The sequence below is a fragment of the Thermobia domestica genome, chromosome 7 (genome assembly GCF_964235325.1).
Source record: "Thermobia domestica chromosome 7, izTheDome1.hap1.1, whole genome shotgun sequence".
Lineage (NCBI taxonomy): Eukaryota > Metazoa > Arthropoda > Insecta > Zygentoma > Lepismatidae > Thermobia > Thermobia domestica.
Window position 1 is genome coordinate 252,896,051 of NC_137460.1, and position 117,191 is coordinate 253,013,241.

Below are 117,191 nucleotides of genomic sequence, written 5' to 3' on the forward strand. Positions count from 1 at the left end.
GGTCCGTTGTGGAAATGACGTCAGTGTTACGGTAATGACACAATGCTATGTGGTGATGGCAAACACAAATAAACAATAATCCAACAGTTGATGTACACTACAAATTGTAATACTCACAAAAGTCTTTCCACAGAACTGGATCAATTTGAACATGTCCTCTTATCCTGCTTACATACTGAGGTTCAGATATGTTGAAACCTACAATATCGTCTCTTTCATACTAGAAAATATCAGGCTTTTGAGATCAAAAGAATCTATTTTTGCCAACAGACTTCATGCATTGAACTTCGTAATTATATTGTCTATAATTTTTTACTGTACTTAGATATGATTTGTCCATGTATACTCATGTCCCAAATGATTGTCGTATATCTATAAGTGTCTCCTTGTAAGAACATAATTTGATAATACTTTTAATACTGATACTATGTGTGTAATCGGGAAATGTATAATTGTGGTAAATTTTATAGGAACAGAATTATAAATACGAAAATTATTAAGAGTAAAACAAAAGGTTGGTAAATGGACAAGAAAGTTTTATTTTCATGTTATTGTTTGTATTTACTGCTCTTTTGACATGAAATTTGCCACATACTTGTCTTTGAGGATCATACACATAATAACATTCTAAGAAATATCGGGCGAAATTCGTTATCAAATTATATTCCTACAACAACATATTTATAGACATGCGATAATAATTTTGGACATGAGTGTACATTACCATGCACATAGAGCCATTAAGTGTTGAGTTTCAATTGTTCTCAAGGATGTCGTCTCTTCCATTATCGTGGTTAGTTCCCTCTCACGGTGACCTGAAGACATGATGTCCTAGTTTCTTTCCGAGGTCTAAGCTCTGATAAGTTTTCACTTTTTTCATTATTGTTTGTCCATATTGTTCTTGTACCTTCCAGCTTTTCTCTTCTGTGCCTTCTATGTTTCTCCAATTCTTTAATTCTTTTATATGCAGTGTATCTTTCTCTCCTCAAATGTTGTCTTCCTCGTTTTCCCTGCGAACACTCGACCCTTGAAAAAAAGAAACGAAATTGCAGTTATAATCTAAATAATGCACATAGAACCAATTTAATTTCTGACTTCTTTTATCTCAAAATATACTTTCTTGTCATCAGTTTTTCTTTTTCAAAAATGAGAATTAGTGAACTATAAGAATATTGCATGTCTTCCTGTGGCTATTACATAATTGAAGACTCGCTGTAGATAAAAATGTAAGTGCCAGAAACAATATTTGTTGTAGCAGTAGAGACAAAGGACAGTAAATTGTGCCCAGGCGTCACAAAATAGAAAATACTATTTCTTAGAACTAGCATATAAGAAAGTGAGGCTATGTATAAAAATCTAACTAAGGCACAAACGTATTAAAAAATAAGTGAAACAATTTGAAGGTAACACTTACATTGTTTTCTACAGCGAGTCTTCAATTATTGTAAATTCTGAGTTATCTTGTTTCATTGGTCTATGAATATATTGAACAACTCAAATATAATATTTTTTAATGGCCATTATTTTATCAGGCGTATTCTAAACATCTGCTTTATTTTCGTGAGAGTAGCGGTGAAGTCATAATTATGCGGGTATTCACCACCCTGGAACTTGTTCTCAGGAGAACGTTATTGGTTTTCCATTCCTTGACGCCAGATAGAATACCATTTCCATTCGTTACCTTACCTAAAGGCGTATATAAACTCGGTGTTGGTCGCTATGTCTTGTTCTTTCTGTCCTTTCAAAAGAAAACGACCAAAATCACTAAACGACAACAGAACAAGGAAAGCTAAACGGCAGTATGCATATGCTAATTTATTACCTATATTTTTTCTATCATAGGCTGTATAACTTACGCTCATTCTGATGACAGAGAAGATGCTGGTGAAGTTTCTTTGATAATATTTGATAAACGTTTCCTTCTTTGGTTCTCTCTCCACTGTTTTCGTTGTCTTTTTTCCTCTCTTGGGCTTCTCTCATTTACAGGTTTCAGCTTCTTCTTACTAATCCTTTCTTTGTATATTTCTCTTTCCATCTTCAAGTTCTTTTCCCATTTTATTGAATCTTCCTTTAACTTTGCTCTATAACGAGGAGCTCGCCTTTTAACAGTCAATGCTTGACGTAGCATAGTACAGCAAGTCTGTGGGAAACCATTAATACACTTTAAGATATTATTACGAAATTAGTGAATAACCTTACATAAGAATATTAATTAAAGCTAAACAGCAAAATTCTAATTAAAAAAAAACTCATTTAACTACCCCTAATATGAATGAAGCGTTTCAAATGTACCATTACACTGCCCAGATAGCACGAATACTTGCGGCAAATTATTGCTTCGTTTAGTGGTGCAAACAATCTGAAAGTTTATTAAATATTTATATTACAATATTTATTAAACGCTTTCAATGTGATCTGCAAATTTTCGCTGATTTGTAAAAATAAATTCAACACTGCATTTAACTTACATCTTTTTTGAAAATATAACGTTGAAAGTTTGCCGTCGCAAACAGTTTGCAACTCTGTAAAAAACTTGTTTCGAAAAACTTGCTGAAAGCAAATATGTGATGATATTACCGGGTGCGCGCGCATCGTACCCAGAATTCACTGCGCTACATCAATTGTGACAAAACAAGCGGGAAGTGAGAATCGAGAAAAACCGATGTACCAGAGGACTCCAGAATAAACTCACTGGTCTCTTATCAGATGTTTATATTGACCCAGGCAGCCTGACGTTATTTTGTGAATGTGTGTGAGAGTAAGTACAGGGAAATGATCATTGAGTAAGTAGATAAATTGCGATATCCTTAGTCTGTGCGTTTGTCGTTCGTAAGTTTCTTATCTTTGGCAAGTAGCTAAAGATGTTTAATGCTTGCCACTAAGAAAAGACGAATCCACATTATAAAAATTTTGATGTTTCATAAAGTTAGGTTTCACTTTATAAATTTGCAGCAAACATTACCTGATACATTTTCAGCAAACTTGATCTTGCGATCGTGAAAACACTTTCTGCAATGTTGCTGCAAACCTTTTAATATCTTCACCAAAATTATCAGCTCATTTTCGGAAATTTTGTCAAGGAAAATTTGCATAAAATATTTGCAGCAAAGTCCTGGCAAACTTTCTTGCTGTGCAGTCTCAGACATTTCGTTTGTATTGGCAGATGTTTTCGTTTTCTGAGGCAACTTTACTGCAAACTCAGTCAACGTCAACTTCGTTATTTGCATTGAACTTTCGAGAAATTTTCTCATTTGAAAAGGCAAGTTTTTTTTTCAAAATTTTTAGTTTGCCTTTGCAAATTTTTAAACATTTTTAAAAATTTTTCTGTGCTATCTGGGTTTGATAGCACAAGATGGAGCTAGGTGGGGTTTAAGCCCCTAAGAAGGTGTTAAGACACAAGTTGCCCTATAGATTAAATAAATAAGACAACATGTTTAATGTTTTCTGGTTTATATATTACAGATGTTAGGTCTCCTACTTTTGGAAGTAATTTTTGTAGCTTTCCCATCGCCTATTTAATTGTGGTACTGTCACTGAATCTAGGATTTGTCAAATTCCTAGTTAATTCATAAACGCCGTAATTGGCAGTTTAAATAGCAAAAATCGTTATAATTTGTTTCTCTCTAGTATAAAGATGTTATCTGCATAATTTGTATATTTTATTAAGAAAAAGCATACCATAAATAATTATGCTATACAGTACAAACACGTTCATGTACTTCAATAGCCAACATCGCACGTTTATGTCAGTACCGCAACATAAATATGTGTTGTGGTTATGACAGTTACGGTATTGACAAAGCCACAATAAATCGCTATTGTCATTGTTCGTTTTTAAATGGCGGCCATGAGGTAAGTTGGACAAATACAATGCATTAGAGCATAATGTAACTTCGTAAAAAGGTTTATGATTACAAAAATCCTTTAATCAAAACACACGTTGTGATAATGACTTTGAATAAAAATACTCACCCAAACATAGAAGTTTGAAGCACAATATATCTTAAGTAATATACATTACAAATGAACTGTCGCGTACATCACACACAACTAGGATGTCAAATCGTTTTTAATTGTTACTTCTTCAATGTTGGCCGTTCCAAGTTGCTAAATAATTCAATTATCAACTTTCTGCGGTAATAACATACTAAGCTGGAGACTGAGATTTTACAAACAATAAAATAAATAAAATTAAAGGTGGAATTTTTATTCATCGGAGTAATGAGGAGCAATGTATAGCCCTATTCTCTTGAATGTGTTGATTATTTAAAAAATAAAAGATCGGAACGTAACACAAATAGTTATGTATTTTGACAACTTGTTAGTGAGGACACGTTGCGGTAATGACATTTATGTAAAAACTTGATTTTTAAAAATAAATTCTAAGAATAGATGCTAATAAAAAAAAACATTTTGTAACGGTCGTAAAAGTTTATGAGGAATATCAGGAATACAAACTAACATGTATTTCTTCAAAATACAATGAAAACTTAATGGGACACGATTTTACCCCTCATCAAATATTCACCCTTATAAACAATTTATGTTAAGTAAATGCTAGAAGATACAAATCTTACCAATTTATCAACATTTGCGCATACATATTTATGTTCACAAAATTCGCAAGATACTTATCTTTATATTTTAGCACGTAATATTGCCATTTAGGGCCTTTCATTCTACCTATTTCTCGAAATTCTATACGTTAACTCGCATATAAAAGAAGTCCGAGTACCTCTTCAGAAATTCGAGTAAGAGGGAGGAGACAGACCGACGTCTATTACTAATGGTGGTTCAGGGTTTATTAATAGCACTTCATCTCTATTTCCACATAATTCTAAATTACTTTACAAAATGGTTCCTTTTCATCATTTGTAAATTAGTAGTTTGGTAATTTTGGCTGTTTTTTAGCATTGGGGGCCAGCTTTTGCACCTACCTTTTCGGGATATTCTATTCCGATGCGGTTGTTTTATGGTTTCATACGTTAAATTACGTTACCAACATTAAATTCAGACAGCATTGCAGAGCGAGCGTTTGCGAATGAAGGCGGATAAGAGCCCCCAATGGCACGTTGTTTTCTATCTTCGTTACCAACAATTCACTTTCTTTTCTCACATAAATCACTTCCACTTACCTTTCCGTTTCGTACAGCTCCCCTACTGCCCTAAAAGAAATGCATTCGATACTTTCTTGACTACTTGAACATCACAATCAACTCCTTTCTTCCGTAAATGATCCTACTTTCTGCTAGTTTTGGTCCCCCCAATACTAAACAATTACCTTACTTTTTAGTGCAAATGGAAATGGAACTTAAAAACTCATATTATTAGTTATATAAAGTACCGTCAAACAATTCTTATTTTTTTCCTCCAAATTCTTTAAAACCTTGAAGTAAATCATAATATATTAAAATAAAGTAATTAGTCATATGATTCTTATAATTTGGAAAATAAAGTAAAGAAATGGAAATAAATTTCTTCCCGGGAATATATATGCCAGGGCAAAAATCCGGGAATATTCCCATTTTTTAAATTCCTTCCCACCGGGAATATTCCCACTGCCCATCACTACCCACGCGAGTATCTCTTCCAACAGCACAACACAGGAAACAACGTCTAGCATGGGCAAAGGAAGACTGTCTTTGGATCTTGCAAATGTGAAAAAAGGTTTCCTGGATAGTTTCACGCTGGTACATAAAGATGAACCGGTAAGAGTGCGTCGCAAACCGGAAGAGGAAACGGATCCATCGTCACAGCAGGGAACTGCGCAGCCGGTGGTAGTGGTATTCTCATCTGGGCATGTTTACGTTTAGTGAAATGGGTCCCCTAACACGTGTAATACAGCCCCTCACAGATAAATGCTACCACGATATCCTGAACGACCACGTCCTGTCTTTTGTTCGGTTGCCACATTTAGGTGGTGCCTTATGTTGCAGCAGAAAAATGTGCTGGCCCACCTCTCTAGGATTGCAGAAAACTGGTTTGATGAGCACTCTTCTGATCTGGCAGCACGGTCATCGGACAGCAATACGATCTAACTCAACTGGGGCGCCATGGAACGACGCCTTCCGCTGTGGACCCTCTTCCAACAAACCTGCAAGCTCTGTGGAAGACTTTGCAGCAGGTATGGATTGAGATTCCACAACAACACTTCAGGTGCATCGTGGAGTCCGTGCCGCAGCGGGTGGCCTCCGCTATCAAAGCGAAAGGTTGTGTTACACGCTATTAAGTAGGTGTCTATAATTCAACTGGTGATCAGTGTATAGTGTATTCCTTTTTATAACTACAATACGTTTAAGTTTAGCATTTTAATAGATACACACGAGAATCTGAGCACAATTATCAAAGCTAGTATGTATAGTGAAATAGTAAAAATCATGAAACAGGATAAGATGGTACTTGCTGTAAATAGGATACAAAGCACACCTCAGATAATTCCAGTAAATATATTTCCTTCATTTTTAATAATTAATCCATTGTTTAAATCACCATTTTTATTTTTCCTAAATTTATATTTTCAAGCACTAATAGATAAAGCTTCAAGGTACACTGAACTTTTGGTGATGACAACGCGAAGAAAGTGATCACTTATTATATAATCTATATATTAAAACTATAATAAAGAAAGAACGATACAATTACTTGTATTGGCTTAGGAGCCACAAGGCCAAAACCAAGTGCTGCAGAAAAATTTCAAGATGGCGTACTGCTTATTTAAAATGGCGGGAAACCAGAAACTAGAGTTTCGGGAGTGTTTTTGTGTAATATCAATACATTAAAATATCCTAACAGGTATAATTTTAAAAAAAATCATGAAGTTCGATCGATTTCCGCACTATTTATTCAAAAAGGCTGAATACACGCAACTGGAATTTTTGAAAGATAACATCAACAAAACATATTTCAATAGATTTCATCTTCTCTTTGAAACGTTTGTCTCAAGCACCAAATTCAATGAACAAATAGGCCTACATACAGAAAGATATGGCCAAAGTCTATTTTCAGAGTTCTTGCGCATCCCCTGGCGATGCTACTGTTTATGAACTATTTATTAAAGTAGTCGAACTTCCAAACCTATTGATACTTACCGGAAATTGCAATGAAAAGTCGTCTCAAATCATTAAATAGTCTCTCTTTTTCTTCATGTTAAATGATTCATTCATATGATTTAACAGAAATTATGCGCAGGTTGATGACGTTTGAAGCTTCATTGTGCATCTCTATCTTTGTAGATAGTGATTACATCATTTTAAAGCTTTTGAAATTTCCAACAGTTTTTATTCGAGCACTTTTTGTCATATTTCTACTCTGTTAAGTTGTATGACTCAATAAAAAGAATATGTCCCCTAATACAGGTCACAATTTTCCACTTTATCCTAAAATTATGCAAAAATACTTACTCGAAGAAAAGTGATAATAACTTGTTGCATTGCCTATAATATTAGAAGTATAATAAAGAAAGAACGACCCTTCTACGTTAATTAGTTTAGAAGTTGTGTGGCATAACCTAAGTGCATTTGAGAAATCCAAAATTGCAGCCTATTTATTCAAAATAGGGGGAAACTCGCAACTGGATTTTTTTTTAAATTTTATGCAGGCTAAACTCCAACCTTCTGTCCCGCTTTTGTTTCATTTTAATATTTTTATAATACAAAAGTTATAAATAAAGCAGCCCATATTATGCTTCATTTTTTGTTTAATTATATTCATTGTTTTCCAAATTATGCTTTACTATGCTTTGATGTTAATTTCAATCATTGCTTTACATTAATCGTGTATAATGTATAATATTTACTATACATTAAATATTCTAAATACCTTGATATATTTATTAATATTTTATGCAACCAGTTTTTTTTTCATATTTAATGAACTTTCTACCTAGTGCACTGTAAAGAAATATGCTTTACTCGAATCAGTTTTGTGTCACTTGTGTACGCCTTAGAGGTGCATATATACTCAAAAGGAAAGTAAAAGATGCAACAAAAAAGTACAGAAACTGTTCACGTTCAAGAGGTACACATAACAAAATAATGTGGAGTTCGTGTGTATTATTCATTGTTGGCGGATATTTTCTGGCCATAGTTAATGGATATTTTCTCCTGAAGCCAGAAATTGTTATACGGATAAAATTAAAGGGTGGAACGACGTAGGCTTGTAGTAAGAAGGATTCGATGAACCTAAATAAACCAGACTCGTAATAATATAACGCTGTGTAAGCTTTGATATGGGGATCAATTTATTTTGGTTCAGTGTATCTTTCGATCTATACGTGAACAAAATGTATCGCGGGAGAGTATAGAAGCTAGATACTTTCTGTTCTCTCATAGGTCGAAAGACACACTGAACCAAAATAAATTCATCCCCATATCAAAGCTTACACAGCGTTATATTATTACGAGTCTGGTTTACTTAGGTTCATCGTATCCTTCTTACTACAAGCCTACGTCAACGACAGCAGACACTATCAAAATGACGCAAAACCCCAAAATTACCTCTTTTTGAGCACTAATTTCCATGACTTATTTTATTTCTCACGTATCTATTATATTCACATACAAAATATATCGTCCAGTATACAGACATTGCAATCGGGCACTTTACATTTTTCCGGTGTTCGATGGGCGAAAAATGGCCCTTATCAGCCCACATCCTTTTGGAGAAAGCAAATATAGAAGGTGGTTTGCTACCTTCTAGCTGCACTTTTCTTGTTCATAAAATAAGAAGTAACTTATTGACGTCATTTAATTTATATATGTGTATACATAAATACTAAAAACAAAAAATGCAATAGAAAACGCCTAAACCTCAATATTTTTGAAGTTTACATCAATGTTTATTCCATCACTTACTCTTGTAATGGACACGGAAACTTTCTTTGGTTCCTCGTAGGAAGATTTCGATTTAAAAGCGAGCCACTGAAACAAACCTAATAAATTTGACCTTTCAACGAATTTGACCTGTACATTTTAATTCAAAATTTACAAAGTCGGTTGCACAATCGCTCAGCAAAGTAGCAATTGACGACAAATTACACAGTAACAACACATTATACTCGAAGATAATGCACAAGGGAAAGCAGACACTTCCAAATGCATAAACAAATATGGCGGCATCCAGATGGCTCCAAGAACAAAGGATTAAGCCTTTTGTAAATTGTCATGTAAAAAAACAGTAAAAATCATGAACCGTATTAGAGTGTATGAGGGCAAGCATATAAAAATAACTATAAGAAGAATTAAAAAAAAACTATTCGGTAAATAAAGGGCATTATATATTTACTGCTTGATTTTGACTTTAGAATGACAATGTACTACAAACTATAATACTCAGTGATCATATTACAGAATGCCTAAGGGGATTAACAAAAATTGTTTTATAGAAAAAACGCTGAAAAAAGGAAATTGTTGTGTATATATAACAATACTTAGTACCAGATGCCAATTTCTGAAGCCTCTTCACAACGCATCTCACCACATTTTTTGAGTTTGAAAATTGTGCGAAAATGGAAAAAAATATCAAAATTTTGAACTCTGCAACCTTCCTATCTCGAATCAACCTGATTTCGCATCAAGCACAGATAGAACACACCCGGAAGCTTTTCCCCCGAACTATCGGAACATGCATCCAGAAACAAACGTGTGTCAATATCTGGCGTATAGACACCCACTTGACCGAGAAGCGACCCAGTCATCACTCACACAAACTGGTTCCATAGCATCTACACGATAAAGGATTCATTTTCAAAATTATTATTTGCAATCAGTCAATTCAGCTACATATTATCTTATGTGGAGAAACAAAAACATCCGGTTGTGTTTTATCTATGCTCGCCACGCTTGGTGCAAATTCGTAGGCGATTTGAGGTAGAAAGTTGGAGAGCTTTCTGGTGAGGAATATTTTGCTTCAAGTTAAAATTCTCCATTTCTCAGTTTTTATCTGGAACTGAGGTCACAAACTATAAAACACTCCATCGCGGTTTATAGTTGCCGGTTTCCACTATTACTTAGCGGTCTTCATGCTTTAGTCGATGCTGTCAAAAACCCAGGTCAGTGGGGTGAGTGCAATGTACCTAAAAATCCATTCGTGCCGTTTCCCATATAATCAACTATAAAAATACTTTACACTTTACACCCTTTTGCCATGCTAATTACTTTATTTCGATAAACAGGTAAATATTTTTGGGGGTACTTTTGGTGGTAACTTTTCTTAGCAGTTACAAGCTGCTTGAGTCATACCAACTGGTAGGTTTATAAATCAACTTCTCTGCCGATACCATTGACCAGCTCACAAAATACCATACGAACCTTGGAACCTCCTTTAGATGTGGAATTGCACCGATTAGATCAGGAAAATCTTTGTTTTTAGAATGTATAGGTTTAAATTTAGGAATGGGCAGCTTTTTACAAACAGGTGGTGTTTTTTTGCTTAGAAGTGGTTGTGTCCAGATACTATACGCTCTGCCACTACTGCTTCCTCTTAACTTTTGGAATTCTGGAACACTGGAACTATGTACTGTAGCGCCCCGAGCGGCTTGGGCAGCGTACCTTCGGTTGGCGTTGGCAGAGGATTACTAGTTTGACTTTCGCTTGGAGTACGGCAGTGTCCAGAGAAATGAAACGTAGATTTTAAACTATTGATAGATGACAATTTATTGGTTGAAGATGTTTAGTTTTAATTGGAGATTTCTAGAAAAATTGTAAAGAACTTATAAACGTTGAATTGTATAACGAAGACTTATTAAACGTAGATTTTCACTAAGAGGATTTACGAAAGTGATAACGTTTGGCAGACTAAGTTTAAATAGACAAGACAAGACGTGTTGTACGACACAACCGCAGGTGGCAGATTGGACCTCTTTAAGTAAAATTATGAAAACGACGAGCCGAGACTCCGGTGAAGAGAAGGGTGATTAAAGGAGCCCTTTCTGAAGGTTTTATACTTTTTAAAGTGGATATTATTGATGTAAACCTTATGTGAGAGTTTAGCGTTTGTTCATCACATGATTTTGATACAAGTTATTTATTACCTTTGTTTTTGTATTATTTTGACAAAAAAATTAAAGAACATTGTACCTTTTATTTTGAGTTCTTTATTATGTTTTTGCATGTGATGGTTAATAATTTTAACTATACGTAGATTTAATGTTATTGCTTTTTTATAGTTTGGTTGTTGCTTTGAGATTTGACTTTTATTATTTTTTATGAGGTTATTACATTTTTTATATTTTTATTATTGACATTAGTGGATTTATTGACATTTAATATATATATTTTATTAACAAAAAAGAAAAGAAAGAAAGAAAACAAAATGAAAGAAGAAAAATGATATACCAAAAGGTACACCAAAAGGTAGGTAAAGGTGCCAAGGTACGACAAGTGAGAAACAACTTGAGCATAGTTAGGGAAACCTAGAGTTTCCATACAAGGTTTTTCATTTATAAACTCTCGGAGCTCTTCGCCTAAGTCAAATGGAAGAGGACTAGGAGTTAGCGCGTCTCGTGCAGTCTTTTCCTGATAGAGTTCCTTCTTTGCCAATTGCTTAATTTCATCATCTGAATCATATTTTCTTCATTCAGGTGCCGAGATTTCTGCCAGTTTACCATCCTAGGGTTTTCCTACTTAAGGAGGTATACAAAATAGAAAATAAACTTGCTCATCCTCCACCATTTCTGAATCAATAATATGCTGTTTTTCTTCCTTCTGTAAGGGTGTTGAAGCTAATTTTGGGTCAAACTTAAAATCGCTTGTCATAATACCTGGAGATTCTTCGGAGAAACAAGCTGCACCTTCATTAGAAAAGTCAGTCTGTTATTCTGGCTTAAGGAAAATCGTACGTTTCGCAACCACCGGCTTATACTGCGTACTGTCTAAAAGAGTAAAGAAAGGCATTTTACTACAAGATTCTTCAAAAGTCGCTAAATTTTCTCTATAACGCTGCGTTTGCGTTATCGGTTGCCTATCCATAGGATCTGGTAAACTATACTGCTGAGGATGGTCTATACGCAGTTCACCCACTTCAATACATGTACTTGGCAAACTGGCTCGCTGCACTTGCGAATCTGTTGCTACTTTTGCCATGGGACATAATTCGGAACGCAACGGCTTCGTGAGCGCGGCTTCCTGAGCAAGAGTTTTACTACAATATTTGCAAATTGCTTCACCCGATTTTGCAATATACCAATAATGAAACTTTTGCGGAGATTTCTTAAATTTCAAAAAGGGGAACCAATGGAAAGATGTCTCGAATTACTTCGTTAAAATTTCTTTCCACTATTCAAAAAAAATATGGGGGGGAGTATTTCACTATGAATAATATAATCAGATGACTAATTACCATAAGAATTCATAACAACGTAAATAATTAACTTAAATTAATATGCACAATGAACATTGCACTCAAACATAAAAATAGGGATGTCATAGCAGCACCATAAAATTTTTCGACCCGAAAAATTGAGAAAAGGGGGAAAGGAATTGGATGAGCCCCCATTTGTGACGATGGTGCAGGTATCCACTTTTATCCTGCTCGTTTAATTCCCACAATATTGGAGAACTGCTGATGCTGAATTTATAGAGGATGTCGCAAGAGGAGAAATAACTGAAAATTACACCAAGAAACACTTGGGAAACATGATAACTTAATCTAGGGGTTGAATAAAGGCTCTGCTAAATTTATTACATTACGATTAAAGCAACATTCAACTTACACTAGACTTTATAATGAATAAGTAACATCATATTTATTATTTCTATTTCTTTTACGATAGAAGACGAAATGCAATTATACGATTGCTGTTCTTATACATGAAAGCTTTACTGTGGGTAGACAAAACATTGTGAAATGTGATATGACACCCCTAAGTATAACAATGGTACTATCTGAATCCTTGTTGCATACCTTGACTTGGATCTTGTATAGCTCTGTAACAAGTTGCTCGTCGATGAACTTTGTACTGATGTCCGAATCAATTCGCTAATAGAATCAACTGCAGGAGACCTGAGGCCCTTTTTAAGTATTCTCGAGGGACAATTCCCAAATCTTTGATAATCAGACTATACATTGCGTCAGTTCCTTAAATATTGGAACCTATTGCTTTTTTGCCTTCTCATTGGTTCTTAGCAAGTGCCGCACCCAGGATACGATGCATGATACATATACACGTGTACGGATGATTTAATGTCATGTATCATAGAACATCCGTAAATACTGACTAATGTTCCTCTCATTCTTGCGTCGTTGAAGTTATGATTGATTTTGTATCCTTTTAGATTACCATCAATAACCTTCACTGAGTAAAGTTCCTAAGAAATTGCGCAGTGATGGCAATATCAGTTACCTTCATCGTTTTACTTATTTCCTTTCGTTTGTTGTTAGCACTAAGCAAACGAAGGGGAGAAAGATGTCTATTAATCCCAAAATTTCAACTTCACTCAAGGGCAAAGAAAACCATATTTCGAGTTCATCGCCACAGTAGTCAGATCTCAGAGAACGTCACGGACTGCCTTGTCTCCTTACCCGTGCCTTGGAGTATGATCGTAAAGTTGTCAGACGGGTACTTTAGTTCGTTTCTGATTGTGGAGTTGTTGACGTTTTCTGAGCTGTTTTTTTATTTTTATATTAACACTTATTTTTTATCTACTTTTTTCTGTATATTGTTATCCTTATATATTTTAACTTTTATCTTCTACTTTGCCTTTTTTTCTTTTTTTCTTTTTTTTAGCAGCGCTTTCGTTCATTTGAACTATATTCATTTTAATTTGTTTTCATTTTAATTTGCAGTACTGAGCAGCGTTGTTAATCGAGACGGGGACATATAGCCTCGTTGCTAATTTTCCCATTCATTCCCTACTCCTACTCCTACTCATAATCTATTGTCTGGTTACTTAATATTTTGGGAGTCTGAAAGTTAAACAGACAGCTAACCTTGATTGTAGCTGCGCTAACTTACGATATAAAGGTTCTGTACACAAAAAATCCACTTTGGTTGGGAGCTTGGAAAGAATTTGGTACTTCATGATTTTAGAGTTGAACTATTTCTTACATAAAAAAAGAATTTCATGTGTATAGCACATCGTGATTAATAATAATAATCATAATCATAATCATAAAAATAATAATATTATGCTGAACTTTTAATTTATTTTTGTTTATTTACGGCCTAAGTTCGATTCCCGTTGAAAGCAAAACATTTATTGTTTTTTCCGTTTTAATATCACTTTGTTCAGCATTAGATACTTCAATTGTACATACGTACAATCATTAACACATCTCTCCTAAGCTCGATTAACCTAATTTCATACTTGGTCTATCTGAAAAGTGATATATGTTTTTATTTCGAAGCTTTTCTAAAAATAAAAATCTAATCTATTTGCGGGGAGAAACATTTATACGCACTACTATATGATAATTCTAGCATTTGTTGAAATGGGAAAGCATATTTAGGGTTCAGGTTCGATTCTCGTTGAGAAAGCATTGAATATTTTAAGACATTAAGTTAATTCGTTCCTTTCTGTCGGGAAACGAAGTGCTATATACGTGAATTTTTTTCATGCAAGGATTAGTTCAACTCTAAAATCATGAAGTACTAAATTGGATCCCAGCTCCCAACCAAAGTGGATTTTTGTGTACAGAACCTTTATATCGTAAGTTAGCGAGGCAACATTCAAAGTTAGTTGTCTGCTTCACTTTCACTCCTCCAAAATAATAATAATAATAGTAATAATAATAATAATAATAATAATAATAATAATAATAATAATGTGATGCTGTATTTTTTCACGTCTTCAGTTCATAATCTACAGGCATTTCGTGGGAATAGGACCAAGGGGGCTAAATCGCGTATGCTCTTCGACTTCCCAGAAGGACGGGGCAGGGAAAGACGAAGACTAATGCTATGCAAAATAGCTATTCAATACATAACGCAAAGACCAAAATCAATCAATCAATAGGGAAGCTTCGATCGTGATAACTGAAAGGACTCTGATGAAGATCCGATAGCCGTCCAAGAGTATGAGCATCCAAGACTATGAGCATAGCAACAGCGGATTGCCACAACCAAAATTTTCCCACGGAGCTCCTGGTGTTAGCCCTAAAAGGCTATGAGCATAAGAACTAAAGGCCTGTTGAAACTTGCCTTCGAATTCCAGGAAAAGATATCGAATTCTAGGAAAACAAGATAAATTTTTGCTGACTCTGCCGTCTATCCGAGAGGATATCTACTGTTGATAAATAACAACGAAGAATGCTTTATATTACAATATCAGATCTAGTACTAAGCACAAACTATCTGTTTGCAACTCTGACTGGAATAATCATTCAGGAGTCTCGTCGAAACAAACAACGAAAAAGTGTTGCCAACATATACGATAATTGTCGAATCATACGATGATTTTGACACCTGTACGATGTGTGATAGCTGCTGTACGATAATAGGAAAATATACGATAATTTATCAACTCTGGTGAGAAGAAAAGACAATTCTGGAGGTGTTTGAATTTCGAAAGAAATTTTATTCATTGCATGAAAAATAATTTAAATTTTGCAACATACAATGTAACAAAGTTACTCAAAACGCCTCTAGAAGATATATAATCCTAAAAAATTAAAGTTAATCGGGTAGTAATTTATATATTTTTATGTTACGCTGTTAACTACATTTTACATTTATCGTACTTGAAAATCATAAAACCAATTCAACTGCTCACATAGTTATAGGTAATTGGTTGATTGCAGTTTAACATACATTTTGAACACCTATGCTGTTGTAAGATGAAGCGCACTGTAAAATTGATCAAAACCACTAGTATTTGTATTGCAAACACATGATTCCACCTTTAATCAAACCGAGGACCACGACCACTTACTCTGGAAACCGATCAAAAAGAGGCATTACTAGCTACTTAATGCATTTTAGATAAGTTTTCGCCAATAAATACATAAAGTATTGAAGGAAAAGTAGATTTATTCCGATAGACTGGTGAAAAATTAAGCTTCAATCTTGTTTCTTAATTAGATTGTTAATTATAGTTTTAGTTGCAAACGTTCATGTTAGATTAATAGTAATAATAATAATAATAACAAAACTTGATAATGTGATGAGAACAAAAGAAACGATTCGCCTTATGCAGAGTCGTATTGAATTATGATTAAAGTCATAATAAAAGTCTTACTACTACAGGACTCTTATCAGTGGCGTAGGGAAGGGGGGGCCCGGAGGGGCCGGGCCCCCCCCAAAGAGGTCCGACAATCTACTTTGGTACTTAGATGTTTGTAATTTTTTACATATTTTTATGTTTATATATTGTTTTGTTTGTAATTTTTCTGTATTTAACTATAACAGCACTTGCCCCCCCCCAAACACACATCCTGGCTACGCTACTGACTCTTATGTTAGTCGATCTCTTTAGTATGGCTCTAATCTCGTGTCAAAATGACTCTGCACACTGCCAGGTAACTTTACGACAAAAACCATAATTTTAAGTGCTGCGTACGATAATATGTTCTAATCAGATTGGCAACGCTGCAAGGAATTACCGAAGGCGTTAGGTTTTTTAAAAAAGCAATTATTCTGTGTGCTATTAAAATCTGATCGTATGTTTGGGTGGAAGTATCAAGTTGTGTTCTTGTAAGTCGTTTCATTAACACTGGCAGCATAATATAAAGTGAAATATGAAGCGAAGTTGCAAAATCGTATTAAATGTGATGTAATAATGGCTGATGAGACATCTGTTAAGATGGAATTTATGGGCAAGGAAGAGATTGATTATGACTTTGTTCAGGAAGATCCACATGAAGGGAAAGGGTGGACATACGAATTGATGACTGACAACAAAGAATTAATATTATCTACAACGGAAGGAGAGCAAACAATGGAGAAGGATGTAGCTACGTATTCCTCAGATGTAAGTTTAAACATTGATACAGTTAAATCAGAGTTTTCAGTAGAAGATACTGCATTTGCAACCAGTACAGAAACGGTGAGAAAAACAACGGTTCAGGAGTCTTCCGTGTCATCCTTTAATGACTGCAACCAGTTAGCAAGAAAAAGTTCAAACACAGTTGGACGTAAAAGGTAGTGTTAAATTTTATATATACTAATTGGTTCAGATATATAATACGGTTCCATGGATCAGAAAGTTATATAGTGAAGATTAATATTTCGCGAGAAATAGTTATGAAAGATACTTCAAACGTAAATTAATAATTGACAATTTTGTGGCGAAACTGCACACATTGACTAGATGTACACAAAACAGGAGTGATCGTTACCGCCCATACAAATCTTATGCAGCTCGCATCGTAATTAACTAATGATAACTTTACTTTCACAACACATCTCTTACCAATTCTTGTACATATATACGATATGGGTGTCTTAACGATAGTGTTTCATATATAGATCTTTGTGTAAAAGAAAAGATACGTGACAGAAGGGGATCCGAAAATTTCAGAAATTCAAATTTTATACATGTGTAATACTCGAACTAAAAGTATGGACGTTTGTGATTTTACCAACGATTTTTTTCGAATACGCCTAGTCATACTTTTCCATAGAGCTTCCAGAGGTATTATCAAAACTAGATAGGTGGTAATTATAACAATAAATAAGTGCAGATTTGTTGTAAAGACTAATGACGAGTAAATTGCTGGGAAAATATTTTTCGGGAATATTTCCGTGAAAATTCACCAAAATGGGAATATTCCGAGCATTTATGGGTTGGGTATGGGCTTTTGGTTTTCGGGTAAAACAACGATGAATTTCGTAAAAGTACTTATTGAAGCTTAACAACAATTAAAAATGTATTATTATGCAAAATTTGGTAGGTACCCCAATGGGGTTCGGGATACTATGGGGTGCCTAATTTATAAATTTTTAAATATTTTGAAACTTATACTTAGGAAATGTTTCAAAGAACGTTACAAATACTAGGCAATCGAAAACCACATCTCGCTACGCCTCTTGGTTTACGAAATATGGGAAAAAAAATAGCCATACCATAGATGTGTGGGGTTTGAGTACGAGATAGAACAATTTCAAGAAACTGATTACTCAGTTTTAATAATAATCTCAAAATACTGTCAAATCCAAAACAAACATACAGCGGTGCGGTTTTGGGGTCGCAAACTATCCTTTTCTAAACACTAACAAAACACGTCTTAACATACTTTTAAAGAACATTACAAGAATGTGTTTACCGAAAATCTCAAGTCAGTACACCGTAACTGTTAACGAAATATGGGGAAATAAATAACCGGCACCATAGATTAGTGGGGTTCACGTGCCAAAATGTACAGTTTTGAAAAATTAATTATTGAGGCCTAACAATATTACCATGAGTATTCATAATCAATAAAAAAACATACTAATGGGGTTTAGAGGTACCGTGGGGTTTCTAAAACTCCCACATCTACTCCAGTTTTCAATTTCTCTCTGGTAGCTTAAACACTACCCTCAGCTGGGTCGAAATCCGAAAACTGCATGTTAATATCAGAGAAAGTAACCGAGATTTTAAGAATTGTATTTTTGATGACATGATAAATATAGAGATTCTTAGGGATATGGACTTTTGGGTTTCTACGATAAGGAGAAGAAATTTCGCAAAACTAATATATATACATTAATATGCAATCTAATAGACATTCTGTAGAAAAATATGATGGTATCCCTGCGGGTTAAGCGAGAACCCCACTATAGTTTTTATAAAAAGATTACTTCATTTATTAATTTCTTTCCGGTACCTTAAACAATGCACCCAGCCGAATCCATTACTGTAAACTGCATATCAATATCTAAAAAAGTAACCGAGATTTAAAGAATTGTAATTTTGATGACGTCAGAAGTATAGATATTCTTATGGATATGGACTTTTGGGTTTCTAGAATAAGGAGAAGAAATTTCGCAAAACTAATATATATACATTAATATGCAATCTAATAGACATTCTGTAGTAAAATATGATGGTACCCCTGCTAGTTAAGTGAGAACCCCACTATAGTTTTTATAAAACGATTACTTCATTTATTAATTTCTTTCCGGTGCCTTAAAGAATGCACCCAGGTGAATCTATTACTGAAAACTGCATATCAATATCTAAGAAAGTAACCGAGATTTAAAGAATTGTATTTTTGATGACGTCATAAATATAGAGATTCTTATGGATATGGACATTTGGGTTTCTACTATAAGGAGGAGACATTTCACAAAACTAATATATATACATTAATATAGAATCTAATAGACATTCTGTAGTAAAATATGAGGGAACCCCTTGGGTTAAGTGAGAACCCCAGTTTATTTTATAGAAATTAATTACTTCATTTATTAATTTCTTTCGGCTACCTTAAACAATGCACTCAGCTGTGTCAAATACTAAAAACTGCATATCAATATCTAAAAAAGCAACCGATATTTTAAGAATTGTATTATTTGATGAGTCATTAATATACAGATTGTAATGAATATGGACTTTTGGGTTTCTACTATAAGGAGGAGACATTTCACAAAACTAATATATATACATTACTATACAATCTAATAGACATTATGTAGTAAGAATGATGGTACCCATATGGGTTAAGTGAGAACCCCTCTGTACTTTTTTATAAAAAGGTTACTTCATTTATTAATTTCTTTAGGGTACCTTGAAAAATGCACTCAGCTGAGTCGAGTACTGAAACCTGCATGTCAATATCTAAAAAAGTAATTGAAATTGTATGAATTTTATTTTTTTGATGACGTACCCGTTATGGAGACGTTGATAAATGTTGAATTTTGGATATTCTGTAAAAGGATGAAATTTCCAGATAAAAGAAATATTATCGAACCCTATCTGAATATGCGAGTTAATGGGAGCTGTGTGGGTTAAATGAAATCAACAGTTGAATGTTTTCACCAAGTTCTTATGTTCCTCATGGATTGGTGTACAAGGGCGAAAACTCCACATGAAGACCAAATAGAGCCACCAAGATATAAATTAATTAACTTTTTGATGACATGTTCAGAATATAAACCCATATGTGTTTGAATATATTCTTGTGGGGAAAAGAAAGTCCAGAGAAGAACTAAATGCCTAATTCAGTTTTAGGGAAATCCTATGTTCAAGGCTAGTACATAATTCTGATTAACGTTTGCCTAGAGCTTACCAGCTTCTGTATAGCTTTAGTTCGTTTAAAGAGAGTGAATATTGTTGTTCATATACGTATAATTGCATCGCAGTTTTGCAATGGAAATCAAAATCTATACTCAGTACAGTAGGCATTTATTTTATATATCTTTTAGTGGCTCTGTCACACGTTAGTAATATTTTGGTTATTTGCACTTGTTATTGCCTTAAAAGTACTTTTGGATATGAATATCAAAGTACTTATCTACCTGTACTATGTTTTTAAATATTTCAATCAGGATGATCATTGCCATTAGTGTAAAAGGTGAACAACTGTTATGGGACAAGTTTCTGTGTAAGGAACCTGCCCGCCGGATTGGCCAAATGCTCCGCCACTGGATTGGAAACTATGGAAAATAAGATGCTCAAAGGGGTTAAATATAGTCCATTTTGCAAGTTTGGACATGTATGTGTTATCTTTCGCAATTAAAAATGTATGTTTACGAAGGGTAGTATCTTTCCACTTACTATGAGAATGAAATCAGTATGCGTATCTTTTTATCACTTCGCGATTTAATCCAATGTTTTAAATCTTTTAACCCTAGATTATAATGCTTTCGTAATTTTTACGACGTGATATATATATATATATATATATATATATATATATATATATATATATATATATATTCAAAATTTTAAAATTATGTAGGATTCAGCTATATGCCTATATTAGAAACTTTTATAATTTGTTTGTTTATCATCAGAGCGGGGAAAATAAAACAAGATTTTTGTGTGATATGTATTTCTAGTTCTAGCGTTTTTGCAAATGGCGTGTCGTAAAATTTACGAAGCCTTTGTAATCCAGGATTTTAAAGGCCCAGTCCCTAAGAGAATCGATTAATGCATTATTTTTCTCTTTGCAATTTACCCAAAGATACCAGGGATGTAAATGAGAGTGCGCATCTGAGCTAGCTCACATGAGCGTGCTCGTTTATCGTGAGATTTATCATGAGCTAACTCCTTTTGAAAGAAGTGAGCGTGAGTTAAGTTTAACTCGAAATGTAGGTGAGTTTGATCGTAAAACCGTGCTCAACGCCACATAGTTTGATTTTCACAAAATAATGTAATTGTCCATTTGTAGGTTTGCTGTTACCCGATCTCTGAGAAGAGACTTTAAATACTAATTTGTAATTATACTAATTATGTAGGTTACGGACTTTACGATTAGAAATAGCTCGAGGCGACTGCAGTCTGGAAGTGCATCTTCTTGAAGTTACATTATTAGTTTAATTGGCGGAATTTATCATATTTATTTTTAATGTTTGTCCAAAATTATAACCCGATAATTATGTATGGACCAAAGACAGAGAAAATATCTTGCCTTGTTTATAGTTGATCAGCTATTTTATTTTTAATCAAATCAACGGAAGTAGATATTGTTGTAACCTACAAATTTTGAGGAGAGAATCATCTTATTAAAAGGATCATCTCGGTATTTTTAAAAATCAGTTACTTCTTGGATTTCTCAATGCAATAACAAAACGTAATAGTCCCAGATTTATGATATTTTAGGTTACGTTCGAGGTTTCCGGGCTTAAGTCTTGGAAATTTTATTTACTATGTTAAAGTAAATGAAATATCTTGCAGTATTTTCACATTTCCAGGACTAAAGTTAGCAAAGAACACCGAAACAAAATAGTAAATACGCCACTGCGTATCATTGTAAATATTTTTAGTTATTAAATCATCAGAGTGTGTTTTCATTATATTGAGCATGAAGCTGAGCGTAACTTTAAAAAAAATAATAATAAAAAAGAACGTGAGTTGAGCTCGCTTCTAAAAAGATTGAATGTGAATGTTAATTAAGCTCGCTTCTAAAAAGATTGAGTGTGATTGTGAATTAACTCACTTTTTACACTCTGAGTTTGAGCGTAGCTGAGCTCGTTTTTAAAGTGAGAGTTTACAATCTGCAAAATACTATAGACATATCATGAAACTTAGTTAAAAGAAGAAAATAAAACTAGAATACTACCTGTCTTATTGGATCCGTACACGACTCACGGCCCGTGTTCGATTCTGTGTTGTCTAGCTTTTGATGTTTCATTGATCTGGTAGAACAACAGCAAAAAGAAAAATATGATTAAAATTTTAGTAGGGATTCAATATTCTGTAGTCTTTTTTTTTTTAAGTAATGAGGATGAAATAGAATTCGCGATATTTTCCATCTTTATTCCTCTGAAGATTACCCACTCCATTTAGAGCTCTTTTGTACAACCTGATGACATGGCCGTTGTTTTACATTTATTTTTCGTACTAAAAGTAGTGCATAAAATACTCGGAGCTTTAATCCGTTTTTTACTGTTTTTACTGTTTTTTTATTATTATTTAGGATGTCTCAGTGACACATACAACAATTGTTTTTATATTCATTGTACCGTAATGCGCAGTGTGCGGTAGGAGTTTAGCTGTGTTTGTTTCCTACTTTTTTTAACTGTGACTGAATCCAAGCTGTAGTAGGGCATAGAAACTTCTACTTTTCGTACCGTGATGTAACCCATGTGGAATAGTAGATCTTGCAGTGTTACTTTCACATTTTTCGAGTGTCACGCCGTGTCTCAGCAGTATTGGAACATGGATACAATTGTGTTACTTTTACTTCTCTTAGCACAATGTGAACGATATGCCAAAACAGATTTTGCAATGCTATTGTCTTATTTTCCGTGTGCTAAGGTATTCCAGCTATAGCGGGATATGTGAGCATTCATCATCAGTCTTTTACTGCCTACATTCTGATTTCATTATAATGTGGAACATAGTCTTCAGTTTCCTGTATTTTCCGTAAGGGGACTCCCCAATTTCTATGAAAGTCCCACTGCGCACTTTAAACTGGGCCTCAATTGCAGCACCGTTGTATTCGTCAGGTACGACTTCCTTTATCTTCTCAACCTGACATCGCTATCTCTATTTCTTCTTGCGTTATTGTGTTTTAAACATGGTATTTGGCGATTTTCGGACACCTTTCACTCGCAAGCTATACCACTTCACCTTTTTTCATATACTATTTTGTGCTTGTTTTACTTGTAAATCACCTTCCAAGCGTTGTAACGTGTGTTTTAAAATGCCCTGTGTATATAGGGTGTATCAAAACTACACCAACAGGGTCGTATGCACACGGTGGTCCACAGGATCCGACCCCCCCAACATACACTAACTAACTCAACATACACTTATATATTTTCTTAATAAAACTGTACTTGTTTAACATTGAAATGATTGATGTAGCATGAATATTTTATCTTACTCTTCATCCGTACTCTCTCATAAAACAATCCAGTTCTATCATTTTTATCTGAAAAAATAAGTGGAAGTACTTTACAATTACTTCTCATTTTTTCTGGTGCAGAATAATATCCGTTCAATACTTCGTAAATGTAATGCCTTGTAACACTGAACCTCTCCCTACAAATTCTGGGGGCGCGCCTGTACACCAACGACGTTTGAAAGTTGATCCATGATACGAGATAAAGACAGAAAGCACAGACTTACCTGGATATAGAAATGCCTCGATTCGGCACTATAACTTGCCCAAAAATTTGTCGGAAAAATACAAAAGCAGGCTTAACGCAAGAACAAAATGTCGGATCGAAGTTGGGTAAAAAGGAATGTCCATTATATTTAGTCGTAGATTCAACTTGTACATAATTGGAAGTGGTGCAGGAGCGGCACAATGGTGACCCCAAAGAAACTGGAACATTCCTGAAGTATTTTATCAAAAGTTGGACGACGAAAATAAACGCAATAAACAAAAAGAAGTTGAATGACCACACAAAATATCTCAACGAATAAAAATCATAGTACATCAAGTAAAAATTAAGATCAAAGACGGCAAATTTGAAAGAAAAAAAGGAGATATACATGTTTGATTGCTCTACTTTGTCTCAGTGTAGGACAAATTCTCGGAAGAAAATCTGTCTTTTCCTTGGAGATATCATTTGAATGTATTATATACTTTAAAAACTATTAAAATATGTATTTCGTTGGAGTTAGCAGCTTGTACTGTACGAACAATCCAACACTTGTAATTCCCTCTAGTTTGTTTTTTGTAGAATCTGTCCCTGGTGTATTTATATTCTTGAGTTGATGCACTGTCGAGCTGCCGACTATAGGATATTTTTATCTTCCCTATTACATCTTATCTGACAATCCTTTTAATTCTTACTCTTGAAGTACTGTTAGTTGAAGTTTCATAGTCGTATTTCCTTCACAACGTCCTTCTACTTTTTTACGTTTGCGATTCATTAAATTATGTAAAAGTGAAGTATCAGTGACTTCGTCAAAGGGAGCAAGGAGGACGAGCTCCCTCACTGGTGACGACGCCTACTCCCTGGACACGTTGTATTGTAATGTAGGTCAAAAACTACCCTTTCGTGTATATAAAAATTTGTTTTCTCCCAATTTTCTCTCCACTGCACTTACTTCTCCCCGACCACAAGAAATTAATGATTGCACAGTCAGTTCATTGTATCAGTTTCCTCAAAATTAAGAAATAAAAACTTCTTGTGAATGATTTACAGGTTATGAAATAGTTATTCTGATGCGATGAGGCAGTCTGTATAAATTAGTTTGCTATTGTTGGCTATGTAGGTCTTGTAGAATCGATGTTCAAATGTCAACTCAATGACGTACATTGTAATATCTATTACCCTAATATGAAGGACGACCTATAAATATCCTCAGTTATTAAACCTTGACCTTATCCTATATGATTTGAAGTTATTTGCAATATTTCTTGGCGTATTTGCATTCGCTTACAAAATGATTTTCCCATTTTGCTATGAATTGCTTTGTACTACAGTATCCTAGAACAATATTTTCCAGTCCATCCAGCAATAGAAATCTATCTGAATTATTTAAGTAACCATGATAGGACTAAGACTCGACCAAAATCAGCTTCATGTCTCTCTTCCTCTATGCCATTCAGGCAATTTGCATTTTCTTACAACTAATCTAGAGCTGTAGTTTTTAGCCATTTGAACATGGTCCTCTTTCTTGGTAGCCCTTCTTCCTTACAAATAATAACAACCTTAATGAAACTATTAGAAACCACCTTAACCAGCAACCATTAACAATTTGCGAGCTCTGGAGGACCAGTTGAGAATAAGTTACATAGTAAAACGTATTTACCCTTTTAGGACAAAGAAAACTCTACGAATTCCACATTTGTGAGTATTAGTACTTTCTGTACATTGTTTTATCACATGTGGGATTCACACGAAAAATACATCTCTCATAGTTACAGTTCTTTCTCCAAAGTGGGAAAACAGTGGAATAGCGATAGAATAGCAAATTCTATTATCAGACCATAGGTGCTAGTGGATAATATCTATCCCTGAGTTTTGAAGAGTTTTCCTGTTTTCTTCTAGACTTCCATTCCATACTAATGGGGTTTAGGAGTACCGTGGGGTTTCTAAATCTCCCACATCTACTCCAGTTTTCAATTTCTCTCAGGTAGCTTAAACACTACCCTCAGCTAGATTGAAATCCGAAAACTGCATGTTAATATCAAAGAAACTAACCGAGATTTTAAGAATTGTATTTTTGATGACATCATAAATATAGAGATTCTTATGGATATGGACTTTTGGGTTTCTACGATAAGGAGAAGAAATTTCGCAAAACTAATATATATACATTAATATGCAAGCTAATAGACATTCTGTAGAAAAATATGATGGTACCCCTGCGTGTTAAGTGAGAACCCCGCTATAGTTTTTATAAAAAGATTACTTCATTTATTAATTTCTTTCCGGTACCTTAAACAATGCACCCAGCTGAATCCATTACTGAAAACTGCATATCAATATCTAAGAAAGTAACCGAGATTTAAAGAATTGTATTTTTGATGACGTCATAAGTATAGAGATTCTTTTGGATATGGACTTTTGGGTTTCTACGATAAGAAGAAGAAATTTCGCAAAACTAATATATATACATTAATATGCAATCTAATAGACATTCTGTAGTAAAATATGATGGTACCCCTGCGGGTTAAGTGAGAACCCCACTATAGTTTTTATAAAAAGATCACTTCATTTATTAATTTCTTTCCGGTGTCTTAAAAAATGCACCGAGGTGAATCCATTACTGAAAACTGCATATCAATATCTAAGAAAGTAACCGAGATTTAAAGAATTGTATTTTTGATGACGTCATAAATATAGAGATTCTTATGGATATGGACATTTGGGTTTCTATTATAAGAAGGAGACATTTCACAAAACTAATATATATACATTAATATACAATCTAATAGACATTCTGTAGTAAAATATGAGGGAACCCCTTGGGTTAAGTGAGAACACCAGTTTATTTTATAGAAATTAATTACTTCATTTATTAATTTCTTTCGGCTACCTTAAACAATGCACTCAGCTGTGTCAAATACTAAAAACTGCATACTGATTGCTCTACTTTGTCTCAGTGTAGGACAAATTCTCGGAAGAAAATCTGTCTTTTCCTTGGAGGTATCCTTTGAATGTAATATATACTTCAAAAACTATTAAAATATGTATTTCGTTGGAGTTAGCAGCTTGTACTGTACGAACAATCCAACACTTGTAATTCCCTCTAGTTTGTTTTTTGTAGAATCTGTCCCTGGTGTATTTATATTCTTGAGTTGATGCACTGTCGAGCTGCCGACTATAGGATATTTTTATCTTCCCTATTACATCTTATCTGACAATCCTTTTAATTCTTACTCTTGAAGTACTGTTAGTTGAAGTTTCATAGTCGTATTTCCTTCACAACGTCCTTCTACTTTTTTACGTTTGCGATTCATTAAATTATGTAAAAGTGAAGTATCAGTGACTTCGTCAAAGGGAGCAAGGAGGACGAATTCCCTCACTGGTGACGACGCCTACTCCCTGGACACGTTGTATTGTAATGTAGGTCAAAAACTACCCTTTCGTGTATATAAAAATTTGTTTTCTCCCAATTTTCTCTCCACTGCACTTACTTCTCCCCGACCACAAGAAATTAATGATTGCACAGTCAGTTCATTGTATCAATTTCCTCAAAATTAAGAAAAAAAAAGTTCTTGTGAATGATTTACAGGTTATGAAATTATTATTCTGATGCGATGAGGCAGTCTGTATAAATTAGTTTGCTATTGTTGGCTATGTAGGTCTTGTACAATCGATGTTCAAATGTCAACTCAATGACATACATTGTAATATCGATTACCCTAATATGAAGGACGACCAATAAATATCCTCAATTATTAAACCTTGACCTTATCTTATATGATTTTTAGTTATTTGCAATATTTCTTGGCGTATTTACATTCGCTTACAAAATGATTTTCCCATTTTGCTATGAATTGCTTTGTACTACAGTATCCTAGAACAATATTTTCCAGTCCATCCAGCAATAGAAATTGTGAGTATTAGTACTTTCTGTACATTGTTTTATCACATGTGGGATTCACACGAAAAATACATCTCTCATAGTTACAGTTCTTTCTCCAAAGTGGGAAAACAGTGGAACAGTGATAGAGTAGCAAATTCTATTATCAGATCATAGGTGCTAGTGGATAATATCTATCCCTGAGTTTTGAAGAGTTTTCCTGTTTTCTTCTAGACTTCCATTCCATAAATTTTTCGCTTATAATAATTACCTTTCGGCTATCATCCCTCTTCCTTAGCATAAATGATCAGCCCGGGACTATAAATGAAGAGCGTCGGGTTTGGAAAATTACAGATGGTGCTCTCATAGTTCATGATCGGCAGTACCACTCTACCCTGCAGGTGCAATTTTTGATATTTTTCAATGATTTTTTTTAAAATTTGTTTTCCTGTTTTTCTTTTTCTCACAGTGGAAAACATGTATTCTTCAATGGTGTATGGTGACTTAACCGGGAAGATTCTAGAAATCTAAGGTTCTAACTCTACATCCAAGTTACAGTCAGGTCATTCTAAACGCCCACCATTTATGATAAAAGTGTGAAACATTTTGTCTAAAAATAGCACTGAGAAACGCTCGTTCAATTTCTCACTTTAAAAATTATCAGCTCCCCAATTCCCAAATTTTACACGTCTTTATCTCTAGTAAAGTCTGCACAAAATTTATATAATCCACTCCTCGCCCTATGAAAATATTGAGCCCTGCTATAATTTAAGAAATACAGTGAAATATTAGAATTTTTCCTCTTTTTCTTTCTTCCTTTCTTTGTTTTTTTTTTAAATTTTCCTTCTCTTTTTGTGTGGGTGCTTGCACTGGATCACCAGTGAAGTCGGCGACCCTGCTTAAAAACTTCATTACTTCCTAGAATTTTTTCGGTACTAGGTAAGATAAAGTAGAGCAATCAAATACATGTATCGCTCATTTTGAATTCTAACAATGTTATGATTTTTATTTGTTGAAATATTGTATTTGTGTTTTGTTTATTTTTGTCAATCAACTTTTCATTAAAATACTTTAGGAATTCTCCAATTTCATTGCGGGTCACGTTTGTGCCGCAATGCACCACTTTCGCTTTTGAATTAATTGAATCTACTACTAAAAATAACGGATATTTTCTTTCACCCGACTTCGATCCGACATTTGTTTCGACGTCATGACTGTATTTTTATGACTAATTTTCGGCTAGTCATAGCGTCCAAAAGAAGGCATTTCTACACATTGGTTAATCTATGCCTTTTGTCTGATCTTGGTGTACCAAACGTTATCAGTGTTGCTTTGAAACACCCTGTACATATATACATGAATTTAACCTGTCTACATGGTTAGCGTACGCCTCCTCTTCTCGTGAAACCTGGTTTGATTTTCGGCAAGTGCTTTTGTGTTTCGGATTCCGCGTTAAGCTGCAGGTCCACGTTTCATATAGTCTCAGAGCTGAAATAGAATTAATCTATAATCCCAACAACTAATCAATCAATATACATATAACTATGATGTTAAATTTTGGAGGAGAATCTAATCGGGGAATGTCTGCTACAAGTTTGCTATGTAGTAGCGGTTTTAACGGGTAGGTGGGTAGGCAAGGGTCTACTCAAAAATTTTGAAAAATTTCTAAACGCTAAAAGATACAATAAAGAGTAAATATATTTCCAGTATTTATATTAATGGTGGGTAATTATTTAACAAATAGCATCAACCACTATTGTAAAAGTAATTTCCTACTGTCATTAATTAATCAAATCTGTATATGTATCCATAAGCGAGGCAGGGAGCCTACCCAAAATTAAAATCCTAAAGCCCCCCCCCCCTTGTCGGTATACCCACTAGTTGCTGCATACTATAAAATCTGCATATATTTTACTTAATATACATTTTATCATTGTATTAAGTAAAATATGTAAAAACCATATTGGCTATTATATTTTTTTCTAATAAATACTGTAATTAAAATGTTATTTTATGAAAGCAACGTATTTTTACAGGATAAAAGTATGATGTAAAAGAAAAGGTTGAAAATATAGAGAATAAACATTGGTAGTGTTTCTGTTAACAATGGCTGTTCCTCTGTTTTCTTGAAGTGATTGTTGCTTAGAGTTTCGGAAAATGTACGTGAGAGGAGATAAAGTATTGCCATCTTTTGCATTGTTTTGCTTCCTCAATAATTTTGATATTTTATGATTGCGATTACCTTGCTACATAATATTCAGGTGGGAAAATACTTTTTTTTTTTAAAAAAAATCAATCAAGAAAATTATGATTATTATGCATATCGCTTTCTATTACCCTTGTGTTCATCTGAATTAAAAATATAAGTGTTTCATTACTAACATTTCAGTTTAAGAGGTTTTAAATCAGCAACGGTTAGATACATTTGTTACCGGTTCCAGGCAAACCGTTCAGTTGTTGAGTTTAATTTCTCATTGGAGGGTTGAATTATCTCATCCTGAAAATATGTTTGTGAATGTATTCACTTTGTTTACAATCACTTCAGAATTCAACGTAAAATTTCAAACACATGAAGTTATCATAAACCCACATGAACTAATGATGGTTGACATACTGAATCCATTGTTTTGGGTGCCTATTTGGGTGTTAATTGGGACAGGCATCATAGAGAAGAAGCGCATGTACAAGGCCATCGTTTATTTTACACCTATTATGTTTTGCCTGACAGAAATACAGTTATTTCATGTCCTCAGTGCAACCTTAATATGCAGACAGTTACAAATCTTAATAGGGGTGTTGATTGGCTTTTCGGTGTTCTAATAACCACAGGATTGAGCCTACGAAGAATACTTTCGTCGAAAGGATACATTTGAATAGGGTTCTAGCAGATACTGTGGTGAAGGCTGCGTATTGCTGGTTTACAAACGTACCCGTCACACAAGCTGCAAACTATATATCTGTAGCATCAGATACATGTGTAGCATGGTATAGCTACTTCAGAAGCGTGGCTACAAAAATAGCATGGCATGATTACATTCCTAGTGGAGGTAATAGAGATATAGTTGAAGGTGATGAGACACACCTATTTCGAAGAAAATCTAACATTGGGAATGTGGCACGATGTGTGGTTATTTGGTGGAATTAGTAGGGCGACAAAGCTGCGGTTTGGAGTCATCGTTCCAAATAGGTCATGTGACACAATACTTCCGCTTATGCAAAAATACATAGATTTCAACAGCTTTATATGCTCTCATGAATGGCGAGCGTATACGAGATGTAAACAGGCGTTCAGTGGGCATGGAACCGTAAACCACACAATAGGATTTATCCATCCTCCAAGACACGAAGATCCAATATGGGTACCGGTAGGAAGGTTTGATCTCACGTGCTTGGATAAGCAATGGGCTGGCACACCACCCGCACCAAATTTGGTCCCCTTAAGGTATCATACACAAAATGGGGAACGATCTTGGGAAAATCTTAAAATTACACTCAGGACTTGTAATAGTCTTGAACTGATAAATGGATATGTTGGAGAATGGATGTACAGGAGAAATATACTAGATCGAATTCCCCGAAATGGGCCTAAATTTGAAAGATTTCTAAACGACATGAGGAGAGCATATCCAGGAATAGGGAAAGAGAGAATGGCGGAAAATATAGAAGATTGTGTGTGTCACGAATGCGATCCATAAGATGTATCAAATTTTAATATGTAACTGATCCGACATGGAAAGCATGAAGGCCACTGAAGACGACGTCATACCAGCTAATTTGCTCAAGCGACCAGGAGACAATGCAATGAAAGTACTAATTTCACAAGATGAGTGGAAAATGGCCGAATGATTTTCGTGATGTAAATCATTGCCCGACCCAAGAGAAAATGAGCAGAGAAGTGCAGGAATCACGGACCATTAGCCTTATTTCCCACATTGGAAAGATTATTGCGCGCATACTGAATAGGTGGCTTGAAAGTAAGATAGAAGAGATGATACAGAAAGATCAATTTTAACTCCGGAAAGGAAAAGGCACCAGAGATGCTATTGGACTGATCAGGATTATATCAGAACGAGCTCTTGACATAAAGGAAGACTTATGTTTATGCTTTGTTGGCTGGCAAAAAAGCTTTCGAGAGGATCAATTGGATGAAACTTCTGAAAATACTTAAAGAAACTGTGGTCGATTGGAGAGACCGACTACTCATTCGTAACCAGTACATAAAACAACGAGTGAAGTGGCACTTGAATGAAGGAGAAACCAATAATGTGGAAATTGTAAGAGGAATCAGACATGGATGTAGTATGTCGCCCCAACTATTCAACATCTATAGTGAATGTTTAATGAAGGAAGCAATAATGGGAATTGGAGATTTCGAGATTGGATGGCAGACCATGAACAAAATCAGGTATTCAGATGATACAGCTATAGCTAAAACCAAAGAAGGACTACAGTATATGATTGACAAAATAGTTGACATTGGGAAACTATATAGAGTGGAAATCAACCTCCGGCGGAATGCGTCCTTACTAGTTAGAGTAGAACAAAGAGAACTCGAAGATCATTTCGAATATCAGAAGTATTTTGATGAAAGACGCGTTCTGCACCAAGGAGATCAGGTAAAGAGTTGCCAAATCCGAAGAAGCATTCAATAAAAAAAGGTCATACTTTAGTCCACGACTAAGGAAGAAGTTGGTGAAGTGCTGTATATGGAGCATTGGACATTACGAAAGTTAAAGAAAAAATGATTAGAGAAGTTCGAAATGTGCTGTTGAAGAAAGATTGAGAAGATAAAATGGACAGAGAGAATAACAAACGAATAGGTTTAAAAAATGAGAGGAGAGGACGCTTCTAGCAACCAAACTTCGTAAGAAGGCCAATTGGATTGGACATATCTTGCGAAGACATTGTCTTCTTCGTACTGCCATAGACGGAAAGATGGAAGGAAAACGAGGAATAGGAAGAAGAACACAACTAATTGATGACTTAAAAAATATAAGAAAATAAGGGAAGTTAAAAGAGGAAGCCGAAAATCTAGAAACGTGGAAGAAACATTTCCAGGCTTAAAATTAATGTCAAGGCAGAAAACCATTAGTCCCAGGACCTGCCGAAAGGCTGAATACTTAATAATAGTTATAATAATAATAACTGATCCGAAACGTTCGTCGTATTTTATACAGTTTTGGTTTAGATTTTAGGCTAAACACATATGTTTCAAATTTACATTAAGTAACTCATTTCAAAAACATTGGTCTCAGGAATGCATATAGCAAAGTGGGTATGATATGGACTTGTGGATTAAAAATTACACATTGTTTGCCATGACAATAGTAGTATTGTTGTACGCAAGATTTATTGTGATATCGTATAATTGTCAACTTGAAAATTAATCGAAAAATATTTACAACTTCCTTATGTGTACTACGTTCGATTTATAATGAAACTTCTGCAGTATTATTCTTTAGAAGAAATTTCTTCTTTTTCCTAAGATGATTTTGTGGTTAGAAAAGTAGGATCGATTTATCTATTATAAAATAAGAAGTCCTGACTGCCTGACTGATCAGCGCCTAGGCCAAACCACTTGCTTGTTTCTTATTATAGGTACTTCTTTCTCTTCGATTATTATTTCTCGAATGATAGTCCACGCTGTTCAATATGACAACGATCTGTTCAATTGTCACTCCTGTTAAATTCCAGTAGTCTGCACTAGTTAGAACACCGGGCGTATCAAAATCCATTCTTTTGCGGGATGCAACTGATCTCAAGCCATCCAGCAACTCCTGTACTTCTCCAGCATTAACGAGGCATTCCTTTGATGTGTTTTCAATCACAGTTCCAGGTTTCAAATAGTGTGAGTCTAAATGATCGTGACAACAACACGCACCTTTGGGAATAATAAAGCCGTTGTCAACATAAAACTTGCATCTAGCTTTTGCAGGTATTAATGTCAGATACGTCTGAGATTTGTTACAAACAATACATTTTTTGTGTGACAGGGAAGCTCGTCCAACGTTCAGCTTGAGTTTCTCCGCAGGCTTGACAGTTTCTAAATCGTCACATGTAGGAGCAGTTTGGCTAGAGGATGCTTCGGCACAATGAGGATGTGCGTTTTTATCACTGAGAGTAGTTCTCGCTGAGCTCACCACTCGAGAACACTTGCGAGTTTGCCCTTTCTTTGATGTTTCTAAGTGACATTTCGGGTATATCCGGCTACCAATTACTACGTTCGCGTTGTATTCCTTCAAACATCGCAAAATTGTGTCACTACCAATTCAAATTAATTTCGATTTCCATACATTTCACAGTATACTTGCTTAGGCATACTCCACCACAAAAAATGTAAGTCAAATGCAGTAGAGTTCATATTCTAAGAAAATGAACTTGTTATTTTCGAGCACTAGTAGCAGTAAAAACAAAACAACACTGCAGTGACAGCACACGGCAGAAATGTACAAACAAAACGCACGAACGCAAAACATCTACAAGCACTCCAAAGAATTCACTTTTCAGAGACAGAGAAAAGAACTCGAAAGACGTAATAGCACAAGTGAGGATTCAATACAGTCTGCAATGTATCGCACAAGCGATATTCATACAAATAGTATTATCCCTCTGCTGATAACTAGGTTCACAATCAGCCTTGTCTTAGCGACAAGCCCGTTTGTTTGCTTTGGTTCTTATGTTTCATGCAATAGAAACGTAGGGAAACAACGAAACCAAACCAGCGTGTTTATCTGCAATCTCACTAAGTACGAGAGCCACTTATTTTTCCGACACAAGTTCGGTCTTCACTCATCCATACACTAAATACAAAATCATTGTTTTCATGATTTTGCATTTCAAGAAGGCCTTCCCCGTGTTTAATATGTATCAGAATGGGCTGTCAAAGGCTCACTAATCCTCTTCTTTTGCCCTACGAAATAACTGTTCTCGTTTGATACAGATTACCCGCCTTGTAAAACCTTTCTTCGGCTTTTACCATATTCGCGAAATACTCCCGATATTACAGAAAACGTTTCTTTTTTTGTTTTTTTTTTTTTACTATGAACGCAAGGCAGCAACCGAATCAAACCTAGCCCAACATTAGCCTCTTATATCCCTTGACAACTTATTAGGTGGAAATCACACCACTCATATGCGCTCTTTATGAAATAAGCACTCAAATGTCGAAAAACTTGCAATTTTCGCGAAAATCGTCCATTACCCTCAAGTTTGCGTCATAATTACGTACCTAGAGAAGAGTGCAAGGGCGCTGGTTTCCATAAACTACATATGGTCAACTAAAAATAGCTAAGAAGCAGCTCATTCCAATGGGGGTCAAAATCGGCCCTTATCGATACCCCTCTTTGGAATTTTTTGGTCATTCCCTTCTTTTGCCTCATGGGACTTGAATATTTTTACAGCTGCGGCTATACAACCCGCTGGACACTACAAAAGTGTGCAGCACAGTTATAATCCTTAGTTCTTTTTCAAACTGAAGCATTCTGATGCTGAAAATAAAACGCAAGACAAAAGTGAGATGCAATATTTTTCCTATGTGGTTAAAATTTTGTAATCAATTAAACGAAGAAATTGCATTGATGTTTTCAAAACACATTATTAATATACGTCATGAAAAATTGTTGATAAATCTTCCCTTGTAGCTCTTAAAATGAAATGAAATGAAATCTTTGAGTTTTACATCCCACGGTTATGCCGGTTATTCTAAAGGAGAGGGTGATTATGAGAGATGAGTGAAATGGTGGAATGAAGAAAGTGGGAGGAAATATGAGCTCTTGTGATAAGAATTCTTACCTAGAATTGTACTATGGGCTTTAGGTGGAGTTAAATATCGCTTCTTTTGGAAAAACAGTAAAATGACCCGAACTATAGACCATTCTCTATTCCCAGTCTCTCAGTAACGAGACAAGAATTTTTGACCCTTTTCAAAATTCCAATCCCGAACATAGACTTTGAATCAACAAGTAAGCAACAGGTCGTACGCTGACCACATCACACAAACTTAAGAAACAACAAGAAATACTAATATCGACCTTCAAAATAATGCAACTCAAATTCCTTTCTGTTCGTCTCAAAACATAAATAATATCTAACATAAGTAAAAGAACCATTACTTTTATAACCTAATCCCTACTGGGGGGATTGTAGACATAAGTTACACGAGAGCACGTCTCAGGTCTCTTCGATATAACTATAATTAAATATACATGAATAAAATTTATGTTGATTTTGGATGAACTAAGTCTTATCAAAATGACCACTAATATTTACTGGTCGAAAGCAAAATTATTTTCGATATTGAACCTACGAGCAATCTTTAAAATGCCTGAAAGAAAGGGCATCTGCATCCAATGCATTGCTGACTCCCTACTTTCTAAACTTGTGAGTACCATGATTGATATGAGTATGTACACATTGGTAGATTCTGTAGGTCACGAATACGTTCGCAAAGTGAGGTGTGTTCGAACTGGAGTCGAAAATCCGATCGACGGTCCCAACAGTTTTGTAGCCACTTTTCGGGGTCACCGTGCATCATTGGAGATGCTTCCAGTGGAGATATTTGGATATATCTTCATCTGACTTCGCTGCGTAATTCCATGCCGCAGACTATCGATGAATCCACTGACATCCAGCAGGATCTTCACAAGAAGTGTCGAAATTCAGCCCTAAAGCACGAATTGTTTACCTGAAGGGGCGCATACCTCTCGATACAGAAGGGCCCCACAGACATTGTGGGTATAGGAACAATGAGACGACACGCTAGTTTGCCAATATGCAAACCCGGTGTCACATTTAAAGTTGTTCCGGTGAAAGAGCTCAAAACGGCCGTTCCTTGCTATTTCGAACCATGGTGAGCTCGGTTTGATTCCAGTTCGTACCCATTCTTGTTCTTAGATATGATATACAGAAGACCCGTATCTAGAAGTGTGTTATAGGTTAGGCACAGTTCAATGTGTTCCTTAACAAACGCACAAAAACACTTAAAAACTAAACTTCGCAGAAGCATTAGTCGAAATAGGCCAGAGCGATCAGCGGTGTCTGCCTGTTTCAATACTCATCAGTCAACATATTACGCAGTCACTTGAGATGCCCTTTAAATTTATCTTTTCGAAGAATTACATTCTTTTTGTAGAAACTATGCTGAGGTTGTCAACTAACCCATCGGGGTACCACATACTAAAATGAATACTAGAGGTATTTATTATTTTCGCAAATCTCTTCTTCTTATGGAAGAGACCCATCACTCCATATCCACAAGAATCTCTTTATTTATGACGTCATCACAAATACAATTCTTAAAATCTCGGTTACTTTTGTAAATATTGAGATGCAGTTTTCAGTATTCGACTCAGCTGAGAGCACTGTTTAAGGTACCCGAAAGAAATTAATAAATGAAGTAATCTTTTTATAAAAAACTACAGTGGAGTTCTCACTTAACCCATAGGGGTACCATCATGTTTTACTACAGAACGTCTATTACATAGTATATTAATGTATATATATTATTTTTGTGAAATTTCTTCTCCTTACAGTAGCAACCCAAAAGTCGATATCCATAAGAAGCTCTATATTTATGACGTCATCAAAGATACAATTCTTAAAATCTCGGTTATTTTTTTTTTTTTTTTTTTTTAGATATTACATGCAATTTTCAATATTCGACTCAGCTGAGTGCATTGTTTAATCCTTTGGGGAACGCATAGTCCAATTTGGACTATACGGGTGTTTCATGGTACATTAAGTTATAACTCTTCTATTTGAGCGTTTTTGTCCGTTTTTTTGTTTTATTTTTTGTTTTTGAAGTCCAGGGACATTGTAGAAGACATTACGTATAGTTTCACACCTTCCTGCGTCCAGACATCGAAGGTGATGACGTCATAATTTTAAAATATATATTTTCTCTTATGAAGCCTATGTTCATGATTTTTTCGCGGGCTTATTTTTCCACGTAGAAGATTGAAATTTTGCACAAACATTCAGTCCACCAAGTAGTAGTTACCAGATTTTTTCTCACATTTCTGCGTTAAAACATGGGGGATCCAGAGGGGCAAAAGTTGATAAAAGGGATATTTTTACCCAAAAAATCCCGTTTTTCCTCATTTTCTCGTCTTAAATACATGATGGAGACACGTGAGTCATATCGTCTAAAAGGCAGTTCTATTCTGAAGAGAATGGTGTGCAAACCATGATCCTAGGGTAATTAGGGATGTCAGGGAATTTTTATCAAAATATACTTCTGTATAGTGGAATATGGGACATTTTCTGATTTTTTTTTTTTTTTTTTTTTTTTGGCGGGGCTTATTTTTGCACGAAGAAGATTGAAATTGTGCACAAACATTCAGTCCACCTAGTAGTGTTTACCAGATTTTTTTCGGATTTGTACGTTAAAACAGTGGGGGTCCAGAAGGGCTATTATTAGCAAAGTATTAATTTACAAATGATGAAAATGATCCGTTTTGTAAAGTAATTTAGAATTATGTAGAAATAGAGAGACTATTAATAAACCCTGAACCACCATTAGTAATACACGTTGGTCTGTCTCCTCTCTCTGACTTGAATTTCTGAAGATGTACTCGGACTTCTTTTACATGTGAATTAACGTATGGAATTTGGAGAAATAGGTAGAATGAAAGGTCGTGTATGACAATGTTACGTGCTAAAATATAAAGTTAAGTAAGTATCTTGAAAATTTTGTGAACATAAATCTGTATGCGCAAATGTTGATAAATTGGAGAGACATGTATCTTCTAGCTTTTACCCAATCTAATTGGTTTATAACATTTATAAATTTAATATGTTTATAATATCAGTAATAGAGTCAAGTTGAGCAAATCCACTTACATATAAATATAAACTGTTTAGTGTTTTAAAAGAATTTGGTGTTACTATAAAATTTTTCACACACATTTAATTGATAAAACATATTGTAAATAAATATACATTTATGCGTAATATAATAAAGTGTTAATAAAGTAACATAGTGCATTCAGAATATACATTTTAAAGAATCCTCTGTGGACAACAGTAATAATGTGCTGTGATATAAAAATTAATTCAATTTTAAAATCATAATATAGTAATAGAATTCAATTTTCTTTCTAATTGTACATAAATTCCCGGATAAATTCTATTTTTGGGAACCTTCCCGGGAATATTCCCAGGGAATATTCCGAAAATTATATTCCCGAGAATTTACCCATCGCTAATCACTGTTTATTTCCCCATATTTCGGTAACCAAGAGGTGTAGCGAGATGTGGTTTTCGATTATCTAGTATTTCTCACGTTCTTTGAAACATTTCCTAGGCATAGGTTTCAAAATATTTAAAAAATCATAAATTAGGTACCCCATTGTACCCCCGAACCACATTGGGGTGACTACCAAATTTTGCATAATAATACATTTTTAATTGTTGTTAAGCCTCAATAAGTACTTTTTCGAAATTCATCGTTGTTCTACCCGAAACCCAAAAGTCCATACCCGACCGATTTATGTACAAAGACAAAGAAAATTGCGTTCAATTACTATATTACGATTACAAAATAAAATTCGTTTTTATCATAGTATAGAGATTATTGTTGTCTCCAGATAATTCTTTAAAATGTGTATTCTGAACGAAATTGTGTTATTTTATTATTATTTTATTCTATTTAGACACTACGCAAAAATGTATGTTTATTTAAAATATGTATAGACATTAGTGCCATGTCGCCGGGCCACTTTTAGAACTGAATAAAGCACAAAACGTATTGCATTCAGTTATATTTTTTGGATAACATTAAGTTACATTTGATGACGTTACTTTATATTACGGGTATAAAAACTTGTGCAAAAACAAACTAACGTTTGCTAGGTAGCCACTAAAGCACGAATGTTATCTAAGCAAGCCAGGGGCCCGAGCGGAGCGATGGTGTACATCCAAAAAGAGCAGGCGCGTTAGCGACGGTTGGCATGCGCGTAAGCGAGGGTAGTGACAACGTGGGTTTTAGCGCTCATAAAATTTCAATAGCACTTGTCTTAAATTCATACTTAAAATACTTCACTTGTTAACATACAATACAACTTCTGTACACTCTGCAGAAATACATTCCCGTTCAGTTAGAAGTCACTTATGTTTAAAACTGAGGCTTGTGAGCTTTTCATTTTCTAGAATAAAGTAGAGTACAACACTTTCCTGGGGTTTCCGTTCCTTAAATATATACTCCGCTAAATTGCCGTCGAAATGCTCTTTCTTCTTTTCCAACACCATGCCTTTCGCTGTATTATATCATAAAAAAATGTACCTCTCCACGATTTTTTTTTTAGAAATTACTAGACTTTTGGGTGTTTTCGAAACTTACACGCAGAAAGAATGACAAACATTAGATTTTTTTAAAAAAGGAAATCATCAAATTTAAGTGGGTTTCAGCATGAAAGACATAAACTCCGTAAATTTTCCACTGATTGCGGTGGGATGATATTGTTGGACATAAGGAATTACCAAGGCAATTCAGTTCCCGAGGACTTTTTCCCTGGATTTTAATTTTTGTGGGACAATGCTAAACTTATAGAATTTAGTTCCTATGCCGGTACCAGAAAATGCATAATTTTGTTTTCAGACATTCATACGAAATATCGATACCCGTACCTTCATTCTAATGTCAATATTTGTAAATTGCTTGCAGTTTTGTGTTGAAAGCTTTGTGTTTATCTTACTTGTTGCATTATGTATTCGTAAGCTACTAAAAGTGTTATGTGTAACATCCCAATATATCTTCTTGCTCACATATCTGGGTTCCAAAATAACATATTACAAACTGATATTTCGCAATTATTTGTATCTAGTGATGGGTAAATTCCCGGGAAGATATTTTTCGGGAATATTCCCGGGAAGATTCCCAAAATGGGAATTTATCCGGGAATTTATGTACAAACAGAAAGAAAATTGCATTCTATTACTATATTATGATTTCAAAGTTGAATTAATTTTTATATCACAGCATATTATTACTGTTGTCCACATAGGATTCTTTAAAATGTATATTTTGAACGGTACTATGTTACTTTATTAACACTTTGTTATATTTAGAGAGTATGCATAAATGTATATTTATTTACAACATGTTATATTAATTATATATTTGTGAAAAAATTATACAGTAAATTATAAATAACAGTTTGAATTTATATGTAAGTGGATTTGCTCAACTTGACTCTATTAGTGATATTATAAACACATTAAATTTATAAATGTTATAAACCAATTAGATTGGGTAAATGCTAGAAGATACATGTCCCACCAAGTTAACAACATTTGCGCATACATATTTATGGTCTATATGAAAAAGTTATATGATTGGTTAGTAACGAATCTATTTTACTCGATTCAAGAGTTTAGTGAATGTCAAGTCATTGTGTCCTAATTTTCAGTGGCACTTTATTTCAAATATTATTAGGTTGTTCATTATAAAATTAATCAATATCTGATTGTCTGTATGAAATGATTACTTTTTATATATATCTGTATCTATATGTATATCTCATTCGGACGTTGTCTATTGCTTGTAAAGCTCAATGACAATATTCTATTCTATTCTATTCTATTCTATGTTCACAAAATTTGCAAGATACTTACTTGTCTTTATATTTTAACAGGTAACATTGCCATACAGGGCCTTTCATTCTATCTATTTCTCGAAATTCTATACGTTAATTCACATGTAAAAGAGGTCCGAGTACCTCTTCAGAAATTCGAGTCAGAGAGAGGAGACAGACCGACGTCTATTACTAATGGTGGTTCAGGGTTTATTAATTGCACTTCATCTCTATTTCTACATAATTCTAAATTACTTTACAAAATGGTTCCTTTTCATCATTTATAAATTAGTACTTTGCTAATTTTGGCTGTTCTTTAGCATTGGGGGCCAGCTTTTGCACCTACTTTTTAGCGATATTCTATTCCGATTCGGTTGTTTTATTTTTTCATACGTTAAATTACGTTACCAACATTAAATAAAGACAGCATTGCAGAGAGAGCGTTAGCGAATGAAGGTGGGTTAGAGCCCTCCATGGCACGTTGTTTTCTATCCAAATTCTTTAAAACCTAGAAGTAAATCATAATATATTAAAATAAAGTAATTAGTCATTTGGTTCTTATAATTTAGAAGATAAAGTAAAGAAATGGAAATAAATTCCTTCCCGGGAATTTATAGGCCAGGGAAAAAAACCGGGAATATTCCCATTTTTTAAATTCCTTCCCACCGGGAATATTCCCACTGCCCATCACTGTGTGTATCCCTTAAATCTCGGCCATTTCTATAGTTCCCGGTTATGAATTACCATTTTTTCCTTTCGATAATTAATTTCACTTTCACAGTCACTTGCAACTTTGTGAGTGAATCGTGCATAACAGGTTTGATTTTGATTATTTTTACGTAGGTAGGCATCTCACAGGCAAGAATTCAACGTATTTAGATTTTCTACATACCAATCTTTTAAATTAATATAACGAAGTTATGATAATCGTACAATTTTTACAAGAAATTAGCATCAGTGAATGTTTGAATGTCGATTGCTGTGCTATAGAAATCCAAACCGTAGAGTTTGTATACGATAAAGTAGTTTTACCGAAGATGCCATACTTCGGAAGAAATTGTAGACTATATATTTTTGTTTGCTTTACCATCAGAGAAGGAAGATGTGTCAAAGAAAAGGTGGTACTAAATTTAGCTTCTCTTCTTTATATATATATATATATATATATATATATATATATATATATATATTATCGAAATTAATCAACATGAAACAGGGTCCATAAACTGATTTCTAAAATGTGTTGTCATACACATAGTATCAAAATTTGGTGCGGATGAGAGGCCCCTACCCGATGCCGTAAACGTCGCCAACATTAGTGGCCCACTTGCCGGTAAATGTCGATCGTCGATATAGCGACGCGTCGATGCATTGCCGCTAGTGTGGCACTGGCGGCAGGGTTTCGTCGAGTCCAAACAGGTATATAGTGTCGTGGTGTAGAAGTTATCGCCCCGTAGTTTTGATGACTTTCTTTTGGTCCGCGCTTCTTGAATTCGTTGCGAAGAATCGCGAAGGGACCAATATTAACTACCGCCTGTCATGCGCATACGGTTATTATTATGCACTGTTATTTTCTCGTGTCGTATTGTTCCTGAGGTTTGCTCCTGGAGTCAAGAGTAAGCCTGCCTCTAGATTATAAAATGAAAAAAAAATCAGATGAGTGTGTACAATTGTATTAATTTAGATATCATCTCTCGCCCATCAGTAGAAAGTGAACGTGGGGAAAATATAAATTATGTTAAGTACAAGCGCGTCATTTTGCTATGAAGTTATACGGGAAACACATTTTGTGTAATGCCAGACGATTATCGTCGAATATACACGATTAAAGGAGTACTGTGATAAGGCAAATTATAAAATCCTCTACAATTTATAATTCTAGAAGTGGGGCTTTCTTCATCGTGTCGGTTGCGAAGTTGGAATAGCACGGACTTAGTAAGCATAACGTTAATGGTGTGCGCACATCCCGGGGTGCTTTTTTTTTTTAAAAAAAAAGTGTATTTTAAACTCACCTTAACGTTAACTAATCACGCATATAGGCATCTCCACATATTTTAGGGATGTATTTTTGTGGTTCATTGACGTCTCTTTGCGCCTCTGGCACTGGTGATATTATTTACAACACGGAATTGGGGCACCGTGAATCGTCGCTTTGCGGCCGTCCGTTTTTGGCGACAGATCGCTAGTTGCCCATCGGTGGTCTACCGACGCTTACGTCATGGCGTAGTTTTTGGGAATGGGAGAGATGTAAAAATAATGGAAAATCTCCGTTACCAGCGTCGAATCTATGGTCTCAAAGGTCACAGAGTTAAGTGGTGGAAGATTCCATAACATAAAGACCAAGATAAATCATCAACACTTCTAAAGCTGCCTACGAGTTGCTCATTGATACTTATTTAGTCCGTTATAATGATAATAATAATTATTAGTATAATTAAGATCATTGATATTTTATTTAAAACAAAGCGGACAATGCAATAACATTGTTCTTTATTTACTCTTCTATGTTATTTATTTCGAAACATTGTCCATAAGCATCTTCGTTTTCATGCAACTACTATTGCTTCAACTAGTCCATGATAAAATACAAGTTGATCATTATTAAAACAATATTTTTTGCTAAGCAAGTTCAGTAAAATTTTTATTTCATATACTTTTTAAACAAAATATGCAAGAAATATTACTGCAAAATATTTATTGATAATCATACTGTTTGAGTAATCCAAAGAAATACAGCATATAGTTTATTTCGCTGATATAATAAAAGAGACATGCCATAAACATAAGTTAATATTGACAGTGGCGCCAATAATTATAATTGGATAGTTTCGAAAACGGAATATCTGCCATTAATAAGTGAAAATTTAAAAGGATTTACATATAAAAGGATTGACGTTTTTCATTCCGCATACCTAACACATTAATACTTATTTCTAGATTCTAGAAAATAATAAATAATAATTTATTTTTGTCAGCAAGTACTAATAACATAATTTCAAATAAACCACTTCCGCGTTAATTTCTCAGAACGGCGTAGATAAGAGATCAAAATTTAGTATAAATGAACTAATTAATAATTTCTATATGCTGGTATCTGCTGACCCTTTAGATTGTATCAAATAATTACTGATAATTTATTTCACTAATCTAACAGGAATAACGAAATTTCAAATAATTTCATTTGCAGTGAGAAGCAGAAAATGTATTGTTAACAATTCCAAGATTGATAATATTTCAAATAACATGTTTTGGACTTACAATTTTTAACTGCACTTATTCTGCTTCAACTGTACAATGTTTAGTTTAAATAAAATCTTTGTGTTTTTATTAGAAAAGTTTAATAAAATACGAGTACAAACTTTCTGAAATTTAAAAAACTGTAAGAGTGCTACCAGCCACAATGGAAGTCGCGTTCCTTCTATTTGAACAAATTTCGAATTCGAATATTTAAATATGTCATTTACGCCAGTTTGGAACCTATAGTAGAAGTGTATATTTGGCATCATGCTAACTCTGTGGACAAGCGGTGAAAAGAATTCTCGAGTTTGTAAGAACTGCTCTACACCTAACTGCGGATAGTTTAATTTGAGGTCGTATCATTACTTTTTAGGCGAGTGAAATATATTGAGATTCAATTTTGAGAATTTAAGCGAACGTAAGTATATCCCTAGGTACATTCATGTCTAATGATTGTCGCATTTCTATAACTGTCTTCTTCTAAGAATATAATTCGATAATGATTATGCAGGCTACATTTAGTACTGATACTATGTGTATAATCGGGAAATGTATATTTCTGGTACATTTCATACGAAGATAATTATAAATCCGAAATTTAGAATGAATAAACCAAAATGTTGCTAAATGGACAATAAAGTCTTAATTTCGCTTCGTTTTCCTTATTTATTGCTCTTTTGACATGAAATTTGCCACATACATGTCTTTGACGATTATACACATATTAACATTATAAGAAATACCGGGTAAATAAGATATACTTTTTTATTAATTTATATTCCTACAACAACATATTTATAGGCATGCGTCAAAAATTTTGGACATGAGTGTACAAACCTTGAAAAAAGTCCCAAAAAATTCAAACAACATGAAACATGTTTCAATTTTAAACAGCTATTGCCAGTTATTTTGTTTCTAACTTCAGAAGGTATAATTTGCGGTCAGGTCTTTCTTAGTACATGAGTGAAATAAATCGTTAATTTCTTTCTAGATTTTAGACGGATCTGAGAATTTTCACTAACCACGCAGTATAGCATAAGATATTTTTTATACATAAGAACGAATAACATTCAATTGAAAACTCTCTGTTTCTGAAAAGGCATAACCTTTGAAAAACGTTTTAGATAAGTACCGCATCGAACCATAGACATATATCAGAAGTCCGTAATATGGAACAAAATTATATGTTGCACAGAATCTAGGTGGTATTAGAAACATTAGTAGTGATTGGTATACGGCTTGAAATACCGTATTTCGTGCAAAATTCTTATAGCTTTCCTATTGTTTCTTACGCATAATAGAAACAGTTCTTCGTAGTTGTTATTACAACAAATTATTATATGGTACATAAACATTTTCATGACATCGTACCTTCTTTTTCACCCATTATAATATATTCATTCCATACTCCACCATATATACCGAGGTTTGTATTTCAGTTAAGTGTGATATCGTATATATAAATGTAGATAGAATTTCAGATAGTAAATTAAAAGACCTCACTATGTTTGGATAATAGAAATGATATTGAAACTCTCTGATAATACCCGGTACCATATTTCTACTAGATTCCATATAATTTAATTGGAAGCGCCAGGCATTTAAAACGCGATATTTATGTTCTTGTATTTTACCTATAAGCGGTAGTATTTCTTTCGTGTCTCATGTAATTTACCTTGATTTCCACTTCGTTGTTTGCTAAATTTGTTACACGTTCGGTAAACATGTTTTTTTTTTTTTTTTTTAGAAAAGCGAATGTGTTAATACACACCAGCGACAGACGTCCTACGAGCCAAGAGTTTGGAAAGGGATTTAGTGAACGTTCGAAAATTACATCTCACGTGTTAATAAAAGAAGAAAAGAATCACACATGCCAAGAATGTGGAAAGGGATTTAGTAGAAAGTCAGACCTTGCAAGACATCTAACAATACATACACCTGAAAAACCTCATACAGCTGAAAAATCTCATACATGCCAAACATGCGGTAAGGGGTTTACACAACGTTCATCTTTAACAGTACACATGTTAATACATACAGGTGAAAAACTTCATATGTGCCAAACATGCGGTAGAGGTTTATTCGAATTTCACCTTTAACAAGGCACATGAAAATACACACTGGTGCGAAACCGTATACGTGCCAAATGTGTGGAAAGGGATTTGGTGAAAGAATTCATTTAGAAACTCTCATAAGAGTACACACTGGAGAAAAACCTCATACATGCGAGATATGCGGAAAAACATTTACTGTAAGCTCAACCTTGGGAAGACACTTAAAAAATACACACAGGTGAAAAACCTCATGTGTGCAAAAGATGCGGAAAGGCATTCAGTGAAAGTCCATTTCTAGCAAAACACATGAGAATTCACACTGGTGAAAGACCTTTTACATGCCGAATGTGCGGAAAGCAATTTAGCGAAAATTCAAATTTGGTGAGACACATGAGAATACACAGCGGTGAAAAATCTCATATGTGCGAAAGATGCGGGAAGCGATTTAGTCAACATTTAGATTTGGTAAGACATCAAAATACACATAGGTGAAAGAGAAAAGAAATCGAATAAGCCTTGTGTCAGAGTGGTATGGTTTCCCATGAGTGCTTATTAAGTAAATACAAAACTAATTGACATTCATAATCCTGCCCCTCTAACTAACCTTGAACTGAAAGTTAAGGCCTTGCACGATTTTAGATAAAATACAAAGTGTTGCATTTCATATGATCACAATCTGATACAACGTAAAGTAACACAAATCCATCCATGTCCCGCGCTGGAAATAAATCTCAACTCTTTCTACCATGTATCCTTCAAATTTTGATACAACTTGATAGTAATGAACATTGTCGTGTCTCACTTATTGGGAGACAGTAGTTGGCACTTTAAATAAGGAAAAGCACTCCTCAAATTCGTATGCTACACACGGTTCACGGTCTATCATGAAGAAACGGTAATAATGCACAAAATATAGCACTACTCCTTTAACACCTGACGGAAAGGCAAACTGCAGGAATGCAACGCCGTAGATATTCTTTGTGCACAGTGTGCTTTACAATAGGAGTAAAAATTCAAAAACACGTCAGGGTGCAGAGAAGCATGTCAAGCAAGATGGTATTCCGCAAACAAACTAAGAAGAAGCGAATAGAGGAATCTCGCTGGGAGGTGATATTCCCGAGAATGCAAGATCTGGAAAGAATGCCTCTTAAAAGCATATAAGCTCCAAGACATTATTAAAAGCAAGCGTACAATACACGAAAACATGCCATGCTGTGAGAAGAGTCACGTAAAGCACGGTAATACTAAGAGACGTTTCTGAAACAGTTCTCCATTGACTTTAATACACAGCTGATATCAACGAAGCACATTGTCTGGTAGGTGCAATTATATGTAGCATGCTACTTATGATCCCAGCAGCAGGAGTGGCAAACAATAAAATCATCAATACATCTCTCTATAGTTCTCGATTTGGAAATCGAACCCGGCACTGTTGGAAACAACTTCTATTTAGTAGATGAGAGTAGTACAGCAACGAACAAATCTTGCTAAGGGGCGCGAGTTATCAATCTCTGTTCTTATTTACACACCACGTGTGCCCGTCCGTCTTTAAAACAGGAAACAAAAGTAAGAATTACTTGATTCATCACCACCAAATTTGTTCATTAAGTATTTAGTGACAAGTTAGGAATCCAGTTTGATTACCTAGGTCATAATCAAGCTTGTAATAAAAAAAAAATAAAAATTACGGGTTTTAACGTTAAGGATGCGCACGAGTCGAGTCGAGAAAGAATTTTCCTGAGAAAATTCGAGTCGAGACACAGCTTTTCCAAAAGAAAAATATTGGTTTTTCGAGTCGAGACATCACTTTTACAGCACATTTTCGAAACGAGACAGCTAAATCTTGTCTCGTGCGCATCCCTATTTAACGTTGATCATTATGGAGAAGAAACGAAAACATATGCATACGGAAAACTAAATTTTTACTATAGATTGACCATCCCAAGAATGCATTTAATCTATATTGACCCGTCTCCTTTAGCCTAACAGGCATAAACGTGGGAAATAAAACACAAAATTTAATATCATTTCATCTATACTTATTACACTGTACTAAAACCGGAACCAATAGAAGTGTAGTTCAACTTTCCATTTCCGTATTGGTCTACACAGACTAAAATTGATCAAAGATAGAGACAAGCGTCTTATTTAAAAATCGATTTAGAACCCAAAGAATAGACAATAACTTGTCTCTCAACCCTATTGAAAGTGAAAGTTAAAGATATAATCCACTTTCAGGTATAATGTTGTTCCTTGTAGAACTGAAACACGTAATATATAGGAAAAAAGTGTTTCCCGCGGCAGAAAGTTGTCTACTTCCGATTTTAACATTCATCGCTGTAGACTAAAGGTTGCTGTTTTTTGTGCAGTCAGGGAAACGCCCTAAGAATATATTCCTCCTTCAATCTTTCATTTCTACTGCAACCGGAATTGTAGAAATCTGCTACAGCTTCTTATTTTATTATTAATTGAGAAAATGTCACGAGAGCGAAAGCACTTCTTCTCATGGTGTAAGGGCCGTAGTGGTTCAGTGGTAGAGCGTTCACCTCTGGTGCTTGGGGTCCCGGGTTCGATCCCAGATCCCGCCAAGTGAACTTTGTGGTGGACAAACACCGTGTGCGTGGGTTTTCTCGGGGTTCTCCCGTTTCCTCCCACTTTCTTCATTCCACCATTTCATTCATTTCTCATCTTCACCGTCTCCTTTAGCCTAACCGGCATAATCGTGGGACGTAAAACTCAAAGATTTCATTTCATTTTTTCACATGGTGTAAATGTGTCACTATACATAGGCCGGAAACAGAGGTGGATATTTGCTATGAAATTCAAATAGGTTACGAAGTAACTGTTACATATTAAGGGGTGGCTTTTGATGGCAAAATTATATGTAATGATTGGGTATATATATGAATAAATTCATCTTCCTTGAGAAAGAGTTCAGTTACCTCGCTAATTTTTTGTTTCAATGTATTCGAACGTTATGCCAGTTGAACTTCCAGTGAGTTCTTAATCTTTCTCCGTTAATTTTCACGTTTCCTTCCTACAGGCATTACTGCTGCCGTGGTCCAGTTTAAATTAGTAAATCCTAAACTTTGATCCAACATCAGAATTGAAAATGGTAGATATATATATACATCTCTACATATTCCAGTACTTTCTATGAAAGTAAGGTAGTAATACAAATTCCTTCGACCAACTATCCCAATAAAAATACTACTTCTTCCTGTCTATTTTATCAGCTTTTCATCGCAATCTGCATAAAATAAAACTTTAACACACTAAATTTGAATATACGAATAAAAGGCAGGATATTTTACTATGACAAAAATGAACTACGACCTAGTATTGATGGAAGTGATTTTCCCTAATACCAGAACTCCGAGTTTTCTGGTTTACGACAGTCTTATGAATCATTGTAAGAAGTTTTATTTTTGGCTAGGATTGAAAATTGTCAATCACTCCCATGTAAAACATATAAAAAAAACATTTATACGATTAGAATTGCAGATAATTAAAAAGTCTGCTAGTGGGATTCGAACCAGATTTAAAAAGTATTCTATCTGCACAAATATAAACTACTTAAAACACATTGATATGGTATTAACTGTCGAACTACTCTGGTTGTATTGTTAGATAAGGAACTCCTTAACATCCTTTTCTCATAGTCTTCCTTTCTTTATCAAGAAGCGCATGCGTTTTTTTAAAAAAAGGTTTTTGCATTCACTAAAGTATTGTTTTGTTCTAAAAGTATATTTATATGAAAAAACAGGAGATTTCAAACAGCAAATTGTGCGCTGTGTCAAAAACTCATGTTTTTTTCTTACTTTCACCCCTGCTACTCCGAATACCAAACTAACAATTTTAAAAAACAATTCAGGCGTGCGAATATACTTTGGAAAAGTGTACATATTACCATTAATTATATTATTGTTGTTATCAACAGTAGTACCCAGGGGTAAAGTGAGAGGGAACGCAGGGGGATGCTTTCCACCGACCACGAAAAATTATGAACATCACCCCCAGTTTCTAAACAATTGCAATGGGCAATAATAGGCAGGGGGAACTGCGTGACGTCATGCCGCTACTTATCGTACCCTCACCTTTTCAAATCATCTTCTACACCTGGTAGTATTAGTATTTCTGATATATTACATTTTTGAAACCTAAGTAGTGATAGTACGTGAATTTAAAATCATAGGTTTTTTCACAGGAAGCAAACCATGGCATAACTCCTAAACCAAACTCCTTGTGTCTAAATTAGGATTGGTATGTTTTATGTTTATTAAACCTGTTAATAATTACAGCAAATTAAGAATGTTTATAATATAATGCGAAATAAAACATTAAAAATAAACTACGCTAATATTTTAATATATATATTCATCCAATTTGTACTCTCATTTTCTTAACTGGGTGAATTTTCTATAAAAGATATTTCTTCCCAAACCTCACAAGCAAGGGGTAGAAGTGTAATTTTGAACACGCTGAAATTTATACTTTACTACTTTTAGTTGAAAGTTCAAATATCAAATTTCACATATCCAACTTAAGCAAGTCATTTCTTAATTTACTAGCATTTTCTGATAAAGTATTGAGAAATGTAAATATTAAACGAATTGCCCCTTGTGATTTTATGTGTTGTATTTTCAGTTATTTTCTAGTAGAAAATTCATATCCCAAATCTCATTTTACTAGCTTGAGAGACTTCCGAAATACACTATTCTTTAAAAAAAATCTTACTGCACCTCTTTCACGATACGTATTTCCAATAATCCTTTCTTACAACTTGCTTTCGTAAGAAAACTATTTTTGACAAAAAAAATTAACGATTCTACCTGTGGTAGTATGTCCTGGAAGATAAATCACTCATATTTATTCTTTCATACAAGTGTACATAAGGTAGACACAGTCAAATAAATAGACTTTCCTTAACAGTTTACGATTTCGTATGATTAACTTATCCGCAAATTTTCCACAATTGTTACTTTAACTTAACGCATTAAGCCCCAAGTTTCAAAACGTAATAAACTTGAAATATAATAGTAATAAGATATACTTATGTATGTGCCTAATATGTATATATTTATTGTCTTAGAGAAAGTTTAATAACCTGGAAATAAATTTTTGATTTGCTTCTAATATGTAAAAAGCCTGTTCGTCTAGAAAAGTTTCATGGTTGCAACCCTAAGTAACTCTATAATAGTTTCTGTATATGTATTACGATCCATATTATTTTAGTAGTTTAGCGTTGTTCTATTTTTTCCTATACGTAACTATTACAACACACTGTGAAATATACTAATATATTACTTAATAATTTTTCTTTCAATTTTAGGTTTACTGCATTCTTAGTATACAGTGGGTATATCCTATTTACTCGTGACATATCTACTGAGCGTCGGTTCTAATTATGTAAACTTTGGTTAACTTTTTTTCTAACTTTGGAAATTTAGAGTGGGTTTTTGTCCTACTTTTAATAAAATATACTCAATGGAGTATATATTGCAGTTCTGAATGCTTGCTTGATTTAAGAAAAGTTTCGTAAAACATCTTCTTTAAACATTCTAATTTATTTTAGAAATTTTTCATGGAATTATCTATCTCCATTTTAGTGAAGCGAATTTCTTGGCCAAATATTTAATTAGTTTTTAGAATAAACTAAGTTATATAATGCAATTCATTTTTATCTCAATAAAACAGATGATGGAGATACTAATAATTTTAGCATTACAATTTAGCTGTTACTGTCGAAATTAGCCACGTTCGTAACATTATTGCCAACTAGTTACTACCTAGGTACATTGTTCCAGTTTCGTGTGGTGGAGCGAATTTCACAACTAAGGCAAGTAAATGAAAAATGCACAAGACCTAAACGGCATAACAAATAGACGGCACAAGACCTATAAATCATTTTTCGGAACAAGGCGTAAACGGAAGAAGAGCTAAAAATAATTTGGCAGCCGAAGACCTAAAAAAATATTTGATGAAAAAGACCTAAACTAATAAAGATCTAACAATTATTTGGTGGTAGACGGCACAGCACTTAAAATTTAGGTCTAGTGTCTATATTTTTATGTCTTGTGCCGCTTATCTGTTATGAATGTTACTTAAATGAGATAGAATGGACTTGAACAAAATCTTGTACAACATTTTTTTGATCGTGTACAAGTTGCATCAGAAACTCGTATTTTCAAATATCCTAGATTGATGGAATTAGGCAAAAGTTTTCTTCATGACTAACTACATTTAAATTCTGACGAACACATACATTTACAACGTAGTCAATTCTTGAAATTGGGGTTTTAGGTGTATCATATTTCCAAACATTGTAGGATAATGAAGTTGATCACAAATGGTCAAAATACTAACAATAAGATTTTTTACACATAGCCAATAGAAGAGATACATGATTGCAGGCATCTCAATTTCCTTAGACAGGACGAAATATGGCACAATTACAAATTATCCTCGAGAATGACAAGTCTTTAAATCTACGTTCACTCCATTTACAAAGAGCTGTCCTCAGAGTACGCAGTGATTAGTGTTACAAATATTAGTAAGTTTCCCTTGCTCATTTTGTTTATATACTAGAAGTGAAAGACATTATAAATATATTAAATTCACAAAGTTTTGTAAAGACGGCAGGATCAAAGCTGATAATTCAACATTTTCCAGACAAGAACAAGGAATTTTACCCATCAAATGCCGACAAAAACCCTAGCGCACATCCTGGCATCTTGTTAAAAACAGAAATGCAAAGTCCAGCAAAAAGTACAACTAAACTCTATTCAAGAAAATGTGACTCAGATAACAATAAAAATCCTTAATAGAGTCGAACAGGAACCAATAAAATTTCGTGAAACTTTCAGTACACGCTTCAAATTCAGTATACAAAATAAAGAAGTTATTTTTCTCAACCCTATTTCATTAAATTTTGATTTTTGTAAAAGGTATTATGCAAACATCGAATTTCTTACATTAAAATTTCCTACATCAAATTTTCCTGCATCATTTCCATTGTTCTTCTTAATCCGACATTTCTTTACCCGTGCAATTGACTCTAATCGCCTGTTAAAATAATATTACTTTTCGGTTCCAGGAAGCTAAATATATCAATTGGCGTATGGTAAAATTTGCTTCTGGAGAGATTTTTGAAAATGTTATATATGGTACTATTTGACCAGTGAACTATTTAATAGAGATTTTTTTTTATTTTGAGTACTACTATGACCATGAATTTTCAAGTTAATCTACTGTCCCTCTGAAATTCCTAAATTGACGTATTTCTGGATATTACAGACAGTGACAAAATTATTATATTTCTGCCTTTATTGCAATTTTCATGCTGTTTTCAGGAAGAATGCAATTTCACAGTTTAGAAAAAAATTGTTGCCATTTTCACAGGTTTTCTCTTCCACTACTCTATTTACTCATGAACAACATACCACAGATCTGGGTGGCCCTTATCTGTCCAAGCGATCTCGGTGTCTGATAATAACCGGTCTATTCCCGTTGGAATGTGACAAGTAGAGGAGGATGCTAGTACTTATTCAGTTCTTGGAATTTTGAAGCATTGTTCGGTCCTTGGGATAAGAAAAGAAGATGCTTAATTTCCAGAATTAGCCAGATGGGCAGTTACTGTTAATTTCAGGCGTGCGTGATACAGAACTGTTATTCTTGTGTGTTTAAGTATTTCAAAATGCCGAAAGTTCGTCTTTGTAGGCAACATAATTTTGAAAAATTTGTGAGTGATTTCGGGCGTACTGTGTTTCCAACAGACAGTTCTGTATTGTTTTGTGAAACTGTGGCTTCCGCTGAAAAGCGTTATTTTGTAATACACCATATAAGCACTGCAAAATACAATTCTGGAACGGCACGCAAATCCGCTGGTGAAAAAGTTCAAAATCTCTTCGAAACAGTCACGAATCTCGTTTTGCGAATGATCTGTGTGAACTTCTAATTAACGCGGACATTTCTTTATGGAAGATAGAAAATGTTTTCTTTAGAAACCTTCTCGAGAAATACACAAAACAAAAAGTTCCAACAGAATCATCTTTAAAAAAGACTTACGTTCATAGCGCGAACAGCTAAACTATTGACGATATCCGTAAAAGTGTAACTGACAAAAATATATGGATTTCAATTGATGAAACTTGATATTTTAGGACGTTCCATTACCAACGTTGTAATTCGAACTTTGGGAGGGGAAAAAGGCACACAAACATTTTTGATTCCATCAGAAGTTCTAGAAAAAGTAAATGGCATTGCAATTCGCCAAGTTTTTACAAAATCTCCCAGTATTCTATTGGCAGAATGACTAAAAATACGATAAGGACCATCTTTTTGTCACAGACGGAGATGCATATATGAAAAGTGCAGCAAAAGCCCTTAAGGTTCTATTCCCAAGTATGCTGCATATCACCTGTCTGGCACACACGCTACGTAAAATTACAGAGGAAGTTCGTTCTCATTTTCCTGATTTTGACCTTCTTGTGTCCAACGTGATAAAGGTATTTCTGAAAGCTGCCTTGCGAACAAGTCAGTTTGGCGAATTAGCGCCTAACGAGATGGGGTACATGGATTACAGCTGTTCTCGATTATGCTAACACCTTTGAACCCAGAAAAAGAATCATTGATACTTTTGATGAGGATGATGCGTCTTCAATCAAGGTTACTCTAAATTTGCTTCTTAAGAAGATTTCCTTGAAAAAGGAATTAGTCTTCATTGCAACACATTTTGCGAAGTTACCAGATGCTATTGCCAAGCTTGAAAAAAGAAAAAGAAAAGACTCTCGCTAGTTCTCTGAAAAACTTCAGTGACACTCTCAACGATCAGAGTGTTGTACCTGGTGACAACGGCGAGTACTTTCGACGTAAGTGTGATCGTGTTGTGAGTGTTAATCCAAATTTGGGAAAATTGAAGGACATCGCTAGTGTTATGGAAAATGATGCTGATACATTTGTTGAGAGTGACATGGATCCTTCCCGAATTAAAAGTTTCAAGTATGCTCCAGTGATATATGTAGATGTGAAAAGATCATATTCGCATCTAAAGCGAATTGTTTCTGACAAGAGACAAAGTCTTTCCTTTGAAAATCTTAAAGAGATGTTAATAATTTCAGAGAACAAAAAAATGAAAAACCTTTCGTAAGTGAAAATAAACTTCTAGTGTAGTGTAAAATGACTTCACTTAAGTATTTCTTGTCCTTTGAATATTTGTGCTATTGTTATAGCATATTATGGGATGTTATAGGATATTATTAGATGTTATAGTACTAGACTTCGATTCTTGGTAACGATACAATATTTTATGTTATTTAACTTAATTTTATTTACATAATCACGTGTTTATTAAAGTCATGTCACACGAATATGAAAGAAGGACATAATGTTATGAAAATTATTCACATTGCTTACGCATTGTTATCTTCATTACGAAAAGCAAATACTGCAACCTAGTTAACATTACATTAAAAAGAGAATTCCCATAATGAGGTTATTATGTCTGTTAAACAATCACTATTAGATCAGCATTTTACTTTTAGAATTTAGTACAGAATGTTTGTAACATTGTAAGAATCTTGTATTTTATCTTTTCAGAAATATCTTAGATTGACAAAATTTAAATTATCTAAAGAAATTGTGTCTGGAGATTTTAAGGATTTTTGGTCAGCAGAATAGTCTTTCTCCACGTGCTGGCTGGAGTCTTTTGTTGTCATGAAAACATCTCTGGAATCCGCAACCTCATTTTCCGATTATATAAAACCGTTTCCTTGGAAAGACAAGAAAAAACTCTAAATTTACTTGGGATGAAGAAAAACAGAAAGTATTTGAAAAATTAAAACAAGTACTTTTAGATGCACCACTTTTAGCGCCCTATGTTCCAGGAAAGCCTGTACGCTTATGCACAGATGCTTGCATCAAATCCATTGGAGCGGTCCTCCTACAACAACAATCAGATGGTTCTTGGTTACCTTTGGGTTACTACAGCAGATTATTAAGACCGGAGGACTTTTAGCATTTTTCTCTGCTTGCAGAGCATTCAATTTCTTTTTGGCATGTAATGAATTTGAACTTTTGACGGATTGTAAGAGTCTTACCTATTTAAAAACATCTCCAAATTTATCACCAAAGCTTCTTCGTTGGGCACTTGAATTAGAAAATTATCGGCGTATTCCTGTATACATAGCTGGTAAAAATAATCCTGCTGATATTTTAAGCAGAAACACAGACATCGAGAAGACAAAACAAGATTTTGATCCCGAATAATTGGAGTATTTTTAACATTTCAACAAGGATTAGATGTCGCTAGATTGCAAAAAGAAGATAATTTTTTTGGATCGATTTGTCAAGCGATCCAGGACCCCGAAAAATGTTTCCCCGCTTTAGAAAGAGAGAAGAAAATGTACGAAATTAAAGGTGACCGTTTATACAGGATCCATCGTTTCGCTAATGGGAAGAAACTTCTATGTATACCATATAGTATGAGGGATGCAGTCTTTAACCAAGCTGATAGTGACCCCATGGGCGGAGGTCATTTCGCGTACAAGTAAAATGTACAATGCTTTATATAAGAAAATTTATATTCCCAATTTGAAAGGTTTTCTACATGAGTAATGTGATACATGCATAACGTGCCAAGTAAATAAACGGAAACAAAGAAAAATAACGTTACACCCACAAACATATCCTCAATATAGACCGATGAAATCGATCGTTCTCAACGAGATAGGACCCCTTCTATTGTCTGAGACCCAGAGACACAAATACATACTAGTAATGACTGACATGGCCGCACCCTATATTATTGCCAAGTCAATTTCCAACGTTTGCGCAGAACTCGAAAAATTATATACGAAGAATTAATATTAAAATTTGGAATTCCAAAACAAATTTTGCTCGACCGTCTGTCTGCCCATAAAGGTAAAATAATGGAAGAAATGGTAGAAAGATTTGGAATAACTTTAAACTTTGCCGATACTGGAGCTCACTTTTCAATAGGTCAAGTGGAAAGAGTGAACGCGATTTTACAGGACACGTTAAAACACTACGTAGATAAAAAGATAAATTCTTGCGACATTGTTCTTCCAAGCATAGTATTTACTTTAAACGCACATGTACACGAAGGGACAAAATTCTCTCCATTTTATCTTCTTCATGGTTATGATGCGAGGATAAAAAATAGATCACATTTTGATTTACCTTGTAATCATCAAAAAAACGACGAACGTTTCACAGCACTAAGGGAAGCTTGCGATTTGGCATACAAAAACTTGCAAAAGCAATATAAGCAACAGAGATGATATAGGGAAAAGAAATATAAACAGGAAAATTTCGTTCCAGGTCAACGAGTCTTAATTAAGGAGTTAGGACAGAAGCCCGGAATGCCAGCTTGTTTTTCCAACAAATATAAATTAATAGGTGAAATACTAGAGAAGTGAACGAAAACTCATATAAAATAAAATATGTGAACGAAAAGAAACAAACCAAAATTGACACTTCCGATATCCGAAGATTAAAATTATACAACAAGGCATGTAAGAACTAAGTTTTAAAAAAATATTGATTATCCTATGGTAATATTATTGTTCTTCTTTTCTCGGGCGAGTCGGTACGACGACTGAGACATCTTCTGAGAAACTTAACACCTTTTTTCAGACATTCAGGAAATGGGATGTCTTTTGAAGACAATATAGTACCATTGATAATTTAATATATATATATATATAAAAGAAAAGCATTGGCTCAGAAAATGATTAATTTCAGCTATTTAAAAAATCTATCAACTTGAAATTTTACATTTGTTTCTATCTGTTATTTGAGGCTGTAGATTCGGACTTCGCTAACCGAAAGTAGGCTGCTTATAGCAAAAAGACTAGAAGTAAATGCTAGCGACCGTACGCAAGTACGTAAAATTTCGATGAGACACTACAGAATTCATGTTTGAATTTAGCTTTATAGCATTTATTTTAAAAAAATATTTCAAGTCACATATACGTACATATTGTAATAACGATGTAACTAATAGAGTAGATAATAAGTTGATATTTTAAAATGAATTATGGTACTCACCTATATAAGATTCCATGTGTATAAATTGTCAACAAGTAGCCATCCGCCATTATTTCAGCGCGTAAGTTCCCTACACACCAACTCTTAAGGTTCTGTCACTTCCCGGTTCTCCATATAGCTGAAATAATATTCACTAATAATATGTTTATACTACGCTTCATGTCTGCAACGAACATTATTGTTCCCAAACAGGCCAAATTCACAAATTATTGATCCATGAAAATAATGTAGTCTTTCAATGTAGTCTGTAATGTAGTCTGTAACGAACATTATTGTTCCCAAGTAGGCCAAATTCAAGATCATAGATTTAAGATTCATCCTAAATTTGCTATTTAATAACGTAATAATTTTAGAAACTAAAAAAGAATAAGAAACTGAAACTATAAATACTTGATATGTTGATAATTGACACATTCAATTAATTGAATAGTTATTGACAGATTAATAAGTTATTAATTATTGATTATTCAGGGTATTAAGTTATAAATTACCTAGCTACGATAAATATTAATATATGGCTTGAATGTATGCTAAGCATATTTATATGTTGCCATTTTTAAACAGTGAACTATAATAATAAATACAGTTTAAGAAAATCGATCAAATATTCGACTTTAGATGCTGTACCATTGTATAATTTAAAATATATATAATGGTTAAACATTCATACTATTTTATGAATTAAGATACAATTTGTGTTATCTATTTTAGTTGCTTATCAAATTTTCACAAGCTATATGGAACCAACAAATTAACATCAATAATTTAGACTCTACATCTTAGTATTTAACACATGATCTAATTATTTCGCATACATTTTAGTTATACTTAGTTTTACGCGTTTCTCTACAACGCATGCAGATTACGGTAATTCTGCACACCATGATATTAGTATTAGGAGGTCTTATTCCCCTAATTTTTATTATAATCATAATATACTGGCTCTCAACAGAGAGAAAGCTAAAAAGAACAATGATTCTACCCCTATTCTTATTAACGACCATATATATCAATGTCACCAGTTCCTCAACATAATTCTCTTTACGCGCATTCTTGCACAATTCAAACTGACCTACATTCTTATACACAAGGTCAAAGCTCATCACGGTCAAACACTCACGTAATAAACACTAACTATTCAAATGAATCTTCTTTCACCAACACACAACAATATCTTAAATCCACTTTTTCTGAAGACTACCTTTTATCTGAAACTGAATCCCTACCCCAACCCCTCCCAAATGTCATTCGCCATACCACGACCTTCTGTTGAACATGAAGAAAATCACTTCGATAAGCAACGGATGCAGCAAGTGACTTTAATTGTTAAAGACGATAAAACTATATCGCAGTGTGAATGCATCTTATTATCAGTAGATTAACTAATTGTGTGAAAATATATCATCAACCCACGCCGAGACACTCACCAGGAAAACAACTATTAAACATAATTTTCGAAGATGCCCGTCACGGAGTCTACGCCCACACATCGCAGAAAAGACTGCAATAACCCAGTTCTTCTCTTGAAAATAACTAATTCCTTCCAACTCATCACTATGCAGTGTGCAGCCCTTATTATGTGTTCTTGCGCCATAATTAATTACAAGTGATTAAACTAGTGAAAAGTGATGGCAAATATTTTATTAAAAATAGTGTTTTCAGTGTAAAATTTTCACAGAAATCCAACGTTGGAGCATTGTGCTTTTTGTGTTTAAGTGCAAAATGCAGTGAGTTCAAGAATAAGAAAAATAATTATTTTTGTTCTTTTAATTATTTCTTAACAAGGATGTGACCACTTGCGCGTGAACTACTGTTTCAGCATATCATGTATCCATCGGCGTTGGTACAAAGTATCTCACTAACTGTAAAAGCGAATCATAACACGTCCCGCCTATAGCAAGAAAGACCGCTGAATTTCATTCATTGGTAGAGGCGGAACTTATTCTTATCTGTGATTTATTATACTGTTCCCCTAATGTTTTGTTTTTACGTCACCAGATGGCAGAATGTGCTGGAACAACTCTCTACACAAACTTTATTTCTACGCATCCTTGTGTTCTGAACTGATACTACAATTTTAATATTGCATAAAGCAAAAGACAATCTCTGCACAATATATGTAGAGGAGACCGGGTATGGTTGTAACACATTTTACATTTTTATCCATAACTAGACTCCAATTGAAGAAAAATACGAATTTTTGCACGTGACCGGAAGTTTGGACATCCTTCTCTCAAAATACCTAGCAAATATCAGATAATGTAAAGTGTTTGCTGAGATAGAGTGGAAAAACAAAGACTATCCAAATGTTACAACCAACCCCGACGTTGAGGTTGGTTGTAACAGTGATTGGTGTTCGTTGTAACGCGTTGTATCTTTGGTAAGTGGATATAATTGCTATTACATATATTACAATATTAACACAAAATTAGATTATAATATCGATATTTAACATGTTCCTCTGTTAGAGGTTCAGAGAATGACATAGAATACGTTAGAGAACTATATGACTAATGAAAGTTCTGTGTTTTTTTTTACATGTATATATATAACTCTCTCTTCACATTGGAATTATATCTTAGCAGCAAATGGATAGCTAGGTCTACAGTTTACAGTATACATACAATTAAATAGCCAATAGTTTGATGAATGAACAGAATTGTATGATATATTTAGGTTTACTTTGCCTTTTATAAATCAGGTTTACCTAAAGAAATGTAACCCTACCTAGCCTTGACATATTTATTTTAACTTAAAAATTTCAGCAGATCATTTGTTGTAATAACCATAATATGAAACATAGTACTAGACCCTATGCACATCTACATCTACTCTAGTACCCTATGCACTTCGACACTCAAATTTACACTTTCAGTTACCTAGTCTACTTTTACTTTTACCTACATTGAATCATTTGAATCACAGTTGTGACATTTGTATTCGCCGTCACAGTGGTGCAGACAATATGAGCCCATCCATGACAAAAATTACATTGAATCCATTTCTCTTGGCGCACTTTTGGAAAGTAATTCACAACAAACTAGGCAAATTGCGTTATCGCTGTCTTCGTCAGATGACAAGATGAACCATACATTTCACTATTACAGATTAAAATTACATCTGCTTCAATAGAAAGGTAAAACCAGTATCCTTTATAGCTGCGGATATACTTTTCAAAGAACGAAAGAGAGAGAGAGAGGGAGGGAAAACAATGTTCATGTAACAGAATCACTATTTAGGTAAACATTTTTTAAGTAAATAATACAAACTTAATTACATATGCATTGTTTTACTCTGTGGGGCTGGTTGTAACAGCGTTACAACCAGACCCATGTTTTTTTTTTTTTTTTTTTTGTTACAACCAACCTCATACTACGGTAGCCATCTTTGCCAGAGTACTTGCAAAATTGTGTTGATTCTGTGTTTGGTTTCCGTACGTAAACAAATACTCATTAGTATCCTTTTTAATATTTTACTCAAATTATCTAAATATTTCGCACACATATTGTAATATTACATATTTTCAGGGATATAGAAAATTTACTTATCTGCCCAAAAAACACCAAAACCGCGACAACTTCAAGACGAACACTTGTTACCTCACACAAAAACAGTGAATGAACGTGCATGAAGGGCTTGTGTTTTGACTGGAACATGAACCACATCTAGTGATTAGCGTAGAAACTACTCGCTTTGTTACAACCAAAACGTATTACAACCATACCCGGTCTCCCCTATATAAATGGACAGTAATTTTATCTTTAAAATTTTAATTATTTTATATAATTATTTTAGTATCTGAACATTGTAAGTGAAACATTAAGAGTGATATTGAGGCATCGACATTAATTTTTACATTTATCTTTCTTTCTATTTACATTATATCAAGACTATATATATTTATATATTATTTTATGCAAATTACATTTTTATTTTATTTTCGAAAGCACAAATGAGTCGAAGTTTACTCGCCAAGGGATGTTATAGGATATTATGGGATGTTATAGGACATTATTAGATGTTATAGTACTAGACTTGGATTCTTGGTAACGATACGATATTTTATGTTATTTAACTTAATTTTATTTACATAATCACTTTTGTTTATTAAAATCATGTCACACGAATAAGAAAGAAGGACATAATGTTATGAAAATTATTCACATTGCTTATGCATTGTTATCTTCATTACGAAAAGCAAATACTGCAACCTAGTTAACATTACATTAAAAAGAGAATTCCCATAATGAGGTTATTATGTCTGTTAAACAATCACTATTAGATCAGCATTTTACTTTTAGAATTTAGTACAGAATGTTTGTAACATTGTAAGAATATTGTATTTTATCTTTTCAGAAATTTCTTAGATTGACAAAATTTAAATTATCTAAAGAAATTGTGTCTGGAGATTTTAAGGATTTTTGGTCAGCAGAATAGTCTTTCTCCACGTGCTGGCTGGAGTCTTTTGTTGTCATGAAAACATCTCTGAAATCCGCAACCTCATTTTCCGATTATATAAAACCGTTTCCTTGGAAAGAGAAGTTAGTAAGTCAGTGGCGGCCGGTGGATTGTGGTTTCGGGTGTTGCAAGAGACAGAAGATATAAAGTTGACTCATTGACCTGTCAGCATAACTTTAGATGCAAATGCTATGTGATATGTTAAATTAAATAAAATTCTGTTTCTAAAAAGTAAAAAATGCAGAACATTTTATCCGATTAATCACCTTAATTAATTGGTAAGTTCATTCTCCTCTCTTTGATTCGAGCAAATTTGTCTAATACATGATGGTTGAACTCTGGTATTCTTATTGTCAGGTCTTTTTCGATGAAAAGCATAACCAATGGTGATAACCTTTCTTGGGACATTCAATTCCTTGAAAGTGTCAATTCTTTCTCATGCGGAAAAAAGCTTTTCGTCTTTTGCTGACGCCATAGGTACAGTTAATATTAATTTCAGTATCTTTGTAGATTCACTAAATATTTTTTCTAGATTATTGCGAACGATTCATTCTAGTAAACTCAGTCCCTGACAGCGATCTGAATTGCTCTTCAGCGTTGACCGAAGACAGTTCGTAACAGAGATTAGTGTTATAAAAAATGTACATTGAACACACTTTATTCACAGATTATTCAGGAAAGTTTAAAATAAATTGAGGATATGTATCTGGTACAAACAACACTACTGCCATAAGATATCCTGTAAATTTAAACTTGATTTTTTTTCAAACACTCTCCTGAATTGTCCTTTGCTTGTTTTGTCTATGCCTTAATTGCAAGTTTTCCTCAGTTGAAAGCTGGTCAATGTTTTTTCTAAGTTATTTACAGAAGTCATGGTATACAATTTATTCAGAATTAGAAGATTATTTACAGAATTAAAGCACACACAATAAAATTAAATCTAATAATTAAAAACCAAAACAGTTGATACAAAAGAGGTACTGGTATATGAATTCCGAATGTCACATATTCATACATCGACTCACACACATGTGCGTAACAGAAAAAAACTACATTCCAAATCATCCGCCTTGGTTGTTACGCAATGCACGATGAACACAATATACTTCCACATGAGGCGAAACAACGCTTACCAATGTGATATGTTCTGGAAAGGAAACCTCGAAACTCGCCAGATGAAGGATCAGCATGTAACAGAAACCAAAAATCAAAGAAATCAAAACAAACAGCACTGCCAGTTCTACACCCAGAAATGTTAACTGGGAGGGGTCCAAAGTATTTGAGGGAGGTCCAATACGTCTACATACTATGGAACCTGTCTTATACTGCACCCGAAAATACGATAAGTAATTCTTACTTACTGTCATCTATATTTTTAGAAAAAATGATAGAATGATTATTTCTATAAGAAAAGAAAGATGATGATTTGGAGTTTAACGTCCCGTTCAGCAACGAGGCTATATGAGACGAGGACCTACTGATTAATGTGGAATCCGAACCACATGAGCTCCCGCCGGGAATTGAACCCAGGTCTCCCACGTCAAAGGCGCGTATGCTAACCGCTCAGAAGAGCTCAAGAAAAGAAAGAGTACATGATGAGGCATAAAATAAAATATTTAGCGTACATCAATCGTTTCTCTGTTTAAACAAGTATAGTTCGTTAAGAAACTCTACGAATGATAGTCAGGTTTCGAAATCTTTGGGAGGTCCGGACCCGGTGCCCCCCCCTCGGTCTTACACCCCTGAGCATTGCTAGCTAGTCCCAAATTCAATGTGGTGTTCCCCATCATACAGTTTTATGTGGAAATTATCAAGAGCATAAAATGTACTTATTTTATAAAAGAAATATGTTTATACTAAAATACTATCCACAGAAGGGGAAATCGATTCTACGTACTGACTTATTAATATTTGATTCACAAATTACTGTAGAAGATGCCTTTATTATCAATATAAGCTAAGAATTAACTTGTAAATGCGGGTCTACTTTCATTTGTTTTATCCTCTACTAGATATTTTCTTTCTTAATTTATAATTTTGCAATCACTTTTTTATTGTCATTGATTTGCTTCAGTATGATCCCGTAATTTAAAAATATGAATGCATAAAAGCAAATTCCATTTGTTAATTGCTAGCGAAAGAAAATTCAGAAATCTTATTTAGCGCGAAAAACCTTCTCCTTCACTGGAAACCGTGCTGTGTTACAGAGGCACTGCAACGACCATTCTCTTTAACTTCTGAGATACGGGAAAGGAGACTTAACATTTGCTCCAATTCCCGCGCTGAAGGAATCTGGTCGTTGTTTGCTCACTGCAACACAATATTAATTAGAGACTCTGTGACGGATTATTTTTCCTTTTTAAAACGGATTAACGGAATGGACAGTTATAGATGTAAAAAATATGATATTTAAAGTGTATATATGCGAGTATTAAAAGGTATTTTTCTGTTCTTTACTACTATTGATAATAATATTTTTTTTTAAATACTTTGGTCGTTGCGCAACGCTGCAACACTAACATTAGCCGCCACTAGTAAGAGTGTAAAGAATTAAATAGAGTAAGAATAACTGCGAGTAACAGATCGAAATCGTGTTCGAGAGCTGAGAAAGCTCGGAGCACAGAATCAGACGCGCCGAACTAGTAAACGAACATGTCACTTCATAATACGAGATTATACTTAAAGTAACGAAGCAGAATAAGTCATTTCAGTTTAAGTTTTCCGGAAAGTTTGCATTCAATTCTTATCCGAGAGTGTTTTACGAATATCGAGCTTCATTCTTCCAAGGACGTTTTATGACATCCAAGGCTGAGCTGCAAAGGAGAAATCTTGATAACATGGAGCCAGAAGTACTCAAGGTATCATATTCTTTGGCCAGATTTCCTTACTTTTATTCCTCACAATCTTTCAGACATTTAAACACGTTAATTCTAAGAACTCTTAATTCAATGACCAATAAACTGATATAAAATGAACATTAACCCTTAACAGGAAATATGTGTGTGTCAGACACGTACGTTTTTTCTTTGTATTACATTGGCAACAGTGATTCACTCAATGTATCGGTTTTCTCAGTACCTTCCTATTATTTAGTTGTACGTGTGTTGGAATAGTTCATTGTTTGCGTTAATGTCTGAGTGAACATTTATAGAAGATTTTAGAAAACCTACGGTGTCTGAGAGGCACACATTTCCGTTATCGTCTACATTTTTGCGTGTTTATTGGCCACACATTTCCTGAAGAGACAGTTTTTCTTTCAAAGGTTGACTTTTATTTACCATGAAATAGAAGCTATAGAACTCTTTAAACATACTACTTTATTTGTATGAGATTTTGTATTTGCAAAATATAGACCTAGTACTTCGAAAAACAAATGTAAGAATGAAACTGTAAATAGAGCAGATACTTATTTCACGGCAAAAAATGCTCAAAGTGGAGGAGGACTTTATGTTATTGTCTTCATTAAGATCCCTCATTTTTTTCCTGAAAGTCAAGAATTACCTACTGACAGTGGGGGCGATACTAATTCTGATAAGAATTCTCGTACAGTGCAAGGTGTGAGGTCAAGTAGTAACATATGTGTCAATGTGAGCAGCTCTACTGAAGTTTCATGTGATAACGAAGGCCTTAAATACAGAGGTAAAAACAGGTTTGTTTGGAATTCAAATGAACCACTAAGAAACCGAAGGATTCTTCATCAAAACATAGTAAGAGGGATGCCTGGTATAGCCACCCATATAAGAAATATGAGGAAAAAATCCTAGCAAAGTTGATATTTGGTCTACCTTATGTGATGATGATATCATTCAAGAGATTTCAACATGAAGTTGGAAGAAGGTCGAAAAAATTTTGAAATAGAACAAAGTCAAACTACAGATCTACTGACCTATCTGAAAATAAAGCCCTTATTGCTCTCCTAATGTTGTATTCTATTTGTAAATCAGGATACGAAAACATGTATTCACCATTTTCAAGACACTTTGGGACGACCCCTATTTAGAGCTACCACGTCCATCAAACGTTTCCATGCTCTTTTGGACAAATAGTACATTTGGAGAGGGTAGCTAGATGTGGACAAGTAGCATATTTGCAGGATAGTAATGTGTAGAATTATACTAACTTAAAATTTGTCAGTTTTTAAATTTATGTACTATTTTTATTTAGATATTGAAATATTTACCGAATGTATATGCCAATAGAACCGAATTAATGTATGTAATTCTTGTTTATCATATTTTGCTCGAAGTATAAAATATAAAGTTTCATTAATCTACATTACACATATGTTTCTTTTTTTAAAAAAAGATATTGCTTTATACATGTCCGTGTCCCACAGACACACATTTCCTGCAAGCGAAAAAAATAACGTTTCCTGTTAAGGGTTAAGCTTTTCTCTGAATTCAATAACATTTTCATTAATCACAACTTAAATTATTCTTAACCTTTTATGTTCGCATTTTGCCTATCCTTCAGGGGCATGTCTAAGAGAGAAATTTCAGATATTTCTCTAAGTTTAGTTTGGTCTTCTCATTTAAGCTACAATCCCCACATTCACTTCGAACAAGAGTAGACCAGGTAAGCACGTGTGAATAAAATGTGATTGTCTTTTTGAGTTATTGTTTCATTGTTACTACTGAAGAATGGCGAATGAATTGCTAGGTGCCGTTCCTTCACAAATTACGCAAGCTTCCAGAATTTTAAGTGGTTAGGACAAAGTGCAAAATGAAACATTTTATGCGATTAGTAAATGAATTGTAGCCTATTATAGCTTTTACATATTTTATTTTCTATTTTTCCCCAATTCGTGATTGCTTATTTTATTTTGCCATTTTACCTGTCATTTTTGGGTGTTTATTCTGCAATTTTGCCAGCCATTTTCGGGCTTTTCTTTCTCCATCAATTCCGGGATTTAGTTATTATAATATTGTTTTTGTGTCATAATGTTTCTAATGAATGCTAAATGAACATTGATTATAAGGTTTTAATGTTAACACTTAAGAATTAGTTGGGATTAAATATGGGCTTTATATGTGTTACCTCATAATGACAAAACATATTCATGGCACATAAAGAAGGTCATTTACATGCGAAAGGTAAGAGTGTAACTCTCAAGAGTCCTGTAGTACGAAGCAGTTCAAAATTGTCTACGAAAGCGATCTATTATCATGGTGGATGTCATTATCTCTTGATTTCTAAATCGACATTTCACTGCATTTTTATTTCGTCTTTATAATCATACATATTGCACAAGTTCATTGCACGTGTATATCACCGTTCATTGCACGCATATATAACTAAGACTTGTCAAAGAATAAAAAACATATTTATATATAGTTGTGACATATAAGGTTGACAGACGTCCCGGTTTTTAATGAAAGAATTAATTGTCCCGAAAAAGGCTTTCGGGACTCTTGTTTGTCCCGGTTTTCGTTCTTCAGATTGAAAATAAAAATTAACCTCTAAGACCTAGGTGCATTAGAAAGTCTCACGTAAAAACGGAAGGTTTTCGGAAGATTTGTGTAGGCAATTAATTTTACTAAACATACACAGTGAGTTTGAAAATCACATCCATTCTTTCGTGCTATAGGTTGTTTAATTTCCAGATGGGAAAGATGGATTTAAAAAGATGTCCAAGAGGGGGCATATGTTACGTAAATAATTTCTTGAATATCAATTTCAATAGAAAAGAATGTACTTTTTCCTTTCATGGGCTTTAACTACAGTTATTTCATACTTCAATCACAATCGCAGAACTGCTTCGTTGTTGGAACTTCAATCAACGATGGCGATACTGCTCTCAGTCTCTACATATTAACTGCATTTTAACCATTTCGTCCTGTCTACCGTCTTCTTACGCACATTTGTTCTCAGAAGTGACCCCAGTAGCACAATTGATGGGCCGATGTCAATCAACATGGGATTTGTTGGTGGGATCGATGTCGGTGTCGATGTGGATAGATGCAGAATGGCAAATATTTTGCCGACATTGGCCAAGATGGAAAAATCTATGTCGATTGACATCGGCGTCCATGTTGATCTATGTGGGTCCCATGTGGATACTTCCAGATCAATGTTGGCCCAACATTAATCCATGTCGCCCCATCTAGATCTGCCTTTTATCAACATCATCGATCTTGGTCCCTGGTTGAATAATACCGGCCTATGTACGATCAATGTTAACCCATCTAGGTCTGCCCCATACCCACATCGTCGTTCTAGCTCCCTAGTTCAAATATGTGGGATCTATGTTGAACCATCCAGATCTTCCCTGAACCCAGATTTTCGCTCTAGCTCCCATAGTTGATCGATGTGGATTTATGTGGGATCCATATCGGCCCATCTAGACCGCAAGATAATTCCATCGCAAGTATTAATTTTCTCTTTCAAGTGTAGAAAGAGTGTTCGCTGAAATTTTAATGTTTCCCTCTACTTTTGGTTTATGCCTTATATATGGTTATCTCTGCGGGCACAAATTCTGCTTTCTGCTGTAAAAATACAAGCAACGAAAGGCAGTTCGATCGCGAGCATTAATTTTCTCTTTGAAGTGTAAAAAGGGTGGTCGCTGAAATTTTAATATTTCCCTCTACTTTTTGTTTATGCCTTATATATTGTTAACTGTGCGAGCAGAAATTCTGCTTAGTGCTGCACAAATAAAAGCAACGAGATGAAAAGCCCATCGCAAGCTTTAATTTTCTCTTTGAAGTTTAGAAAGGGTGGTCACTGAAATTTTAATATGTCAGCTCTACTTTTTATTAATGCTTTATATCTGGTTAACTGTTCGAGCACAAATTCTATGTCCTCCTGCACAAATACAAACAACGAGAGACAATTCCATCAAAAGCATTAATTTTCTCTTTCAAGTGTAAAAAAGGTGGTCTCTGAGACTTTATTATTTCCCTCTACATTTTGTTTATGTCTTATATATGGTTAACTGTGCGAGCACAAATTCTGCTTTGTGCTGCACAAACACAAGCAACGAGAGGAAATTCCATCGCTGCATCAACTTTCTCTTTCATGTGTGGAAAGGTTGGTCGCTGAAATTTTAATATTTCCCTCTACTTTTTGCTTATGCCTTATATATGGTTAATTGTGCGAGCACAAATTCTGCTTTGCATTGCACAAATTCAAGAAACGAGAGACAATTCCATCGTAAGTATTTAAATTCTATTTGAAGTGTACAAAGGGAGGTCGCTAAAATTTTAATTTTTCCCTCTACTTTTTATTAATGCCTCATATCTGGTTAATTGTGCCAGCACAAATACAAGCAACGAGAGACAATTCCATTGCAAGCATTATTTTCTCTTTGAAGTGTACAAAGGGTGATCGCTGAAATTTTAATTTTTCCCTCTACTTTTTATTAATGCCTTATATCTGGGTAACTGTCCGAGCAGAAATTCTGCTTTATGCTGTACAAATCCAAGCAACGTGAGATAATTCCATCAAAAGCATTAATTTTCTCTTTCAAGTGTAGAAAGAGTGTTCACTGAAATTTTAATATTTCCTTCTACTTCTTGCTTATGCCTTATATATTGTTATGTTTCATGCATAAATAAACACACTTGAATTACAGAATATAGTAAGACTTGTATAGATCATACATTTTTAAAGTACCAAAGTCCACTGAATGTCACATTAGCTGTGTTGCAAACAAGTATAACTGACCACTTTCTCATAGTATAAATGTTCCCATTACAATGCAAAAGAGGGAAAAATATATGAAACAACAATTATAGATTATACTTTATTAAATGAAGAATGAAACAAAATGTAAGTGGAATGTGGTAATATACAGTAATTGTGTTAATACTGCAACTTCGAATTCATCCAAATAATGAAAATTTGTATAAGTAATTCACGTATTAACAATAAAAATAAAAAAGTAAGTAGTAAATATCGCAAAATAAAACCATGGATAACAAAAGGATTAGTCAACTCTGTAAAAGAAAGACATAGGTTAAGTCGTTTAGTAATAAAAAACCAAAACGATTCAGAGTTAAAGGAATATTAAAGAAGATATAGAAATAGACTTACACAATTAATAAAAGAAGTTAAAAATGACTACTATAGAAAACAAATTTTTTGATTATTAGAAAACATTGCTTTTGCTGCTGAAACCATGGGTGTTTTTAGTAAAGAAACAAGTAAATTTTTGACAAATTTGGGGTCAGCTTTAATTAATAAATCAGGAGACCCTAGAAGCAAACATTTCTTGTTCCAACGGGTAAGCCTTGCCATTCAAAGAGGCAATGCAATAAGTGTTTTAAATTCATTCCCATTCACACACAAAATGGATGAAATTTTTTATTTAAAATAAATCCTAAAATATTTTGAAATAAAAAAAAAATTACCGTATTGTAAGTTTGGTTGAGAATTGTCAACAATTATACATGAGAAGCTCAGAATAGTACACGTGTACAAGATGTTCAACATGCACCGTTAGAAAATTAAATACACATTGTTTATAATACAATGATTAGGAAAAAAATTAAATTTGACTGTTAGAAAACAAATTACATTATGGAATAAAAATGTTAGTACATTATAGAAGGTAATAATATATATTATAGATAAAAATGACAAAACATATGTAGAAATAAATGAACTAAACACTAAAAATGATCTAGTAACATTTGAACGTGATCCAACGTTAATAGTTTAAAGTTTTAATGAGCATTTTTCCAGTGTTGGCAAAAAGATAGTTAACAAAGATTGATGATAAAATAAATTTGAATTTGAATTCCCAAACTAAAGTTGTAAACTCTATATTCTTCAGTCCAATCACTGAACAGGAAATTGAACGCTTCATAAATGAATTATCACCAACAACAACATCTGGTATAGACGGATTATCAGCAAGTGTATTGAAACATTCGAAATCAAATATATTAAAACCGTTCCAATATATCTTTAATCTAACCTTAGAAACAAGTGTATTTCCTGATGATTTTAAGACTACTGTAATAAAACCTATATATAAAAGAGGCTCAAAGGCTGATCCTAATAACTATAGACCTATATCAATCCTTAGTAACTGTGCTAAACTGTTAGAAAAACGTATGAAGAAAAGATTAGTTAATTTTCTTGAACAAAATAAATTCTTTTCTTCAAATCAATATGGATTTTAGAAAGGTAAAAATACATCAGATGCGGTATACAATTTAACAGATTGTTTGTAAAAATGTTGATAAAGCTGAAAAAGTAATTGCAGTTTTCCTAGACCTAGCTAAAGCATTTGAACAATATCACACAAAATTCTCTTAAATAAACTAGAAAGATGTGGATTAAGGGGTATATCGCTATCTTGGTTTAACAGTTATTTGAAAGACAGAAAACAGGCCGTTCAAAAAGGTAATTTTTAAAGCAATTATTTATATGCAAAACAAGGAGTCCCTCAAGGAACTGTAATAGGCCCAATATTATTTTTAATTTATATAAATGGTTTGTGTAATTTAAAAATGGACGGGTATATACAATGATTTGCTGATGACAACTCACTTCTTCTTACTGGTAAAACATGGACAGATGTATTCAAGAAAACCGAAAGAAAAATGAAGCAAGTAAAACAATGGCTTGATAACCATCAGTTAGTATTAAATGCCGAAAAAAGCAGATGTATATAAGGTTTTCACCAACTTTAACAAGAGAACCAGAAAACGTGTCACTAAAATTGCATTATTGTCAAAATACAGAAAAATGTAACTGTAGTCCTTTTATTAATGAAAATAAAGTAAAATACTTAGGTATATTTATTGATAAGCATCTAAAATGGTCTTCTCATATAACACATATCGCCACAATACTAAGAAAATTATTATATAAATTTGTTCAATTACGAAACATTGTAAGTATAAAAATATTACGAACTGTATATTATGCACTTGTAAATAGTATACTTACAAATTGTATATTAATTTGGGGTGCTGCTTACCCTACTCATTTAAAATCTCTGTTTGTTCAGCAAGACAATATTGTAAGAATATTTTTTTAAAAAGTTACTTGAAAGTAGACTAGATAGATTCTATGACGAATTCTCAGTATTACCACTTTCAAAATTATATTTGTAGACGGTAATAATGTATGCTAAAAAGAACAGAAATAAATGGGAAGTAATAAAACATACGTATATAACCAGAAATGTGACAAACAAAAATTTAGAAATTAAAACAACGAGTAAATCTACAACTCAATACCAAACATATTACAGAGCTCCGAAGATCTATAATGAACTCCCACTCCGAATCAAAGATGAAAGTAATTTCAAAACATATAAAAGGTTAATTTTACAGTGGTTAAAAGAATTAAAAAGTGTTTTAAAAATTATTTTTAGCTGAAAGTAAGAATAAACCTCATATTTTACAAAAAGAAATCAGAAAAACACGAGAATCAGGCCCACACACAAACATTTGCTTAGGTAAGCTATTTTCTATCTTTTTCATTCTTTGCATTAAAATACAAAAGATTCACAATATAGAAATAGGTGCCTTCAATTAAGTTACCCGACAGTGGGAGATGGACATGACTTCTTGAAGTCCGAAGTCCTGTCATCTCTGAATACCTGATATGTACTCTACTAATAAAGGGAATCTAAGAAGTCCGATTTCCTTTAAAGAAGTAATAGCACCTATAAGTAGAAAATTTAATTGTTAATGTCTGTAGCAGTTATTTTTATTACTATTTTATTTTCATTATTATTTTGAATATTGTTATTTTATAATTTTATATGTTTATGTATTTTTATGCATATTTTTAATATATAGAATACATCCAATATATTAATTTTCTTCTTTAAATAAATAAAAATAAATATGGTTAACTCTGCGAGCACAAATTCAGCTTTCTACTGCAGAAATACAAGAAACGAAAGACAATTCGTTCGCGAGCATTAATTTTCTTTTTGAAGTGTAGAAAGGGTGGTCGCTGAAATTTTAATATTTCCCTCTACTTTTTTTTAGACCTTCATATGGTTAATTGTGCGAGCACAAATTCTGTTTTGCGTTGCACAAATTCAAGAAACGAGAGACAATTCCATCGTAAGTATTTATATTCTATTTGAAGTGTACAAAGGGCGGTCGCTGAAATTTTAATTTTTCCCTCTACTTTTTATTAATGCCTTATATCTGGTTAATTGTGCCAGCACAAATACAAGCAACGAGAGACAATTCCATCAAAAGCACTATTTTGTCTTTGAAGTGTATTATCTGTCAGGAAAGTAAATGTACACCTATTTTTCGAGCCTGGCATTCCTGCGCTCCATCCGTGGAGAGTATGAGAATTAAATCAATCAAATATTTACTGAGGAGCAAAAAGAAAATTTTAATATGAAGAAGACATTGCAGAGTTCCACAAGCTGTTAATACGAATAGTGCATAGTGTAAATAAAGGACGACACCGAAAGAGAAAGCCAGGAACAGCTGTTAAAGTTAGAAAAAAGAGTAAAAATTGTCGAAGTAGGAACATAAAACACAAATACAACAAATGCGCTGACAATTAAACGTTCACCATTCCATGATCTTGGTGTAGTGGTTAAGGTGCTGGCTTACAAATACAAGGGTCGTTAGTTCGAATCCCCGTCAAGGACATTTTTAAAAATTTTTGTTGATAATACATACAGCTCATGAGAGGGTAAAAGAGGTCGTATTTAGTTTTCCGTAGCAATTATTATTCGTAATGTTTAGTACTGATACTAATTTTTGTCTTTGAGTATTGCTTTTATTCTTTTCTTCATTTCGAAAGAGAAGAATATCCGAACAAATGATACCAAAATTTCTCTTATTTTGAATGTAAACGCCATTTGCGATTAGTGAAGAATAAAAATTAAACGTTCCGAAAAAGCTGCAAAAAGTAAAAAGAAAAACATGAAAATGGACCATACTCATGGTTACTAAAAAAACAATTTCTACATGCCTTACACCTCCAGACCGCGTTCCTACGTTAGCAAGTAAGAGGCTTGTGTTTGGTAAGCTTGGTCAATACGTTTTGCAAAGGGGCCAGGTTTAGCTCTGACGTACCACAGGTGCGAGAAGGGAGCAAAACACTTTTTCTCTCTCCCTCTGTGTGTCTATCTATCTATCTATCTGTATATATATATAACGCTATTTGCGAATGCCATAACCACCATAATTTTCAGCGAATTGAGACGAATCTTGGCACAAACATTAATTGTTGAAATATCTTGATGCGTTCGTTAACCAGAATAATCAGATGAAAATGTTCAAAATGGTGGCCATTCAAACTCTTAAAAAGTTCCAAGGGAACCTAATTTCGCCCATAAATAGGTATTCAGAAAGTTTGAATTTCTTTTCTTCTTTTACTGAAATATTTGTGTGCAGGGACTTATCCTCTTTTATTGAAATATTGGACCCGATTAATCGGCTAAAGGAGGTTCACGCCCTTTCGCTACGGTCAGGCTTTTTTTCTTTGCAGGAGGGTGTTATTTTCGTATCGGAACAAGATGATTGTTAGTGATGATATGAAACTACACATTGAAAGTGAAGTAACTTGTGAAACGTGGTATTTGAAAGAATAATATAATAAATGTGCTTTCCTCTAACACAGAGAACTGTAAATCATGTTTTTTGAGTTGAGTTGAGTTGATTTTGAGTTTAACGTCCCGTACAGCAGCGAGGCTATATGAGACTTGGACCTACTGATTAACGTGGAATCCGAACCACTTGAGCTCCCGCCGGGCCTCATGTATTTCGAGTTCGGGAGCGTGAATGGCGAGGAGTGTTATTTGATTTGCTTTTTAGTAACAGATTGCAATGCAAATAAAGTTAGGCAACATTAGTGGTAAGTAAAATAATAAATAATAATAATAATAATAATAATAATAATAATAATAATAATAATAATAATAATAATAAGTGTTGTTTGTGGCAAGGTAATATTTTCCTCAATTCTTCTTCAAACGTAACGATTGTAACGCCATATCTCCCTTACAAACAAAATATTAGCAATTTATATCGAGAGAACGGGAAATTGTATAGTGATGGGAGCAACGTTAAACAGTATGCACTCACAGTACTCAGAAAAATAAGCAATTTCAATGCAAAATGAACGAAGAGTCATTGTCATGGGTAGTCATGGGGCCACGGCAGAGCCCTCTTTAGGCAAAATGTCGATAACTTATATCGAGAGAACAGGAGGTGATAGTGGGATGGGACCAACGTTGGACACCGTGGACCCATAAGGCGCATCGAAAAAATAGGGGGAGCGCCAGCCAGCCTTACTTATTTCACATAATAATATAAAATTATATTGTCGAAATACACACACGAGTTAGCTACTAATATTTCATTTTATTGTTAATATTATTATTATTATTATTATTATCAACAGCGTCTTTTCATTACGTGAGCATGTTTGACATGAAACCAAAGAGAAGATCCATCATTCGTAGAAAGAATAAGAATAGTCAGTTACTTTAACTGTGAACGAGGGCGAAAAATACTAAAATAGTGACTACCTGTAGCGAAGAGGAACAATACTTTCTCTCAAATGGATAAAAAATCAAGCCGAGATAGATTCGGACTCGCATGGACGGCACGAAAAGCCAGTGCTTTGTCCACTTTTTTTATCTGACTCACCGAACGTAGCCTACTTATTCCTAATTTTACTTGCTTCACTCATTTAACTTGCTTTTTTCTAATAACTTATAACGACAGGGACACGAACACAGAAACATCGAGAACAGTTAAAAATCATAGATTCTCTCTGGCCAGGAATCGAACTCGGGACACCATACACCTAAGGCGCACGTGTTAGCCACTAGGCCAGCAGGGAGGGCACCGCTCACTCCCTGTGTCGTTAGGGATTACGACCACTGTATTACCAGCTATCACTTCTGTGGGTTATATACTATGATCACGTTTCTTCTTTGCTGGAAGAGTTAAACCTACATTCTATGTAAGACATGAGGTATTTAGACCTACATGCTCTTCATATAATGTAATAAAAGGGTCAAGGTGGGAATAAGAAAAAGAACATTCCTTGGACAAAACGGAAACTATTGGCATCAGAAATATTTATCTACGAGGCATGCGCAGTAGTATATTTCAGAATAGTTACTGTTTAGTTCAGAAAACGAAGAAAGGGGTATAAAAAGCAAATATGTCGCGTCAACGAGATCGACTAGAGTTGACAGAGGCGGAAGCAGATGTGAGTACTACAACTTGGATTTAACAAAAGCCTTTTAGATATTCAGTGGTTTGCAGGGTTGTATAAGACAAAATACAATTCTTCATACCTCAGCTTCCAGTAGCTAGATGCATGCAATTTCTGGTTAGATACTGAACCTGCTGTCGGATTTTAATACATGACGTATTGCAGGATACAAAATGCATTGCATTACTTGTTTGTTTGTAGACAGCTACTAGCTTAGTGTTCTGAAAGGTTGTGTATAAACTAAGGATAGCCAATTTCGGAATTATTACTTTCCGGAATCTCGAAAGTAAAACCGGACAAATTCCAGAATTCGGAAAATTCCGATTTTGGAATAATTCCGTAATTCGGACAAATCCGGAATTTAGAAATTTCTGATTTCGTTAACATTCCGAAATTCAAAAAAATCCTTTCGAAATCCGTAGTTTTTCTCAATTCCGGAATTTTCTAAATTCCGGATTCTTCCCGAGTTCCGGAATTCTTCTGAATTAGGGAGTTTGACTGAACTCCATAATTTTCCGAAATCCGGAAAGTGAAAGTTCCCCTTCCGAAAACTTGTGAACCAACAGTTTAGGAACAACTCAAGATATTAATGTAAACGTTGCAGACATCATAAAAGAAATACGAAAGACATTTTGAATCGAAGAAATATAACACAAGTTTGCAAGCGGAGACAAAGAAACCTAACGTAACCACACTAAAAACGAATCCTTTACCGCGTAGCGATCGCGGCTCAGTGGTCGAGGTTGCTTGTGCGAATGCACGTTGTATTTTTTTTTTTTTACTTTAGGATTTTTGATGGCGATTGATCCGCGATAACATACGCTTTATTATATTCAGATATTTGAATACTCGGATGTTTATCAAATCTTCAGGAATAATAATAGTAATGATAATAAATTAATAATAATATTTCAATTACAAGCAGAAACGTGATATTTGGAAAGAATATTTCGGTTTGGTTTAATGTTGTTCACGAGAAGAAAAATTTCTCATCTCGTTTCTAAAATAAATAACATGAGAATTAACATTTTACATTTGAGACAGGTCAAGGCTAACTCAAAATTTTCGTCTCTCTTCGGAGATGAGAATCGAGACGAGACGAAAATTATTGTAAACATTTCCCATCTTGTCTCGATTCTCGAAATAGTGTATGTCCATTCTTTAACTAACAATTGCTCTGTATACTGAATCTCATAGGCTATTTCGAACATTCTATTTCAGAGCTCATTGAATTATGCTCTGTGTAGGTATCTTGTAGCAGAGCTTTTATATTTACCTCTCCATATCCTAAAAATTAGTTTATCATATGCCTTACTCTTGCGTGATATTCAATTACATTTATTATAGTTATTTTCCTTAAAATATACAGTAGAATACTTCCTACATGAAACTTCAATGGAACGTTCTAGTTTAAAATGTTGGTAGTTGCAGAGGTGTGTCTTGAAGGTACAGAACCCCTTTCCCCGAAATCTCTACTTTTAGACGTTTTGCCAAATTTCAGGGCAAGTTTAAAACCATTATTATTATTATTATTATTATTATTATTATTATTATTATTATTAATGTTATTATTATTATTATTATTATTATATCAACACCGTGTATAATCTTTAAAAGATATGCGGTTTGTATATGAATAGTAAAAGCTAATTGACTGTCGATCTCGGTCGTCGAGAAGTCTTCAGCAGGCAAAGACATCGGTCACGTTCTGGGTTTGTTTCGAAGGGGCAAGTATTCGGGCTCGAGCCAAAAATTGTTAAAAGTTATAGGCTTCAGCGAAACATGTTCAAAACAGCTGGGACCGGGTTTAGCCTTCTCAACGGCTCGAGCGGCTCGGCTTACAGCTCATTCACTATCGAACCGAACCGAGAAGTGAGCCGAGCCAACAGCTCACCCAACCGAGTCTATTTGAGCCATCGGCTTAGTTGAGCTGAGTCGAAACGTGCCGATGGACTAGTTTCAACTTAGCTGGCTCGAACCGGTATACATGAGCCGAGTAGGTGAACCATCCCAACAGAGAAAGCTCGACCCATCGGCTCAGTTTGGCCGAGCCGACGGCTCATCCCAACCGAGCTGACTCAAGCTGTTCGCTCAGTTGATACGAGACGAGCCGGTTGATATCACTACCCGAGTTGGTCTTCTGCTTGGGCTCAAGAATTCGGCCGTGCAGGTCTCAGCCTTGATTTTAAGAACTACAGTATATACTTATATTGGTGATTACGACATTTGAGGCTATCTCGTAATAATAAAAAAAAACTCTTGTCTTCTCGTTATCTAGTCGAGACGAGATACACTAAAATTGCCCCACGAGATGCACTAAAATTACGAGACGAGACGCACTAAAAGTATTCCACATTACTGCTTACATTTCTCATGGCTTTCGCTTTCCAGTCTAATCAGGCCATTATTTCAAAACGAGTTAAAACGAGCTGAACGAGCGAGCAAGCCATTATCAAACTCAACTCTACCTCGAAAACAGCGACTTGGCTCGGAACTCAACTCAAGAAAATTACCTTTGACTCGACTCAAACTTGAGTCGAATCGAATTTTGGCTCGACTCGTGCTCATCCCTATTCTTATTTGTATTTTATGTTTCCACGTCAACAATTTCTACTCTTTTTTCTCCATTTACCTGCTGTTTCTGGATTTCTCTTTCGGTGTCGTCCTTTATTTAGACCATGCACTATTCTTATTCCCAGCTTGTGACCCGCTTCAATGTCTTATTCAGTTTAGGCTTTTCTCCTTACCTTGACTAATTATTTCTCACTTTCCACGCAGGACTGATGAAAATTTATTATTATTATTATTATTATTATTATTATTATTACTATTATTATTATTATTATTATTATTATTATTATACTATTGAACTTGCACGGCGAAATTACTGTATAATACGATATTATTTCTGTAATTTTACTCCATTGTATGTTATTTAGTTTATTAGTGGGCACTAAATTGTCTCCAGATCAACGAATAAATTAACTACGGCATGCATTTTGGTGGAAATATTATTACATGAACATGTTTGGAATGAACCAATAATGTTTCGGTAATATTTCCACCAAAGTGCATGCCGTAGTTAATTTATTCGTTGATCTGGAGACAATTTAGAGCCCATTAATAAACTAAATAACATACAATGGAGTAAAATTACAGAAATGATATCGTATTATACAGTAATTTCGCCGTACAAGTCCATTAGTATAATAATAATAATAATAATAATAATAAATTTTCATCCGTCCTGCGTGGAAAGTGAGAAATAATTAGTCAAGGTAAGGAGAAAAGCCTAAACTGAATAAGACATTGAAGCGGGTCACAAGCTGGGAATAAGAATAGTGCATGGTCTAAATAAAGGACGACACCGAAAGAGAAATCCAGAAACAGCAGGTAAATGGAGAAAAAAGAGTAGAAATTGTTGAAGTGGAAACATAAAATACAAATAAGAATAGGGATGAGCACGAGTCGAGCCAAAATTCGATTCGACTCGAGTTCGAGTCGAGTCAAAGGTAATTTTCTTGAGTTGAGTTCCGAGCCAAGTCGCTGTTTTCGAGGTCGAGTTTCGAGTTGAGTTGAGTTTGATAATGGCTCGCTCGCTCGTTCAGCTCGTTTTAACTCGTTTTGAAATAATGGCCTGATTAGACTGGAAAGCGAAAGCCATGAGAAATGTAAACAGTAATGTGGAGTACTTTTAGTGCGTCTCGTCTCGTAATTTTAGTGCATCTCGTGGGGCAATTTTAGTGTATCTCGTCTCGTCTAGATAACGAGAAGACAAGAGTTTTTTTTTATTATTACGAGATAGCCTCAAATGTCGTAATCACCAATATAAGTATACACTGTAGTTCTTAAAATCAAGGCTGAGACCTGCACGGTCGAATTCTTGAGCCCAAGCAGAAGACCAACCCTGGTTGTGATATCATCGGGCTCGTCTCGTATCAACTGAGCGAACAGCTTGAGTCAGCTCGGTTGGGATGAGCCGATGACCCGAGCCGGCTCAGTTGGAACGAGTCATCGACTCAGCTCAATTGCGCCGATGGGTCTAGCTTTCTCTGTTGGGATGGGACACCTACTCGGCTGATGTGAACCGGTTCGAGCCAGCTAAGTTGAAACTAGTCCATCGGCACGTTTCGACTCAGCTCAATTAAGCCAATAGCTCAAATAGGCTCGGTTGGGTAAGCTGTTGGCTCGGCTCACTTCTCGGTTCGGTTCGATAGTGAATGACCTGTAAGCCGAGCCGCTCGAGCCGTTGAGAAGGCTAAACCCGGTCCCAGCTGTTTTGAACATGTTTCGCTGAAGCCTAAAACTTTTAACAATTTTTGGCTCGAGCCCGAATACTTGCCCCTTCGGAACTCAAACCCAGAACGTGACCGATGTCTTTCCGTCCTGAAGACTTCTTGACGCCGAGATCGACAGTCAATTAGCTTCTACTATTCAGATAGAAACCGCATATATTTTAAAGATTATACACGGTGTTGATATAAAAATAATAATAATAATAATAATAATAATAATAATAATAATAATATAATAATAATAATAATAATAATAATAATAATAATAATAATAATAATAATAATAAGGGTTTTAAACTTGCCCTGAAATTTGGCAAAACGTTTAAAAGTAGAGATTTCGGGGAAAGGGGTTCTGTACCTTCAAGACACACCTCTGCAACTACCAACATTTTAAACTAGAACGTTCCATTGAAGTTTCATGTAGGAAGTATTCTACTGCATGTTTTAAGGAAAATAACTGTAATAAATATAACTGAATATCACGCAACAGTAAGGCATATGATAAACTAATTTTTAGGATATGCAGAGGTAAATATAAAAGCTTTGCTACAAAATACCTACACAGAGCATAATTTAATGAGCTCTGAAATAGAATGTTTGATATAGCCTATAAGATTCAGTATACAGAGCAATTGTTAGTTAAAGAATGGACATACACTATTTCGAGTATCGAGACAAGACGGGAAATGTTTACGACACTTTTCGTCTCGTCTCGATTCTCATCTCCAAAGAGAGACGAAAATTTTGAGTTAGCCTTGACCCGTCTCGAATGTAAAATGTTAATTCTCATGTTATTTTATTTGTTTTAGAAACGAGATGAGAAATTTTTCTTCCCGTGAGCAACATTAAACCAAACCGAGATATTCTTTGCAAATGTCACGTTTCTGCTTTTAATGGTATGACCTGAGCGATAATTAGCTCCTAGCTTTTAATACTCTACGAGATAATAATAATTATTATTAGTTTATTATTATTCCTGAAGATTTGATAGTTCAAGTATTGAAACATCCGAGTATTGAAATATCTGAATATAATAAAACGTATGTTATCGCGTATCATTCGCCATCAAAAATCCTAAATTTAAAAAAAAAATTACAACGTGCATTCGCACAAGCACCTCGACCACTGAACCGCGATCGCTACGCGGTAAACGATTCGTTTTTAATCTGGTTACGTTAGGTTTTATTGTCTCCGCTTGCAAACTTGTATGTTATATTTCTTCGATTCAAAATGTCTTTCGTATTTCTTTTATGAAGTCGGCAAAGTTTACATTAATAACCTGAGTTGTTCTTGAACCCTTGGTTCACAAGTTTGTTTTTTCTACATACGAAACTACAAATATAACAGATTGAATTCTCATACTCTCCATTTCTTTCAAAGCAGTCGCCATTACCTGGTCAAAGACTTATTTCCGCCACGATTCATATTAACCAAAATAAATTTATTTTTCGGAAGCTCAACTTTCACTTTCCGGATTTCGGAAAATTATGGAATTCAGTTAAATTCCGGAATTCAGAAGAATTTCGGAACTCGGAAAGAATCCGTAATTTAGAAAATTTCGGAATTGAGAAAAACTCCGGATTTCGAAAAATCCGGATTTTTTCGAATTTCGAAATGTTAACGAAATCAAAAATTTCTAAATTCCGGATTTTTCCGAATTACGGAATTATTCCAAAATCGGAATTTTCCGAATTCCGGAATTTGTCCGGTTTTACTTTCAAGAGTCCGGAAAGTAATAATTCCGGAATTGGCTATCCCTAGTTTATACCAGGGCTTGCTAACTTAACATAACTATAACATAACGAAATAGACGGATGCAACGTAATATATTTGTTAACACAATGTGTTATGTACCAATTGTAACTTTATATATTTGTTACGAAACACTAATGTTACTATACTTATCAGATAACTATAATGGTAACGTCTTAAAGGAGCACACTACTTTCTGTTTATCCTTAAATAACCTTATGAAGAGATTGATAGGTATATAGTATATTGTAATAACGGTATTACTTTATAGGTCATTCCCAAGACTTGCTGATTTAACTTAACGTTAAAATAACGAAAAAGATGGAAGTACAGCCAAGTATAGCGATATATTTGTTACTTTTTTGTTATTTACCAATCGTAACTTTATATATTTGCTACGAAAAAATTATGTTACAATACTTATAAGATAACTATAGAGTAACGAAATGCAGGATCCATCTAATTTCTGTTATCACTAAATAACCTTATGAAAAGATTGATAGGTATATCGTATATTGTAATAACGTTATTATTCTGTAGGTTATTTCCAAGGCTTACTAATTTAACTTAACGTTAAAATAACGAAAAAGATGGAAGTACAGCCAAGTATAGCAATATATTTGCTAATTTTTTTTATATGCACCATTCATAACTTTTACATTTGTTGTGAAATAATAAGTTACTTCGTTCCTTTCTGTCGTGAAACGAAGTGCTATTCTTTTTTTTTCATACAAGGACTAGTTCAACTCTAAAATCATGAAGTACCAAACAGGGTTTGCTAACTTAACATAACTATAACATAACGAAATAGACGGAAGTAACGTAATATATTTGTTAACACATTTGCTACGAAAAAATATTTGTTACTATACTCTTCGGATAACTAGATAGTGACGAATTAGAAGAACGAAATACTTTCTGTTACCATTAAATAACGTTACGAAAAGATTGACTGAAATATAGTATGTATCAATAACGTTAACGTTATTATTGTATAGCTTATTCCCAGGACTTTCTAACTTAACGGTACCATAACTATAGTAATTAATTACTGGAGCAAAATGGTTTCTGTTACTACTAAAAGCGGAAATATTTCACGTTCCCATGAAGTTTGGAGTAAAAACATGTAAAAGTCCCTTCATTAAGCAGAAACTATGTTATGCCGACAACGGAAAGCAAACCAAACGTTTAACGGAAAATTCTGAGCTCCGGACTACAGCGTTTAGAAAATTTTTAGACATTCTGTGAGAGGGCAAACATATACATTACAATGTCTGCAATAAATTCGTTCTTCTGTTAAATCTTTCTGAACAGTGTTGACCTTCCCCAGCCACTATTCATATTCACTCCCACAATTTTCGGCTAGACGGACGAAGCATGTCAGCTGTCAGCCATCTTTGTAGGTGTACTTCTGTTCCGAAACATAGCGACTACCGACAGCCGGCAAATATGAGGAGAAAACTGACAAAATAAGGTTCTGGCGAAAAGGAATTGAAGCAACAAAGCAAGAGTCATAATCTCTATCACGTGTCGTGAAGATAAGCAGTAAAGGATTCAGAGGACTTTCGGAATTCCAAAGAAAACTCTTCTGTCCTAAAGTATACCGCGCAAGGTTTAGACGAAATGCATCACGGTCTGAAGCAAAAATTCATGTGCGGAACATTTGAGAGAATTATGTCATTCTTTCTTATTTGCGCTTTCTGATACTCTCTCTTCCTTGCTCTCAGCAGGTGCGGTTCTGAAATCTCATAAACATGGACATACCAGATTTAAAGAAACAAAATGTTCCTTGACCCACCAATATTCAGAAATATACAGTAATTTCCTGTTCATTGTTGTCCTTGATCTTCTCAACTCTTGGTTTTACGCCTCATCAATTACCTTGCAATAAAACTTTTACCAATACAGCTCTAAATTTACATTTTTACATTGGTTCAGCAGCAGTCATTATGGCTTCTAAAACAAGGGCTGTGTTTGATCTTTATACCAGGATAAAAGTATTCATGCTAGAGAACGAGATAATAGAATGTAAAGCAAATCATGAAGATGTTCAAAGTCGGTAAAACTTAGATGTACGAGATCCTAAAGAAAAATGGAAATTTTGAAGGGGTGAGAAAACTGCAGTAATGGAAAAATAAAACTGCAGTAATGGGAAAATAAAAATAGAAGTTAAGGAAACTGAAAACTAAGACATTAATGGAATAGTATCGGAGTGGTTTGTTAGTGTCAAACCGTAAAAACACCGCATATCGGGCCCTATATTACAGGAATACGCTAAAACGGGAGCTGAAAACCTGGGTAAAACTGAGTTCAAAGCATACAATATATAGTTAGAAACTTTACGCAAAAGACATGATGTAGTTTTTTTTTATTTTTTTATTTTTTTACGAATTTTGTGAAGATCATGTGATGTAAATGGACAAAATATTTAATGAATGGGTAGCAACTACTTTCCATAATCGAAGGACCTGAAATTGAATCGTATTTTTTAAAGTAAAAATCTCTCTCTGTTAAGCGGAAACCTGAATTTAACGGAAATTTTTGCAAGTCCCGCTCGATTCTGCTGATGACAGGTTTCAGTGTATTTTGTAATGTCGTTATTATTGCATATGGTGAAATATTGAGAGCTAGAACGATAAAATATAGTGAAAAGTAGCTTTTCATGTATATACAACGGCATAAAAATGCATACAATAATGATTGCATATATGTGTATTATTAGATGCAGGTGTAAGTATACGGGAGCTTATAGGTTCCTACCAGGTGTATGTGTGCCTGTTTGTGGTGTTTTATTTCTCGGTAACTACTGGTCGGATCTCAGCTAAGTTTGGTGAGAAAGTAGCTCATCGTCCATGAAATTAAAAAAGATGTATACAGTAGGTCGTTCACTTATATCCGGCCATATTCGATTCGGTGTTGCACTATCGTATCATACTGGAACTATGGATCTGCTGGCAGGTGTGGCTGGCGGGAGTGGTGTTGTGTGTGACCTTGTAGGTGCGTGAGTGTTATCAAATGGTGCCGAAAATCAACGAGTATGGGGAGGTTACATAATGGCCTTTTTCCATGCTAAGTTTTCGTACGTATTCAAGTTTCAAGTACCTGGCGGATTCCAAATGGAATAAAGTTATCACTATAACCATAAGTCTATCTCACTGCTGATGGTCACATTCCGGCGACCACACACCGTGACATTGACGGTAAGAGGCACAGCAACTTCATTCGTCAGTGCAGGTAAAGTTTTGCTCTTGGCATTATGGTTGTTACGGAATTCAGATATGAGGGCAAGTTGATGATACGCAAGGTGAACAAAGACGTGAAGGTGAATGCCAGATACACCTATCTATCTGAGATAACCCACATTCCACAATTGTATGGAATGGACGCGAACCAGGTGATGATCCATATGGACAAGACTTCGAGTCATATCGCCAGAACATCACTATGGTTTTATCAGGACGTTGCAGAGGAACTGAAAATTAATGTTATTTATTATTTTCGAAGGCATTCCTGTGAAAAGCCCAGATGCCAGTCCAATAGAGTTTTGCGCATTTGGACTGCTGAAACATCTTTAGCTTCACTGGCCACGCACCCTGCAAGAGGGCCATTTCAGCTTGACTTTTTGGAAGCTGAGAAGGAAAAGATATAGCTATACATATTAAATTCTCCAGAGTAATACTACAGACTTACTATTATTATTATTATCATCACAAAGTGGACTTATAATAGGAGAAGTTCGGTGTATTATGGAATACCATTTTTGTTTCGCTTGTAACTCAGTTAAGGATTGCATATTAAAACAAAAAGGAAAACAGATATACGCCTTACATATTTGGCTTTATTTATTCGTATCTTGATAAAAAATGTCTCGGTACAGGGGTGGGCAAAACTTATAATTTGTAAAGAAACCACTTTGGAGGGTAATATGAAATAGTCGGGTAATATGGAATACAAATGCTATATAGAAAAGAAATGAGTTTTCTGTTGAACATATAATGAATACAGTGACAATATATGAAAATTCTTAATACCAAGCCATAACTGAATGTGATTACTTGCAAAAGTCACAAATATAATACTCTACTTCTGGATCGGCACAGCCATTGTGTGCTCACATTAAACATGATGAACGCTGGACCCAAGCTCACCCCTTGTATCATCAGAAAATTTGCTGTAATAAAAAATACGCTTAGCATTGTTGTCATTTTAAATGTATGTTTAATTGCCCAATACCGATAGATATTTTTGTAATAAGAATACCATACGAAATACGGAATACCATGCTTTTCTTGCGGGTATTCCATATTGCCCTCCTCCACGCCAACTTGGAAACAAAAGAGCTGTTAAACGCATTCAAAGGCGTATAGGATAATGGCGCTTATCGAACTACAACTCTGTATACCAAACGTCATAGTAAACAAAGAATTGTTGTTCTATTATATTTCAATAGGAAAATATAGGTTGTAAAACACTTGTCTGTAAAAGTTTTCAGGAATAAGAAATCAGATTTTCACGCCTACCAATACAACGACCCTAACAGTAGGCATGTGCTAGGCATGTGTCATTTAGGTGTCCCAGCTACTTTTTAGGTAACCCGACTACTACTACTTTTTAGCTACTTTTTAGCATATGATATTCATGTGCTAAGTATGTACTTCAGCTACCTATAGTTTTAGGTACTTCTTACACCTAATTGATATTTGCAAATATGTACAGTCCGGAGCAAAAAAAAGCTGGAGCATGTAAGTTTATTGTGAAACGATGAAGTCTTTTGTTCCAAAATAAATGTGCAGGGGAGGACGCCAAGGTCTCTCCTGGCGTGATTTGTGCCACTTAGAGGTTATGCTGGTTCCCTGCGCTGTTAGACGTAGTTTTACTATAAACTTACATGCTCATGTTGCAGGGTTTTTTTGCTGCGGACTGTACCACAAATATAGCATTTATATACCTAGCTCAGTTTCGCACTCTAACAGTCATTTGTTTTTATATGTCGTCACTTGGGACATATATCTGTCATGTTCTAGGTACGTTCTTTAGATACATACTGTTTCAGATACTCTATCAGCATTTGTTGCTTCTTTTTCTAAGCGATTGTGTACTAGAAGCAAACAAACGCATTAACTTTATTAGATGGCAACTGTTGCCGATCCTTTGAAACTGAATATGGAAGAACCATGAAATAAAATAAATAGTCATTCGTCATTTTGTTATAAAATTACATAGCGAATAAATTTTACCTGATTCCAAACGGTTATCGTCGAATACACGCGGTCAAAGGAGCACTCTGATTAGCAAAATTCTAAAGACCTCAACAATTTATCCCTCTACAAGGAACATTGTTTCCATCGCCTCCGTGGCCGAGTCGGTAAATCACGCGGCTAGTAATCCAAATGTCGGTGATTCGCGTCCACCCTGAAGTACATTTTTTTTTACTTGTTTAAAGTGTTTTTTAGACTCACCTTAATGTAAACGCATTACGCATATAGGCGATTTAACATATTTTGGGGGAGTAATTTTGTGGTTCATTGACGTTTATGGCATGGGAAACATACCTAGAACATACTAGGCACGTTCCCCAGGTATATGTCAGGCATGTGCCTAGGGGCGGACATAGACTGTGACTATCACTTGCTATCCATGTGATTTCTCTCTCAAAGGAACGTAAGGCACATACTGGACACATTCCCCTGTACCTGAGGAAGCATGATAGACATATGCCTGCTATGTGATTGTGCTGTTAGGGGAATGTCACAATAACAAGGAGATTGACTGTAGAGTATCATGGGAATGTGAGGTAGTAGTTTCGTTCCTCTCCGCTTGGAAGCAAAACATCACAGGTGAGATAATGAGGTATTCCATATTATCCGACTATTTCATAATACCCGAAATTTCTCTATTGTGATGTTAGTTCCGTCTGTCCATCCCTTACTCCGCACGATAACTTTTGAATGGATACGAATTCGTAATTCTATTTTGCAAATCGATACGTACAGTGATTATCTCGTAACAGTTCGTTAATGAAGGTGATGTCCACAAGAATTGGTAGAAATGAGTCATTTCCGGTTTTAATGATCACTATAAATCAAAATCGGTAATAGATATACGGTAAAAACGATAACTTCAAGCGGTTTTCGGCAATTGCTTAAGCATTTCAGGAATAACTTTTATCTTCATCCCTAACTAGAGATTCAAGGGCTCGAAAAAAAAAACGGCTGTTTTTGAAAAAAACTCGGCTTTATCTGCTTCGCTTTTTTGCTTGGGAAACTTTGGGCTTTTTTCAAAATTCTGCTTTAAATTGATAAAGCAGACTTTGTTTCGCTTCTCTATAACACAAAAAGTCATTTAATTAGTGGTTCATGCTGATAATAATATAAAACCTCGAAAATAAACCATGAATTTCGAAAATATATTTTAAACAATTTTACTTCAACATTTCTACACTATGAATTCCAAAGGATTAACTAATGTATGTAGTAAAAAAATGTTAACCTCCTATATACAAAAGTAAGCAGAGTTGGCAAGAACCATGGTTGTTTCTGAAAATGCCAAAAACCTGTTTTTTGGGGGCAGTTTAAACCAGGTTTTTTGATTTAGATATTTTGCTTTATGTATTTATATTACATATTCACAGAAATAAGTTTGTTTCGCCTTGGTGTTATTATGCAACAACGGGGTTATGCTGGAGGAGGTCCCATAAGCTTAAAGAAGTCCGGTCAGTAAATTTCTTAAATTGAGAAACTCCCGCCCTAGCCATCGGGAAAAGCCCGTCATTATTTTAAATGTAAAACAATAACGGGAAAATCCTGTTATTGCTTTCCATGTAAAATTTAAAGGTCAACGTATAATCAGTACGCTAAATTGAGGTATTAAATTACAAATTTAGTATGTAGATATCATTGAAAGTCCAATTCGAGCTAATGTTGGAAGCTACGTAGGCAATTGATAAATTTTTCCAATTTCAATCAATATATTTAAGCAACCTTGGCTTCTTTATAAAACAACAGGCATGCAGAAATATATAATTTGGTTTCGTTTCGTATGTTTAGGCTTAACATCCTTACGTAATACCGAGGTTATCAAGGAGAAGACTTTCGCTTAAAGTGACATCCGAACCGCTACTTGGTTTACACATGAAAGAAGGGTTGTGGTTCGACCGAGAATTGAACATGGGACACCTTGATTAAAAGGTGAAAAGGAAATACGACTAATGCAGATGGTTTGACATGTGAAAACGTCATCATGAAGTTCACACGATTCGCATTTTTGTTCTGTTTATTTTTTTGGTTTAAACCAGTTATTAAAAAAAAAAACAGCTGGTGTAAACGAGCCAACCCTAAAAGTAAAATCTTCTTTTAAAAAAATATACAAATAACTAGCAAAATTGTATGCAGTCTTTTTACTTCAAAATATTCCATACCCTCTTTTTGAAACAAAATAAAACATAAGAAAAATACTTAGATTTATATGATACAATTAAAGGTTGCAAATCTGGAACTTTTGGTTCTGTATATTCTTGAAATTCTACAGTTAAGTTTTTTATAACCACCATCGAGGGTGCCCATCAGGGGGGGCAAGAGGGCGCTTGCCCCCCTAGAAGAAAATGTACTTCAGAATATCGAAAATCCAATAGAATTTTTACATTAGTTACAGCAAAATTTGAAACTATTTTTGAAACGTCGCTTTTACTTGCCCCCCCTTTGGAAACCACAACATGGGCGCCCTTTACCACCATCACGGTTTACCCAGTCCTCAAGTTTTTTGAATTTTTAACAAGAGGGATTCAACATATCATTACGGAACTCCCCCCCAAAAAAGGACTACGGAATATATTTAAGTTAAGTTAAATACAACTGCACAATAAACATGACTGAGTGGTTGGCTTTTGCGCTTCTATTGGGAAGTCCGTGATTCAACCCAGCATTCGACCATTCTGACCAAGGTTTCCTTCCGTGAATGTAGAAATAGTGCGTGTACTGGCCGACTAGGAGTGTAGGAGTTGGCCGACTTCCTTTCTTATTGTTTTTAAATCGCTATTATTACTAATTACCAGCAGTGACGGTTTTGCGAAGGTTTGGGGGTCGGTCTTTCGGACTGAAGCCTGTTCTCCAAAGTTGCGGAATGTCTAAAACTAACGAAATATCTAGTAGTTATGCCTTTACTCATAAACTTTAAACTCCCGTCAAATAAAAATTACGAATGTTTAGAAAACCTAAACATTAGTAGTAAGAAAAACCCTCCCAAAATACTTTTTCTAAATTCGCCACGGATTCTCAGTATAAAATGATCTTCAAGGTTGTATCCGGAAGATTATTGCTAAACATATAAACGAAACGAAATATTAATTATGCCTGTACTCATAAACTTCAAACACCTCTCAAATAAAATTAGGATCTTTTAGAAAACGAAACAATCAGAGAAACCCCTCCCAAAGTACTTTTCTAAATCCGCTACTGATTATTTGTATAAATTGGTATTCAAGGTTGTATCCGGAAAATTACTGCTAAATCATTGCACAACTAGAGTATAACAGAAATGTGGAAGTACGGTTTGACGGACATATTGAAAAACGTATGCTTTGACGGATATATAGAAAAACGTAAGTTTAACTTTTGTGCTAGAAGCTAGAGTACTAAGCTCTTAGAAATGAAACATGGATGACAAACTAAAATGATCTAGAGAAGAAAAAAATGTATATAACTCAAAAGTTAAAATAAAGTTAAATAGCCTGTAAAATTGCCCTCAAATACTACATTTAATAGTACTTAGATCGTATCATTAAAATAATGAAGATAATTAAGTTTTTGAAATTAGTGTGGAAAGGTCATTTAAAAATCTGGAAAACTTTAAAGAAATCTAGCATAATTTAGAATCGTGTTTGGCATCATCGCGAGTATGGCAGCCCTGGTTGAATCATTAAATTTTTCGTTCTTTTCTTGCTCTCCAGACGAAAGAACGAATATATGCTAAACTTGGCCAATATGTTTGATATCGTGTGGCTGCTACCTTTCCTCCCAAACTACGAAATCCGTCCCTAAGGTCTAATGTTAATAATAATAATAAAAAAACTCTCTCTCCCTCAGTGATGCCAACCCGTGGGAAGAAATTCGTTTTGTCGATTTTTTTACATTAATTTTTTGAATAGGATAAAAGGAATTTTCGTTAAAATTGGCAGCATATATGGGATCTTTCTAGGTTTATTTCATCAACGCTAATAAAATTCGCAATGAGAGATTAGTTCGCTAATGATGCTGGAATAAACGTGAAATCACTGTTAATTTGTATTTTTTTTAAAATTTAAAAGTATGTGTGTTAGTGTAATAGTGATTTTTGCAGAAACTTATGAATTCTAAAAACAAACAAGAAGGAACGCAAATTGTACTCGGGAGTTTAAAAAGTCATAAACTGAAGGAAGTAAGTTACCACATGAGAAACTGTGATTTTCTAACACGTTCCACACAAAATAACTGGGGAATGAATGTTTTCAAGTTTCATTACATTCAGCAGAACATTGTGGCAGAAAAGCGTGATGAAAATACTAAAATCTCAGACCAAAATGTATTTATTTTCGTTAACAATTTTACTAGTTTTTTGTAACTAAAGAAAATACTTATTAGGAATTTACAAGTTTGAAATTTACGAATAATTCATTCAAATGTCGAAAATAAATAAGTAACATGAAAGCAATTTCAATTTTATAAATTTTGTAATTAGTATAGCGTCTGGGAGATTTTAGTAAAATGGCATTTTCTGCGTTTTAAGATGGGATATCATAAGGTTTCAAATAGGGACTACTGGTCACCCTACGTCAAGACTTTACAGTTTCCTTCGATGATATAGAAGGAGAATTAGGAACCACTAAAGTGACTACCACTAAAACTCCTTTCCAAAAACTGACTTATATTCAAAGAAAAGTCGATTACACCTCGACACTTTTTTTTGCTAGCCGAGGCTTGCGCCCGCCCAAAGGGTTACGCCCTTTATTCGGAATGAGGGAGTGAACGAAGTTGAGGATGTTACAGTACATGTAGTTGGTTAACAGAGGGTGTTATTTGTTTATTTATTCCAATAAATTCAAAACAATAATCAATAATGGTCATAATCATTAGGAGCGGAAAATTTATCCAGATAACGATTAACCCATCTGGATGCTTGGGGCTAAAAAAAAATGTGTAGGCCCTGCGGACTTAACCTAATACATTTCCGTGAAAGTACAGTACGAAAGTTAAGGGAATATGTTTGATATTTCTGGTCATATTTTATTTTGTGATGATGATTGTATCTTTGTGATTCTTTTTAGATAGCTAGTGAGATTTTGAAGTGGAGGCTCCTATTCACCTGGAGGCCCGGGCTATAGCCCCCTAAGCCCCTCCCTTAATCCGCCTATGGATTTACGGCAAATAAATATCATTAAAGATCGCTTCTGTTCTCAACAGCTCCGACAAGCGACAAATGGTTTTCTTTTTCGTCGCACGGTGAGCTACATGCTTGTCTGCAGAAGTATTCAATAGTTGTTCCTAGATAGCACTAACGTCTAAAGCTAGCATGTCCTGCCATCTTTGGAGCAATGTGGATAGTGGTACAATTTTGGTTAGAATGTAAAGATTTCATAATCACAACCTTATTTAGGGACTGTGAAGTAACAGGAAGAGTTCGAAATGTATCTAAGGTACTCATAAATTTGAATACTATATTTGAGAAGAGAAATCCAGGATATTATGCTTGCATTTTTAAAATGTGTGAAATACAAAGGACACTTTTGCATTCAGTTCCTTCTACTGGTGTAGTAAGTATAAAAATTTAGAAAACAAAGTATTAACAGCAACAAAAAGATATATCGATATAAATAAATATATAAATAAATAAAAATCCACATTATTAGAATGTTTCTGTTTCTCCTCCATTTCCATCGCTGAGTGCACGTGAATGAGTACTTGAAACATGCAGTTCTTGAAATAATTTATTGTAGGGGAAGGCGTTGTCCTTTGAAACAATGTACCTTTGAACACCTGTGCTTTTCTCGAATTCAGAGCTATCTAGGTGCAGTGATTAAAAATATTTTGGAAGAGTAAATGAAAAAGGCACTACAAACGCGACTGGCTGTTGTTTACTGAGTGTTGTGCCGAATAATGTTTCTTTTAATTTTTTTTTAACCACAAAACGAAGATTTTTTGTAGTTACCTTTTGAGTTTTGTGCTCTTCGGTTTCCTTAACTTGTGACATTTATTTGTACAAACTTGGGATAGTATCATTGGTGAGTACAGTAGTATTTTTAGTTTTAATTTCTGTGTATTATTTAAGCTAATGGAGATGTTTTTTTCGTAATAATAACCTCTTTTACCTATGAACACAAATACATCGTGTACCTTTGAACAATAAATAATACTGTTTAAAACTACACGATGGAAGTAGTTAAAACAATTCGAAATATTTTATATGGGCCAGGTTAGATTATGAAGTTATTAATTATAATTGTAAATAGTTTGTAAGTATTCGCTTGTTTTTACATGTGTGTCAGGTAAAATTCCGAGAAGAAAGACTGGGAGAAAAAGAGAACATATTGACCCTGAAGCTATTAATACAGCTGTTGCTGGCGTAACAGTGTCTCCGAAAAGACGAATCTCTTTTCGTGAAACGTGCAGGATCTACAAAGTAAAGTTAGTTGCTCTTTATAAACATGTGATAAGGTTCTTCGAAACTTTTTCCATACAGTGTTAGACACGATAAAAAGAGGGTGTTTTCTGAGAGTGAAGAGAGAGAACTTGCAGAGTACCTGGAGACATATCCAAAGATGGTATGAGCAAAAAAAAAAAAAAAAAAAAAAAAAGGTCTGCAAGAGAATTAGCTTACAATTTTGCCGTTGCTAAGAGGAAGAACGACAGAAGTCAGTGGGATCTGAACGAAATTGCAGGTGAGGAGTGGATGTGCTTGTTTCTGAAAAAACACATACAGGAAATTTCCTTGAGGCAGCCAGAAGCAACTAAAGATGTACGCTCCACAAACTTTAATCATGAAAACATAAAATGCTCCTTCGAAACTTTAAGAGGGGTTCGTCATAATTACGCGCCAATCCCAACAGATTGGATATATAATGTAGACCGAAACAGGCTTATCAATAGTTCAGGAATCCAGAAGTATTGTAGCCCCTAAAGGAATGAAGGAAGTCTGCGCAGCAACTTCAGCGGAACGTGGAAAAACAGTGCCAATGATAGCGGGAGTAAATGCCTTCGGTAACCACATACCACCTATGTTGATTTTTCCCAGGGTAAATCTCAAACATTTTAAGCTACAGAGGACAACATGTGAGACGATTGGAGCGTCAAATCCTAATGGTTGGACAAATGAAAACTGCTTTCCTCAGTTTTTAGATCATTATATCAGTAATACAAACCCAACAAAATATTAACGAATTCTGGATGTCCTTGAACCACGAATGTCATCTTAGTTTGCAAGCAATTGAAAGGTCATTAGAAGTTGGGAAAATAATGGTGACACTGTCTCCACATGCTTGAAGCAAGTTACAGCCATTGGACAAAATTGTGTTTGGACCATACCAAGCGGTAGATACATGGCATCTAAACAACCCTGGAAAGGCATTTGACATTTATGAAGCTCTAAGAATCTAGGGTAAGGTTATGTTAAGAGTTGTTTATGCTCAACTTTATTTTTCACAAGTTTTTCTTAGAACTTATCGTCCCTTTGGATTAAATTAGTAAATTTCAATTGTGGGGAACTTTTTATAGCTAAACATTTTATTGCAATTTATAACATTTTATTGCGTTTTATTGCATAAATATTTTATGCATAACATTTATGGCTTCTTTTTACAGTATTACCGCAGAAACGTTGTAATTATCAGTTTGTTCAAAAGTACAAGAGGGTCTGTTCAATGGTACACGACCATAATGTATGTTCTTATTTTATCTTATAAAAGCTACTGTAACTATGTAACACGTTTAAAAATCATCCTATCTGAGCAAAGAGATGGCACTTCAAATATATGACAAAAATTATGAGAAAAGTGCTGAATATTAGCACCAAAATTTAGAAAACTAAAAGTGTTCACAGATACAACGCTTTCCCCTACGCTGTATCCATAAACTGAAGGGAATTTAAGAAAAAAAAGTTGAGAAAATCAATTTTCCTCTGGTTTGCCGAAATCTGAGGCATTTATGTGTCCCGAAAGTATTTCCAAGAAACAAAGACGCAAATGTCAATTTCGATTCTATGTCTGAAATTCCGGGACAAAAGAGTAAAAATGAAAAATCAAAAAATCAATAAATAATAAAAAATGCAACAGAAACATGTTTTGGAACAAATTGATAAATTCAGAGCAAATAGACTCTAGTGGAAACATAATAAAACAATGCTACAAATAGAACATATCTAGACTCATATGACAAAAGTTGATATGTCCATTTTTTCCGTTTCTGAGGTATATGATATAAAGTATTGCTTTTATGAGGATCTACGATATGACAAAAGTTGATACACGTATGGTAAAAAAAAAACTATGTCTCAGGTCTCTGTTGTCAAAACTTGATGAGTCAAAATCTGCACAACACTGAGTTGGCAGAACTTGATATGTTTGACATATCATGCTTTGCCACCTCGGGAAATTAATTGTTAGAGGATATGTCAATTCTAGTCATAGTGATTATTGCTAAAGTGCATAAAAAGTCAAAAGTAACACTTTTCAACAAGTCAGTGAGATGTTTCCAAAATGTACCTATGTTTGGGATTGTCCCAGTGGTCGGGGTAATCCTGAACATAATGTTTACTTTAACTTTCCTTAGCGGAAGAAGAGAAATACATTAAAATACATTAAAATTATACCGTAATTCAATATTTCAAACTTTAATAAAAATTATAATTACAAACATAATGAGAAACATGATCAGACCTCATCATCTTTGAAACTATTACAAATGAAAGCTAATAGGTAATAGGTTAAACAAAATGTACTTTTTTGAAACAAATTCAGAAATAACGGTGCTTAAGTAAAATATTCATTAAAATGAAAACATTATTTGCAATTGTACAAATCACAGCTATACACATAAATGTTTTGTTTCCAAGGTAAGTATTCTTTATTAGTTCAATGATCAAATGCGGTTAGTATGCTGAAGAAAATTAGCTAACTGCTAATGGATGCTACTAGGCTAAATAAATTTGTAAAACACTCTTGTGAATCTCACACAGAAAAAAATGCAGCCTTTGATGAAGGATCAGATATCTAAAATAGGGTTACTGATTATAGAATAATGAAGTAGGCCACTAATGGCCTAAAATAATAAATAGGGCCTATAACAAACTAATCTAATTAACAAAGCCAATACCGCTTATTATCAAGACATGATTTATTTCGCAAACTAATTTCATTAACTTATCAATTATTTTCAATTAAAAACAATGTATTTAAAAATTTTTCATAATTTATTTCACACCATGGGGCAAATCCCGAACACTCCGGGATAATGGCAAACATTCTGATTAGCATTTCTTCTTGAGATGTCATTTTATTGTTAAAGTTGAAACTAATTGTTGACTGCATACAGGCTAGTAAGATTACAAAGAACTAATGCTCAAATATAGGGGAATTTATAGCCTTATCTGTAACAATATAGATAAGAGCCAACTTATCTTGATCAGATTGTTGAATCAACTTTTTAAGTGATATCGACAAAGGCAACAAAACGTCTTCTTTCTGGCAATCAATTCAACTTTTTGTCACAAAATTTATGCTACACTTTTCCAGGTCTCTTCACTAGCATGCAGCAAAATGACCTGTTTTCTAACAAGCTTCCTTGGGCGTAAACTTGGGTGTTCGGCATTGCCCCAGTGTTCGCAAATAACCCGGTTTCATCTATAAATTAATTTAAAAATCGGGCCAATATTTTGTAGTTTGAAAACGGACCTATTGATTTACTTAGACTAAATCGCTTTCAGAAGTAGGAGCAGAAGCAACTAGCGGCAATGAATCTACCGATTTGTGCTCAAACTTCAGAAACTCCAGTGTTATGAACAAATCAGGAATTGAAATAAGTGCCGCAGTTTGGGACCTATTCAGCCCCAGCATATTGTTGCAGGTGCTTAATTTCCTAACGTTCCAGTGTTGTTTTTGTGTTCTTCTTCTACAACTATATTTAAAATATCCCATTCTCATTTTTCTCTTCTTCAGTGGTCCGTGTATACCCAGAAATTTTTTGGGAGGGGCCAAGATTTAGAGACGGGGGTTGCAATACTCAAGCCACTACGTGGAAGTAGTATTGAATGGGTATTATTCTGCACACGAAAAGACGATAAATAATTGTAAACTACTTTCACATATATTTTCAGAAAGAAAGAATGTGCTAGAACTAAATTGCTTTCATACGAGAAAGAGTAGAGGTGAAGTGTAAGATCAAATTTTTATGCTACATCAATCATTTCTCCGTTAAACAAATATAGCCTAGTTGTATTAACAAAGCGTTCAGACGTATGTTGAGTTAGGAAGTTTTTGGGGGAAAGGATACAGACCCTTTGGATCCCCTCTCCCGCAGGTGTGTCCCTGGTGCAAATAATGATATGCTTTGCAATTATTGTTAACCTTTTCCATCAACAGTACTATTGTTCCCTACCACGTACGAAGACTAAGAGAAAACGAAGAAGACGTAAGGGCCTTGGGTGAAACAGTTGAAAGACCCTACAACACCACGATGAATTAAAACAAAGCTCATGACAAAAAAGTCTAAGTTTAAAGTATCAAAATAGTTTATAAGTCAACGATAATACCTTTTTTATTTGTGTACAAATAATATGCTAATGATTTTGAATGTGTTTATGTTCTACTCAGAGGTAAAAAACGAAAATGAAATCTTTGAGTTTTACGTCCCACGGTTATGCCAGTTAGGCTAAAGGAGACGGAGATGAATAATGAATGAAATGGTGGAATGAAGAAAGTGGCAGGAAACGGGAGAACCCCAAGAAAACCCACGCACACGGTGTTTGTCCACCAAAAAATTCACTTGGCGGGGCTAGGACTGAACCCGGGACCCCGATCACCAGAGGTGAACGCTCTACCACTGAGGCACCGCGGCCCACTCTACTCAGAGGTGTACGCAGGATTTCACAAGGGAATATCTTATATTGATAGTAGCATTGCCCGATCAAACAATGCGCAATCGATAGAGGGCTGACGAAAAGTGAGAAATCCATAGATTTACGGGCCAACACCCAGAAACACAGAAAATAAGGTGGAAAGAAGAATCTAGAATCATGTGAAGCTGACAATGCAAAAGATACACTGACAAAAAAAGAACTCATAATGGTTAAAGTAATCAAAATGACATTTACACAACAGTTGTGCCCACAGACATGCTAAATAACATCATATGTAATGCAGTGCTGCCAACTGACCACAAAATACAGTTTTTTTTTAAATAGCAAGGAACACAAATTATAACATCTACAAAATCTAATTATGAGTAGAACAATACGTGCGAAGTCTTGATGTACAGTGTTGTCAACGTTTCAAGATAGGCCTATATGAATTCCTATATGAATCTTGTATGTAGGAGGGTACATACAGTTCACGATTCACTTCAAAACTTAATATGTTTATAATATCAGTAGTAGAGTCAAGTTTAGAAAAGCCATTTACATGTAAATTTATACTTTTGAGTGGTTTAAAAGTATGTGGACTTACTGTACCATTGTTGAAACATATTGGGCGAGAGGCAATTCGAAGTTTGCTATGTCCACAACTGCTCGCTGCATTTGTTAATAAACGCTCAGAAGGATGTATCCACCTTTTCGATTTACTCTCCCGCCATTCAAACAGTTCCTCTACCTTCTACGTGACGATGACGTAGAAACATTCTCACGACAGCGATATTCCTTTTATATCACATTCGTCGATAGAAAGGAAAAGCATAAGATCTCAATTGTTTTGAAGGAAAGATATTAACACAGAAACATAAATAGGATGTGCTGAGAATTTTAACGCGTAAGTATTTCATGTTAAGTATTTAGACGTTCAATTTGAGACATTTAAAATTGCTTTTCGGATAGATGAACCGGACTTTTGATCAGGCTTTGTACTGACCAGATCGAACATATGAATTTAAATGTATGGCACATTTGACACTTTAAGGAACAAGTTAATTACATTGAAACACGAGCACACAGTACAAAAATTGCACATTAGAAAATGACTCTTACAACTTTGTTACAGTTTGTACGTAAATTTTAGAGTTCGAAAATATTCTTGTAATAATCCTGGTAACTGTGTTAGTTAATTCTTGAGGCCATCATTCTTATATTACTGAATGCGTTCCTAACAAGGGAACTTACGGAAGCGTAACTCACCGATTTGAGTATACTTTGTAGACTTGTAGAACATCGAAAAATAATCGACACGTATTTTCTTTTCGGTAATGCTGCGGGTTTAAGGTCCCTCGGTAACCCTTTGAACGTTAGGGAAGACTTTCAAGCATAGACAGAAAACAATCATTTAATGTAGAAGAAAACATACTCCCAGGGAGGTTTTAGGACAGCTGATTCAGAATCTAACGTCAAAATTAGAAAATTCAAAATGGCGGATCCAATATGGTGGTTATAATTACAAACGTCTTCTGGTTTGAAATAGTTTGCAGTTAGCCAATAACAATCGTAGTTGACAGGGGTTACTGCGAGAAGATTGCAGACCGATTTGAAACCCCTTTCTGTACTTATTTTAAGGGTATGTTTGATTAAAGTGAGTCCCCTCACCTCTCACTATAGGGGGTGCTTGTTGAAAGTGAGTCTCCTCTCCTCTCAGTGTTTTGGGTGCTTATTGAAAGGGGGCCCCCTCACCTCTCACTATTCGGAGTACATATTGAAAGTAAGTCCCCTCGCCTCTCACTAGTCGAGATGCTTATTTAAGTGATTTATAGTATATTTGAGTATGAGTTAAACATCAAAAGAGTATCTCAAAATAGAAACCATTCCTGCAGGGTCGACAGGATTTAGCAACTTGATGTATTCTTCTTTAGGCCATGGAAAAATTTCTTGTACATTTTTCTGACATTGTCCCTCTCTATAACATAAATTACATCTCAGTAATAATATAATTAAGATCCAATCATTGATTCATAATCAGCTTTCTTCTCCCACATTTGCAAACATTATTAGTTATCTGAGGTACGAAAGCGGTTATTTTGATTAAAAACGACATGCATTAGTCAATCCCGTAACACTTTATTTCAAAGATTATGCAGCATTCTGCAATTTGTGCGCAATTATTGCTGTAATAAAGTGTGCATTGTGTTAACTATGTTTATGCATCACACATATTTTTACGGAATATCATTACTGTAAAACGTTTTCTCAATAAATTCATAATTATAACAATTGAGAATATACACTGAGAAAAATGTTGGTGGTATACTTAAAAAGATAGGTTATATGCGTAATTCCTGTAGTTTTTGGACTTAATGAACAGCAGACGTATAATTGAAAACGCATGTTTTATAATACTTTCTGTATAAGTGTTCCATGAAACAATGTAGGCGGTCAGGATCTCACATAAAACTGGACGTATATAATATATAGCTGACGAAGGTAACATAAGTATATGTATGTGATATACGGAAAACTGTTAGATGACAGATATCCTGCAACGGCATGATGTAACATCTAAGGGCAGTGCCTATGTAGCATACAGATAACGTATGCTCCTTACTGATTTCTACAGTAAACAAGAGGATACCGTATATTTTACAATATACCGCTGTCCGGAAAACGGATTTTTCTCTGTGTATGAAACTCTGACATACTGACAAGCTAGTGGACTAACTATAAACAAGCACCCCGAATAGTGAGAGGTGTAGATATACACTTTAGTCAAGCATCTCGTTAAAATAAGTACAGAAAGGTATTTCAAATCGTTCTGCAACCTTCTCGCAGTAACCCCTGCCAACTATAATTGTTCTTGGCTAATTGCAGACCATTTCAAACCAGAAGACTTTCGTAATTGTAATCACCATACTGAATCTGCTATTTTGAACTTTCTAATTTTGACGTCAGGTTCTGAATCTGCTGTCCTAACTCTTCCTCCTGGCAGTATGTTTTATTCTACATTAAATATTGTTTTCTGTCTATGCTTCAAGATCACCCCTAATATTCAAAGGGTTGTTTCTACTTTTAAACCCACACCATTACGGAAATACAAAAATAAATGTAGATTATTTTTCGATGTTCTACAAGTCTACAAAGTTTCATTCAAAACGGTAAGTTTCACTTCCTTAAGTCTCCTTGTGAGGTAAATATCTTAACCATAAATGTTTAATCTGTCTCAGAAAATAACTTTTTAGATTGGCATTTATCTAAATCATGCATTTTATATAATGTTCGATGATATAACGCTTTTCTCAATATTCACTATCGCTCCGTGCTCTAGAAAAAATAAGTTGTTTAACATAATCTCTTGTCGTGTGGAACGTACATGGACATCTCATGTGCCTCTGCAGCTTGATTGTTTGGTTGGTTCGGATTTTAACATGCCATTTGAGCACTGAATCATTTGAGAGGAACTTCTCTCTTACCATCATGTCCGAACCCCTTCAATTCCCACCGGGAATGTTGTTGATGTCAGTTGAGTGTCCTCATATGAGATGTGGACCTACTGATTAACGTGGCAATCGAATCATATAAGCTTCCACCGGGAATCAAACCCGCGTCTTACGCCGAACGTGCATACGCCTACTATATAACAATAAGGGAAGTGTGTGTACATGCAGCGTTTCTCTTGGAAAATTGCCACCTTGTGAGGTGGAAGTGGTCGAATCAGAATCACATTCTAAATCGGTTTTTGAATTTGTATCCGAGATCTGGAATTTAATCTAAATTGGAGATATAGATCTTTTGATTCAGTGTGTTGTAGGAGAAATAGTTTCCCTCCCTTCCCGTTACTTGAATCATATCAGTATTGGTAAATGAAAAGTATAGGTAATATAGCGAAATAGAACATTTATATTTCGTCACAGGTAATTTTAGTGAAATAAGGGTTGCCATCCTTTCGGCGTTTGCCGAGAATGTCCGACATTTTATGATTTTTCAATGTCCAGACGTCAGTTCAATTATTTTTGAACAGTCTAAGATTTAATCATATTTCTATTTGTTCAATATTGTGCTTTAAAAATTAGTGTTTCTCAATTGCGTTGGAAAACTGTCCTTCATTGGTTTTTAATCAAATCTTTATTAAAATTGATACTCGAAAATGTGTCGAAGTCCAAACTTCAAATTTGATCTCCTCTAACTCGGGAACTAAAAGCCTGCACATCATAGTATTTCATATGAGTACAATGTTGTCAAGATTTACAATCATGCCAAGTTTGATTCAGATCAATCAGTTGGGTTGAAATCGTACTGTATAACTCCCCTTGATCTTTCAGAAAATAATCAATCAAAGACAAAACTATAAATGATAGAAGTTTTTAAACGGTTTGCGTTATGTAAGTAGATAAGCATATAGCCTAGGCCTAACAATTCATTATGTGTCCCTTATTTTATATGAGTTCTTACTCTAGAATGAAAATTTAATTCTTGCTGAAGAGTGCTGATGGACATTTTTTTAGAAGTAACAATAGCATTGAAATTTCTAGTGAACTTTATCAACTTTATTTTGCCTTTTTAGCAGTACTGTAATGCTGCGAGTAAAGAGTGTTTTCTCTAATCAATGCTTAGTGAAAAAAAAGGCCACAATTCTGATCCAAGAACCAATGCAGATTCAACATCATTCACACAATTATAAGGTAAAATGTTTTCAAATTTACAATTAAAAATGTCCAGCTTTTTAATAAAAAGTCAGCTATTTTCTGAAAGAATATCCACTGTTCGACGACTTTGATGTAATAATCTTACAAAACCGAAAGAATGAAATGAGAACAAATATTGACCAGTTGGTAACTGTATTTATATCCTTTAGCCTAATCAAAACATCAAATGCAGACTTCCCACTATCACATCAGTACAACAAATATCATAATAATAAATCACAGTATGAGGTTAGATAATAAGTAACAAGAATTGAAAACTTTGGGGCAAAATCCCGTCAAGTCCAACACGTGAAAGTGTAAAGGAGATGATAGTTTTACAAGGGTTTCTCATGATCAGATTTTCTTCAAACGTGGCACCTATAACTAGACCGAAAATAAACCGACACGTATTCTTTTTCTTTTTGTCGGAAATTAGGTTAAGGGGGGCAAAGGTCCCCGTGATTAAAATGGGCACAATAAAGAAACGAAACTCTGCCGATGGAACGATGACTTCCAAGTAGGAAATACGGGCGTTTTGCGAGAAAAGGGTTACGGGGGGCAACGGGCCCCATTGAAATCACCAAGGACTCCGCACTTTCCTTTTGGAAATTGGATTTCGGTGGAATTGCTTGAAAGCGTGATATGTTGTAGATATGGTGTTCGTGAGAAAAAGTCTCAGCGAGCACAACCACAAATCACTGACCATTTGGCTATTACAGGGCCATTTTTTTTAAATAGCCGAAGCGAACGACGTTTTGGATTCCGGTAAAAATGACTAAAACCGTGATATGTTGTATCTATTATGATTCGGAGGAAAACTCTTAATGGGAACAACCACCAATCACTGATAGTTTGGCCACTACGAGGACATTTTTTTCGAAAGCAGCCGAAGATAGTGACATTTTGGATATCGATGAAAATGACTGAAACTGTGGTATGTTGTAGATATTGTGATTATTGGTGCGCACGAGTCGAGTCGAGTCGAGATTTCAGGCTGTCTCGACTCGTCTCGAGAAAATATTGTCTCTACTCGAAAATGTTTGTCTCGACAGTTTCTGTCTCGACTCGACCCCGAATTCGAGACGAGACGTCTCGAATTTCAACTCGAGACAAAATGTACGAGTTACAATATACGCACACATCAGCCAGAACATTATGACTACCTACCTAATTATCAGTATGTTTACCTTTGGCACGGATAACAACGGCGATGCGTCTTAGCATGGACGCAATGATCCTTGTAGGTCGCTGGAGAGAGTTGGTACCATATGTGCACACACAGGTCACCTAATTCCCGTAAATTGTGGGGAGGGAGCGATGCGCTCTGACGTCACGTTAAATTACATCCCAGATGTGTTCGATTGGGTTCAGATCCGGCTAGTTGGGAGGCCAAGCACACAGGCCCGTATCCATGGAGGGCTAGGGAGTCCGGGCCCCCTCTACACTTTGGCTAGCCCCCTAAAATTTTCACGGTAGGCTTGCAAATGAACTATAATATGGTAATAAAGTATAATATGATTGGGTCGGCATCCCTTTCTTCTATCCCACCTTAAATTTTAGGGCTGGCCACGAGCCTGCAAGCACATCGCTTGGAACTCGCCCTTGTGTTTCTCGAACCACTCCATCACACTTCTGACCTTGTGACATGGTTTATTATCTTGTCAAAAAAAATGCCAATACCGTTGGGAAACATGGTCGTCATGAAGAGGTGTACGTATTTTGCAATCAGTGTGCGATACGCCTCGGCCGTCACGGTGCCTTGCTCGAGCTCCACTAGAGCGTGGATGCTCATGTGAATGTTCCCTAGAACATAATTAAGCCCACGCTGGCTTGTCTCCATCCCGTAGTACAGGTGTCAAGGTGCTGTTCCCTTGGAACAGGGCACATTCGCACCCTCCCATCGTCATAATGAAGGTATCGGGATTCATCAGACAATGCAACACTGCCACTGCGCCAAGGTCCAGTGGCGATAGTCACGTGTTCATTTCAGTCGTAGCTGCCTATGTCATGGTGTTAACATTCGCTCATGGATGGGTCGTCGGCGGAGGCCCGTTGTTAGGAGTATTCGATGCACTGTGTGTTCAGACATACTTGTACTTTGCCCAGTAGTGAAGTTTTGTTAGTTCCACCACAGTTCGCTGCCTGTTCAGTTTTACCAGTCTGCTCAGCCTACGACTTCCGACATTTGTAATGACGTGGGGGCGTCCAACCCCTCAACCTTTGGACGTCATTTCTTCTTGGTTTCGCCACTTGTTGATGGCACTCACCACAGCACTCCTCGAACATTCGACAAGTAATGCAGTTTCCGAAATTCTCGTGCCGAGTCTTCGGGTCATTACAACCAGCCCTCGGTCAAACTCAGATAAACTGCGCGCTTTCCCCATTCTACACAGGATCAGCACAATCACTGATACTACGTGCACCGTACGCGTGTCTGACTAGCAGTCATTCCTCGGCAGGTGGCTCTGCTATCGCCTGGACGGGTTTATATGGATAGTAGGTAGGTGGTCATAATGTTGTTTCTGATCGACTCGAATTCGAAATTATAGAAAGATTTTCAAGATATTCGAGTCAAGTCGAGATTTTTGCAAACAATTTCGACTCGACTTGAAAATTCGAGTCGAGAAATACGTTTATCTCGAATCGTCTCGAATTTTACAAAGTGTGTCTCGACTTGAATCTCGACTCGAATATGAGTAGAGATTCGAGACACGTCTCGACTCGTGCGCATCCCTAATTGTGATCCTGAGGAAAAAATTTTAATAAGCACAATCATCAATAATTGACCATTTGGCCACTACAGGGCATTTTTTTGTTATTTTTATAAATATTACTGTTATTTTTTATGATGTGCATATTTTGTAAATAAGTTTGCAACATAGCCATTGGTTTCAGACATTAAGTCATCTAATATTAATAATGAATTTTCTTATATTTCAAAATTATTCATATCTGGAATTCCTTCGATAAAACGAATTTCTGAACTTGCATCTAAATTTGGTATGACAACACCGTAACACCAAACAATCTTATTAAATTTCATAGTAAACATTTGATCACGTTCATTTAATAATCGATTTGCTAAACATGCTTTGCCTGCACGTGAAGGACCGGCAATTAAAATGGTTGATGGATGTTGAAACTTTCACATCTTGTATTAAATTCAATGCACACAATATATACTTTAATTTATATACAAACATTCACACACTCACACAATTAACAATAAAATTGTAATAAAACGTTCAAAAAAATAATGACACTGTATGTGTTCTTATGACTTTTCATAGAAAAGAAGAATATAAAAATAAATTAAGAATAAATTAAAAATAAATATTAAAACTTCAAATGACTAGAATCACAGCATAGCTGTTCTTATGAGTATGCTTTGGCACACGATTTATTTACAAGTTCGAAACATGGTTTCTCTTTATAAAGTTCCATGGGAATTTTAATATTCTTGGAACTTGCAATCGTTTTAATATTCTTGCATCGCTGAACTTGCAATCGTAGACGAAATTAGAAAACATTGTAAACCATCCGTTTTCTTTTCTATAATATTGCTAAATTTAATAACAGCTTCTGTGAGAATTCTCACATTATTTTCACATTACTCCAGCATTTCCTTTTGTCAATTAGATTGCTCTTCCAATTGCACCCATTCTTGGTGGCATCCCTCCAGCCGCTTTCTTTCTTCAGCAGATCGCGATTCAGGATCATCGTACTCTATTCCCAGATATGGTCCTACATAATTTTGATTTTCTACTGTATTAAACAAATATGGGGAATCCCCCTTCTTTAAATTTTCTGAAAGGTCTAACGTCTTAGGTAATTTGGATAATTTTACACCAACAAACAAATAACTATCTCTAAAAATGATTTTATTATGAATAGAAATACTAAAAATCTTTTGACCCTGAAATAAGGTTTTGGGAATAATATGTTGGGACTTAATGATAGACCTCAAACAGAAAATGTTATCAAAACGTCTACCATTGTGACTGATGACACATACAATACTAAATAGGGGTCTATCTAATAAAATATGTGTAATAAATTCATCAATGGTTTTAAAAGAAAACGAGCGGTTACCGTTTTCATCACCGCATATACTGCAGGCATCATCAATGCCTTTGTTCATACAATTATGGCAAACATGTCTAATGTACACCAAGCAAACAACATGTTCACGCTCCCCAAGCTCATTTTCCGGTTTGAGCATGGTTTCTACGTCATAGACAATATAAAGAAACCTCCTGATATGAGTAAGTTTTAGTTTCTTCACATAACATGAGTGACCTTCCTGTACATGTTCATGGCACGTAGTGCAAAAGTATTCACCACATGTATGATCAGATTTTCGTCTTCTTAAATCATAGAGTGCATTACAATTGATGCAAACTTTAACATATTCACACACATTCTTGCCAATTTTATTACCTTTTGAGTGATATTCAAATCATTCACCCGTAGTAAATTATCTATTGCATGTATTGCATTTCATTTTATACATCGCAACATCTACTTTGTGCATATGTTCACAAGATGAACACATTAACTCACACTTATGTAAACGATTAAAACCATTAAAACCCTTTAAACAATGTAAACAGTACTTCTCCTTTCTTAAAAATGATGTTATTGTTCGAATAGGGCGGAAATGTCCAATACTTCCCCTTTGATCGTAATAAATATAAATAGGTTTCGCATCCTGCAACTCTGGTCTTTGTACGTGTGTTTCTGGGTAACGTACTCTAAATTCACGTTTGCTTTCCGGAACTTTTTCATAAATAATAATTTGGTAATTTAAACTTAAATGTTTCTGAAATTAATCCACATCACTAAAATCACCATTTTTTCTTTTATCGCTAACACCTGCACGATTACAAAGCTTAATACCTTTACCTTTTAATGTATTTCTAGTTGGATCTGTTAATTTACTCAAATTTTGACGTGTTTGAGTATCCTCTGCTAAACCCCAAGCAATACTTTTAGGCAAACAAAGTTTATCATTATCGTTTCCGGGCGTTCAACCAAATGTTGTACCAAAAATTCATTTAAAGGTAAATATTTGTTTAGTGAGGAGTTATTATATCGTGTTCTTAAAGCAGAAAACATTGAATTTACTATATGAAATGTAAAGAGGAGATGATTACCTAAAAGGAAGTCTTCATTACTATTTAACACTCTAGTAATGGAAGCTAAAACGGGCTTAGCAGAAATATCTTTGCGGCGTCTCCATGGAACATACACTGCTTTTTTATACTTACTATTGGACGAATCAATGTATATTCCAACAAAATCATTAGGTCTCGCATTAAGCACATTATCCAATGCGAAGTTCATTAGGTTTTCAATATAGGCCGCAGGATTTCTAATTTCTTCATTTCCCATTGGCCTTATCGCAATTTCGTGTCCCACCAAGTTAAACTTAGTGAAACTTTTCTGCTTTCATATTCTACTTTGAAATTACCTTCCCCTGTATTTTGAACATCTGTATGTCCGCTACGTTCACTTGGAGGAACGTAACTTGATGTACTATGTTGTAAAGACCCCATTTCGTAACCACGAGTATCCCGTGAACATTTTGCACTTGATAACTGTACTTCATTATTTACAACTTCCACAGAATTTTGTCCGTTTTCACATAGTTCATTTAATAAGACCTCCGCATAATCAGATGTTCCAAACTCATCGCTATTTCAGCATTCTTCCATTCCATTTATCCATTTCAAATGTGTATAACTTTAATTCTTTTACAAATACAATGATCTAAATTATGTGACACCTTCATAATGCTGTCTTTTGACTTCCAACAACTACAGTATTGTTCCAAAGCAATCTGTCAATTTCAAATGTCGATAACTTCTACTCTTTTAAAACTAGAAGGATAAATTTATGTGGCAGTTGGATAATTCTTCTCTCTTTCGAATTCTAACCTTCTCCATTGTCTGGGGGAGAGCGCATGGGGCGAATTTTGGTTATACTTTCCTACTGTCGTCTCCATTCTTAATCTTTAAACGCCCATTGACGCAACTGCTGTGTCAGGGCTTTAATTCTCAATGGCTCAGTCTTAAACCTCAAATTAAGGCTGGAAGATGGTTTTGGTACCAATTTATTCCTGAAAGATGCAGCTTTGCTGGTGTGCATTTTATGTATATGGGAGGAGGGTAAATATCGTGTTTTTTTCAAGTTTTTTGGGGGCCATTTCCCCTCTTGGGGGATAGATTCATAAAAATTGTTACGTGAAGCAATGAAGTAGGCCACTACATGGTAATATCGTGTATTTGTACTTCTTGCTTATATGGGGGAGAAGGGAGGGGACAAAGTTAGCCATTTTTTGGAGTTTAAGTTTTTTGACGTAAATTACATTTATTTTTACAACAAACATCAATAGCTCAGCCTTTAATTAAGCTAGAGAGATGATTTGGTGCCAAAGTATTTTTGAGGGATGAAGCTTTCCGTCAGTTGCATTTTATGTATATAGGGGGTACGTATGTACGGCCGAGAAAGGGAGGATGAAGTTGTTTTTTTAATTTTTCATCAAGTTTTGGCGGGTATTCGTCTCCCCTTTGTGGTACATCCATAAAAATTAATATGTGAAGCAATGAGGTAGTCCCCTACATGATAATAACCTGTATGTGTACTTGTTGTTTATAGAGGAAGAGTGGGTCAAATTTGGTTAGTTTACATTTATTTTCGGGACGGTACCAAATAACAAAAGATATATTTCACTGAAGTGGTCTAGAAGCATAATTCTTGTTCGTATACATGATGTGTGCAGCAAAAATGATTTGCATATGGACGTGGTACTAGTGGGGGAGGGGAGAGAATGTCTAATTCAATGAATGTTTTCTGCGCATATTTTTTCTGAAAATATTTCCTACATGTAACGAATTCATTACGCAATGGCAGAAATGGCTACCATTTCTTACATTATTGTCACAAATAAGGGGACGCGGCAGAAGTTCTAAACGGCACAAGACCTAAACGGCATTAGACCTAAAATGGACAAGTCCTAAAAATTATTTCGCGGCACAAGTCCTAAATGGCAGAAGTTCTAAAAGGCACAAGTCCTAAAAATCATTTCGCGGCAGAAGTCCTAAACTGCAGAAGTCCTAAAAATCTCTTGTGGCGCTACCATCGCGTCCGTAAGAAGAATACTGTCAATCTGTTAGTCAAAGTTTTAGATATACCGTACTCTTTCATATTACGGAACCTTAGTTCTTACAAGTTATTTGTATAAATATATATTCTACCGTTTTGAAATAATAAATAAATGAAGCCTACTGTCCTTTCTTGCTCTTTCCATGATATATTTTTATTTTGACAAAATTATAACTTCCTACCAAATGTGATTTCCAGATCTTTCATAATGTCTGTTTTTCTCTATTTCCACACCATGGACCTCATATTAGTAACATAATATTGTTTTAGTTATGTAGGTCAAAAATTTTCTTTCCTTGTGTTGTTTTGAAGTAATTTATTTTTACACATATATTTCTTGTACAGAAGACTTTCTGTACTAAATAATTGTCATACTCGAAATTAACTACTCCTTACTCGTTATCATTATTAATAATAATTTTAGTGTTACTAAGATAGTTATTACCGTTGGAATTAAATACGTTCATATTGGTATTGTGGCAACTACTTACTACTGAAATGCTTTATCGAATATTTAAGTCTGTAGTTTGTAGCAGGGTGGCCATAGAAGTTAATGGCTTAAGCTCATAGTGCGTCAGTGAAATTTTAGAGGATCTTTGAAAAGCAACTTAATTGAAATTAATGAGAAAGATATATTTAAAATAAAATTATTTAATACAAGAACATTACGTTTAATCAATTCCGCACCGCAGTAAAATTTAGTTACAGAAAGTAGTTCGTGACCTGAAAAACCAAGAACAGTAAGGAGTATTTAAACTTCGGGTTTTGAGGTCACGGAGGTCCTTCTCGGAGGGTAGGCCAAGGTGCTGCACGTTTGCCGAGGAGTTCTTGATTAACAGGCTGCCTCGATTTCGGAAAAGAGAGGCCCAGAGTTCAATTCAGTTTTATTCAGCTCCATAAGCCACGCTAAAAGGTTTGCTGTGGGTTGTGACTGTTGCCTACCTCAGAGGTCCTGAGATCCATACCGTTCTATATAGCCACCCAAAGATGTTTAGAAATTAATGAAAAAGTACGTATTTTTTCGTACTTTATTGGTAAATCAATGTTTATAGGACTATATCTCGGAAAGGAGATAACATGAAATAATTTCCTGTGCACCATATGTAGATGCATATGTTACCTGTAAGTTCTGAAAATTTCATGACTCAACACATAGTAATGTATTCCGTAAAAAGTGAGACATCATTATCTCTGAATTGTTGCGGTGTATTAACAATCTTAAAAAACGTTTAGAAAGATCTTAAAGTAACTTTTTCAACCAAACTGTTTTGACTTGTTTTAAAAGATAAATTATCACAAATATGACATTATGATTTTCTCAGCTTCGCGCCCTTCGCTATCGCAGTTTATACGGAGTGCTACGTTGCCACATTTTCCTGGCGCGTATACACTCTCAGACGGACGGGTATTTAAACTTGTCACGCACACTGTCCGGCACTTTTTTGGAGATATTTTTAAATTTTTATGTTTCCACAGATTTTAAACCAATTTCTTAGAAATTAACAGGATATACAGAAAATGTGCCAAATGTTCAAAATTAAAAAAGCGAACTCTTATTTTGTTTGATTTGCATGTGATGGTTTTCGAAAATTTGTTGCTTTTTTTCAGTTTTTCACTTACTGCACGCAGTACAAAATACACTTGCACAGAGACAAATACAAGCATAAACTTTATTATATGATACAACCTTAGTTGATATGTAATATTGAGTTTACCCTTCACAGAAAATCTGTTTTCAGATCTAGGAGTACTTCTCTTTAGTGTTGAACATTTCGAAGCACTTTCCCACGCAAAGTCCAACAAGGATGCAAATAAGCAACAAAAGTTTACTCGCCCAAGACAAAAGTTACTAGCCCACATCACATAATAAAATAATTTACTTAACTTCCGTATGATATTAAATACTCGCCCGCACCGATGAACCACATGCCCTGGGCGAGTGGTTATTTGCATCCCTGCAATAAACGCAAATATTTATTAAAAACTTCCTTTCTCCTTGCGGACGCTACACACTTTGTATCTCCTTTGTCCTACTCTGTTAGGATTTGCAGATATTGGGGAAAAATCTCTATGGGTAATGGCCCCTTCCTACCAGCCTTCTACCGGGTGAAGGTCCCTGTACTTCAATGCTTGCTGAGTGCAGCAGTTTATCTGCTACATTCGAATAAAAAGTTCGAAGTGCGATATGTTTTCCTGCTTTCTTCCTGTACAGTATGTGAGGATTGACATGTGTGATAAGTCAAACAGCAGAAAAAAACAACTACTTCCACCACTTGGCAGACATACTAATAGCTCTTGCGTAGTTGATTTGTAAAAATCGCGTAAAGCTAGCTTCCGTACAAGGCTTATGTGTAGGGATGGGCACGAGACAAGATTTGTGGCTGTCTCGTCTCGAAAATGTGCTGTAACAGTGATGGCTCGACTCGAAAAATGTATATTTCTCTATTGGAAGAGCCGTGTCTCGACTCGAATTTTGTCTGGAAAATCCTGTCTCGACTCGTCTCGTGCGCATCCCTACTTATATGAATAATTAGTGTAAAAAGTTCCTTGTTTTTAATTGAAGTAACACGCTTTCATTTAGAAAACAAAGATTTTATTTTTAGTATTTTTTTCAATTTCTCAATATGCTGTTTTGCGTATTGATTCATAACTTTTACTACTATTCCTGGGGGGAGCTCATGTAGTTTGGATTCCACGCTAATCAGAAGATCGACGTCTCATATAGCCTCACTGCTGAACAGGACGTTCAACTCAAAATCAATTCAACTTTTTTTTACTATAAAACTTTATCGGTAAATACAGCTGAAACACTTTATATGCGGTATACTCTATAGATAGCCCAGCATTTTGATCAATTCCCGGGATACCACTAAAAAGGGGTTTTGCATTTACTTGCATTTTATCGCTCCAAGCTACATCAGAATCTGTCTTTGAATAGGAACGACACTTTTTTCCTCTCTTTCCCGGCGCAGCCTCAGGTTCACTTGAAACAGAGTTACTATCTTGTCCACTCCCTAATACGCCACTGAGCACAGAATAATCAATGTCATTACTATTCATTACTAACTCATAACCGTCAGTCGGAGACATTCATCAGTTCTGCAATTTCATTATCGCTAAAAATTTTGCCTCTTCTTTTGGTAATACCGCCGCTCGTAAAGGAATATCCACACACACACACACACACACACACACACACACACACATATATATATATATATATATATATATATATATATATATATATATATATATATATCAAAAAGCACTACATACACTAAGGAAAATATAAATGTCCATTCGTCCGTCTCATTGAAATGAACCCATATGGCGTGAGTGCATGTCTAAGCTTTTGACTCCTACGAACCGAAGGGAAGTGTTGAAGACGTAATCAGTGCAACGTGGTTAGATGCAAATACAGCCCTCGTCACCTACACATTGCATAGTTTTCTTTAGTTGAAAGGAAACAAAGGACCCATTCTGTGTTGTTGTATATACATTCGGCAGGGGAATTGATCGCAGTTGCCAAGGATACATTTCTTTTTACCCTTTAACATGTTCGTAAGCTGGAAAGTATGTATACTGATAGATCTTGAAGTAGAAATGGAGCCATTGCTAATAAGTATACAGGAAGATAACAGGAGCAGCGATAAGTCAACAAACCCATTACGAAAGTGAATGAAGTAAATAGATTAAGAGATGAGTTTTTGGATGTTTTGCTTCAACGTTTTATTTCGATTAAATTGAGATGTGTAATGCATTATTATTATTTTTATGATGTTGTGAAAGGTTATAATATATACTTTTTCCTATTACATTCTTATGAAGTAAGCTTTCCGCTACATGCTTCCTGAACGCGACAACACTGTACGACAGCGATGCCACTTTTCCACTTACTGTATGCTGTTTCTTCATATAAGCGCGGGGAATTTAAAGATTGGGCTGCAACATGGCTCACCGCTTAACGCAGAGAACATGTTGAAGTAAAAATAAATAAATAAATAAATACTCTACCAACTTAACATTTCTTTGTTAATAGTTTCAAATATTTGGAACACTAGACTTCCAAATTTTCGAACAGTGTTTTGTACGTTTCTCTACCTACCATGGTAAAGGAGATCAGAGCGTCGTACATTTGTTTTGATTACACAAAAAGTATCAAGTGATGAAAATTGAACTTTTCACAACTTACAGCTAATGGATGCATCTACATATAGTACACAGGAAATTATTTCACGTGATCTCTTTTCTGAGATATAGTCCTATAAACATTGATCTACCAAAAAAGTACGAAAAAATATGCACTTTTTCATTAATCTTTATTTTTTTCTCACTGCATAGTACAAAGAAAATTTTTATGTCTTAAATATTAAAAAGACATGATTCCAGCAATTCCAACGAGGTACGACAATGCAATATAAGTTTTGACTGAACGTCACGGCAGCACCACGATGTCAAAGGTCTATCTTTATGAAATGGATATTATTGATGCACTTCTTCCCATTCCCGGTACAGCATCTGAAGGCTGGATCGAGTTACTGTCTCCTCGTTCCATCAGAGGAATGGATATCAAAAATGAAGGATTTTGAACTTATTTTCAATGACATTAATGGTACCCGCACAATGTCCGGTGAAAGAAAAACATTGTAAAAAGACTAACCGCGAAAATAAGTGAAAAGTATCCTGATGTGAATAAACATTTAATTGAGATATATATAAGAACTAGGATGATCATTCGCATACAATACATGAATAATAGAAATAAAATTCTAAAATCAACAAATGTCCATAAAAGAAAATCATGACTAGGCATGCCTCAGCCACAGTGAGGCCTACAACAAGAAACTAAGCAGCAAAAGGTACATAGTATTATTATTTAATATTATTTATTATTGTTTGTTTCCTGTGCAAACCTTGTCTTGTGTTGCTTGTGGCTGCGCGCTTCGCTTGTCTGCTCCCAGTAGCGTAGCGTTAACTTTCGCAAAGGGGAGACAGTACAAGCGCCCCCACGAGGGCGGGATGGGAATCAACCGGGCTCCGACATTCCCAAAACTTCTTAAGTCAATATACTTTTATTAATTTCCTTAATAAAACTATGCTTGTTTAGTAAAGAAATTATTGATGTAGAATGAAAATTTGATCTTACATATCATCTGTACTATTTCTCTTATAAAAACAATGAAGTTCCATATTTTTTTCTGAAAATATAGATGAAAGTACTTTAGTTACTTGTCTTATCGAGTACAGAATAATATCCATTCAATACCTAAGTTAGGGAGGCGCTGCTTGGATCCTCCCAAACCCTGCACCCCTCCGCCATGAATGGAGTTAGGAATTGTCTACACGGGCAGACCTTCTGGTCAGTGGAACACATACTACACAAATGTGGAGTTAGCATATAGGTGGCATTTTATTTTTTGTCAAAAAGTTGGGTGCATCCTCGCCCTCCCAACAAAAGATTGGGTGCGTGCCTGGTAGATATTATTATCATTTCTTCTGGAGTTCGAAACAACATTAAGTTGTAGGGCCATGTCTCATACAGCTTCGGTGATGGAAAGGAATATGAAACTCCTAATCAAATTTCGTTATAAACTGATTTTTGCGATGTTGCACTACTGTATATAACATATGGAGACTTAATTTTGATCAACAAAGCCCTCAACATTTAAATCAAACAACCATACCGATATTAATTCATTCTGAAGAATCTCAGTAAATACACTGGATACGTTAAATTGAATTAATAATTTACTTCTTATGTAATATCTTCTTATTTGCTTATCCTTTGTAAAGTGTGGTCTGTGATTCAAAAAGTAAGCTCAGAAATTGGCTATGTTTTAAACTTAATACTAATTTTCATACGACAACTTAGCATGACATTTAATAACAACTGGTGCAATAAATCTATATCTAATCATTTAGTTTTCACATAATACATAATTGACACACATATCCAAATTCACACAAAGTTGGCTAACGATTTTAAAAGCAACAACAGAATAGCATACTATAAAACATCTTGCGCTCGCTTTTGCCTTTCGCAGTGTTGATACACTGATATTGCGATTAAAAAGAAGCCGAAGCTAAATCCTGGAAGATTTATATGAATTACTGGGATTCATAAAACTTTCAGCAATTG

General features: G+C 34.7%; 1 protein-coding gene and 1 long non-coding RNA gene across 6 annotated transcripts; one reads left to right on the forward strand and one right to left on the reverse strand.

The window, feature by feature from the left end:
- Positions 1–576: 576 nt before the first annotated feature.
- Positions 577–2,134, reverse strand: LOC145689042 (uncharacterized). Its single transcript, XR_014132070.1, has 2 exons — positions 1,857–2,134; positions 577–1,026 (listed from the first exon to the last, which is right to left on the reverse strand). It is a non-coding gene; the product is annotated as an uncharacterized LOC145689042 (long non-coding RNA).
- A 14,351-nt stretch (positions 2,135–16,485) lies between these two features.
- On the forward strand, positions 16,486–67,136 carry LOC145690823 (uncharacterized). Of its 5 annotated transcripts, none has more exons than XR_014132285.1 (3): positions 16,494–17,074; positions 46,068–47,690; positions 62,800–63,157. XR_014132285.1 is itself a non-coding variant. In XM_081766134.1 (2 exons), exons 1-2 carry the CDS (start codon positions 16,713–16,715, stop codon positions 62,813–62,815), a joined length of 378 nt encoding a protein of 125 aa, XP_081622260.1. In that variant the 5' UTR covers positions 16,486–16,712; the 3' UTR covers positions 62,816–67,136. The 5 variants fall into 5 exon arrangements, 3 of the variants coding, with proteins under 3 accessions (XP_081622260.1, XP_081622259.1, XP_081622261.1); XR_014132286.1 differs by lacking the exon at positions 62,800–63,157 and adding an exon at positions 55,972–62,791; XM_081766134.1 differs by lacking the exon at positions 46,068–47,690 and having other exon boundaries at positions 16,486–17,074; positions 62,800–67,136.
- Positions 67,137–117,191: the final 50,055 nt, after the last annotated feature.

Excerpts from the sequence above, each read along its gene's own strand:
- LOC145690823 (XM_081766133.1), top strand. The coding sequence starts at position 16,713 with ATGGCTGATGAGACATCTGTTAAGATGGAATTTATGGGCAAGGAAGAG. Across the intron at positions 17,075-46,067 it reads AACACAGTTGGACGTAAAAG|AAAAGCGAATGTGTTAATAC; the intron begins GTAGTGTTAAAT and ends TTTTTTTTTTAG.